Below are 144,179 nucleotides of genomic sequence, written 5' to 3' on the forward strand. Positions count from 1 at the left end.
AATGCACTTTGAAGAGAAGCACCTTTCTTAATTGTAGAAGGATTGGAGCAGTTTTGGGAATTTCTTCCTGATCCAGGGTGTTAAATAAAGACGACTTGTCTTCTTTTTCTTTTTTGCACTTCTTTTTCTCCTGTCAACACCTGCCCTTGCTCCTCTGGGACCGTATTATTCTTAGGGCACACTCTCCATGTTTGCACCGCAACAAACCTTTAACTAAGTGCACCAGGGGCAACAGGGACAGTGCACCCTATTACATATAATGCACAGCCCTAACGCCAGCCACAAACCCACAGAGGCCTTCCACTTTGGGTGAAATCCGGTATATGATCTAAAGGAGTGGTTCAGACACTCCTACAACTTACATTATAGTAACTTATTGCTTACACAATGGTACCTTATGCCTTTACCGTGAATACTCTTAAGTTGATAAAGTAATCAGGGGTTTTCCGTGATACATCTGTATTAACAGAAAGATACCAGAGCACTGCAAAGGGTTAAAGGATAAGGTAGTTTGAAAATAGAGGTCAGTACGCCCTGTGCTTAATTTGAGTCGGTGGTTTCCGGTGCTCTGCACTGGCACTTAATTGTATCACTGGCACATAAGACAGTCAGCCACATGGTGGTGCTGTTTGTCTAATTAGAGATGAGCACAGCAACAGTTGTTTATTATTTCAATATATATTAAAAATGACTAATACCTGCTGCCAAAGCCATTCTTCTAGCTTCGGGGGCCTGGAATCATCTGAATTGTCACACTTGTAGGAGTGTGATGGTTGGAAGTTGTCTTGTTACTATCAGTATAATCAATCAAAATAGGGAGGTATTCCACCTGTTGCAACTAGTGCATAGGATGAAAGGAGAAAAAGAAATGAATATATTGCTTATCCAAGGGGACTGGGAGGAGTTCCATAGTATCCTATCTCTCTTTGTGTTTGATTATATTTATTTGTTACTAACAGTGGCAGCACTGGTAGGGGCAATGGTTGGTGCAAGCTCTGTTATATGGCCGTTAGGGTCATTCTCGACATTATTAAGTTAGCATGAGCTCTGCTGCCATGATGCTGCTTTTGTGCACTTTACTACATGACTTTATTTTGCAAGACTCTGTTTGTGCCTTTCACATGAGAACTGTCTGCTTTCTGCCTTCCTGGAGTTTAGTCTGAACAAGATGTGCAAGGTCGATAAACATGCCCCTTGTTATTCTGTTCTGGTCAGTCCCTCGCACCTAGACAAAACATGCTACACACAGCTGCACTGCTGGAAACTCGTGCTTTGATATTACGGGGATGTATGTTGTTCACACACACTTGGAGAGAGACCTTTCCTTGGAGAAGAGCTATGCTGTTCCTATGATGCAAACCTACCATCTAGGCTCTAAGGTATGGGGTCTGCTGACAAAGCCCAGAGATCCTTCTTTATATAATAAACTACACCTTACCAAGGGGAGGGTGATTATGCCTTATAGTCCTTTTTCCACTGTCTGTATACGATGACATCCCCCTTTATATTCTATGCTATTGTAACAATGCTAACTGTTTTAGGTTTATGCATTTTGCTGCTGGTAGTGGCTCGTATACTGCATTATAGAGCGCGAGTTAAAACAAACATTTTGAACTTTACAGTGACTCTGACAATCCTTATTGCGGAGAAGTATGAGTGCGTGAGCGAAAGGGTATGTCTTGCTACCACGATTCCTGAGAGAGTTGGAGTGTTGTGTTCTGGGTTGTATAATCAATTGTAGCTTCGTGATTATGTAGGAGAACAAATGAGACACTATAGCTAGTCGGTTTGGGGATTTTGGGTACTAAGGTGGTAGGAAGGTACAACCCCTATACACGAGGTCCTGTTTTCCTGTGTATAGTTGTGTATGTGTTTTTTGTAAAGCGCACTGCTGCCGAGGCGTCGTGGCACTGTAGACCGCTGGGGAACCCGTCCTGGCTATCCCTGTGAGATAGTCCCTCATGGGTATCTCCAAGGTGAAACCAGGCATCCCCGGCGAATGTGGGGGGCCGTTGTGGAGATGAGGCAAGCTAATGCCCAGAGTTGCCGAGTGTGATCCCTGGTTAGAGTAGGCACCGAGGCGAGAATTATCGAGTCTGCTGGCCCTGGTCCAAGACCCTGCCGTGTCGGGAATTGAACCCTGGTCCCGGGCCGTCCTCTGCTTCCGGGTCTGCTGCCTCTAACCAGTGAGCCACACTACTCCACTTCTGTGTATGTGCAGAATCCCCACAACAGCTCCAATGGCCTCCTAATGGGAAACGTCCTTTTGGACGAAGCCGGAATCACGCTGTGCTTTCACAGCCCCAGCAACAGAACAACTGCGTCTTTAGCACGCAATCGTTCTGCACGCAAGTCATTACAACGACTTGCTTTAGGGGGGCGTAATGGTGGACTGGTGTCGGAATTAAAGTCCAACACCCTGCCTACTGATGTGCAGACTGGAGTTGGAATAATAAATTAAACTATTCCAATATCCAGCGCCCCCTAAGGCAAGTCGTTAAAAGGACTTGCGTGCAGAACAAATGAGTGCTAAAGACGCATTCATTCAAATGATGGAGTTCCTATGGCATGTGTGAAAAATGCATGCGGAATTCCGTCATACATTCGGCCCTGGCACTTATATGTTTACAAATTAAGCACTGCTTGTGTGAATGGACAAAGACATGCAGTTTAGTGTGAGTTGGATGTAGAAGATAAATGTGCACGTGCAGAAGCCTGTGTGATTCCTAAGAAAATATCAATGTAGTCTGAAACAATGAATGTGGTTAAAGTGCATGCTATTTCAATTAAACATCTGTATGCACAGATTTAGAACTTTCCAAGTGTGTAAGATGATGTGTTATTATTGGTGATGTCAGTCTTAAAGATGAGGTTAGTGGCAGGAGCGTGAATACGCAAGGTTACACAAAGGTCACTGGTAAGGTGACTAGTGAGGAAGAAGTTTTTAGGGATGAGAATGTGGCCACAATGAAGACGGTAATAGGCAGATGGATGGTTCAGCGTTGGATTAAGGAACTTAAGTCAGTCAAGGAGAAGCATATTTTTTCCTTTTAATTTGTGAGTCCTTTATGGTCCACATTTGTACTATATCGTTGTTGAATCTGTTTGGTATATTGTGAAATATATGGTGAGGTATGTAGAGTGTTTGAAATGTTGGGGAGGCGAGATCACTATGGAAGTCTTGAGGCCTTGGAATGTGGGTGGATTTGTATCAGAGAGTTTAGATGGGAGCTGATCTTAAACTTGAATTTGTTGCATGGATGTTTCAATGAACTTTGTTTAAACAACTTTTCATTGCTGAATTTACCATCTTACCATTGTTTTGGAATGATAAAATGATCCTGCCATTATACATTCCTTATTGTATTTTTCTAGGTTTAAGCGGGCTTCATAAACCACCACTTATACTACATTCAACACAGAGGACCACACATGCTGCCACCAATTGTATATCCTGGCTACTGGGGAGCCCTGAAGAAGGACTAGGATGATGCGAAACAAAGTATTTTTAACACTAGGTCCCCTTAAGTCAGGCCTTTAAACTGTTCCTGTGAGTGATCTTTCTCAGTACATCTAGGTGTTATCAGTGGAGTACTTAATTTTGAAATAGTTTGTGAGCATAAGGGTATCTTATCTCTGTGAACTCATAGGACCAATGAGCTTCATTCTGTGGGATGTGGATCACAAAGTAATGTCATATATGTGGCCGGTCATCTTGCCCAGCAGTCGTGTGGCCGATGGGCCTGCCGCATTGCCAGCTGCATCTTGACCTTTAAAGGTTTACCTGGTAGTTTTTCCACCTATAAATAAGGCATTCCCCCATGCCTAAATTAGCCCCAAACTGCCTGGCAAGTGTGGCAAGTAGCTATGCAGTGAAGTTCGGTGTGCAGGTCTTAGATCTTGGGCACACTTCATCCAACACTTCTAAAGTTTAACAAAGCTATTAGTTGATGATCTAATGCTGAAGGAGAACTAGAGATGCAATTCAATGGATTATCTATGGAAAACCCGCTGATGATTGCGCAGGGCAGATTATCTATGGAAAACCCGCTGATGATCGCGCAGGTCAATTCTGAAGAAGTACCATCAACACCAGCATTTGTTTTTAAGCTTAGCTGCAGCAATAAGCATACATTTTTATTAGAGGAAGGTGTGGAATAGATAACACAAGATTGTCCGTGAACATATCACCATTAGATTGCATTCAAACAAGATATCTCACCATATTTATTTCAGCCCAAGCAGCAGAATTCTGATGACTCAAAAATATGTCTGTGCACAAAGCTTCAGTGGCAAAAGCTACTTTTTTGTTGACAAGTGGAAACAATGCCAATGATTCTCATTACCGTCCTTTCATCTTAGATTAGTACCTAAATAGGGGAAGAGCATGTATTGGTCAATCCATTTACGTATGTTTCTTCCGGTAACGATGATGTGGCCCATTTCAAGATTCCGTTGCTCTGAAGAATATTCTTATACTGACCATATTGCTGTTTTATGCATTATCTGCCACTGCATGAAATTACTTTAATTTGCCACGTATCATCCACATGAAATATACCCAGTATAAGTATAACTTGATCCCCCTGGCTAAATGCACAGTCAAAAAAAATGGTCAGACTTGGGTGACCATGAAGAAAACACAGAGAACCATTATTGTTCAAGATAACCACAGGGCTCAGTTTACACATTTAAGCTAAAGGTTACGCTACATCTCACAATGCATACTTTTTCAGTTCTGACAATCAGGATACAGACTGGCATTGAGGCGATACATCACAGTTCACAGTCACTCACAAGACGAAATCACTGGAGTGGAAGAAAAATCAACAACCCCCAAAAACCTGAGAAATCTAGTAAGACACAATTCCCCACCACCGACACTGAAGATCTGCTAACTAACAATTACCAGTGGGAAAATGACTAGCAAAATCACCCCCTTTCAGAGAGACGACCCTCAAAAGAAGGCTCACACTTTGAAAATATTCAGATACAAAAAAAAATTATCATATCTAGAAAACAATACATTGAGGGCCTTCAGGTATATCAGGCCTGGAATGTTCAAATTTTGAAGGCATCCAAAGTTAAAGGCAGTTAAGCTGTATCAGGCAGAATTTTTGCTGTGTTGCGAATGGCTACATTTAAGATCGGCATCTGATTCTCTGGCAAAGCCTCACTCGGGATTGGTCTGTGAGAGAAGGCTTTGGCTAGCCTCCTAGGCTCTGGGAGAAGCAGGATTTTGGGTGGCTCTATTAGGTGCTATTATTTTAAGACTTTTCCAGTTGATCAATTAATGATCTAAATTGATTCAATTTTTGACACAGCCAGTGATTGATTATGCAGACGCCATTTAGTAGCTTTGATCCTGCTAGCGCTGGCTCAAAGCAGTAGGGCTTACCTCTTAATTTTTATCAAACCAAATCATCTTTAATACCACACAGTTATATTTAGCTCTAAAGCAACTTGCTCAGTTCTGTAATAAGACCAGAAATTTGCGGTATAGCCAATTGATCGATATGCATTGCGCCTCTCTCTGACGAGTCACCACCAGTTTGCTTCCAGAGATTCCCACAATGCTTTTTTACATGGTCTTCCATTTGTTGGAAGATACCAATTTACACCAAAGCATAGTCAAACTGCCCTCTATCCAACCCCTCTTTGTGGTCTGTCCATGAGGATGCAGGCATTCTGCTGTACGGATCAAGCAGAATTCGGACACACCGCACCATGAGGATCACCAGAAAGACCATCAGGAGGATCACCAGCGCAAAGACCGTCTTCTGCTCAGCATCCATGCCCATGCCGTTGGTGGGGTCATCCAGCAGGGTTGGGGAGAGCAGTAGTTCATAATCCGTGGTCGATGCATAATTCATTGTAGACGCATGGCAGTCTGCAATCTATGACTGCAAGTATGTTATGAAATCAGTCTCCGGGACAGATATTGACTAGACTGCCGTAAACTCTGAAAGAGAAAACAGGAACCAGAATGAGTAATTATATTTAAAAAATCTTTAGGAGTAATATTATTTGAGCAGCATTTTTTCAATCTAAAATGTGTAAATTGTCTCCATACTAATTCAGGTACTTGAAGCTAAGCATACACAAAAAGAGGCCACAGCCTCAGACATCTTAGATAAGAGGCCACAATAAGACACTGGATAAGCTAGATCAGCCATAGAGACCTATTTGGCAGAGCATTTGAACCTCTCCACAGTGTAATTTTCTATAGTTGGAACTCAGGAAACTTCTTGGACCGCAGAAGGATCTTAGCCCTGAACCCTGAGGGCGTTAGAGACTTTCTCTGTGACAATACCTTTAGGTCTTTTAAAAGCTAAGCAGTTTCAAATTAAAAGCAATCCAGTTTATAACAAATTCAGGATAACCAACTTCCATGTCAAGACATTGTATAGATTAAACATGGAATAAATGATGGGAAAAGTGCTGGAAATGAAGAATCACTGAAGCGTGAGAACACTAATTTCCAGTTCAACAGTCATCTATCTACATCTAAATTTTTCACAGCAGTTCCTTTCAAGTTTAGTATGGTTTTTGATGGTCGTTCCCCAAACTTTTTACATTTTGTATGTTTTTGAGACACAAACTCCCACAGCAGAAGTAAAAACACTGATGACTCCCAAACTCTGGGTGCTTTCTCCCAGGATGTTGAAGGGTCATAGTTTTCTTCCTGTCCATCATCATCTGTGTTTTTTTGTGGTGTTGTTAGACAACTCAAAAAGGCATTATATTGTTCCCCTTAAATAGAGCGGCCACTGTAAAGTCCTTCCTCATCTGCCGTTTCAGGCGGAGGATGTATTGACTCCATTGATAAAACACTTCAGGTCTGCCCTCTCTAAGTGAGATGGGCGGACAAGTTTTGGCAGGCAGGATACTCAGTCAAGTTTTGGGCAGAGTACCCTGAGCACCAAACTCTAAATTGAACCCTAAGTAATGTATGCCAGGGCAGATTCCAGGTTCATAACACAACATAACATGAGTTATTTTCTGCTTCCCTTAGAATCTTTGATGTCATTGATCATGAGAACTCGGAAACTCAATATTCGGAGGCTAATTAGAGCATTGGAATGTCTGGAGGTTTATCGACGACAATGGAGTGACTGAGGGCTTATATTGGCTTATAATGGCTGGTATAAGCCTTCTGCTCCAACACTCCAATGTTTGCCTTTCTGTTTCTCCTTTTTTAAGTGAGAACATTCTACCCTCATTTGGTGACATGTTCTAATATCCATGTAGTCTTTAACAACCAATACTGCCCTCTGCAGTGAGCTTTAAGCCTATAATATGTATCTGCCAGCATCATGGTTGTATCTAGCGGTGCTAATGAGATCTTACTTACTGCAAAGAGTGTCTTGAATTGGTCTACAGGCAAAAGAGTAGTGTTCCTTGTTTTTTCAGTTGTCAAAGCATGGGTACAAGAAATGATTTGCTGTATTACCTGTTGTTCGTATATCATTGTGCCTGCCCAGCCCATGTACTAATTGCTTTACAAATGTAATTTAAAATAATTTTGTTACAGATCCCATCTTTGCCATAACTTTTATATTAACTAATTTTAGTTAATTTTATTCAAATGTATTTAATATATTTAAATAATTATATTTTTCATTAAACGTTTAAAGTATTTAGCTATTTAAAAAAATATGCATTATATATTTTGAAACTTGAGAAAATTTATTTCACTTAACATTATTTTCTATGGAGTGTTAATTTAAAACCCTTCCACCATTATTTTCTTTTGGCGTGTGTTGCAATTCATTTCAATGGCCATGCGCGGTGCTGTCTTACGCCAAGACTGAGATGGAATACATTTATGGCTTTGTTGGTTCCTTTTTTGCTGCAGTAACTTGAGAAGTGCATTTTGTAAAAAAAACTACAGTCTTACTCTTCTGCCTTTGGGCGTTTGTATTTGATGTCCCTGACTATACCTCTCCTTAGCCCTCCATTATCCCTCCCTAATGCCCTTCTATTTAAGCAGAAAGTATCACCCATATTTTAGCTATCCACTATGTTCCTCCAACATTCACTACTAAAATGTATATCTTCATGTGCAGAGACCTTACAACCAGAGTGGAGAATTCCGCGTAGAAATGATTGGAGAGACTGAGGCAGATATCTCTTCAATGAGGTTGGTAAATAGGGTTTTGTAGTATATGAGTAGGTTACTAAACATACTACAAAGTGCAGTTTGTGAGTAGGCTCCACAATGGCATATGCCAATAATGTCATCATTTACCACACACCAATAATTTAGTATTTGTGTAAGCATCGTTCAACCTTGCACCATCGCGTACAGGAAGCAAACGTTTGTACTGTTTGTACCAGGTTTGAATTTGGTGCTCGCGGTACATGCTCCGGGGCAAATATTCACCAAGCAGGTGACTGCCCAAGAGGACATAATGAACTGTGTACATGTCAGGAAAGGTATAGCTATTACACATGGTCATTGTTGGTTTCTATTTTCTTTCAGTTAGTGCTCTACGCGTAGCCAAGTAGCCGGTGCAAAAATCTACTTACGTGCAAAAGTTGATCAGTGCTATAATTTGCATAGCATAGTGTCGCTTTGTGACATGCAAGAGCCCCTGCAAAACTCCTGTAAATCTGGGCCCAGAAACCCTCTTCACGTTTCATATTTTTCTCTACTTACACACCCATAACCCTTTCAGTATTACACAGAAGGCTTCTGAGGGGGTTAGGATTGGACAAGTTCCTTCCATTAGGGTCTCAAGGGGAGGCCACTTCAGATACCCCCCTGTAATTTGTCAAATACACATCCAGGGCCTGTTCTTGAGATGTTGGGAATTTCAAATTCTGAATTTACTTCTTTTTAGTCACAAGAATCTTCATAATTTGTTTTGATCTATTCTAACCAATGGAAACACATGTACAGACATGCACAAAATATGTAGACGCTACTCACCATTCAACGCAAAGTTGATTCCTTCATCCCTTAATGATTTCTTTGCCGGAAAATGAACTTAGCCTGTGAATGAACCAGAAACAAACATGTTCCTCATTTGGTCGCATTGAATGATATCTCAAGATTAATTTATCCAATATTTGCAAACAACTATCCTACAATGCTCTGTCAAAGACTATTCACTTTTACAATCGCTGAATTAAGAAGTTATAGAAGTAAAGGATATATGTATGATCAGCAATGAAGCTTCTAAATGCCTGAGTACAGACAAGCTTCATTTACCTTCTCTGGCTTCCAATAACTTAACTGGTAGCTGGTGAAGAAATACAGGGCCTGTATTTAGAGTTCAGCAGATGGGTTACTCCGTCACAAATGTGAAGGATATTCCGTCCACTGTATTACAAGTACATTTGGATATAATGCACTTGGAAATCGCCAGGTGGGATATCCATCCCGTTTGTGACAGAATAAGCTGCCCGCCAAACTAAATTAGATCCATAGTCTGAATGTACACCTTACAATCTACAGGACAAGTGATGCCCTATACAGCAAGAATACAAAAAATCCTAAGGAAAATTGAGCCTGATTTAATAAGGTTTGTTCTTGCTTAGGAAAGGCTTAAGAATGTTTGCAGATGGCGGAATACATTTGTACATTTATTTAAGAATCAATATTAAAAGGTATCTCTGATGCTGCAAGAGGACTCCCGGGGTTTGGAAAAATTCACTTTTGGGTTGCAGCCTAGGCTGTAGAAAGCCAGAGCTACTCACTGATGGTTATTTGGCTTCTTTACGAAATGTATTTATTTATTGTTTAACATTTTTATGTATCATCATCATCAGGCAAACTTTATTTGATTTAAAAATAAATCATAAAAGAACGTAATACATGATAACATCTTAAAACATAATTAAAATACCTTTAAAAGGAAAGTTACAGAGTTCTTCACGTGAAATATTAAAAGTTTGTTCAATACAATTAAAGCAGTCACTTGTTATGTCGATGTATACAATAAAATGCCGATGGGGTACTACAGTGTATATTATTTTCAGCACTCGCTAGCTCTCAGATATGTTTACAAAGTCCACTCAACTCGCCAGAATTCAACAAATACAATCAATAACATAGAAAAAAAAACGGTGTACTAATATTACGACATAGGTAGGATGTTGTGCATGATATAATAAAATGTATGATAAAGTGCTTGTGCTGTGCAAAATGTGAAGGATTGTAATATGCTTGGAGCTCTCTACCTTGGTCATGAAAAGCCAGAGAACATCTCGATCCCGGGATAAAGTGCAGTCTTAAAGCCTGTGCGTCCAGTGGGTTCCAGTCATAGGGAGGAGAAACTGTTACACAAGTAGGTCCTGGTGGATCAACGTGTAGTGGTAACTGGCGATTATTTTCCCACCAGCTTCCGTACTCTGACGGACGATGAAATATACTTGGAAACAGTAAAGCAGACCATGTCTGTTTGTAATAACTGTAGATATAACAGAGCAGGTCTGCATTGCTTTATATTCAGGGACCTCAGCAAGGGGACACGCAGAGTCTTCCATATTCTTTTGCATAGCCCACAAAAAAAGAGAAAGCGCAGCTGCGATTGCTCGCAGACCGAGTCACAAGGACAGGCTATGAGATCCTGTTCGCATCTAGCTGTAGGTGGATAGGCTACTAATAGATGTGCCAAGCCAAGGCGGAATCTGACCATGTAGTAACAGTGAGAGCTCGGTATGGTAAGCAGATATGGTTCCATAGCTCCGGTTGTTACTAACATGTTTTATGCCCTCACTGACCATTTGCTAATGTCCTCCTCCTCTCTTTTCTTCGTCGTGTGGTCCAACCATTCTCTCTTGCCCAGAGTTTTCATCTGCCTAGAGATACAGGAGGGGCTGTTAAAAAGTTAGTGCCTCCCTATAATACTCAGATGAGTCTTGACATATTCTAGCCGGCCATTGCTGCTTGCCTGATCTAATTTCATGCAATCAACGATTACGTTCTTGGTTAAGACAGCTTCCGGGCGATTCCAAACTGAGATCCACAACATTAATGGAGCTTGCAGACCTAGATCTCTTACATGAACAAGGCCCAGCTCTTCATGGCAGATAGATGTAGGTACAGACCTAGGTAGGCATAAGAGTTTGCGTACAAATTCGCAAACCGCTTGCGGAGCGCTGGGGGGCCATTGTCCAGGCATGGGAGTCTAGGGAGGAGCCTGAGAGGAGTGATACAGCGGAGCTAGGGACACTGGAGGACCGGGAGGGGGTCGGGTGAAGTGGCGGAGGCAGAGGGTTGGTTGGGCGGACCCCGGGCTTGAGTCGGGGTGCGGTGGGGCTTTCCCTGCCTCTCTCTCTCAGGCTGGGTTACTTCCCCCTCCCGCTTTGATTTTGATTTTCTTTTCCTGTCTTTGTTTTGTCTTGTTTTCTGCCCCTCCCTGCCCTACCCCGCCCTTGGTGACGGAGATCCACATTGAGAGTAATGTATGTCTCTAGCGGTCTATAGGATAGGGGTAGGCCCCTGGTGGGATCTAGTTTTAGTTTTTGTTTGACGGTTTTGTTACCCTATACAGGGATTGAGTTACACAAGGAACGATTTGAACATATACGGAGGGTTTGACCTTATTGAACTTGTTGAGTGGAGGCGTGCGTTACGGAAGCACTTGGACCTCGTCGATTCCCCTTGAAAGTATGACTGGGGGGATTTCTGAGACGGTTCCCAACTTACACTATATGAGGCAAAGGAGTACTGGGGTTTTTTCCTGTTTGTTCTTTTTTTCTTTATGAAACTGGACTTCAGGTAATGGAGATTTTCTGTGTTTACTTCTCCTTCCTCACCCCGGGTACGCTGCAGAAACTACTGTATTCTGAAACTCCTCTCGTATTGGTGTTGTTTGATAATATGTGTAAATGCCAATAAAAAGAAGTTTAAAAAAAAAGAGTTTGCGTACACATTTATTTTCAACAACCTGTAATGAGGAGGGCTCGTAAGTTCCCCATATCCCAGCTCAGTAGGTGGCTGCTGAAACGCATCTGGCCTTATATATGTTAAGCAGCACACCCACTGGGGATGATCCCAGTTTCTTGGCAAACGTGTATATAGCACCCACATTCTATTCCATGTGTAGGCATCTGACCTACGCCATGTGTCTCCAATTGCAGCTCTCGTCAAAAGGTACCCCCAAGTATGTGAATGTACTCACCGTCTCCAGCCTAGGGACACGGTTGTGGAATGATCTCGTCTTCCTTTTAGAGCGACTGCAGACCATAGTAAATGACTTCGTTTTGTTGGTTTGCAGCCCTAGAGATCCCCTAAATGCAACAAATCCATCCAACAACCTCTGTAAGCTCATTGCTGTTCTTGACATGAGGACACAGTCGTCTGTATACATTAATACGGGAATGGCTCTCTGCCCTAGGGGGATCAGCCACAGTATCCCCCAGATATTTCTCCAGGTCATTGATGTATACACTAAAGAAAAAGGGGGCAAGGACACATCCATGGTGTACTTACTTGCTGTCTTTAAAATAAGGGGTGCATTCCCCATTAATGCCATACCGAACACAACCTTCAACATCCTCGTGTAATTTACTTAGGATATGCACCAGCCCTTCCTCTGCTCCCAAGTCCAGCAGTTTAGTCCAGAGTTTACCTCTGTCAACATTGTCAAATGCTAAGCTAAGGTCCATGAAGGCGAGGTATACCAATCCTTTCTTGGCCTGAACATACTTGCAATGAATGAGGGTGAGGTTAAAGCATTGATCGATTGTTCCTAGTCCTCTCCTAAACCCAAATTGAGCTTATGTTAAGATCTCATTATCAGTTGCCCAATTCTCCAAACGCTCCAATAATATCCTTCCCAGCACTTTTGCTGTGCTGTTTATGAGAGAAATTGGGTAATAACATTTGGGGTCCCCTCTGTCACTTTTTGTAAAGATTGGCATTATAATGGCACTGGACCATAATTTTGGTGGGCGCCTGTACCGGATGGCGCTGTTTAAGATGTTAACTAGTAAGGGTGCCCATAGCTAAGTATTGCTTTTGAACAAGTCAATAGGCACTCCATCAGGCCCTGGCACTTTGTTACTTGAGACACACAATTGATGGACGGAATGCAGAACTAATCAAAACATTCACCCCCAGTCAAGAGATCTGGGTTAAATCCATCATTCTTTTGCTCACCATGCCACCCCAGTTTAGAACAAAACTGGAATGGTGTGGTGTGCAAAAAAACAATGGATTTAACCCAGATCTGTGACTGGGGGTGAATGTTTGATTGGCTCAGCATTCCGTCCATCATCTGTTGTTTTTGCACTTTGTTACTTGGGCATCTGGTGATGGCTACGGTAACTTAGTCTAATTCAATGAGTGGCTGATAGTTCCCCAGCCTCTTGTCCCTATTGTAGTTGGGCAATGGTTGTCCCTGTTCCGGGCGATGGGAATCATTAAAAACATGGCTAAAATTTAACACGTTGATAAGTTTGAGCTAGTATGGGCATGTCTGCGATGATGTAGTGGTCTTGGGCAAAATACACGGAATAGACAACTTTCCAAAAGGTTGTTGAGTCTTTCTCTACACAGGCCCTCGCCAACTGTTCACAGGCCTCCGTCACAATGCATGCTTTTCTAGCGGCGAGTGTTGCCTTGTATGCGCGTCTACAAGCGCGGATGTTCTCAGTGCCTCTAGGCAGGATTTTCAATGGTTCTTTGAGATGTCGGTATTCACTTGTGCACCATCAAACCCCTTTGTGGTCTTATTTGGGTATTTGGGTGCTTTATATGTTAGCAACTCAGATGTTTGCCCGCAGATTTCTAGGTATGCCTCTACCCCTCTTAATTAGGGGACGTCGCTGCCTAGACAGGTATCCATTTTGCTTGTGCATCTACCCACCAACTGTCTTAGTAGCGCCCCTTAGTCTACTTCCACCCACCTACGCCTAAGACCCTGTTTTTTAGAGTACTCTGCTGCAAATTGTGTAGTTGTGCAGGATGTTAATCCCAATTTTAAATAATGTACTTGGGGATTATGGTCACTCAGCTTGGTGGGTAAAATAACGTAATCAATTATGCTACCACTTGTCTCTATTGAGACCGCAATGAAGTCTATTAGGCTTCCAGAACCTTTCCCCGTGTAGGTGACCTGGCTGTCTCGTGAACTACTTGGTAAGTCAATGGCAAGAGATAAGTTATGTTTTATCATGAGTGTGTTTAAGGCAGTACCACATAGACTTAAGTTAAAATGTGTGAAATCTGGAGAATCGGCCTCCCATAATCCACAAACAAGATTACTAGTGGAATGGCACAATCTCAGATTAAAATGTTCACCCCACAATATGCAAAAATCCCCTGAGGACTTTTCAATGACTTTGTCAAGCGCGGCTCCCAAGGAGTCTATAACTGTACAGTCAGAAGTATCAAAGTTATTATGATAAAAATGTATCAAAACTACCATAGGCAAAGACCCCAGCATAATACAGCTAATTTGAAAAAAGGGTAAATCAAAGACCGTGTCCATTATTTTACAGGGAAGGGTCGTGCTTATCATAGTTAATAAATCTCAGCTATTGTGACCATCTGGGGTTGGAGCAACAAGAGTTGAAATCGCATAAAAACGTGCGTTCGCAGGCCCAAGTTTCTTGCAAACAGATGATCTGGTAATCACTGATCACGTCTAGCCATTCTGAATCTCGAAATGTATGTGCGATCCCAGCTATGTTCCAAAATAGAGCTTTTGAATCCCACCTTTAGCTTGAGTTTTCGAGTTTTGAGTTGGCAATGGGCGCAGGCCCATTGGCAGGGGGGAGTTGCCTGTCAGCTATAGTCAGTAAAGATTCTTGGGTGGTAAAGTTGTAGTTGAGTGAAGCATCATCGGTGGGCAAGGCTATAATATTAGCCCTGCTATCATGGTTTTTAACAGGGACAGCCGCTTCCAGTCAATCGACTCCGTCCAGTGCTGAGAAGCGGTTGTAAATTGAAAACGGGTAATTGGTCAAGTGGTGACTAGAAGACAAAAGGATCTCCAGATCCGGATGTTTCGTTGTGCTGGGTCTATAAAAGTAGCTGAGCGGTACCGCTTTCACACATTGAATGGGAGTACTGCACATAACTCTTTGAAGGATAAAACCAGCTGTCCTACCACTCGTAAAGTTAACTATGATGCAATCGCCCTGTTCTCATTTTGTCCTTGTGCCTATCCATTAGACTCTACGGACGGCGATAATGTTATTTGAAGCAAAGTTACTGCTCATGTCACCCAGGGATGTTCATAGCCAGTGACCTTATTTTTGAGCTGGGCTTCCATCTCCAGCTGACCGTGTGTTAGGATAGGCACGTTTTGTAATACGATGACCAGCGGGGAGTTCTTCTGGTGGTAAATGAATAATAGGGAAGATGGGGCTATAAGTGGTATGAAGAGTAGGCATACTGCTATATGGACGACCTGCGCGTGGTACTGCCCCTGGGTTTGAATCTTGCGGCGAGGGAAGCGTCTGTATAGAGAGTACGTCCGGCGGATAATGCTTTGGAATGGGCTCAATTGTTACCTTCTTGGCGTTGTCTGATTGAAGACTACATTGAGCCCTTTGAGGTCCGCCAGATGTTGCTTGCTCACAGGCAGGACTGTCCATGCTATTAAGAAATATAGCCCCCTCCTTTAGTTTGCCATCGGCTCTAGCATTCAGGTCAGCCAGTTGCGCATTTATCCTTTAGTGTTAGCTCGATCCCCTTTAGGGCAGTGAGTCCTGGGTTTAAACATTTTGCACAGGTGGACTCTAAGAGTCATCAGACCCTCCAGATCAGCAGTCAATGATGGTATATGTGCCTTATTGTTGCCCACCCAAGCACGATTTCCTGCCTGTGTTTTGGCGTCAACTGGGGTGTAGTCTCAGGTTACAGCTGTGTGTATCTTTTTAAAGCCCAATTTTGATTTTTTTTGGTATCCTGTTCCTTTTAACAGTTTGCAGATTATTACATGTTGGGTCCGGGTGAGCCACACTTGTGGCATCCTGCAGGTTGTCCATTGGGCCATTGAATACACATGGGTTGTTTACCACACTACTGCCCCCAAGTACCCCAGGGAGAGTTGCATCCGCTTCTTTACGTGTGGCCAGCCTGCTTGGGGGTGCGAATAGGTCAGTACTACCAGTACTTATGTCTCTAGGGGTGCCTGGAAAGGGAGAGCTACCTATGGCAGCTTTAGAAAGAGTTTTTTTTGTAACCCTCAACCGCTCTTCTACAATCCTGATTTTGTTGTTAATCACCCCCATGGCATCAGTCTAAAAGCATGCAAGAGAATTAGCTGCGAGTCTTTTCTTACTTGCTGTGCCTTTCGTCTTGGCCTTCCACTCAGATACAACAACAAAAAATCAGAGCCAAGGGTGGTGACCCAGCCCAGCCTCTGTCAGATGCTGACAGGCACAGATGGGCCTGCCCTTGGTCCCGCGCTGCGGGAGTGCAGAGGAGCCTTAGAGGCATCGGGGGCTGGCTCCGCCTCCCGCACCTCAGATGAAATGCTGGGGTACCAAGTCCCACCCCAACTGATGCCGCAAAAGTCAGGTAAGCGTGGGGGCCTCCCGCGGCCCTTCAAACTTGTCACACGCTGCGGGAGTGCAGAGGAGCCTTAGAGTTCATGGGAGGGCTAGCTCCACCTCCCACGCCTCTGATGGAATGCTGGGGGACTGAGTCCCACCCCAGCTGATGCCACAAAAGTCTGGTAAGTGTGGGGGCCTCCTGCTGCCCTTCAAAGTAGTCATTTTTAGGTCGAGGACCGTCCGGTCTGCCGAAGGCAGAACCGGAAGTCGAGATTTAATGTTTTGGAGAAGAGGGGCTTGAACCCGCCCCTCTTCTCTCCTCTTCTCCATTGGCTGGCCTCTTGAATGCTGGCCAGCCATTGGAGAAGAGGATCGTCTCTCCGAACAGGCCCCGTCCTTTTCGGATTCGGGGGCGTGTTTTGTCGTTGCTTTTCGCAGGGCGTGTTTTTCTCTCCTCCAGCCAATGGCAAGAGGAGAGAAAAAGAAACACGCCCCCGAATCGGAAAACGCCGCTGCGTTTCTCCGAGGCATTTCTGCTTCGCCTCGGAGAAAGGCGGTGGTGTTTATGGCGACTCCCTTGAATGGATCTGGAATGGAAGCTGCCTTTCCACTGCCTAAACAACGTAAGCAAACAAGCAGGACTCGAGTCCTTCCTCTTGAATACTTGCTGTCTTCTTTCTGATACTTCCCTCTGCCTGTCTTTTCCACTGCTTTCTTCATACATTTCTTTTTACTGTTTTACGTGCCATGTATGACTCTCTTTCTCCTGCTGTTGTAGACTCTTCTCTTCCTTCACATGTGCTCCATATGTTTCCAATGTGAAAAAAAGTTATTGTCGGAATTATTGCAACTGAAGTTTTAACGGGAGGCTGGACGAGGGGATGGTTTTTAAAAAAAATTTTTAAAAGAAAAACATCCTCGAGACTACCATCGCGTTGCCTCATCAATAACACAGATGGGTGAGGAGGGGGGGAGTCAGGGTGACTACTCCGCGCGGCCCAGTTCATTAGCCAACTGGAAACACGACAACTTTATCCCTGAATAGAAGACACGCTTCGTTTAGACGTATTTTGGGTGTTTCGTTTCTGGTTTGTGCTTTGCGGTCAGAGAAGTATAAAATGGATTTTGAGCAGCCCAGCGCTATTTACTGTTCTGCCCAGCCGTTTCCAGACTCAAGTCCTTCCTCTTGAATACTTGCTGTCTTCTTTCTGATACTTCCCTCTGCCTGTCTTTTCCACTGCTTTCTTCGTACATTTCTTTTTACTGTTTTACGTGCCATGTATGACTCTCTTTCTCCTGCTGTTGTAGACTCTTCTCTTCCTTCACATGTGCTCCATATGTTTCCAATGTGTGCTCTGTTAACGGTCTTAAATTCCATTTTTACCATGTTTCTTAGGTATGTCAATAATGTGTTTATTCTTCTTTGTACGTGTTTTCGTCTTATTTCTTCTTCCTTAATTTTTGTCTTTTTTCCCTTCCTTCTCCTTTCCTTCATTTTTCCAAATTCCGCAGGTTATCGTAATAATAGTGAGAAAGTTATTGTCGGAATTATTGCAACTGAAGTTTTAACGGGAGGCTGGATGAGGGGATGGTTTTTGTAATTTATTTTTTAAAGAAAAACGTCCTCGAGACCACCATCGCGTTGCCTCATCAATAACACAGATGGGTGAGGAGGGGTAGTCGGGGGGACTACTCCGCACGGCCCAGTTCATTAGCCAACTGGAAACACCACAACTTTATCCCTGAGTAGAAGACACGCTGCGTTTAGACGTATTTTGGGTGTTTCGTTTCTAGTTTGTGCTCTGCGGTTCTCGGCTCTGGCAGCTCAGCTCCTAGAGTGGCGCGGATGGGGGCGAGGTCTCAAGGCGCCTTTTGGCTTGGAGAAAGAGGCGCACAGAGAAGTATAAACTGGATTTTGACTGTTATTTTCCGAAGCTGATAAGGGAGCAGGTCTCAGGCAGGCTTGCATAAGCGGCACATTATATAGCACCGTGATGTCACTTATTAGCGACTCGCAGCTCTTTATAATAAATAAATACACAGAAATAAAGAACAGGGCTATGCGTGGGTGGCTCTGTGTGTGTGTGGGTAACTCTGTGTGTGTGGGTGGCTCTATTTGTGTGTGGGTTGCTCTGTGTGGGTGGCTCTGTGTGTGTGGGTGGCTCTATTTGTGTGTGTGGCTCTGTGTGTGTGGGTGGCTCTATTTGTGTGTGTGGCTCTGTGTGTGGGTGCAAATGCAATAGGTCTCGCAATTGAGAGTGATTAAGCTATTCACATTCTAAATAACAATGCCGTTTCTTTAAATGTTTTAAAAACAAAAACATAAACAAAAATAATGTCATGAGCAATGCCAATAGCTCTAACTTTAACAATGCCGAGACCGTTGCATTGTAAATGCTTGTTGTATAATGTGGCTCAAATAACTGGGTGATAGTGTGGTTTACATTTAACAAAGAACAAGCACCAGGATCTAAGAAATACATTAACACATAGAAACTGTAAGACAGATAATGACATTCAATATATATAAGATGGTGTTAGATATCATTGGAAGACAGATGGGAGCAGAACGGAAGGATGAGTATCTGAGGTAAAAGTGTCAATAAACAGTACTTCACCTATAGGTGAGATGGTTAAAGGAGAATAAAACAATAAGTTCGGTAGGGAATGGAGTGGTTATATTTTCAGGGTTTACTTTTAAAGAGATGATGTTTCCGTCCATCTCAGCACCTTTGGAATTGAGTTCCACATTGAGGGACCAGCCCCAAAAAATGATTTTGTCGCAGTTGAGGGAGAAATGAATCCCTTTAAATCCAGGTGCAGAAGTACTTTGGTAGGAATGGATTGGTGATGATAGTGCATGCAAGGGTCTGCCACCTACTAGAGGCCTTTGGGGTACTTACCATCTGAGGTGGGCTTCCATCTCCCTACCAGCTCAATCTGCCAGCACGACTCCCTATGCACTTGCGGTTTCCGGTTGAACTCAAGGTTGCCTGCTCAACACTGAACAAATGAAGGATGCCACCCACCTACACCCTGGACCAGAGCAAGAAGGAAGAGGTGCTAGAGTGGATGACCCTGTCAGAGCCCCGCTCGGTGCCGAAGTGAACAAAGGTATGCAGAGCCCATATGCCAGAATACGATTTTGGAAAGGACAGTGTCTGCATCAGTGGAGCTTGGGTTCCATTTAAGGAGGATGAAACACAGTGAGGCACCCGTGAAGCATATCAAATGGACAGGAACCATATTTAAGTTTGTCGTCTAGGATTTGCCCCAGGTCTAAGGCAGACTTCACCATAAGGAAACCATGAAAAAAGTATTGAGACATTGTATCAAGCCCGATGCATCCCTTGTGTCAGATGACCCTATGATATCACAAAATCGTCCAGAACACTCCAACCAGGGAAAGTGAGGTCCCTAAGTGAAGACGGACACCATAAAAGAAGGGCGCCCACCTTCTCAGTGACTGGAATTCAAGGGCAGTAACCGAGAAGGAAGGAAGATACATTAGGCCCTGCAACCGCACCCATGTCCTGTCTGTTACAGTGCCTCGAGGCAGAGTGTGTTGCTATGCCACTTTTCTGTAGTTCTAGAAGTCTACTGTGTGTTTTTCAACAGGGTAGCCTAAACCATCAGATGGGAATACTCTACCTCCCTGAGCCCCTTACTAATCACGTCTCAAGGCCTTCCAACAATTTGTTTCCAACCTACCCGGCCTTCCATCTCTGCTCTAAGAATGACACCTTCGCAGGACTAGGAACCAAGGTACTTCACCATCGACAGCAATGGCTAAAAATCCTTTATCTTTCTATTTATGTTTAAAAACTCTATTAAAACGTTTTTAAATACATAATTCACATTGCCATGCAAGGATACATAAACCTAATTAAATATTATTGCATATGGCCAACATCCCTATATCATCTTCATAACAGTAACATATCTAATGGAATTTCAGTGGATAGATATACTTCTAATATAAACATGATATTGATAATAACCAGGAGACAGACAAGACATTTAGCATTTAAAAGACACGAGTAGAGTTTTTTTGGCAAGAACACCTCATTGAGGGACTCACACTGGTGCCCGTCCGAACTGGGACCCACACCCAGAACCCACTCCCGGAACCTTGGAGTACTGATCAACAGCAAACTCCTCCTCTCTTCTTGAATTCCGCAAGAAGCTGAAGACCTGGATTTTCAATTAACCAACCTACCCTAGGCAGGGCTAGGCACACGCCCCTGCTCAGCGCCAAGGATACCCTCGCAGGTGATAGTGCGCTTCACAAATACACATAATATAACATAACAAAATTCTACATAGTAAGTGAGAAAAGGGCAGGGAGGCCAAGGAAAGGAAACCGAGTCAGCTATTGTGTAAAAGTTAACTGGCATGTCTTTGAAAATGTATACAATTAAAAAGAACCTTATATCATACAGCATGTGTGAAAACTGAGCAAACCCATAACGAACAGCAAGCTAAAAAAACAACTAAAAGAGTCCATAAAAAAGTATATAGACCACACATATTCCAGGTGGTTTGAGAACTTCTTCACTATCCATTGACAACCAAGGATTTTTTTCTTTATTTTTTAGGATCTTAATTGATATCAATCGATCAATTAATCAGGAGATTTGTAGAGCGCTTCTTGTCACCCTCGCGGGTATATAGGCGCTGGCAGAGTCTAGTTGATTAGCTGAATAGCCAGCTCTTAAGGGACTTTCGGGACTCTGAAAGAGATGGAGAGGTCCGTAGATGAAAGTGTAGCTCGTTCTATGTCTTTGCTGCTCGGTAGGATAAGAAGTGAAAGAAGCCCTTGACATGTTTCTTTTAATACACAAACTCATGGTAGGATTGTTAGCAAGATCCAGTGTGTAGTTGTGACAAATGTCCTTCTACCATGCTTTATGTAATACATGTGTAGTATTTTGTAATTAGTTGTGTTCTATTGAAGTGCAATTAGCAATAATTAAGTCACAAATTGATAGAGGGACTTCTGTTGCTGCTGGTGGTCCATCCCAGAGCTATCCCGTTGATGTTCACCTGCGGATGAGGAGCCTGACTCCTGCGCCTTGTCCTTAAAGTGGGCTGAGCATGCAGAGCACTAGGAGAGCTCACTCTGTGGGCTCACTAGGAGATGGCCATCTGTTGCAGGAATACTTAGGCCCACTGGAGGCAGTCATGTTTAGTGATTGGCCTCTTCCAGCAACTAGTATGCTATCATTCCCCACTGGTATCAATGGCCATGATGGAGTTAAAAATGGCCATTGCCCATCTTCTCCACAATGAATGAGTCATGGCTGTGACTTCACTGGTCCCCTGCTCAGACTGCCTTTGGTTGTGACACCAAGGCCAGAAGGTGAGCTTGGACCACTATAGCGATGCCACAATGGCAATGCAAGGTTTTCACCGTTCATAGAGGCATGCTATATACCTTTGTCTGCAGACTACTGTTTTTCACCTCTTCTCGTTGGCCAAGAAATCATTTCATGATTTGCCTCTCATGCCTAATTGCAATTTGCCTTTTGTGACCTATCCTCAGTACCATATGTAACAAACCTTAATTTTTTCTCTATTTAACGTAAAGCGATCTCTCCCCACCTGGGGACCTATTCACTCTGTATAGCACTTGGCACGTTTGCACTAATGGAATGGGGTAGCTAAAAATAATTTTTGCCTACTCATGAGTTTTTAGTTTCACACAAGATAAAGAGTTCACTCCCACAATAAACACAGTACAGAAGGCAATATTACATAGTGTCTCCATCAAATGTCTGGCACTATTTGACAAATGGCTAACATCAATCATGTGAGTTTTCTTTGCACTGCCAAAAGAAGAGCCGTGTGACTCAATATGCCACTTATGTGAATAAGTTCTTAAAGCACTTATGGTTGTATGCCACATGGACTGTACCGTAACTGCTTGTGACTTCTACCCGTTACTACATCTACTAATCAGATCGGTGGTTATTCCTCATGTATGTGTTTGTAAATAAACCATTAATAGGATGAGTAATAACACTAGATGAATCACTGACAAAATATCGAAGGACAGAATATCGACCTACAAAAATATCGCAGTGAGAATGTCGAAGTCAAGAATATCAACATCCTATCTACATTATGGTAACTACAAAAATATCGGAAAAAAAATATCGATGTCAAAAATAACGTTGTTAAAAATATTGTTTTTTATTTAACTTAAAAAATAATGTAAAATAAAGTAAATAATACATATAATTAAAATAAACATAGTTAAAAAAACTTAAATGTTTACAAATTATATATTTAATATATATAAAGTAAAAATAAATGTAATGTGTACATATAATATATAATATATATACTTACTAATAATTTTAAATAATTAATTCAATAACATAGAAAAGAAATTAAATATATAAATTATACGTACATCTACATTAAATATATAAATTATACGTACATCTATACACATAAAACAATAATACAAATAAAAATTAAATATATATATATAACAAATTAAAATAATTAAAAATATTGTTAATCTTTGAAATATGAATTATATACTACATTAACTAAAATAATACAAAAATTATTAGATAGCGGAGGTAATAAAATTACTATTCCAACTCCGAACAGTGCAACATTAGCGAAAATGTTGGATAGCGTAGGGGTAAAAATTACTATTCCCATCCCAGTGAGTGCAACTGTAGGGAAAGGTTTGGATAGCGTAGACGTAAAAATTACTATTCCCACTCCACTGAGTGCAACAGTAGGGAAAGTGTTGGATAGCGTAGGGGTAAAAATTACTATTCCCACTCCAGTGAGTGCAACAGTAGGGAAAGTGTTGGATAGCGTAGGGGTTAAAATGACTATTCCCACTCGAGTGAGTGCAATAGTAGGAAAAGTGTTGGATAGCATAGGGGTAAAAATTACTATTCCCACTCCAGTGAGTGCAACAGTAGGGAAAGTGTTGGATAGCATAGGGGTTAAAATTAGTATTCCCACTCCAGGGAGTGCAACAGTAGGGAAAGTTTTGGATAGCGTAGGGGTAAAAATTACTATTCCCACTCCAGTGAGTACAACAGTAGGAAAAGTGTTGGATAGCGTAGGGGTAAAAATTACTATTTCCACTCCACTGAGTGCAACAGTAGGGAAAGTGTTGGATAGCGTAGGGGAAAAATTACTATTCCCACTCCAGTGAGTGCAACAGTAGGAAAAATGTTGGATAGCGTAGGGATTAAAATTACTATTCCCACTCCAGTGAGTGCAACAGTAGGAATAATGCTGGATAGCGTAGGGGTTAAAATTACTATTCCCACTCCAGGGAGTGCAACAGTAGGGAAAGTGTTGGGTAGCGTAGAGGTTAAAATTATTATTCCAACTCCAGTACATGTAACAGTGTGGAAAATGTAGGATGGCATAAGTTAACATATTTAATAATTAAATAATTTTGGCAAAATAAATAACATATTAAAAATGAATTACCTAAAAAATAATAAAAGATACCAATAAAATTAAATTAATATTTACTTAAATAACATTAAATTACTTTCCACCCTATTCCCCATAAACACACAACCCACTACACATTAAAAAAACACAAATAATTTAATTGTCAATTAATCAATTGATAAAAAATAATTAACAATTAATAATAAAGTAACAATAAATTAATTAACTATAACAATAAATAAAACAATAATAAATTATTTATAATTAATATAATTCTAAATTAATCAATCAATACAAACGAATTACCAATTAATAATTAATAAACAATACATTTATTATCAATAATAAATTTAAAAAAAAACATTGATTAATTAATTATAATTACATTACTTCCCACCCTATTACCCTATAAACTCACAACCCGCTACACATAAAAATTAACAAAAGTCATTAAATTATCAATTAATCGATTAATAAAAATTAATTACCAATTAATAATTCATTAACAATAAATTCATTTACAATAAAAATAAATAAATAAAATGATAAATTAATTATAATTAATATAATGCTGAAGTAATCAATTAATAAAAAACAATTAATAATTAATTATCAATACATTAATAATAAATAATAAATAAAAACATATTAAATAATTAATTATAATTAAATTACTTCCCACCCTATTCCCCTATAAACCCACAACCCGCTCTGATACTAAAACGCAAAATTTACTTTACAAAATTACTCATTTCTAAACATTTAATACATATATTTAAAAATAATAAAAATACATTACAAAAAAACTTTTAAACATACATGTAAAATACATACTAAAATACATAACACTAATATAAGTATCGATATTATTAACAACGACATTTTTGCTAACGATATTACTTACTTCGCTATTACTAACTTCGATATTACTTACTTCGATATAAAAAAAACGATATTACTTGCCTTAAGCTCCATATTCTGGTCAATGCTATTCTTGACATCGATATTCTGTCCCCACAATATTAAAAATTCGATATTAGTGTAGGCAGATATTTAAAAATCGATTTTTTGACTGCTCACCACATTGGCTATGTCTAAGATTCTGAAGAAAGAGGGCCATCTTCAATGTGCTGGGATTCAACCTCAGAAGCTGAGAAGACATCCAGGCCTTGAGCACAGAAAGGGAATCATTAACCAGACTCGCTGGAGGGTTCACCCACTTCACCTAGCAGACCGAGGCGGATCTAGGTGTTGTCGGCATAAATGAAAACTCTTAAACTGAACACATGCCAAAACTGGGTGGTATGAAGTAATATCAAGGGGTGGAAAAAGCGCTTAGGTACTACTCAAGGACTAATCTAGAGGAATAGATTGAGAGAGTGGAAAAGAGATTGTCTACTCCCAGTACGAGACGAAAAAACTAATTCAATGGAGGTAAGAGCGCTGCATACCAGTGGCGTCAACGGGTTTGCCGTGGTAGTGGGTGGTTGATGTCAATGGATGATGTGATCAGCTCTAAGACGACTTGTCCTGTGATAGAGGGACAGCTACATCCAATAGATGGTCATCAGTATCCTGGGGTAGGCCACATTTGGTTCCCACCCAGATGCAAAAACCATCCGCTAAACTAGAATGTTGGTACTTTTGATGACAAATTTCAGTAGAGTGGCCTTAGCACACACCAAAGACAAAATTAACACTTGGAGCAGAGTGATGAGAGGCAATACAATTTTTCTCTTGCCCTGAAGAAGCCCTGTTAGGGATGAAACGCGGGGGCTGTATGCACTTTGTACGAAGAACATAAGGAATAAAAAGATTTGCAATGCACAACCAAGAGAATCTGAATAAGAATTATTTTTGTCTATGTAACTCAACTTTGTGTTTTTTTTATTGCCTCTCATCACTCTGCTCCAACTGTATTGTATTTATGGCCATGTGGCAGCTGGTCATTTGAGGTGGGCATTACACATGTGATTACATATCAGTGACCAGACCAGGTAGTACAGTGGAAATTACCCTTGCAGCTTCTTTCTGTCTGATCAAAATTAACACAGTCTGGCTCCAGAAACCAAGATTTTGGTAGAAGGGAAAAGGTTAAGACAGCGCAAGAGTTTCAAGCCATGATAATGGTACTGGGAGTGACCTAGCTGGGAGCAAGGCGACCTGAAGAAGATATGGAAAATGGGCCATCTTGCGCAATGATTGGGTAGTACTATATAGCCAAAACTGGTGTACTGTGGTGTCTTGCACCAGCACAGCATGCAACCGGCCCTGGTTTGCACTTTGGTAGACGCCAAGCTGGGTTTAGGAAACTCTTCTGGAACTTCCCATTGTACTAGCACAGATTGAGATATATATATATATATATATTTTTTTTTTTTTATATAAATTTATATATATATATTTATTTATATATATAAATATATATGTATATATATGTATATATATATATTCCAAAAGATAGCAGACCCTGACTAAAGGATCAACAATGAGCCCACCAGCCGGTTAGTAACATAAAATCCTTTATTTTGCAGAGAGTTACAGCATAACGCGTTTCAACGCACTCGGCGTTTTAATCATAAGCAACATGTGGTATGGTCAGCCGTTCTCCTTTTAATCCACAAAGTGTAAACACTGAAGATGGACAACGAATGCCTACAGTCATGTAACAAGGTTTTACTGAAGTAGTTCATTATTTCGGGTGCCATGGCCTCCAGTATAGTTGTTCAAAGTCTTCAAAACAAAAACTGATTGCAAAGTTGGCTCCCACTTTAGGTTAATTTCACCTGTATTAATTATCGGACCACAGTACCCATAATACAGTGCGATTGTCAAATGCACTTGTGGAATGTACATCTTCGATTTCGCCACTGGTCTTCTCATTCTTACAGAGTATCCTATTGCACCTTTCACAAATAAAATTTATCTGATTGCCTCGAAGAAATCAATATCATACAGGGCCAGATAATAGTATAACCCATGAAACAGTGTATATATGTGTGTGTGTGTGTATATATATACATAGCGGATTACCTATGGAAAATAGGTCCTAACTATATCTACCTACTGGTGACCGCCAGTAGGTTTTATATATATATATATATATATATATATGATTTATTTCTGCAAGCCTTCATTTTCCATCCGTACTGAACAATGTATAATACAAAAGATAAAACATTTTTAATAAAATCGTAATACTGTTTTATACGACACTAATGGCTAACCTGCTATATTGCATTATATAAATTAAAGAGAGCACAAGAGTGATACAAAGAGGCGGTTTTTGTATGATCTTTAATGCAGCCGTTTCCTGGCGCTGCAAATGCCGTCTTACTTGTGCTGAATGTAATTGTACTCAGTTTTAGAAATTCTCATGAATTTATTGATCTAAATATTGTGAAAACATTATAAAATGGCGTTGCATATAGCATCTGCCAGCTCTCAAATTTGGCAGACGCCCGAACGAAGCTTTAGGGGACTCTAGGTCCATTAAATCCCTGAGTTAAGAGTTTTTGCTCCTACAAAATAGAGAACATGTGAGGCACAAATTAAGGGCGTCACAGGCTGGCGGCCCGGGAGACAACGAAAAATACATAGCTCGCATTCGGCTCGACGTGGAGAACGGTGTAAATTGGAAGTGCCCACCAGTGTCTTTCGTTTCCCCAAATCCAAATTGTAGAGTACTGTATTGTAACTATATAGCGCTTAGTACCCCTGAGCAAGAGTTGGAGCGCTTCTGCTTACAGTTCTAAAGCGCCCACATCATGTCCGTCAAGGCGCTGGCACTTCAGATTTGTCCTGTACGTCAGAGAATGTGGGTTTTCCGTCGGGTGCTGGAAATGAGGGTGGGGACCATCCCACCTCACGAGACTAACTGGTTAAGATGTTGCGCCCCCCACCCGGACATAAACTTGGAAAAAAGAATCGCCACCCCCCGCATGGCAGCGCAGAGGACCCCGCCCAGGTCCGAGCACCCTGCAGCCACCGGTTGCTTTGGACGTCACGCCCATGCATCCAAGAGACGCCACTAGGATCTGGTGGCATGAGACACCCTCGCCCCCCACAAGCACGCGATGCTTCTCTTTACCTGTGGTGTGCCCCTCCGCCCCTGGTGCAGCGGCGCCCGGTGCTTGCCAGCGTCTCCTGCCACAGAAGCAACAGTTGTGTCCCTCCGCCGGGGAGGGCGGGGGAAGCCGCCGCTCCGCCGCTGCGATGTCTCCAGCGGGTTCCTATGGCAATCCCCGCCAAAGGTCAGGCAATGAAAGGCGCGGGGCGGCTTCTCCCCGGCACCGGAGCCGCACGGGAGCCTCTGCCAGGCCACGCTCGGCTCCTCACGATGACAATCGAATCATTGAATTCATAATTAATCACCGTCCGCAGCGAGGCTCCTGTCAGCGCCTTCCTTATACTTTTCTGCCAAACATGGGGATGGGGAGCCTGGGTATGTCCATCCATCATCCTCGGTTTGTCAATGTGTCTGTTTGTCTGGCTCGAAAAATAAGGGATTGTATGTGTGAGGCTGTGTTGCAGCCAAAAATGTTTTTGTTGTTGTTGCAAACCTGGTGTTTGAAGTAAAAGGTTCCAGGGGCCGTATTTAGAGCTTGACAGATGGGATAGGCAGTCAAAATGTGTCAAATATCCCATCTGCCGTATTACAACTACGAAAAGGGTACGATGCACTTGTCATTCGTCAACGGGATGCCTATCACCTTTGTGACAAAGTATCACACTCATCAAACTCTAAATAAAACCCTTTCTGTACATCTCAGGTCTTCAAATGGTTGCCTCGGAACACCAGACGGACCGTTACGCAAGCACTCATCACCAGCAGACTGGACTACGGCAACACGCTCTATGCCGGAACTCCAGACGGATCGTCTCACAGGCACTCAGCACCAGCAGACTGGACTACGGCAACACGCTCTATGCCGGAACTCCAGACGGACCGTCTCGCAGGCACTCATCACCAGCAGGCTGGACTACGGCAACACGCTCTATGCCGGAACACCAGACAGACCATCACGCAGGCACTCATCACCAGCAGACTGGACTACGGCAACACGCTCCATGCCGGAACTCCAGACGGATCGCCTCGCAGGCACTCATCACCAGCAGACTGGACTACGGCTACATGCTCTACGCCGGAACACCAGACAGACCGTCACGCAAGCACTCATCACCAGCAGACTGGACTACGGCAACACGCTCTATGCCGGAACTCCAGACGGATCGTCTCACAGGCACTCAGCACCAGCAGACTGGACTACGGCAACACGCTCTATGCCGGAACTCCAGACGGACCGTCTCGCAGGCACTCATCACCAGCAGACTGGACTACGGCAACATGCTCAATGCTGGAACACCAGACAGACCGTCACGCAAGCACTCATCACCAGCAGACTGGACTACGGCAACACGCTCTATGCCGGAACACCAGACGGACGGTCACGCAAGCACTCATCACCAGCAGGCTGGACTACGGCAACACGCTCTATGCCGGAACACCAGATGGACTGTCACGCAAGCACTCATCACCAGCAGGCTGGACTACGGCAACACGCTCAACGCCGGAACACCAGACAGACCGTCACGCAAGCACTCATCACCAGCAGACTGGACTACGGCAACACGCTCGACGCCGGAACACCAGACGGACCGTCACGCAAGCACTCATCACCAGCAGGCTGGACTACGGCAACACGCTCTATGCCGGAACACCAGATGGACTGTCACGCAAGCACTCATAACCAGCAGGCTGGACTACGGCAACACGCTCTATGCCGGAACACCAGATGGACTGTCACGCAAGCACTCATCACCAGCAGGCTGGACTACGGCAACACGCTCAACGCCGGAACACCAGACAGACCGTCACGCAAGCACTCATCACCAGCAGACTGGACAACGGCAACACGCTCAATGCCGGAACACCAGACGGACCGTCACGCAAGCACTCATCACCAGCAGGCTGGACTACGGCAACACTCTACGCCGGAACACCAGACGGACCGTCACGCAAGCACTCATCACCAGCAGGCTAGACTACGGCTACACTCTCTGCGCCGGAACACCAGACGGACCTTCATGCAAGGACTCATCACCAGCAGGCTGGACTACGGCAAAACTCTCTATGCCGGAACACCAGACGGACTCACGCAAGCACTCATCACCAGCAGGCTGGACTACGGCTACACTCTCTACGCCAGAACACCAGACGGATCGTCATGCAAGCACTCATCACCAGCAGGCTGGACTACGGCTACACTCTCTGCGCCGGAACACCAGACGGATCGTCATGCAAGCACTCATCACCAGCAGGCTGGACTACGGCTACATGCTCTACGCCGGAACACCAGACGGACTGTCACGCAAGCACTCATCACCAGCAGACTGGACTACGGCAACACGCTCTACACTGGATTCTCCACACAACTCCTACACAGACTCCAGACCATCCAGAATGTGGCCGCAAGACTCATACTCGACCTCCCGTGCTGCATCCACATCACTTTACAGCCCAGTAAGCTTCACTGGCCCTCCACTCACAAGCACAACCAATTCAGACTTCTCACGCACACGTACAAAGCCCTGCACAACACAGCACCAGAATACCTGAACAGCCGCATACACTTTCACCAACCCACCAGACATCTACGCTCTGCCTCAATCTCACTCACACACATGCCCCGCATCCACAAAAGTTAAACCGTAGGTTGCTTACTCCTACATCACACCCAAGACATGGAATGACCTCCCCCAACACATCAGAGCCTCCTCTTCACTTATTGAGTTCCGCAAAAAGCTGAAGACCCGGCTCTTAATATAAGCGCCTTCGGGACCTCACACCCACACACCTTGCCCAAGTGCCTGGATACACTTTTGGGTGATTAGTGCGCTATACAAATCAACATAACATTACATAAGATAACTCAACAGCTCGCAGAGAGAAATTCAAAACCCAGCATTATCAACACTCCAATAACCACGTCCAATCAATGGTATGTGCTTTACTCCTTTTAATTACCTCGAGATGCTAAATTATTGATAAATTATTTAAGATTGTTATACATATTAGATCAAAATAATATCCTTTAGGATGCACATGGACAGGGGCTCATTTATAGTTTGTTGGACGGGATACACTGTGAAAACATGGTGGATATCTGTCCACCATATTACAAGTGCTATAGGATAAAATGCACTCGTACTACCAGCCACCGGACATCTGCTATGTTTTGTGACCGAGTATCCCAAATACCAGACTCTAAATAAGCCCTAAGGACTTCATTTCAAGGTCAGACTAATTCCCAATTTGCCCTGTAACCGGACTCATTGAGGGAATCAGGAATTTAAAGGCTTGAAGCAAAACTTTACCCCTCTTCTCCTCCCACAGATACTTCACCTGATACATTCCCAGTTTATTCAAGGAGTAACTCTGGATGGTCCAGAACTTCTCCATTCTAGAAGTTCAGGGACCTGTGGATCGGGTATATCAAGGTGCAGGACCAATGTTCCCTCTAATTGTTTTTCACTGTGTGCGGCAGTGTAGGGTCTCTGTGCGCTGCAGCCATGGCTATGTGCGCCAGGAACCAGACCATGCGTGTGTGCAGCGCCAAATATCACTCCAAACTTTTGCTTAAAAATCTGAGAAGATGGTGCATTTCCACACATACAGTGCCACGTTAAGGGTCTTAAGGCAGGTTTGCAATTTGGATACACCCGCCATGACCTGAATTGGTTACACAGGCAAGTACACTTCTGGTTTACAAAAGCACAAGACTCCAACGGTGGTGCCATCATAAGATTTTACTAAAGATTCTTAACTGGAGCACTGTTCATTGGGTGGGTACATTTTGAGAGCCTACACAAGATTACATATACACAATAAGTTGTGGAATGGAATCTTTGTGATGTAGCCTGCAGCGTTCATCTTCATTTAGCAATTTCAACTATTGCCAAATACTGCGGGATACATTGCTTAATTTGTAAAACAATAAGTGCTGGGGCTCAAAGCTTAGCTCAGAAGATGTGCATTGTTTTCTGTCTGTGGCCCTGGATGAAAGTTTGTCTAGGAAAAATATGTAATGGTCCTCAGGGTGCGGTAATTGTGGAATCTGCAAAAGTTCAGTGGACGCTGGTGCCCCAGAGTTGTCCCTTAGAAGGTCTGGAAGAAGAGCTATCCCACCTGCTTACGTAGGGGAGTATTTAAGATAGATATACTCTTTACATATTAAGAAACATGCAACACAAAACCTTTTTCGCATTTATCTTTTCCCATGTGTATATATATATATTTGTATTATAAGTTGCGGGTCCAAAAACGTATACAGCGCCAGCGGATCTTAGACTGGTGCGGATGAAGGACGCCTTCTTGGGCATTTGCTAAGTTTTTGCGCAGGCACTCCCGTGGCACAAATTTGCGTAAGCGCAAAGGATTGCGTCTGTTTACTTTTCATCACAAAAGCCCTTCATGGCATCGCAAAACCGTCCGGCTCCCCACGAGCGCCAGCACACCCGTTAGTGTATCAAGGGCTTGATGTCTTAGACTATTAGAATTTTGCAAGATTTATTTGGAAGAGTGAAGTTGCAACGATCAAATAATGGTTGGAATAAGCCACCTGCTCCAACATTCTAGCGAGTGTCATTATTGTGGCGTTCCCCTGTTTAATTTAGAGCATTGCTACATCATTGACCGGAACGTTGAGATATCATTATAGCCGTTCTGCCTCGTCTGTCACATTTGTTACATTCTCTGTCCCCTAGCGTCTGTCAATAACCCGACTAGAGATCATTTAATGATAATTGTAGCCTCCTATAGTGTTGTCATATGCAATATTAGAACGCTGGGAACTTGAGAGCTTTATGGAGAAAATGGGAATGTCAGCTAGTGGTAAACTGTTGCTGCTTATTTATCTTATGCAACTAACAACCCTTGTCAAAGCCAATAGTCCAGACTTGCTGTAGGTATGATGTTACTTGCTGTATTATATATCTGGATACAATGACAGAAACAGCAAATTACAAGTCGGACGGCACCCTATGCTAAGCACAGATTTTTAGCTCAGGTGTTTTTAAGCCACACCTTTAATTACATTGGCCACGCCCCTTTGAGAGACCCCTCAGTTTTTTCATCCCACTTAAAGCCCTGATTAAATGGTTTGGGTTTGTTGTTTTTCTGTTGCTGTTCTGAAGCACAAACTTAGTGGTGGCCCAGAGGGAAGCCGTCTTGCATACAAATAAGTCCCTTAGCTCACCAAGGCTCTCGGTCCCCATAGCAAACAGCACCTCTTCTTCCTCTCCAACTAAGTGACATGATTTTTCGGGAATGAATGTCTCTTTGTGCTGAGCAGTGTGGTCTGGCGCTGTTTCCGATTTGCACACAGGCACGAAACGTTCATAAATATTAAAGCCACAGAATATACTATTTTTGAGTGAGATGATTATTTTTTTCCTTTTTATGACTTGATTCCATGGGCTAGCCACTTAAACAGAGTAACTCACTCCCAAGCGCAGTTTAACTCCTTCTTTGCCAGAGTGGCCAGTTTCAGGAAAAACACAAGCAAAGCAGTGAGTGTTTTTACTTTTTCAGACAACCAGCTGTTTTGGGGAGACCATTCCACGTGTGTCATTTTTCCAATTTTCAGAGTGAAAGCCAAGGTTTACAAGTTTGGGAAGCCTCAGGGACACCACAGTGTATTCCAATAGAAGAAACAAACCTCTATGTTTGAGATGATGAGGTGATTCTGGCCAAACAGCAATCTTTAGAACTCCAGCCCTTCAGATATTTTGAGTGAATAGGACATATTTAAGATATAAGCACAGTTATCTGGAGCCACGCAAAGGCAGATGTCCACTAAATACAATTGCTCTAAATTAGGACGGACAGCACCTGTCTTAATCCCTTCAGTGCCACGCCCTTTCCCCCTCCTGTGCCGGGCGTTACATTAGGGGGCGGGGTTCATGACGAGATAGTCTCGTCATGGGCACAGCGCAACCGTGCTCCATGACGAGACTATCTCGTCATGGGCACAGAAGAGGTTAAAAACGAAAAGACCTATGAGGTCTTATTTTTCTTCAACATTTGATTGTATTGTGTTTGATATCCGTTCTTATGCACTTCTCTGAGATCGTATTTAGTAGTTCTCTACAGAATCTACATAAATAAGCAGAGACCACAATGAGATCAAAGGGCTGTGACAAACTACAGCCTGAGCCTTCGTAAACAAAATTGGCGTTTCCAGTAAGACTTCTTTCCGCAATGCTTAGATATTGTCCACTGATGTTCTTCTTGGATATTCACATTGGATAGTGTGGAACGGAGGATTGGTAATCTTAAGGCACCTAAGTGGTGTTTTGATGTCTTTGAGGACCTAATGGATGCTGGATTGAGAGCATCTGTGATGAATGTCAATTTAAGGGGTTTCTGGTGTTGCCTGTCAGCAGCTTTAGAACCTCAGAATTATTAAGTAATGTTGATTCCAGTCTGAGAAGAACTTTTTATCCTAAATTTGTCTCTGTATTCTGAAACCTGCCATTTCACTACTCCCAATGTAAAAGCCTATATGTAAATATGTAAAAAAAAAAACAACGAAAAAAAACTGACTGGATGAGGTACTTGCACCTGCCACGCGATACCTTGAGATCTATGTACCTTGTTTAAGGTGTAGAATTGATTTCAGTCTACATCTTAAAAATTCACAGATCCACACATTCTTGATTCAGCTGCTAGTGTGCACTGGGCGATAAGGAATTCACCCTCTCGCAGCTATTTCTAACATTCCAGACACTGGACAAAAGCCTGACGCATCTCCAGTGCTATGAACTGATAAGGAGGCAATATTTTTGCGCTGGACAAGAAAAAATAGGGGCATATTATCAGGCCAGGCGATAAAATTATCGCCGGTTTAGCGGCAGAAAAGTGCCGCTAAAACGGCGATAATGGGCTTGATAATATGTTCTATGGAATTCCAATTGAGGCCCATGTTAGATGTCCTTCACATTTAACATGGGGGCATATTAACAAGCCAGGCAATAAAATTATCGCCGCTTTAGCGGCAGAAAATTGCCGCTAAAACGGCGATAATGGGCTTGATAATATGCTCTATGGAATTTTAATTGAAGCCCATGTTAGACGTCCTTCACATTTAACATGGGTTTCAATTGGAATTCCATAGAGCATATTATCAAGCCCATTATCGCCATTTTAGCGGCAGTTTTCTGCCGCTAAAGCAGCGATAATTTTATCGCCTGGCTTGTTAATATGCCCCATGGGCTTCAATTGGAATTCCATAGCGCATATTATCAAGCCCGTTATCGCCGTTTTAGCGGCAGTTTTCTGCCGCTAAAGCGGCGATAATTTTATCACCTGGCTTGATAATATGCCCCAAATTTGTTAAGACTCAACGGGGAACAATAACTTGGTCTACTTAGGAATTAATTGGACAAAGAATGCTGCACAGTTTTAAAGCCCAGGTTAGCGCAAAAGCTGCGTCAAAGAGTTTTTGTTTGAAGTTGGTCAATGAGCCTGAGCACATTCTTGCGGAAGAGCCTTTGTGTTAGTAGGGTTTTGTTTCTTTATTTTTGCCTTTATTTTATTTTTATCAGAGCACTGAACATAGATAGGCGACTCCTATGGAATACAAAACAAAGATCATAAATTACAATAAAAGACAAAAACCATTGTTAGAGATTTTAATGGAGACCCTCTAGGTTACCTTTGATCCGGATTAAGAATAACAATAGTTCTTGAAATAGTCAGTGGGTGAGGCAGATAAAGGGAAAGAGTAATGGAGGCAGAGACTCTTGTATAAATAACTAAAGTTCGATAAAATGTAAAATGGCAACGAGAGAAAGTATCCCTTTCAGACTTGGGTGATGGAGTCACATGGTCACTAACACGTCAGTGGACAAATGGAGGCAGAGTCTAGACCAGAGGGCAGCAAAAGGTTCTGAGAGATGACTGCGAGGCCTACAGGTGTTAATGTGCAGCTGCACGAGTCTCGTGAACACCCCAATAGGAAAAGCTTGTCTGCCTCACACCTGGCGCTGTTTGGTGAACTGCTTTGTAATTTGGGGAAAACATTTTGAAAGGCTGCTCAGGAGTCTGTTCAGAGCAACCAGTCAGAATCGAGGAGGCACGTTTGAAAACTCGCCTGCTGTTGAGGTTTGTACTTTTTCTGTCCGTGTGAGCTGCAGTCGTCTGTAACAAGACTATACGGATAGTGTTGCGCTTATGCAGGCGCTGTTTGCTATGGATGGCCGTTCGTCTTACCTGTAAACCTCCGTAATCCATAGTTTACTACCCCCCACCCTGCCCCTCCCCCTCCCCCTCCCCACATCACCGCCCTGCAGGAACTCCTACTACCGACCGCGGCTGCTTACAGGAGAGCTGGGGAAGGCAACACAAAGGGTCTCAAGCAGCTCCGCAGTTGTGCACAGTTAAAAAAAGAAAAGCAAAGTCTCAAACACGACGTGTGCTTAAGCACACGCAGTGTTTGACACTCTGCATTCCTTTTCTTACAGTGCACAGCTGCGGGGCTGATTGTGACCCTTTGAGTTAGTATTCATGTTAATCGCAGCGCCCGTGTGTGCTGCAATTAACACGAATACTAATTCAAAGGACCACAATCAGCCCCCCAGCTGTGCACTGTAAAAATCGTCTTCTCCCGCACTGAGGAAATGGCAGTTTTTCGTGCCGCTCGCATTTTAAAAGCGGCGGTGCGAACGATGTTGCGGGAGTGCGCGCTAAATACAGCACACTGCGCGCTTAGGGTGGCTTCAGTGCGCGCGCGCTCAGGCGCGCAGGTTATTGGGAACAGTGTGCAGGACTATCGATGCTGGACTCCCTAATATCATTGGCCTTAACAGTTAAGGAAAATGGAAGCAGAAGGAGTAATAGTTTCAGTAAAAAGGGGTAGAATCAAAAACGTACAGTGGGTCCATAATTTAAAAATAAGAAAGGCAACTATAAGATTTACCTTAGAATTCTCAATTTTAAAACCCTGAGTTTCTGAAAAATCGAAACAAAAACATATAGAATCCCGTGAACTGATTACTGAGCATAAAATAAACACTTGGAACTATTTCACGACAATCCAGGGCTTTTTATCTAGGGGCACTTTGTACTCTAGGTTTTGTAGTGTGGTTTTAACATCAACAATCAGGCCCAAATACCTCAACAGGAGACTATCCTTCCACGTACCGAAGAGAAACCTCTGCTCCACCGACCTCGCCCTGGCAGCGTTCCCCCGGATCCGCAAGAACAGAACAGGCGGGAGAGCTTTCTCCCACATCGCAGCCAAGACCTGGAACGAGCTCCCCGTGAATATCAGACGCTCCTCAACCCTGTACACTTTCAGGAAGGACCTCAAGCCCTGACTCTTCGACTGATCCGGAGCTCCCCCACCCAGCGCCTTGAGACCCTCACGGGTGAGTAGTGCGCTATATAAACCCCTGATTGATTGATTGATTGAACAATGTAGATGGACTGTGCTAATCTCAGCAGACAAAGCACTGTTGTCTAAAAGCTCAGGGCAGACCATGGCTCACAGCTCGTTTACCTTCACAGCGTTTAACATTCACACAGAAATGATATTTCACATCGCTGCTGCAGGGTTCAGTACAACAGGGTGAGTGATGTGGCGAATGTAGTGACTGGGTTGCATTCTGAATGCTATCATCAAAGGGGTTTATGCTTTGCATGACACAGCTATTGGCTCCAACGTTCAAGTCAAGAGATCTAATGGGGGTGGGGTAACAGCAGGTTTCTCCTAGAAGCTGCACAACAAGGGATGGACAGCCTTGGCGGGGCCTAACTACCAGGATGTGTAGTGAGTGTGACTGGAGGATAAGTGGGCGTGCCTGCGATGTGTCAGAATATTCTATGAGAATGAAGCAGCGGCGTGCACAGATGTCTGGTATGTTTCTGCTGTTCTGTGCATGGAAGGGTTAGCCTGGGATGGTCCTCCTTAGATAGCCCAGGGGATACCCAGGAGCTTGATGCGTGAGCAGGAACAAAGAAAGACCCAACCACTGCTGTGTGTGCCCATAAAGAGTCTTGTGTCTCAGCTGCTGCAAAGGATGGACTGGTCTTGGTTTCCTTAGCAACACAGTTGATCTGGATCCAGGAGATGCCTACGTGGTGATAATGTTGGCTAGTCGTACAGGACCAACAGTCCAGTTGAAGTGTACCGACTTTGGGTAGTTCCTTGCCAAGTCCAATTGGCTGCTGCACTATAATGATAGATGGAGTCACCTGCAACGAGTCTCGTTTACGAATACTGGGCAGCACAATAACGTCTCTCAAGGGAACGGAAAGAATACTGCAGTTCCATATAATTTGAAACATAGACTTAGCAATGCATCTTTCAATGCTAATGGTGTTAATTTCAGTAAACAAGGGGTGTGATCCATTCTGATCAAGATGCATGTCCATGAATAGGAAATCCTGTGGGAGCCCCAGGGTCCCAGGTACTGTGCGGATCGCACAACTATATCCCCGGAGTATGTGCTGAAGCTGTAAGGATTAAGAAGGATATGTTAGACTGTGTTTGTATATGCGGTGTGGCCCGAGTCAGGCTCAGGGGGTCTTTTACAACAAAGACGGATTCTTCCGTACTTCTCATGAAGGAGTTTGGCCCATATCATGTGTCTATTCGTTTACGAGGGAGATGGGAAATGCGACTGATAAAACAGCAGGATAGAACACTTTAGTTAGATACTGATGGATAACACAACACGCAGTTTAACTTGCATGTGTAAAGCTCACACGTACTGTAGACATGTTGTTGCTGAATAATCGATGTTGATGGTTACCCAACTCGATAATGCCTATTCATCAACCGTGGAAATACTTAGTGGACGTACCAGGATTCCAACTTAAGATCATGGAGTTAGCACAGATTCCTTTCCTCAGTGCCTCAGAACTAGCTTAGATACCCCACACATGGGGCTAACTGCATCACACACCCACATGTATATTCAGCCTGCATCACAGAATGTGTCACTCTCAGCCTATCTTCAAGGGCGTGAACTTTGCGACGGACGTTGACCCTTACTTTTCACAGGAGGACCAATGGATAATAAGGTTCTCCACCAAGAGCATTAATTTCATGGAAGATTTGTTTTTTTAAACTTTTTGATTAATTAAAATGATTTTAATATTTTAAACACCATATATTATTATTATTGTTATCACTCATTTCATCTGGACCTTCCCATTTATGGTACGGCTACAGATGTTTTTTAAGTTTTGATACCTTTACATTTTTTTACTATACTAAATAATAATTACCTGTTATCAACACCAAGGTAGTTATATCTTCTCACTCATTTATTTCCACCTTCTTATTCATGCAGTAGTTAAGTACAATGTCATCAGTAAGTAATGATCATCAGCTGATAGGCAGTGGGGACTCTCCGCGGCCCCGTAACATTAGTGAGCATCAGCGATGAAAGGATATGGGGCCTGGAGGCTAAACTACTTTCATAAAATTAGCACAGTTTAAAATAAATTAGAAATAAGTATAATAGTCTTACTGTCAATCTCAACTTCATAATTTATTAACCTTTTTTACACAATATTCTTTGTAAATAGTGATATATGTTCCATTTTTGTATGATTGTTTTTACGCCCATTTTGCTTACAAAGAGAAATGTAAAGGATAAAAGAATACATTTAAAACTGTCACCCAGGACACTAGGACCTTAAGAATTTTTGGGATGTTACAGCTTTTTAACATGTCTCTTTTAGACTTTGTTTAAGTTAGAGAGTGGTGTCATTGCTACCATTGAAAAATATAGAAAGTAGGATTTTGACAGTAAAAGTGTGGTGTTCAAGGCATTTTTTCTTCTGGGCTGCAGCCCACAACCTTCAATATCTAACAATAATGTAAAGGTCCAAACACATTTATATAAATTCAAAATCAGTAAGAGGATTAGGTTGAATCAACACATGTAATATTTGGTACAAAGGATAAATCTATATCTGAATTACTCGTGGGGCTCCAGCTTTTGTGGTATTTATTTTTTTAACATTTTTGTCTGTATTTATCCATATTTATTTGTTGGCCATTTTATCTGTATTTATCCATATTTACTTTGTATTTTGCGTTTAAATAAAGTTAAAAAACTATACATTTCCATATTTATTTAACTGATAGACGCGCGCTCATACTTTGATGACTCTTGTGTTTTAACTATTTAAGCTGTCAAATTTTATATAACAATACATCCACTGGTAAATACTAGCATTATACCATAAATGTGTGTTGACATATGCCCTTATTTAAAGAAATCTCATCCTGTTTTTTAAATTCCCATGCTGTTCATCTGCTCCGCTGCTGGTCTATAATTCATGAAAGACGGCACAGAGAGTCACTTAAAAGAAGCACAATTTTCTGTATTTATCCACTTTTAAAAATAAATGCAGACAGAAAACACATCGTTTTCTGTCTGTATGTATCTGTAAAAATCTGTAAAAGCGGAAAACAGGGAGCCTTAATTACTCGGTACCGAAGACTTAATATAATATAAGCAAATTACAGTTTTGCAGTGATATATTAATCAAAAAGTCCTCGGCCAAAGTGCACTTCCTTGTACGTTCTACATTAGAAAATGTTTCATGATCATTTATTTTAGGGAGAGGATGAAATTGTCGCAAATTTGCCAGACCAATGGAAAGAGCTGTAATAAATATTTGCTCTTCCTCCATGCTATTTTAAGAGCGTTGACAAGTGGATACCGTCCACATAAATCTGTTACTTTAAAAAGAAAATGGTCCGTATCCTGATCACAACATCTTGTGCAATCTATCATACCTAAAAAGAAGTATTAGAACATTGCAACAGTCACCAGGGCCCTTATGCATCAAAGCATTTCCTACATAAGGGCATCACGCATAGGGATTATCTGAACAGCACTGCTCCTCACATATCGCTCATTGCATGACATAACTGTATACCAGGCTCACTGCCTCAGGCAGACACTATGAGCCTAGATAAGTGAAACTTAAAAGCATCTGCACGTCATCGTGCCCACCGTACGTGTTGTAATTACTGCTGATGAAATGCTGTAACAAGGCTGATGCTACTGTATGCTACAATACAAGGTGCTACTAGTTGATGTTACAAATGGAAAAACCAACAAAAACATTTAAATAAAATCAATGCATTTCCTACATCTACAGAATTGACCAAATGCTTTGATACACTAGACCATTAATCTTTAGGGTTGAAATACCCTTATACACAGAAGTACGTTTGCATAAAACTAAATCTATGTCTCTTCAAATTAATGCTGTTGATTTGTCAAGAAAACCAATACAACCCCATATCACACACAAGGCAAAGCTCAACCCGGAACATTTAACCACCTGTGGTGGGGCATGCTGTGGACCCACCAACCATCAAAGATCCATCCGTCAAGTCAGGTTTTCATGGTGGAACCATTATTTCACAGAAATGATGAACATATATTCCGGATATTCATTGCTTCTTCATGTTTGACAAGCACATGGCTTCCTGTGGATTTGTATATTTGTAGGATAAATGCCTTCCAACCAAACTCTATCCGAAGTCAGAGATCTAGACGCAACCTTGAATCAAAAAAGAAGTCTATGGTAAACTGGAGCAATTCATTGCAGGCTACACACTCCCTGACGTCACAGTCTACATTGTAAGACACAAACCAGCTCTATAGAAAAGCTGAGTATTCGACCACAACCATCAACGCCCAGTGGGGCAACTCATTCAGTTTCTGTCTGACAGGTCATATATAATTCACACAAGGGGGAGGCAGAGGTTGAGTTAAGTATCAAGGTACATCCTCCCTGTTGTACAGTATAACACAAAAGTACCAGACACTCAAAAGAAGGCAGTGCTAAGATCCTCCAGCTCTGAGAGTCGGCGAAGTGGCATGTTTCATCATCAGGCCCCCTCCTAATGTGGACCTTGTTACAAAAGGTCCATACAGTGGGTTCTACCTGTAGCTCTATACAAAAATAATTATATACATCCCTATAGGTGGGGTTAGCCGTAAACATGGTTAGTTCAATTTAGCGACATTAATATATGGGATAAAGTACCCCATGCTACACATTATGAGGATATTGCATGTCACTGAGGGCTTCCTTTATAAGACCATGTATCTCCAAAATGACTTGCAATATCCTGATAATGTACCTTAGGGGATACTTTATTTCTTATAATACATGATCACACCATCACCATTTCCACAAACTACCTACATTCTTAGCATGTTGCTCTTTCATGTGCAAGAGATAGCACGTTTGCAAACACAAAGAACAAAAGTTAAACCTCTATTACAAAATTAAACACATGAAAAAGAACTTCTATATTAGTTTAAAAAATATATTTGAATATGTTTAAGTCAGATTTTGTTTTTAAAGTGCTGGTGCTCGGAATGTGTAGAAACGTGCAGAGAGATGTTATCTTTTCTACAAGTATCTAAGGCTTACAAAAAATAAACATGCTACTATAACTATCTCCTTTCTGCTTATCACTGTTCATCTAGACAAACAGAGCACAAGAATGAAAAGCTACATTTAAACCAGGCTTTAACTATGCTCCCTGTCCTGCCGTTGGCCTAGACTGCTGGCTCTGGTAGCAGACATTATGATGTCAGAACTGAACTATAACCAGTTATTACAGCTGGGCAGCTACAACATTTCTTTATTAGGGGCTAATAGGTGCACCACTAGTCGCCTGTCATAAGGAAATTGAAGATTTTTTCTATAGAGGGCTGGCAGGATCCCCTTAATTATACTTCCCTATAACATGATTAACAAGCATTGGCATAGCCAATAGGTCTCGCCTTTGGGACCTTATAAGTGTTTAGCCATGCAACAGTTGCATAACTAAACACTTATAAGGTCCCAAAAGCGAGACCTATTGGCTATGCCAATGCTTGTTTTAACTGCTGCAATCTATTGAAGCCTCACGGAGAACATCAAAGCGGTCGTGCGGCCGCGAAAGTAATCGCAACCGCGATCAAACATCAAAAGTGAAAGTAATCGCGGTAAAGCGCGACGCGCGCGCCCGCGCACATGCACTGTGGCTCTAGGCTGGCCTGGTAGCACTTTTTGGAGCCCTCACAAAAATGTCTCGCCAGACCAGCGCATGCGCTGGGTCAAGGGAGACCTAAAAACAGTGTACTGGAGAAACTGTAATGCAGAACTCCAATTTAGTGTTGACATGTTTCTGCCCCTAACTGTCGTGACCCATACCAGTCCCGAGCATTCGTCAGGACTAGCCCCCGCTACCTCTCTCTGTCATGGGATGTGTATGTCCTTTGATGTATGACTGGCTCTCATCATTTTAGTGCGCAAGTGGCTGATGGTGGTTTGTTATCACTGCAATATTATACGGGCATATAGTTGTGTAATGGCCTAACTTATTAATTCTACTTTTTATCGTTAATTTAGCATGGTTCATTCTACTCATAATATGTGGGATTGGGCCATCGCTTGAATGTCCTACCATGGCAAATAAGTTGAGAGAAATATTTAGACTGTGGTTTCTGGCTTATGGATGTCTTTACATATATGAGGGTGCAAATGGTGAGTGGCATCAAAGTACGAATTTAAAAACAGCGGGACATATTTACAAACCCTCACCACCACTGGAGTGTCACTTTTTTTTACACTCCGGTGGCGCAGGGCCATTTTCTATATTGACAAGGTGGCACTAAGCCACTTTGCGTGGCTTAACACCAACATGTAAATATGCCACTTTCCGCCGCAGTGCTCTGCGGCACAGGGGCGTGGAGGGGGTGTTGCTGTGGGCGTTCCACCATCACACCCATTGCTTTTTGACGCAGCCCCAGATTTACAAGGCAGGAGCAGCGCTAAAAACTAACGCCATGGAATACCAGGCGTTAGAATGGTGATACGAGGAGAAATTATACATTTCTCCTCATTTTTTGCTCTTTCAATGTGTGGTGCATTCTGCAGTACACATAGAAGGTGCAAATCACCATTATTGATTGTTGATGTGCAGGAAGGTGTACCTTCCTGCACATAAACAATTGGCCCTGCAGCGCAGACACCCTTGCAACATAGCGGCAGGGTGCCTGCCCTGGCACTAGGCCGCATTTTTTGCACCAGCGCTAGGGGAAATATAGGGGAACGCCGTATTCCTGTGAAAATGGCGCATCCCTGCATTTTATAAAAATCTAAGAGCATGGCACTGCCAAATTTGACCCAGCTTCGCGCTACTACATATGATTGTAAATATTCCCCAGTATGTAATTGGAGCTGGTGGTCACATGGGGGTCCCATGGGTACTCATTTTTGGGGACCAACAGTTGTTTTTCCTCATAATACTTTGGCCCAGAGAAAGAGAGAAAAACACACAAGGGGGAAGGATAAGGTAAGAGAAAGACAGAAAACCCATGAAAATGGAGAAATCAAGGACATGCACTGGTGAGAAGAAGTGAAAAAGAGCATCTGGTAGTGGGTTAAAGAGGCATGAGGAGAAAAAATACTATGCAGCCTTGACATTTGGCACCTGACATTCAATTGCGCTGACTTCTGAGGAAAACATAGGGCTACATGCTAATTCTTTTACAAATTAAGCACTGTTAAAAACACATTACTATTTTTGGACAAATTGTAAATTTGCAATTGGTGGCCACCAGGTGGCAGCAGGGGCTGGAATCAGAAGCAAGTGAAATGTAAAACAGAACCACTCTTCAGTATTCTGCTCAGTCATGCCAGAAATGCACATGGGTGCAGTTTAACACTTGATAAATCACCCAAGCGTTCTTAGGCCTACATGGAAGCTGCCCGTGTTTTTTCATTCTCTTCCATTTCCTTGATTTCCGTGTAAATACATATATGCTTGTGAAACAAAGTTCATTGGGCGCCTGGGGCACTACTAGTCCAGAGCAACAAATGTGCGCCTGGCTTGACAGTGCATCTGTGTATCCCTGACATACTGTTACCAATCCTTTCAAGTGCGTACAGTGGGCTTTGCGTCTTCCCAGAGGAATATGTTTTTGGCGATGTCTGGTTTGCTTACGACTTCTTGTGGGCGTCCTGAAAGCTCCCCTGGAAATGCATTCCACCCACTTCTGACTATTGGCTTTGTTGTTTGTAACTCAAATTTTCTCGCTTTCTATTTACGGGCTTTATTTGCTTAGGCTGCCCAGCTTGAGCTCCTCCCTCTGGTGAGCACATCTTCTTTACTGTATCCTTCTGAGTGCTCGCTTTCTGTAAACATACCTTTAAATCTTGTTCTTATCTTGTCCAGTGGCGGCTCCTCCGCTAAGGCATAGGAGCGTCTCCCCACTGAACAAAAGGAAAAATAACATAATAGGAACTTTTGTTATTATCATGTTATTTTTCCTACAGATGTCAGTGGCTCTCGGGTGGGACGGGGCAGGGTGGGGCTGGCCAGAGCAGGGGAGGAGTGGTGTATACTCCCTAAGTGCGCATGAACTGTTTAACCGGCCCTCTTGGGCCAAACAGTTCATGCACACTTTGCATGTTCCTACCAGGCTGCAGACCAATCACAACGTGCATTGCCGCGTTGTGATTGGCTCAGGGGAGCCTGTGTGCCGGGTGCTTCCTGCTTCTGGCTAGGAGTCTGCAAGAAGATGACAGAGGACGCAGGAGAGGTGGCAGCCGGAAAGCCATTCCAGGTAAGTGGGTTTTTTATTTTTTATTTTTCGTTCCGTCCTTCGATCTAGCGCACAACAAAAATGAATTGTGCTCCTGTTTCAGAATATATTAGAATTATGAAAGTACAAACGAAGCACATTTTCTTTTGTAATTCTAAAGTGTGGAAGAAACAAGTATTTGAATATGATCAAAACACATCAATACACTAGGTGATGGCATTTCCATACATCATTTGTACACAGTAAAACTGTATGTATGTGCAAATGTAATAGTCCTTTTAATTGAAAATGTGTTGTCTGTAATGGCAGAGCGCTACCACACCATGCGTACTCCATGCTATGCCACGCCACTGCACTTTACACCACTCCCCTCTACAACACTCAACTCCACTCTATGCCCTTACACTCTACAAAACACCACTCCATTCTACGACACTCCACTCCACTCAATGACATGCCACTCCACTCCACTCTATGCCTCCCTACTCTAAGGCATGACACTCGACTCCACACCACTCCACTCCACACCATTCATTCCACGACACAACACAACACAACACACCACTCTACTCTATGCCCCTCCACTGTACGCCCGCCACTCCACACCACTTACCCCATCCACTCCAATCTATCTCAATCTATTCCACTCCAGTCTACTCCAATACACTCCAATTTACCCCAATCTACCCCACTCCCCATGACTACAATCTACCCTATCCTACTCCACTCCAATCTACCCCACTCCACTCCAATTTACCCCACTGCACTCCAACCAATTGTCATGTTTTCTATACAGGGCCCATTGTCGTTTTCCCTTTGTTAGCCTAACTGTGTTCCACACAGGCCGCATTAGCTTTGCACGCGCTGCTATGTAAACACATTTGCCTCTGTGCCACATTATATTTCCATACAGAACCTGCAGTTATTTTCTCATTCTGTTTTTTCCTGGGATTTAGTATGAACAGCAGACTAGGTCAAGCAACAATGTTCCTTGTTATTCGAATGTTCAGGAAGGTGCACCAGAAGAAAGTCAAGTTCCGAAATGTATTCTCAATATATTCTTTATTGTATTTCTTCAATGCAAAAAGGTTCAAATCCAGCCAACACGTTTCATTCCAATTGCTCCTGGAACTTCATCAGTGCTCAGAATAATGGCTGGTGAATATTTTCTTAAATAATATCACATGACTGTCCAACCACACAATATAGAATGAAAGATCTCCACATTAAGTCATCAATTGATTTGGTGACCTTTGGTTAGTACTGAGGAAGTTCATAGAACACCATGCTCGATACCATGATACGCATCCCATGTGCCCATAAGTTTTGCAAAGTCCTTGTTACTTTGTTCTGGTAAGGCACTCGCACCTAGACACAACACAGAGGTGCAGCTGTTGTTTATGAACATGGGAACCTTGTCATATAGGTATACACACAGGGGCGGCTACTTCACTATGGCAGAGGAGCGTCGCACCCTCCTGCTAAAAAACAGCAGAAGTAAAGGAGTCGGGACAAAAATAAAATGATAATAAAACATATTTATTATAATTTTATTTTAAGCCCTGCAGGTTGTGAGGGAGGGGTATTGGCCTCCCATCCTGATACTACAGCTGCAGCACCAGGGAGGAGGGCGGGCACTGCCAAGTGCTCATGGTGGTTTGGCCCGCCATTAGGGGCCGACGAAACCGTCATGCGCACTTTGCCTTTCTCCAACTAGCTGCGCTGTACCGCTGGGTGGAGAAACCAGCACAGGCTCCCATTCTGTGTCTGAGCACCGAACCGAGGAACCTCAGACCAATCCTAGCCCTGCTCACATGCTGGGAATAGCATTCCCAGCAGGTGAGCAGCGCTGGGTTTGGGAGCTGGGAGCCTGCGCAGTGTGCAGCAGGCTCCCGGCAAGGACGTGAGGATCAGGAGCAAGGTGGCGGCCGTCGGAGCAGGTAAGTTTTATTTTTTTTATTTTTATTTATGCTCCTTTGCTTTTTGTGTTTACCCCCCCCCCCCCTCACCACTTCATACTAAGAGTGGCCGCTACTATATGTCCAGCAATGCAACATACAGAGAGAGACAGATATTTTCAGAGTGAAGGTCACAGCTGTAGCTGAGATGTAGAACTTCCTCTATGTATGCTAAGTTACGGGGTCCGCTGCTATACCCAGAGATCTTTGCTGTCTAATCAGTTTGCTTCTATAGAAGGGGGGAGGGAGGGTAGGCTATTCTGCCATATAATATGACAGGGCTTTTCATAATATACGGTTTATTGACAATACTGATGGTATTATTGCTAGGCAGTTGTTTTCTGATTGTGGCACGTATACAGCATTAAACTACCCCAATCCAACCCACTCCAATCTACCTCACTCCACCATACACCAATCCAATCTTCCCCACTCCACCCAGTCTAGCCCAGTCCAATCTACCCCACTTCATTCCAATGTGCCGCACTACAATCTACCTAGGTCCAATATACCCCACTCCATTCCAATTTACCACACTCCACTCCAGTTGTACTCCACTGCAATCTATCCAACTTCACTCCACTACAATCTTCTCCACTCTACCCCACTACAATCTACCTCAGTCTACCCCACTACAATCTACTACAATCTACCCCAACTCACTCCAATCTAACCCGCTCTACTCCCCACTCCGCTCCAGTCTACTCCACTCCAATCTACCCCGCTCCAATCCACCCAACTCTACTCCAATCTACCACACTGCACTCCACTCTCCTCCGTCTAACCCACTCCACTTAAATCTACCACACTCCACTCAAATCTACCCACTCCACTCCAATCTAACCCACTCCACCTGATCCACCCCTGCAATCCATCCCACCCCAATCTACGCAATCCCAATCTACCATACCCCAATCTACCCAACTCCAATCTTCCCCAAACTACCCCACTCCAGTCTACTCCACTCCACTCTACCCTAATCTACTCCAATCCACCCCACTCCAATCTACCCCACTCCAATCTACTCCATGCCAATCTGCCCCGTGCAACCCCAGTTCAATATACCACATCCCAATCTACCCTACACCTATAGCACTCCACTCTACCCCACTACACTCCAATCTACCCCACTCCAAACTACCCCATTCCAATCTACCACACTCCACTAAAGTCTACCCCACTTCACTCCAATCTACCCCACTCCCTTCTAATCTACTCTACTCTAATCCACCTAAACTACTCCAATCCAATCTACCTCCCTCCAGCCTTATTTACTCCACTCCACTCCTATCTGCCCCAATCCACTCCACCCCACTCGTCCCCAATCTACCCCACTTCACTCTATCCCAATCTACCAACACCACTTCACTCCAATCTACCCCAGTCCAATCTACCACAGTCCACCCTATTCTACCCCACTTCAGGCTAATCTACCCCACTTCACTCCAATCTACCCCACTCCACTCTAAACTACCCCAATCCACTCCACTCCAATTTACCCACTCCAATCTTCCCCATTCCACTCCAATATACCCCAATATACCCCAGAGCATTCTAACCCAATTCACCCCAATCCACTCTAATGTACCCCACTCCACGTCAGTCTATCCCACTCACCCACTCCACCCCACACTGCTCCACTTCAATCTAGCCCACTCAGCTCCAATGAATCTACCCCACTCTACACCATTCCAATCGCACTTTACTCAACTACAATTTATCATAATCTACCCCACTCCAGTCTATCTCACTCTGCTCCAAGCTACCGCACCACAATCTACCCCACCCTACCCCACTCCACTCTACTCCAATCTATCCCATTCCACTATGCCCCACTTTACCTCACTCAAATCTACCCCACTCTAATCTACTCCTATCTACCCCACCCCACCCCACTCCAGGCTCCTAACGTTTAGTCATGCAGAACAGCAGCCACACTGGTGTACATGATGGCTAAAAAACACACTGCCAAAGCCAGTAGCGCTATCTATAGGTGAGACCTATTGACTTTGCCAATGCTTGTTCTTTCAGTTCATGCTACTGTAAGCTTGCTGTCTCATTGCATCTCGTATGACGTCTCTGCCTCACAATGCATGAGGGACCACTCTTCACGTATTGCAGTTGTGTATTACATGTATGTATTGTTTACGATCCTTTTAATTTTAGTACAAAGGGTCCTAATGTTTTAGCTCTGATAAAATATGCAAGCCAGGCCTACTGGTTTTGCCAGTGTTTGCTCTCCCTGCACCTAACAAAATGTCTTTATTTTGATGGGGAAAGTGTTCCCGTCCCATGATAACATTGTGTGATGGTCGGTTCATTAGGTTGATCCCAGACATGGCTAACGCAGCCTTTCATCCTTCTGTGGTCAATACATTGAGCAGCAATGAATTCGGTAGGAATAACACTTGTTATTTCCAAACCTTAGAAACAGAAAAATGTGGCATTGACCACTACTTACAAAATAATTAATATGAATCATAAATATTATAGAAGTACAAACATAAATGGTTAGAGGTAATTCTGCCTTCAAAGGTGTGACCTCTCCACTATAGGGAAAAAGGGACCGAATAGCTAGCCTGTTTTATGTTCTGCAGGCCACAGATGTGCATATAAAACCAATCACATGCCCATATTATGAATATTCATAAGGCCCATGTGTTGACTGTGTGTATGCACTTAGGTGGTATCTCTATGGCGTGAACCTAGCCAAACGGCAGCGGAGCGCTGTACATGGTCAAAGGCAGACATGAGCATCCCCAGATGATGACGATGATGAGCGCTCACCTACCCAGTATGGCAAGCTTCATCAGTGGGTTCCATGTCTCTCATTGGAAAGCCTTCATTCCTACTGCTGTTCACATTGTGAAGTCGCCTAGCTTTGGGTTGTCGGTGGAATAACAACCTTTATAAATGTCTACATTTATGGTTTCCCTTTGTTAAACTAACAGACTTATATTAAAATTGTGCATGGGTGAGTTGAAAATGTCTACCCTGTACCTCTTTACCTCCAGGATTTCAAACAGACAGTTTCGGCAACTGGCCCTGCTTCTGTTTTCGGTTGACATGTTTCGGTTCTTGAATATTGTCCCTACAGGATGAGGAATCTTCTTCAGGAGTATACGTCTAAGCATCTCACACCCAATATTGTGACTCTGCCCCTTATTCAAGCAGCATATTATGCAAGTTCATTCAATACATCCTGTGGGGTTTGTTTTCAGAAGAAGTTACAACAGCAGTGGAAACACTCCTTATTCGTAGAACAGGGTGACCGTGGGCAGAAACAGTGCAAGCTTCCCTCATTCAGAGGCCAGGTTCAGCTAGGACAGCAGCGATGCAATCTTTCCCTATCACAGGTCAAATAAACTCTGGCACCAGCAGTGCAACTTTTGCTTTCTCACAGAATACATATATCTTGGGAGAAGCAAAATAAGCTTCCTTATCTCACAGAAGGCAGTTAGTGCAATCTTCCATTGCCTACAGAGCAGATTCAGCAGGACAGACGAGCACAAGCTTCCATTGGTCACAGAAGATTCAAAGTTAAGATATGAGTGAAATACTGTTTACACTACAGACTGATCTCTAAAGCAGGTGCTTAGTTCACTATGCGGAATGTATTAGTCGCCAAGTGAGTGAATATGCAAGTTCTGACAGCATGACAGCATCTTGGAAGTCCTACCGCTGTCACTCAGAGACCTGCTGTTACTGTTGCTACGTCTGTTATTATATCTTTCAGTCTTGCTTGTCACTTCTTATTGATCTAACTGCTACCCTTGCCGTGCACGTTCTTATTAAATCTTAGAACTTAAATGCTGAGCCTTCTCTTTAACAGTGCAAAGACCTTCCCTCCTCATGATGTGAAAGGGGATGGAGATAGTGTCATTAACCAAGTGTGGCTATTTGAAAGCAAAATGGCAAACACAAAAAGAATGACTTTATGTCCCACTATTGTTCTTCCTTTCCATTGCTTCGTCTGTCTATATATCCACTCTCTCTATAGCATACTAACCTTCTCTATTTCTCTCTCTCTCTCTCCACGTCTTTTTCTTCCTCTCATTTCTCACTTTATTGCCCTCCCTCTCTTATGGTCACCTCATCAACTTACATTTCTTTCTCCTCAGACTCTTGTCATTCTCTACCTTTATCTTTTCAGTCTTTTCTCTTGCCCTTATCGCTCTCATACTCTTCTTTCACACTTGCCTCTGTCTCTCACTCTCTTCTATCTCAACTTGAGCTATTGTACATCATTTCTTTCACTCTTCTCATTTTCCCACTCCCCCACCATCTCTGTCTCCCACCTACACCTTCCATTTCTCCCTCCTCTCCACTGCTTCTTTTTCCCTCTGTACCACCTACAGCCAGCACAGTGATTTTCCTATCCTAGTTCAAGATACTTTTTCTGTACTACCTACCTCTAGCAATGATGCCAATTCTGCTGCTTATACTAGTAATATGCAGGGGTGGCTCCTACGCTAAGGTGGCGGAGCGTCGCCCCACTGCTCTCTGAGCAGTGCAAAATCGAAAAATAAAATGATAACACGATGTTATTATCATTTTTAATTTTTCTGCACTGGCTCAGTTTGGTTGAATTTTAGGGACGGGGCTGGGCTGTCGTCACAGCCAGCAGGGAGAGGAGTGCTGGGCATTTTCTAAGTGTACATGAAGGTCCGGCCGGCCATCTTCTCACGGCTACGCTCTTGAACCGATTTTATACTATTCATTCGCCTTTCTCTTCCTAAAAGCATGACCCTCACCCTTTTTCTTACCACCTCCCATTCTCTATTTCCCAATCTACTGCTCACACCTCTCATATGCTTCATTCACACACCCATTTCTGCCTTACTACACACCCTCACTACTCTTACTGGCAATCAACTCGTTGTTGTAAATCATGAATTCCTTTGTCACATCTTTTTGCATATGTTCTAGTCTCACATTCTTCTCACACCCTCCTCTCAAAGATCCACAAATATCCTCTTTTCTGACCTGCACACTCCTCCAACATCCCACTCTGGCTCACATTCACTCTCACACCATCCTCTCCGAGTTAAACCTCCCCTCACAAGCACACATGCACACATGACCTTCCCTCTTTCAAATCCTCCTCGCACATGCAAACCCCACTTACTTGCCTTTGTCACACACTTACCCTCCCTCACACCGCCTCCTCGTGTTCGTATCCGGCTCTCTCACACTTCCTGGTTCTCACAAGCACTCTTTCACTCTCCCCCTTATATACACACACTCAGTGATAGATGTTCTTTTGTGCTCCCTATCACCGGTGCAAATGTCGAATGATCATTTTTTGAAAATGACCCCAGTGAAAACAGAGCTGTGTTCCACAATTAGGCAATATTGGCTTACAGACCCTGCTGAGAAGAGAAAATACAATGCAGGATTGTAGACTTAAATCAATGAAGTGGCAATCTCAAAGGGAAACGTGGATTTTTAGCTGTGCAATTGGATCAGAAGGCTTGGGGTAATCTATAAATTGCTGGAGTTTGTGTTGATTCTTTAGTTTTCCACATATTGAGAAGTAGCCATTACCATGTAGGTCACTGATACTTGGAGCAGCAAAGCCACAGTCCAAACCCGATCTTGAGATGCACTCAGAGGCCAACCTCTTTGGAAATATTTTAAGTGTGTTTGTACTACGCGCTGTAGAGTCTCAGCCTCAGTGTTGTACCTGTTGAACTAGATGAGAGCCGCTGGAGTGGCCAGCTATTACATACCCACTCCTGATTTAATTGGGGTCAGTCAAAACTCACCGGTGCCAATCAAGGATGCGGTGATGACATCACCGATACTTTTTACTTTGAACTTCTTCCCTGCACTCAGACTCTTGCACTCAGCATAACAAAAATTGTCGTGTCTGCATTTTTGAAGAACTAGCAAATTAAGCATTTCTTCTACTGTCCAGAATCCTGTGCCTTTTTTATTTCATTATCATTACTAAATTGCACCCTTTCTGTGTCAAACTCAATAAATCTGTAGATGAGATTTAAGCACCTTTTGCATTGCTGACAAAGTAATATTTATTCTGCAGTGATTGCACTGGATGGAGTCCCCTGGCAAGGAGCAGTACATTTATCCTCAGTCTGCTAACTCAAGACATTTCCCCTGGAAAGGTACCTCTGTTCTTTGGCTTGGTTAAGTCTCAGTGGACGGGACGGGTAAGGCGATGAGTGCGCGTACATTTTTGGGCGCCAAGAGCATTTCCTCAGGTGTCTGAGGCTGTTTTGATGGAAAGGAACAGTGTGAGAGAAGGGTGTTGTGGGAGATTTCTTGGTTGGATGGGAATTGATGGAGATTCTTTAGCGTTAGACTCTTAAATAGAAACCTCTCTGGTTTCTCTCTGGGGTTCCTCAATTTATTTATGTGTTTTTATATAGGCGAACTTTACCCGAAGGTGTCAGAAGGCTTTACAATAGAACCAGTTACATTACACCAGGACTTTAGAGTACATGAATTACATGAAAGATACAAATATATAAACTGTAAACTTTCATAAAAATGGTAGTAAGTCCATATGTCTACTACAGATACTAGTGGTTAGAGTTACATATATACAAGTTGTAAATTCACTCAAGGTTACATTTTAAGAAAGTTTGAAGCAATTAGGGTTCGACAATTGTATATTACATATTTACACGGCATGATCTTCTCACCATTGCGGGGGTTCTTGCTTTCAGCCCGAACTTCAGGGTGGTGTTGCACTCATGGACGGTGATCTTGGGCCTGGTGGAATCCCCGAACTGGTGATGGCTAGATGTCCTCCAGGCCTGTTGTCCCGGTTGCCACAACGCTCCGGGTTACTCGACAATGGTTTACAGCGACGGGGCTAGTTCAGGCCCGTGGGAGGATGGTGGATATGGAGAGCAGGGGTAGGAACATCATGGCCACATCATTCTCTTTAACATGGCTGCTCTCGACCATCCCCTGCCTTGGGATCACCGACGTGCAGGCGAGCAAAGAGGCAGCGTCGGACCGCCCCCACAGCTTGGTCCCAGCTTGGAATCCCATGCTACTGAGCGAAAAAACCGCAGGGGCATCACCTTGAACCTAGGTTTGGTGCCAACCCTCATACTTCATGAAGTGAAAGTGAAACTGAAGCCATGGTGTATACAGGCACACGATTGAACCATCCTGCAGGTGAAGGTGGTTCAACTACGAGAAGGAAGCGAACGAAGATTTTAGCCCTTCCCCACACCTCCCAACTCACACAATGCCACCATGTGTCACATGATTTTGACTCCCTTCGCAAGGTCATCCAGTGAGGAGTGGAATCACATGGTGGCAGGAAAGACAAGCTGGATACCACCGCACAAAGTGGCTTTTCAGCTCGTCTTTGGAGGAAGTAAGCATCCATTGTCCATTAAGGGGCATGAGAACTCCACAGCACATCAGTGACAGACTCAGTGGCCCTTTGTTACTTTTAGTGGGGGGGGGGGCTTGGTTGAGGGCAGAGTGCCACTTAGGTAGATATCAGCACAAGACCCCACTTCCTTCAACACCCCACTTCCCCCTCACATGGTGAAATGTATTTATACGTTGGCAGGTCTGCTCACCCTTAAAACGATGCAAGACATAATTTCTTTGAAACCCGATGAGGAACACCCTGCAGACAATATTGCAGTATTTTTCAATGTAAAGGTTAGAATTGTTCTACAAATATGCCATCAGAAAATCCATTCATACAACTATCAGGATTTACAGTAGATTATGAGTCCCAAATACTTGATGTTGTGTTAAAGCGCTTTGTATGGAGTGCTAATCCCCAGGAGGATATTGAGGGGTCCTGGGAGGTATGAACTGAGCTGCCTGAGAGTAGCCTAGGTTTTCAGTTTTCTTCTGAATTCAAGGAGGGAGTTGGCTACCCGGATGATGCGGAAGGAGAGCTCATTCCAGGTCTTGGAGGAAGTGCTTAATTTTAGCCAGCAGTTTCTAGGCCCAGCACCAGCACATTATTGTCAACACCAGCACTTATGACAGTCTGCCACATGGTGGTGCTGTTTGTCTAATTTAGAGATGAGCACAATACCAGCTGTCTATTAATTCAATATACATTAAAAAATGACTAATGTCTGCCACCCGTGCTATTGTTATGGCATTGGGTGGCCTGAAAGAGTCTGAATTGTCACACTTGTAGGGGAGTGATGGTTATTAGTTGAGTTTGAACTGTCCTTGGCAGCGCCGGCAGGGGCAATATGTGGTGCAAGCTGTAGTGGAATTACAACATTAATAATCATAGCATTTTCCAATCCCTTTCCGTAATTATATCCAGACCCAAGTTTAAAAGTAAAAAAAAAAATTCAAACTCAGGATTCTATCTCTCCAATTTAGGTAAGAGTCAGTTATAATCAGGGCCACTGCAATTATACGGCAGGGGAGCGCCAAATTATGCAGCAAGGTTGAGTAAATTATACAGCAAGAAGAAGCAAATTATGCAGCATAATGTGGTACATTTGGTGATATTATTACTTAATTATGTTGCCATTTTTACACTTGTTAACACTGTCTTGGCATTGGTTGCACCTCATTAGTACCAGTTTAACACCAAAATATAGAAATAAACAACAGAAAGATAAGCAGTCAACCTTTGCAAAGGGTTTTCCACTGAGCAGCAGCTTACGTTGCTACATTTTTTGTAACTTTTGAACCGTTTGAGCAAGAAACATTTTTTTGATAAAATCTGCAATTATGCAGCAGATCATGGATTGTGTGGCAAATGCGGCAAATCTACAATTATGTGAAAAATATCACGGGACACAATCGCACAATTCCAGAGGCCCTGACTATAATCTAATGGATTAAATTCTGTACATTACTTCATAAAGGAGCAAAAGAACTGCAGATACTTCCACCATCCCACACCTTAAGAAAATTGTCAAGAGTTGGAAATTCACAAAGGTATTTAGTGTTAAACATTTTATCAGTAGCCTAATCCTCTAATTAAACCTGCACAACTGGGGTAGACCATTTAAGATTAATATGTATAATGAAATTTAGTTATTATATTTACAGTGATTATTGCAACTCCTTTTTAGTTCTCGCTTGACCCAGCGCATGCGCTGGTCTGGCGAGACTTATTGAGAGGGCTCCAAAATGTGCTACCAGGCCAGCCTAGAGCTACAGTGCATGTGCGCGGGCGCGCGGCCGCCCTTTACCGCACTAACTTTCACTTTCGCGGCCGCACGGCCGCTTTGATGTTTGATCGCGATCACCTTCACTTTCGCGGCCACATAGCCAATAGGTCTCGCTTTTGGGACCTTATAAGTATTTAGTTATGCAACTGTTGCATGGCTAAACACTAATAAGGTCCCAAAGGCGAGACCTATTGGCTATGCCAATGCTTGTTTAAATGTGGGCCACAAACGACTGCCTTTCAAAAATGGCAATCACACTCTAATTGCAAATGTCAGTAGAATTGGGCTCCAAAATCAGTAACAGTCCTCATGCCTGGTGCCATTTTCGGAAAACATTCGGAACTACGTGGCCAGAGTCACGCATTCCTGAAGCCATCAAGCGTAACCATGCGTGTCCGAAAAACGCATTTGCCTAAACCATACATATGCCTAGTTAAGGCAAGTGTGCTCTAGTGTTCGAGATGGGCGGGGACTCGAAACAGGAACAGGAGCGTCAGAACGGGAAGCGGACAGAGACAGCTAAGTGGGGCTGGGCCCGGATCTGAGGGTTGCTTTCGAGGACGGGGGGGGGAGTGACAAGTTTTTAGGGCTCGGGTCTGGGGGTCGCTTTCGGGGGTGGGTCACTGGCAAGTTTTTAGGGCTCAGAGATGGGGGGAGAGGGGCTCAGGGTATTTTTAAGGAGGGGCACGTTTTAAGGGCTCAGGGCAGGAGGAGGGGTTTCGGGTAGCTTTAAGGGCTGGGTTTGGGGGAGTATCAAAGAATGGAGCGTTTTTAGGGCTCAGGTCAGCGGTGGGCAGGTAGCGGGATTGTGATTTAGGGCTTAGGGCGGGGTGTGCAGGTAGGGGGTTTGTAATTTAGGGCTTAGGGCAGGGAGGGCAGGTACGGGGTATGTAATTTAGGGCTTTGGGTGGAGGCAGGTAGGGGGTATGTAATTTAAGGCATAGGGTGGGGTAGCAGGTAAGGGAGTTTGTAATGTAGGACATAGGGCGGGGGTCAGGGGGGTCAGAGTTGTGGCGAACTTAGCCATGGACACACCCTTACCATTCATGTCTTTACCATGACATTGCGTGGTAAAGGAATGCATAGTTAAGTCGCATTCGTGGTTCGGGCTGTGTTGTAGAGGCAGGACTGGTTGAGCCATGCGGGCCTCTATCATACAGCTGCCTTTTTCTCACCAACCACACAAAAGATGATGGGAGGAATGCCTGCAAATAGTCCAGCTACTCACAATCACTCTGGGTAGCTTTCCAACCCATCTTTTCCACCCACTCTGCCACCCCATACAAAGGAATGGTTTATGCAAATCAGTACTGACTCATCTCCTTGTGGGAACATCCATTCCAAACTGCCGGGCAAAAATTCCTGATCTATTAGTCTGACCGTGTTCTTATGTTCACAAGACTGATATATTTGGCCCAAATATGACTTGCCTGTTAATGCAGCTGGTAATCAACCCCTCCTCCAAAATTAGTAATATGGGGTTAGTAGTTACATCAGGAGGAGGAATTGCCAGGTGATTACACCTGGGGACCCCTTAAAATGTGCATGTAATTTAAAGAATCTTTATGAAATTTATAAATCTGCATTTTCTGCAGGAAAATCAGTGTTGCAGATTGGGCTTGTTCTGGCTAATGACTCCAGGTCCCATACAGAGGAACAGAAAGGCCAAACGTTGTACCGGACAGATCAGTAACAGTATATGTATGTTTCTCAAGATTTCTAGGGCACAAACATTTGCTGTGAGTAGGTCTGACTTACTCTTGCGGTAGTCCTGGCTTATTCCTGTATGTCAGGACAGATTTAGAGTTTGGCAAATGGATCACTCCATAACAACATAACAGATATCCAGTCCACCTTATTAAATGTGTGATATACAGTGGTGTAACAAAAGATACAATTAATCCATGCCACTCTGGATCTAAAATAGCCAGGCAAGACCCCTGCTACACTGAAAACATTCCTGTATGTCATGGTTAGGCTTAAAGGGCAAAGGTCCAGGAGATTGTTGGTCGCCAACTGTTGTGACCAAGGAAATCAAGAAAAGATCCTACGACTACCAGGAGCTGTTGAGGAAACTTAACTCTTTGTAGAAGAAGACATTTGGACATCAGAAGAAAAAAGATTTTTAAAAGACACAATGTATGGGGAATGTGCCCCTTCCTGCATAAAAATAATGACTGCAACGCTGGCTCCCTTGACCCATAGTGCAAGGATGCCTGCTTTGGCTCTAGGCAGCACATAGTGCGCCAGCACAACGAAAGGACACGAATACACCATATAATGTTAAATATGGAGCATTCCTGACCTCTCCCTCTCATGCAACGCAGCAAAGTGTCTTGCTGCGCTGAACTGCGTAACATTTTGATAAATCTGCCCCTAAATGCATACTTCTTTTTAAATTAGAAGTGATCAGATTGGTTATATCACAAAGGATTGTAGGCCTGCCCTCAGTGGTAACACAGCAGCAATGTAGGGGTAGACTACGTTGTTGCAAATTAAGCTGGTGGTCGCACATCAACCCTAAGCGCTGACTGAGAAACTAGGCCCCATCTCCTATCGCAAGTATTAGGGGCACTGTTGGACCTGGCCTCGTGGCGTGGTCCTTAACCCCCCTGGACTGTGGCCGTTCCCCGCCCCGGCCTTCACGGGCCACCCGTCTGAACTGCTCCAAGGCCCTTCACCTGGAACTGCACGTGGTCGCATGCTCCTCATGGCTCCGCCATCTTGTTGGCATCTACGTCACCCCGTACACCAGCCGGCGCGACCCCGCTCAACCCGGCCTCGACCCCAGCGAAGCCCCGACCTCGAGGCACCACGGACTGGCCAGGGGGTGCCGCAGGAACCATTCATCGCCCCCGGCGGAGGACGGTATCGTTGGGACCCCCAACTGTCCTCCCCTCTCGAGGTGTGATCGCCCTGCAACCTCCCATGGGCCTGGCGCCTCTCCTGCTGGGCGTCTGGCCACCTCCACCCGGCCACTCCGCCCCCTTGGGCGCAAGGGTCCGGACATCAAAGGGCTCCAGACCTATATCTGGGGCGACCCCACCACAGCTCGGCAGTTGTATCCCGGAGTCGAGAGCCCTGCTGATCGAATCGCGGCTGACCCTACGGAGAAGAACTCTTGTCGGAACCATCACGAGCCCTGCTGACTGCGTCGCGGCTCCCTCTTGTGAACCTTCCCTGAACCACCTGGAACATCGGAGCCCTGCAGACGCCGTCGCGGCCCCACCTCGCTGAGACCTTCCTCGGAGCCCTGCTGACGACGTCGCGGCTCGAGCTGAGCAGAAACCATCTTGAGAGCCCTGCTGATTGAATCGCGGCTCTCCACGAACTGTACGCCAGAGCCCTGCTGACGCCGTCGCGGCTCGACCCCTCCGAGATCGGAGGTCCTCCAGCTTGAGGATAAGAACTGGGCCCCAGGTACCCTCGTACCACATTCCTGCCAAAGACTGTCCCGCTACCCCTACCCTTCCAAAGAGACATTGAGACTTTTGGTGGATCCCTCGATCCCTTCGTGTAAATATTGAACTCGTAACCTTTTATTGATGATAAAGAATTGCTTGTCTTGAGACAACCTCCTTGAGTCCGGTGTGGTGGTGTTACTGTGCTAGTACGTGATAGGAGAAGGATCTCTCAGGAGACTTCTCGGCAGCGCTCGGCTACTTCGTGCAGTGCGAGGGCCCCCCTTGGTGGTCTCACCGACTCCTCGGGGTCCGCCTTCCAACATTTGGTGGCAGCGGCGGGATCCGAGCCGAACGCAGTACGTACCAGCCAGTACCCACTAGCTACCCATCCAAACGAATAGCATCATGAGCAGCCAGGAAAACAACGCGACAATGGAGTTCCAGCCCGAACGGCTGGAAGAATATACGCACAAAGAATTAAAACAGTTCTGCAGAGACAAAGGCATTGCAACCACCAGCCTCGGTACCAAGGAAGAGATGCAGAAAGCTCTGAGGACATGGCTGGAGGCCGGGGCAGGCCCCTCCCAGGAAGAAGGGCCCTTGCCCCTGACGGAGACCACAGCAACCGCACTAACCCCGGCAACCGGAGGACGAAAGAGCCTAGAAACCGGCCTCTCCGAAGAAGAAATACGAGAGCGGGAAAAGGTCCGGAGCCACGAGCTAGAGCTCGCCCGACTGCGACTGGACGGCGAACTCCAGCTGGCAGAAAAGAAACTGGCCCTCGAGCAGCTACGCCTTCAAGAAGAGATAGAAGAGAAGAGACGACACCGGGAGTTGGAGGAAAAGAAGCTCACCCTTGAGCACGAGCGCAGCCTCAAGGAGCTCGAGATCAAGGCCAAGAACGGAGGGACCAACACCCCCAGTACGAGAGACAATCTACCGCCTGCCGAGGCCAAAGTACATATCCCGAAGGAGGTCGTCAAGGAGTATTACAAGAATGACGATATCCAACAGTGGTTCAAGGCCTATGAGGTGGCCATGACCTCCCATCGAGTGCCCCGAAAAGACTGGGGCGCAGGCCTGTGGGGGCGATTCCTGAGTGAAGGGCGGGACACGCTGCTCCAGCTACCGGAGGAAGTGATGACCTCCTACGATCACATGAAGGAGGCCCTGCTCACCCGCTACGGGCTAACAGCGGAAATGTACCGCCAGCGGTTCCGAGACTGCAAGAAAATCCCGGGTACCACATGGGTGGAATATGTGGACTTTTTTAGTCGGGCCCTAGAAGGGTGGATCAAAGGCAGCAAAGTAACCACCTACGGGCAACTGGTCGACCTCATCGTGTGGGAACATCTTTCCAACAATTGCTTCGTGGAGCTGAGACAGCACCTCCTCGACAGCAAAATGACCGACCCGCGGAAACTGGCCGTCGAGGCCGATCGATGGGTCAACTCCCGGGTCCCCCGGAGCTCAATGGGGGAGTACCAGAGGAACCCCAACGGACCCCCACGCCAGCGCGGTGGGGGGGGAGGGCCGAACAGGAACCGAGACCCTCCCGCTGGGGCCCCCAGGAGCCCCCCTCGAGGGCCACCGCAGCCACATCTCTCCCCGAGCCTAGCACGAAGGGTGGGCCCGGCCCGACCCGGACCACGGCCACCAGTGACCTGCTATGGCTGCCAACAAACCGGACACTTTGCCAGCGACCCGGCCTGCCCTCTGAACCGAAGAAACGGGGCCGGCGGGCCCCCGCCCCGGCAGCTGACAGCCGCCGCCTTGGGGGGAGGAGAAGAGGAAGAAGAGGCCCTCGACCGAGAAAACACTGAGTGGGAGCCGGCAGCCATGTCCCTGGTCTGCCTGGGTAGCCGGGAGATGGTACCCTGCACCCCCATCCCAACCAACACCCAGAAGTACCGGCAGCAGGTCACGGTCAACGGACAACGGGCCGAAGCCCTTCGCGACACCGGCGCCAGTATCACCGCTGTCTGCTGCCACCTGGTGACCCCTGAACAGATTCTACCGAATGTGCTGTGCCCTGTCCGGACGGCCGACAACAGTGAAAGCCTATGCCAGATGGCCCTGGTCCCCTTCGAGTGGGGAGGGGTGACGGGCCTGCTGAAGGTGACAGTGCGCGACGACGCCCCGGTCGACTGCCTCCTGGGGAACGACTTGGAGAGTTCCCCCTGGGCTCAAGTAGAACGACGAGAGCACCTCCGAATGTTGGGACTGGCTGATTGGGCCTGCGCCATCACCCGGTCCATGACCGCCCAGGCCCCCCGCTCATCCTCGACCTCCGGGACCGCCCGACCCGAGGGGCTCACACCCCCTCCCGCCAGCAGCGAGGAGGAGGCGGACACCGACCCTGGGTCCAGCGAATCCTCCCCCGAAGAGATGACTTCTCCGAGCGCCCTACCAGAGCTGACGCAATGGCAACACGAAGGGGGCCCCACCCAAGAGCAGTTCCAGCAAGAGCAACAGTCCTGTCCCTCTCTCGAAGGGGTCCGGCAGCAGGCGACCGCGCAAGCCAACGGTGACCAGACCGGCACCCACTGGATCTACTGGGCCGAGGGCCTGTTGTACAGTGAACAGAAAGTAGCAGAACTCGGGGCCAGCCGCGTGTTGGTGGTCCCCCTCCGCTTCCGGGAGTTTCTTCTCAACCTGGCCCATGATGTGCCCCTCGCCAGACACTTGGGGCAAGACAAAACGTACAGTCGTCTGGTGACCCACTTCTACTGGCCCCGGATGCGGAGAGATGTGGACAACCACTGCCGGTCCTGCCAGACCTGCCAAGCCAGCGGAAAGACGGGGGGTCGGGTCAAGGCCCCCCTCCAGCCCTTTCCCGCCGTCAGCACCCCGGTTGAACGGGTCGGAATCGACATTGTGGGACCCCTGGACCCCCAAACCGCCCTGGGCCACCGCTTCATCCTGGTCCTCGTGGACCACGCCACCAGGTACCCGGAGGCGGTCCCGCTCAGAACCATAACGGCCCCTGTGGTAGGCCGGGCCTTGATGGGGATCTTCTCCCGAGTGGGATTCCCCAGCGAAGTGGTGAGCGACCGCGGCACGAACTTTATCTCCAGGTACATGCGGTCCCTGTGGCAACAGTGCGGGGTCACATACAAGTTCACGACCCCATATCACCCTCAGGGGAACGGACTGGTTGAGCGATTCAACCGAACATTGAAAGGGATGATCCAGGGCCTGGAAGAACCACTCAGGCGGAAATGGGATGTCCTGCTGCCCTGCCTCCTGTTCGCCTATCGGGAGGTCCCGCAGAAGTCCCTGGGGTTCAGCCCGTTTGAACTATTGTATGGACACCCGGTCCGCGGACCGCTCAGTCTGGTCAAGGAGGGCTGGGAGATGAAGCCCGAGGCGCCCCTCCTGACGTCTACCGATACCTCCTGACCCTCCGAAACCAGACCCGCAAGTTCCGAGCCCTCGCCGAAGCCAACCTCGAGGCCAGCCAGGAGGACATGAAGCGGTGGTACGATCGCCACACTTCTACTGTAGAATTCGAGCCAGGTCAGAAAGTATGGGTCATGGCCCCGGTCGAACCCGGCGCCCTCCAGGACAAGTGGACCGGGCCCTTCAAGGTGGTGGAGAAGAAAAGTCCCGTCACCTACTTGGTCGATCTGGAGTCCCCCCGGAACCCCCTCCGGGTCCTACATGCTAACAGGCTAAAACCCCACTTCGCCCGGACCGAACTGAGCCTGCTGCTGGCGACCGACGGGGGGGGCGAGGACGACTCCGAGCCCCTGCCCGACCTCTTGCAATCCGACATTCACGATGGATCGATCGAAGGGGTCCAACTCGCCTCGTCCCTGACCCCGGAACAGCGCAACGACTGCCAGCGATTACTGCGGGACTACGCAGCCCTCTTCTCTCTCACCCCGGGGGTGACCCACTGGTGCGTCCACGACGTCGACACCGGGGAGAACCCCCCCATACGACACAGAGCCTACCGGGTGCCTGACCGAGTGCGGGCCTGCATCCAGGCCGAAGTAGCGAAGATGCTGGCCCTGGGGGTCATCGAGCCTTCCGACAGCCCGTGGGCCAGCCCTGTCGTCCTGGTGCCCAAGGCCGCAGCTCCCGGCCACCCCCCGGAGTTGCGATTCTGCGTGGACTACCGAGCCCTGAATGTAGTAACCAAGACGGACGCACACCCGATACCCCGGGCCGACGAACTCATCGACCGCCTAGGGGCCGCTCGCTACCTGAGCACGCTGGACCTCACCGCCGGGTACTGGCAAATCCAGCTCACCCCCGGCGCCCAAGAAAGATCCGCCTTTTCGACTCCGGATGGGCATTACCACTTTCGGGTGATGCCCTTCGGAATGAAGAACGCCCCGGCCACCTTCCAGCGACTGGTGAACAAAGTTTTGGCCGGGCTTGAGGCCTTCAGCGCGGCCTACTTAGATGACATTGCCGTGTACAGCAACCACTGGGCCGAGCACCTCCTCCACCTAAAGGCCGTCCTGGCCGCCCTCCAGCGGGCCGGGCTCACAATCAAGGCCAGCAAATGCCAAATCGGCCACGGATCCGTGACCTACCTGGGCCATCAAGTGGGGAGCGGGCAGGTGGCCCCCCTCCAAGCAAAGATAGATGCCATCCAGACCTGGGAACCCCCCACTACCCAGACCGCTGTCCGGGCCTTCCTGGGCCTCACCGGATACTACCGACGGTTTATCCGGGACTATGGGAGCATTGTCGGCCCCCTCACAGAGTTAACGTCCAAAAAGCAGCCCAAGAAGGTACACTGGACACCCCGCTGCCAAACAGCCTTCGACACCCTCAAAACGGCCATGTGTACTGCTCCGGTGCTGCAGGCCCCGGACTACCAGAAGGAGTTCGTGGTACAGACGGACGCCTCCGAGTATGGGATCGGGGCCGTTCTCTCCCAAACTGACGAAAAGGGGCTCGACCGACCAGTGGCCTTCATCAGCCGGCGACTACTGCCCCGGGAGCAACGCTGGAGCACTATTGAGCGCGAGGCCTTCGCTGTGGTGTGGGCCCTCAAGAAGCTCCGGCCCTACCTCTTTGGCGCCCACTTCCGGGTCCAGACCGACCACCGGCCCTTGCAATGGTTAATGCGAATGCGGGGCGAGAACCCCAAACTGCTGCGATGGTCCATCTCGCTACAAGGGATGGACTTTGACGTCGAACACCGGCCCGGCAATGACCACGCCAACGCCGACGGCCTGTCCCGCTTCTTCCGCCTTGACGAGGAGAATCCCCAAGGAGATGGGTGACTCTCCATGCCTTCGGCTGGGGGGGACGCCTGTTGGACCCGGCCTCGTGGCGTGGTCCTTAACCCCCCTGGACTGTGGCCGTTCCCCGCCCCGGCCTTCACGGGCCACCCGTCTGAACTGCTCCAAGGCCCTTCACCTGGAACTGCACGTGGTCGCATGCTCCTCATGGCTCCGCCATCTTGTTGGCATCTACGTCACCCCGTACACCAGCCGGCGCGCCCCCGCTCAACCCGGCCTCGACCCCAGCGAAGCCCCGACCTCGAGGCACCACGGACTGGCCAGGGGGTGCCGCAGGAACCATTCATCGCCCCCGGCGGAGGACGGTATCGTTGGGACCCCCAACTGTCCTCCCCTCTCGAGGTGTGATCGCCCTGCAACCTCCCATGGGCCTGGCGCCTCTCCTGCTGGGCGTCTGGCCACCTCCACCCGGCCACTCCGCCCCCTTGGGCGCAAGGGTCCGGACATCAAAGGGCTCCAGACCTATATCTGGGGCGACCCCACCACAGCTCGGCAGTTGTATCCCGGAGTCGAGAGCCCTGCTGATCGAATCGCGGCTGACCCTACGGAGAAGAACTCTTGACGGAACCATCACGAGCCCTGCTGACTGCGTCGCGGCTCCCTCTTGTGAACCTTCCCTGAACCACCTGGAACATCGGAGCCCTGCAGACGCCGTCGCGGCCCCACCTCGCTGAGACCTTCCTCGGAGCCCTGCTGACGACGTCGCGGCTCGAGCTGAGCAGAAACCATCTTGAGAGCCCTGCTGATTGAATCGCGGCTCTCCACGAACTGTACGCCAGAGCCCTGCTGACGCCGTCGCGGCTCGACCCCTCCGAGATCGGAGGTCCTCCAGCTTGAGGATAAGAACTGGGCCCCAGGTACCCTCGTACCACATTCCTGCCAAAGACTGTCCCGCTACCCCTACCCTTCCAAAGAGACATTGAGACTTTTGGTGGATCCCTCGATCCCTTCGTGTAAATATTGAACTCGTAACCTTTTATTGATGATAAAGAATTGCTTGTCTTGAGACAACCTCCTTGAGTCCGGTGTGGTGGTGTTACTGTGCTAGTACGTGATAGGAGAAGGATCTCTCAGGAGACTTCTCGGCAGCGCTCGGCTACTTCGTGCAGTGCGAGGGCCCCCCTTGGTGGTCTCACCGACTCCTCGGGGTCCGCCTTCCAACAGGCACCAATCAGATTTGCCTCTTGTATGCTTCTGTAGCACTACGGCAAGGGCGTCGGGCAAAAAAACTGGTCTTCCATGGATCAAGATTACGCAGTTTGTGAGTGTAAGCCAAATCTCCTTTTTTGCTTGCGAGCTGAAACATGTCATTCCCCATGTCAGAGGAAGACACCAATCACATGGTTGTCTGACATGTTTCAAAATGTCTGCCTTGCACAAAATAAGCATTGAGGGGCAGATTTACAAGCCCCTTCCGCCACTTTTGCGTCACTTTTCCCATGCTAAAAGTGACGCAAAAGTGGCGCAAGGGGCTTGTAAATAAGCCCCTGAGTATGGTGAGGTTGCTGAGTCCAAACACCGCAAATTCAGTGTTTGGCTGATCATTCACTTTGTGGAATAAACTTGGCAGAAGAGTCTGCATTCTGTCCAGGGTGTTTTTTAACTCAACTCCTTTCTTTCCTTCACAACATAGTGCTTCACCATTTGTTACATAGCGCAAACAAGTTCTAGTATGTCTGGACTGGTTTAATTCTATTCATTTATTATTTTAATAATAACCTTTTATTTTGCAATTCTAATAAAAGGGTAGATGGGGCAGTGAGCAATATGATTCAGGAATAGTTCCTTCCACCCTCAATGGTTCATAGTTTCTCCTCTTTAAAATCACCTGCAGCCAATAAAATACAGAGTCAGCAGATCTTGTTCCCTAATTCACTCCCCGTCAAAATACCTACTTCACTTCATAGTCATCATATTCGCTAACCTTTAGGAAAATCAACATTTGCGAAGGTTTAATTTACCACCGAATAAGGAATGTTGTAATTAAAGTACACTGGCATTTAGGAAATAAAACAGATATAGGAAATGTTGTGGTAATCCCAAGCAAGGCTCGTAGGCGCCAGTTTGCAAAGAAAATTAAAACCACGATGAAGGGTCTTATTAGAAAACACATCAGGTAAATGAAGGCAGCTCAAAACTGTAATTGGATTTTAAAAGATAGGAACGTGTTTGCAGGAAAAAAGCACAAATGATACAGCTTGAGAAAGCCAATTAGAGGCGATCAAGGTTTTTTCATCACTTAGGAAATAAAATGTGATTTTTCAAAGATAGAAAAGGGATTTACAGTAATGTCACCTCATTCTAGCGGGCGTGAGTGCTTATTTGAATTGGGCCAATCTATCTAAAAATGAAGAAGTCTACGAGGAACACCATTACATGTCTTATATCTATGACCTATAGATGTCCACTCCGCCTGCTGGACTGATGATGCGTACTTGGAATATTGTGAGTGATGAATGCGGAATGTTGGCTCTTAGTGTCACTTGGGCCTGGAGGGTGAACAGATTAGCTCTTTCTCCTGTTGGGGTGTCCTAGATGCAGCTCAAATACATCTTTTCCCTGGAGCCTAGTCATAAGCATATTTTTTAGGTCTCGCCTGACCCAGCGCATGCGCTGGTCTGGCGAGACTTTTTGAGAGGGCTCCAAAAAGTGCTACCAGGCCAGCCTAGACCTACAGTGCATGTGCGCGGCCTCGCGCACCACGCTCGACGCGAGTACTTTCACTTTCGCGGCCGTTTTGATGTTTGATCGCGATCACTTTCGCGGCCGCACGGCCGCTTGGCATAGCCAATAGGTCTCGCTTTTGGGACCTTATAAGTATTTAGTTATGCAACTGTTGCATGGCTAAACACATAAGGTCCCAAAGGCGAGACCTATTGGCTATGCCAGTGCTTGTTTTGTTTTGCATTTGGCTAATCAGAATGAAGAACCCGGCTCAAGAAGGCTATGATGCTGAAATGATTAAATTAACCCTATCTCATCCCTTACAATTCCCTTTCACCTCTCTGAAATTAACCCTTATTCTAACCTGTTATATCCTTATATGAAAGATATCTGGTCTTGATTCCACCTTATGCCTCTTTCTTTCACCACCTTACTCTTCCTGTCTCTTTATTTCATTCGTGCAGGTTCTTTTTCATTGCCACTTCCTTCCTAGGGCTCTGTTTTTTAACCTATCTCTTCCTCCTTCTTTTACCGTCTTTTTTTCTATTTCTCTGGATCAACTTTAAAAATGAGAAATAAGTCCCAGTCCTCTGAAAGTGAGTGTCAGAGCCCACCACCTTCAACCACTGCTGCAAACTAAGCACTACTTACCCTCAGAGTAAGGATACGTTAAGATCTTATGGGGACAATTCACTCAGACTGCACCAATCAAGATTCACATTCAAGGTCTTCCGCCTCAACAGCGCCACCTGGAGTACACACTTGTGCCCTTCATTCTCTAAAGACACCTTGGATCCACTAAGGGCCTTATTACAAGGTGGTTGGTGTATCCCGACTCTTGCATAAACCCCTGTTTTCCCACAGGTCAGAATTCCAAGTTGGTAGGTATTTAACGCAACCAATAATTATTGGATGTATTAAATACCTCAACTGTCTGTAAATTTCATCAGGTCACATCTGCTGAAATTTAACGGGGGAAAATCATATTGTATTTACCATACCAGGAGGATTTTGGTGCGCGAAACTCCAAAATGTGCTTGTTGCGCCCCACCAACTCATAATAGATGTCATTTATCGCACTCAATAAATAACGTACCCCGAGGAAATCGTTATTTATCAGGTGCAATAAATAACACCTAAACTTGTAATCTGGGCCTTACTTTCTTCGTCTTATCATTCCCGTTTCCATGTTTTCAGTATGACATCTGTGCGAGTTCCGGGAGCGAGCCAAGAGGGCATCAGCCTCGATTGGATACGGCTGTTGTCCACTTTCGAATTCCAATTGTTGATAAACTTCCCTACAAGTTCACAGTGACAAGAATCAAACAACCTCTTAAGCTTTCACACTTAACACAACAACTCTTCCAACACAGGCCACATTAAAAACCCACACTCTACCAACTGTGCACAAGGAGCGCAGTAGCATAAGTTCGTCCACCAGGAACAGCTTCAGCTCCTCATTTGGGACATGGATCAATATGCAAATTTTACAGACTAGTGCAATACTGCTAACAATGTACCTAGAGAGGGATTTGATTCCATCCCTTTCAATGACTGTCTTCTTTCACTTTCAGCCATTGGTGTGAGACTTTGTCCATCACATGTTGGCTCAGGCCAGTGGAGTATTCATCTCTCACCAAATTCTACTGGCTGTTTGGTTGCATCTATCCACCTCCACTTGAGTGCTTGCACTGAACTGCATAAGGGACTACTGTGCAACAATACCCCTCTCCTGTTGACTCCCTTCTGTGTGTCTCGCTCTGATGTAATAAGCCTGCATGAGTTAACGCACCAAACCCAGACCTATTGGCATTTCCAATGCTTGTTTACTTTGACCAGTGTGGCGGAGAGGTGCTAAATTATAGTCAGATTTATAGATTACAGCCAGGGCCACTCGAATTTTGCATTAGTGGGGGGCCATTTTAATGCAGTTGGATTGTTACATTTTGGAGCAAGAAATGGCAAATGATGCAGCATAATGCAGTACAATCTTCCACAGTATTATTTACAGTGGCGGTTGCTTTGGAAATGTAGTGGTAGGGTGGGCTCAATGTAAAAAAAAAAAAAATGGATAATAATATTTCAATACCTGAAGGGGCGCCGCCTCTCCTCCATCCTCTTCTCTCAGCAACCCGGAAGAACACAGGCTTCCAGAATCCTCTAGCCAATCACGACGCTGCTATCACCAGCATGACAGCAGCGTGCTGATTGGTTTGAGCGCCGTGATTTGGCACTCAGACAGGGACTGGGAGCCTGTGCATGTACTCCACTCCAATACAGCTGGTGGAGAACATGCTTTGTGTGCATGACAGTTTGGCCGGCCCAAGACGGCCGGCCAACCCGCCATGTGCACTTAAATACCCATCATACCACTCATCCCCCTCTCTCTGTGACACAGCCAAGCCACACCCTGCCCTAACCTGGCTCGGGCTGCTTACAGAAAAATAAAATTATAATAACGTAACGTTCTTATTGTTGCGTTATTATCATTTTATTTTTCCTTTTACATTCAGTGGAGCGACACTCCTCCGCCTTAGCGGAGGAGCTGCCGCTGAATATTTAGCAATTTTGACAGTTTAATTCTTATTAATAGCTTATGGCAAACATTTCAGATCATTTGTACCATTATAACACACAAACACAGCAATCAACAACTGAAAGGTGACCATTTAACTGTTGCCGATGGTTTGCTGCTATGCAGTACGACATGGTGTGCCTTTTTATACCGTTTAATCTATTGGAGCAAAAAAAAAATTGTGGCACGTGCAGTAAAATTCTGAATTACGCGTAAAAAGCTATGGCTAAAGTATTATATAATTACGGTGGCTCCAGGCCAGGTGTTGCAGCACCGGGCTGATGAAGAATTCACTTCTGCATATATTTTGCCCTTGTAATTTGTAAACTCAATTGCACTTTGGAGGTTTCCTAACAGCGCGTCAGAGGAGTGGCCAGGGAAATTTCATGCATGGATGATGAACGCGCAGTTGGTTGAGCTGTCACAAACATTTGCAAATGCGTTTCCAAGTCGTATTTTCGCATGTATGAGAAGCATGCGCATGTGCAGCACAGTGTGGAAAAGTGCAACACCGCTTTTTTTCACTAGGGGTGCTAAAGGAAAGGAAGACAGGTCAAGAACAGATATTTTAATTTTGAAAAAAGAGATTTCAAATTTTAAATTAGTCTAATTTTATAACCCTAAATGTGCATTATATGCAAAGTTTTAAATCAGCATACGCAGGTTAGGGAAATAGTGTGTTTTATTAATGACTACCACCATGAGTGCTTCTTTCAACATGCCAATGTTGAGTGGGGGCACGAGTTCTGGGGGCGGCGGGCCCCCACTCTTTCTTACCTGCGGCCGTCACGGGGCGGCAAATGCATCCCCCGGCTCTTACCTGCACCCGTAGCGGGGTGGCAAACGCAAGGACCACCACGGGCGGCCAAAGGTCTAGATACGCCACTGTGCATGTTATCCCTGTTTTGGCGAGGGACGTTTTGTGACTAACCTTAGCAGGTGCTATTTATGTGGAACAGCCGTCATAACTTACAAAGGGGGTATTTTACACTTGGCCCAGGTGGCTTTCCCAGCCATGGCCACTGGAGGTGTAGTGCGCTGAGGGAGTCAGGGGCATGGCTACCAGTGGTACAGCAGGTACAGTGGCACTGGGGCCCAGAGCTCAGAGGATCCCTTGGAACTCTGACTGTTCTATATTTTGCTAGCCCAACAACAGTCTAAGATGCAGGGGTGTAACACAGGCCCCCGCAGCCCCCGCGGTGCGGGGGGGCCCCAAGCTCCAAGGGGCCCCCTTATCATTGCACTCTGGCCAGAGAGCTCTTGATTGAGCCCGGAGGGGGCCCCCTCCACGTACCTTGCAGGAAGGCCTCCTCACTTTTCATTACGCCAGTGCTAAGATGCCATTTCCTTGCTTGCACAAGGGCCCATAGCATCCTTGCTACGCTACTGTGGGAGTGCAAAGACCTTTCCTTGAAATTTGGAGATATATAGCAATGCTCCATGCTTCAGAAATCCACTTTTGTCACCAATAAAAATGTTTAACAGTCCCTGTCTGTTCATTTTCCTGAGCTGCCCACTCTGCAGTCATCTCCTCATTAGCTCAGAGTTCACCGGGCAACCTGACAGCTCACACAATTTACAAATCGACGTGCTGGGCTTATCCCCGGGCTTCCGTGTGCATATCAATGCCAAGAATTTACACAAATCAAGGGCTGAACAAGTCAGCCGTTTGATAGCAACCACGCCAGAACAACGGGTGCCCACCAAAGTTGGCAGAGGTGTGGTCCAACGGCCAAGAACATCCTGTGAGTAACAACTCTTCCTTAAAGCTGAATAGCTCTCTCAAGATATTTCCATGTTATGCTAGGCTGTGTACGTCATATCCGGTCTGGCGTCTCTTGCATCTCCAACTTCACCTACAGAGGAGGGACGGCTGTTTTTCTGGGCAGGTTTTCAGCCAGGATTTTCCTGACTGCAGTCCCAGTCTTTCATGTATTACTATTATTGAACTATAGACACCAGCACTCACTTCAAACCTATGGCTTCTGACTTCAGTGCCTACTTTTCTTTTATGCGGCGGCAACAAATGATGGATGGGGTGGCAGGGTGGCAAAAAACGATGGATTTAACCTAGTTCTCTTGACTGGGGTTGAATGTTTGATTTGTTCCACATTCCGTCCATCATTTGTGTGTCTTTTGCATTCTGGTCCTAAGTGTGCCGGGTTTGCCTAAACATAAGTCCCTTGCTCGCTGTGCCACTGGTTTCAGGCCAGCTTGGCTGATGAGGGGTGATACCCCGAAACTGGTCCCAGGATGCTTGTTTTCTGTACAGGGAGGATCTGGCTTGGCAGTTTGAGATGGGCTGTTCCCATGAGAAGCTGGGTCAAGACTAATTTGCATATGGCTGGATCCAAACTGGGGTGGCGTAGTGAGAAAAAGAACAATGGTTTTAACCAAGATCTGTGACTGGGGTTGAATGTTTGATTTATTCAGCATTCCATCCACCATTTATTGTGCAGCATTTTTCGTCCTAAGCGGGATGGGTATTCCCAGACGTGGGTCCCATGCTCACTTTGACACTGGATTCACCTTAGCCTGGCTGATAAGGGGTGATGGACCGAAACCGGTCCCGGGGTGCTTGTTTCCGGTAAAGGGAGGACCTGGCTTGGCAGTTTGGGCTGGACTGTTTGCATAAGGAGCAGGGTCAAGACTGATTTGCATATGGCTGGGTCCAAAATAGGGTGGCAAGGTGAGCAAAAAAACTATGGATTTAACCCAGATCTGTGACTGAGTGTGAATATTTGATTTGTTCAGCATTACGTCTATCATTTGTTTGTGCAGCACTTTTCTTTTAAGGCACAAGGACCAATGTCACCTTTCAATATGTGCTAGATCGCCTCACAGATAATCAAAACAAGCATTGTCAAAACCAATAGGTTTGGCTTTTAAGTTAGAAGTGGTGTTTGGTAATAGTTGGGGACCCTGTGTGTGTGTTGCCCCAGCTGAATTAGAAAGAAAATTCCATAATGAAGTAATATTTTGGGCTACAGCAATATGAAAGTCTAAAGCTGAGCCTCTACTGAACGGATTGAAATAGAGTAGTTAGACTGCACCGTCAAAGAAGATTGTTATGAAAAGGAGTTAGAAGATGAAGTTTGTAATTATTGAATTTAAAATGCACACACAGCAACATGTTATCTACTGGACACTTTCAACAAAGGGCCCTTATTTTTGTTCCGTCTTTAACCCCTTGTGTGCCACGCCCTTTCCCCGCCCTGTGCCGGCCGTTGCATTAGTGGGCGGGGTTTATGACGAGCTGGACTCGTCATGGGCACAGCGCAACCGCGGCCCATGACGAGTCCAGCTCGTCATGGGCACAGAAGGGGTTAAGACCCTCTATGCCCATGCACATCGTTACTTTGTGAACAAAACAAACTGTGACACCAACGACATGCTATCATGACAGCAAAGTGAAACAAAGGAATGTACAAGGACAATTAGTGAATGACACTGTTTCTTTATGAGAGGCTAAGGAATACAAATAGCACACACTTACTAAAGAAACAGAACAGAAACCATCAATTACAATGTCTTTGTGTGAGGAAAGTAAAGAGAACAAACTGCCTCTAGTCTAACAAAAGGTTTTACTTGATGCCTCATCGCCAAAACCTAAAGGAAACTCACTTAGAACAATTTAACCATCCACAAAATATCACGACCTTGGAGGACAGCCCATCCAAGCAATGGCAATCCATGAAAAGCACATAAAAACAAAAGGCTAATGGCGGTACCATAAAGCACACTCTCCCTGTGTATCTAAATGTAGTTTTATGAATAATTGATGACATAAGGTATTCCTGAAATCAACAGACCTAAAGAAGCTCCTGAAATTACTTAATAATGCAGTTTTGTTTTATACTCAGCTCTGTTAGGGTTGTCCTGTCTTGGTACTTACTATTGTCTTATTTTATTAGCACTGATGAAAAAAGATAGAAACTTTTTTTAAAGAGGCAATATTGTGGTATTAGCAATTATTTCACTTATCCTCATCTTTCTGGAGTGTGAACTCCATCAGTCTGTATCTGATTATGTGCCTGTATAAATAAATACCAGAAACTGATTGAAGCGACAAGAATCTCTTATCTTTATTTCAAAATGATTGACCACCATTTGACGACAATCCAATAATTGTCTTTCACCCTGGGGTACCTGACAACTTCAGCTCAACAGTCAACGTGGCAGAAAAGTTTACACGAAAAAGCGCTAATAGAGCTATAAGCGGCCAAGTGCAAAATTCTGTATAATCTTCGTACAAAACCAGTCTTAGAACAAAAGTCATCCTCAGCTCTGACTAAAAATGTAAATGAGATATGGAATTCTGGCAAATGCCAAATCCCAATTGGTGGATAATTATGAGAAGCACATGACTTAGTTGAGCTACATCATACACTTGAGAAAGTACTGAAAACAAACTTTGTTTCATAAATGAATTTTTTGGCATGCATTGGATTTGATGAGAGCGGTAAATAATGCAGGAGAAAGGCTCCAGCAGTAAATGAAATACAGGACTGACCTTAAAATGCGCAAGGAGCATCAAAGATCTCATTACTATGATATCTTCATAACGCTGGGGCTGCCAGCATATCAATCTTTAATAGCTGGATGCACATTTTGCTCTGATTTCCATGCAAAATAGGACTGGGTATTTAAAATACGTACTGCGTTGATTCGGCAAAGGTTAATATGACTTTCTAGTGCCTTTAAAAAGTTTCCATCCCCTGGGAAAACAAGCCGCTTGATGATTACTTAGTTCAATTCAATTCAATATTTATTCGATTTCATGTATTGAAACCATAAAAGCTCAAGTTAAAATATATAAAATATAATACATATGATCCACACTGGATCTTACCAGATTTAACAATACTATATACAAGTAAAGATTACAGAGTTACCAAGGCTCCAATAATACACTGATGATGCCGGATAAACAAATCACTCTAGGTAATACAATAAGTTCTAGCAGATGATCACGTTGATGGATGAACAAGCAAGATGAACAGGCAAGGTGCGTGGAGCCAGGAAAGGAGTCGGGATGATTAGTCCCTATTAAATTTTCTACATTGACTCCCAGCAAAAACAACCGAGCCCATGGTTCTGGTGTCGTCAGTACAGTTATAAGCAACGTCAGCCGGCGTGAGCGATGTAAACAATTTGAAAACTGTGCTCCTCTGTCTCTGTGATTGGTCATCGTGAGTAATAGATGTCCTCTCCCTCTGTAAACCGGCCACCGGGGTATCATACCAGATTATCATAACCAAAATATTGTCTGACAGAAATATCATGTGTGTGTCACCAGTAACATATCAGGATGATTCAATGGCAGCCTGCCAGCATTCCCAACACTCAAGCCCTGTGACGCAATGTGTGACAGCCGTCAGTCACTAGTAGGATTTCAGTCTTTGAGTCACATACCTGTCCATTTTAAACCCAATAACCCCCCATACCTACATTTCCAACCCTGGACCCCGCCTTTCCTCTAAATATCACATCAACGTGTGAACGTCTTCGCCTATGTACAATATCAGTGAACTCTGACCTTCTAGAGTCCTCTCCTGAAGCGCCAGAAAAGTCCATGGCCCTGATCAGCAAGTACCACTCAGCAACACCAGCCTCCATGTGACCTGGTGAAGGACAGGTTCTCTCTCCCAAAGGTCCTGGGGGCTAAAAATGCCTGGGTGTCCTGGGAAGAACATGAACTCTTTAGTACTGACAAGATCCTGTTCTGTCTGAAGGTGCTTCCTTCCATCTCTCCTGTAGAGTCCCCCTTCTATGATGATCAGAGCCAGCTGCATGGTTGCCATGACAGTGATGAGACAATCTTCCCGCTACTTCAGGAAAAACGGTGTCTCTTCCATTGCAATCTGTGTGTGTCTACTTCTCCGATGACATAATACAATGCCAATTTTTGGGAAAACTCAACAAATATTGGTCCAGGAAGTAGACACACTTGCAGACTTCTGTTCTAGTAAGAGGGTGTGCATGTAACGCTGAACTGTACTACCTCAGGGATGTCAATAAGCCCAGTTGAAGTGACACTGGTTAGGTTCCTACAACCCTGGACACAGTTCAAGAGGCCTGGTTCCCACTCAATCTCACATTAATTCCTCATTTTACCCCGTACTTTCACCCACAGATTTCGACTGTTTTCAGCAGCCGAAATCTCTGTGTGAAAGAAAAGAGATATGTGGTGTTCCCGTGGATCTCATAATTCTCACACGCCGGTTACCGGTCATATCGAAGTCAACAGGACTTTTGTAATGATAGTCTTGGTATTTTGTAGTTACCAACTACAAATAAAATGTCTCGGAGGATATTTTAAAGGACCAGTTCATGTCACCTCAAGTAAACAAGAAAGACCCAGGGTCTCAGGGAGCTACAAGTATTGGTCTAGGAAAGATGGGTGACATCAGGTGAGCAACAATGGGGCTGGTTCGGTGATTCGTATTCTGTCGGCAAGCAACCGGGTGCTTTGTACTCATCCTTGCATGGGCTGGAAACCAGTCCAGCCACTACCAGACGATGGGCCCCGTGAATATCGAAGAGAGAATATCGAAACTGAAATGTCGAATGGTAAGAAATGATAGATTTCCTGCGCCTGACTCCACATATATGTACCATGAATATATGTGTATCTTCAAGGTACATATATATGGAGTTAAGAATAGAGAGGTGCCGATCACGATCCGGTAAAAAATATCCCCGTGCGACTCGTATCCGGTCTTTTTACCGTACGAATCGTACAAGTGCCGTACGAACTGGCAATCACGATTCGCATGGTAAAAAGTCCATACGAACCGCATTGGGAATCATTCCCCACACGTCCTCGGGTCGGAAAATGTGTCCGACACGTCCTCGGACGATTTACCGTACAAACGTGAAAGGTGAAGTCCAACCGAGGAATCACGATCCATCCCGTGCGTCCGAGGTTACAACCGGATGGAAAAAAGCACCGTCCGCACCGAACTCCCATAGCAACCATGGAGACGTGCCCGCATACGCGCCCCCAGCCCCCGTAGGTACGCGCCGACCCCCCCCCAGCCCCCGTAGGTACGCGCCGAACCCCCCCCAGCCCCCGTAGGTACGCGCCACCCCCCCCAGCCCCCGTAGGTACGCGCCGAACCCCCCCCAGCCCCCGTAGGTACGCGCCGACCCCCCCCAGCCCCCGTAGGTACGCGCCGAACCCCCCTGTATGTACACCCGTGTACGTGTCGAACCCCCCCGTGTACGTTCGAGTCGAACCCCCCCGTGTACGTTCGAGTCGAACCCCCCCGTGTACGTTCGAGTCGAACCCCCCCGTGTACGTTCGAGTCGTACCCCCACCCGTGTATGTACGGTGCGTACCCCCAGCGCGTAGCGCTGGGGGTACGCACCGTACATACACGGGTGGGGGTACGACTCGAACGTACACGGGGGGGTTCGACTCGAACGTACGCGGGGGGGTACGCACCGTACATACACGGGGGGGTACGCACCGTACATACACGGGTGGGGGTACGACTCGAACGTACACGGGGGGTTCGACTCGAATGTACACGGGGGGTACGCACCGTACATACACGGGGGTACGCACCGTACATACACGGGTGGGGGTACGACTCGAACGTACACGGGGGGTTCGACTCGAACGTACACGGGGGGGTATGCACCGTACATACACGGGGGGGTACGCACCGCACATACACGGGTGGGGGTACGACTCGAACGTACACGGGGGGGTTCGACTCGAACGTACACGGGGGGTTCGACTCGAACGTACACGGGGGGGTTCGACACGTACACGGGTGTACATACAGGGGGGTTCGGCGCGTACCTACGGGGGCTGGGGGGGGGTCGGCGCCTACCTACGGGGGCTGGGGGGGGGTTCGGCGCGTACCTACGGGGGCTGGGGGGGGTCGGCGCCTACCTACGGGGGCTGGGGGGGGGGTCGGCGCATACCTACGGGGGCGGGGGGGGGGTACGGTGCGTACCGGGCCACCTACTCTGGTCGATTCGCGCCGTACTTTGCTTTTGCGGCACTTTTTGGGTGCCGTGAAAATATTGCCGTCCGGACTGCTGTCGGTTCGAATCGTAATTCCTGGGTCGTGAAACGCTGCCTGAAAGCGTCCCGACGTCACGTCGCAGCATTCCCGGATCACATTCGTATGTATATTTTCGTCGGTCGGTGTTTTTTACGATTCGTACGGAAATGGTGTTTCCGTGCGAATCGTAATTCCATGTTTGTAAAGTTTTACGACCGGGTACGAGTCGGACGGGGAAAACGCTCCGACCGACGGTTCGTACCCGGTTTTTACCGGATCGTAATCGGCACCTAAATCTTTACCCCCTCTACATGCACATACCTTTCGATATGTTGGTCTTTGATATTTTGTCCATGATATTCTTATATGATGATATTTCTCGCTTCGATATTCAGCAGCATAATCGGACCAGACTAGGGCCCGCCCAAGTTTAGGTCCCATCGCCTTTGGGAGCCCGAGAACACTGAGGATGAATGGGTGAAATGTTGGATTTCAAAAGGTTGATTGGTTTTTGCTCAAGTTTTCCACATAATTGCTCTCCCAATACTTCTCTTGCTTACTGAGTGTAAATGATCAGTAGGGGAGATATTCGTTACATCGCGGTCTTCACACCGCGATACGTTTACAATGCAGGCATTACAACGCAAGTCGTTACAACGACTTGCGCTGGATGGCGCTATACACTAAGGAATAGTATGATTTACTATTCCAAAACCTTCCCTACTGTTACGTAGGCTGGAGCTGGAATAGTAAATCATACAATTCCTAAGTCCAGCGCCCTCCGTTGTAATGCCTGCGTTGTGAAAGTATCACGGTGTGAAGACTACGATGTAACGTCACATATTCGATCAGTAGTAGCCCCTAGCTATGCCTTCAAAAAGACGCATCGCTCATGTTCTAGGCACTATATTGGCTGCGCCAAATGCTATTTCACATTTTTAGCATCTTTTAAGTCATGTGACAGCATCTCCCCCTGAACATGTTCACCATGTTCATTTTGGGCCAATCCTGATTGCTCACGTTGGGGCAAGCACACACAGCGCTCTGCTGCCACTCTGCCTAGGTTAGTGCTTTGTAGATGTCGACATGTTTCAGTTCCCCTGTGCATCACAAGGGACCACTCTGTACCAAAGCAGATCTTGGTGTGCAGAAGATCTCGATATCTTGAACATGCGTCAAAGAGAAATCATTAGCGATAACACCTTCCATGAAGCATCATAGCACAGATACACCATATTGGTGAGTATCACTGTTTTCACAACAGCGCCTCCCTAGTTACAATATGGCAAGAATTTTCAACACTGCACATTAGACAGTACTTTGCAAACCCATCCAACACAGGTCATATATTCTGTAAAGTTGGGCTCAAAACTGCACACATGATAATAAATCACACCGACAACAGTTCACACTGGACGTGGCTGCACGGTAAACAGACATCATATCGAATTCAAAATATCGACAGGACAAAATATCGAGTTTTTAATATAGAATGGACAGAATATCGAATTGCCAAAATATAGTGGTGAAGAATATCGAAAATCAGGTAAGAAATAAAATATCGATTTAAATAATATAGAAGTAAGTAATATCGACAGTCATAATATAGTTGTTAAAAATATCGAATTTTTTTATAGTGTTTTAAGCGTTAGTATATGTGTTAAAAGTATGTATAAATTTTGGAATGTATGTTTGAATATTTTTAGGAATTATTAATTATTTTTAATTTAATTTTGCGTTTTACTTCTGTAGCGGGTTGTGGGTTTATAGGGGAATAGGGTGGGAAGTAATTTAATTGTTATTAGGTAATTATTAATTGGTATTGAAAATTAATTGGTTGTTGATTAATTATTAATTGGTAAATAATTTGTATTAATTGGTAATTAATTAGTATTAATTGTTTAATTGATAATTATGTTAATTGTATTAATTTATTATTTGTAGCGGGTTGTGGGTTTATAGGGGAATATGGTGGGAATTAATTTAATTGTAAATAATTAATTATTGAAATAATTTTTGTATATTGCTAATTAATTTATTCTTAATTCATTATTAATTGGTATTAATTTTATTTATTAATTTTTGGTATTGAAAATTAATTGGTTGTTAACTAATTAATAGGTTATTAATACAAAAAACATTGGCATTTATAATAAAGTAATTATTAAATATTGTTTGATTGGTAATTAATTTTAATATTTTTTATTTGGTATTAATAATTTATTTATTTTTAATAAAATATTAACTTATTATTTTCTCTACTATTGCACTCACTGGAGTAGGAATAGTAATTTTTACCCCTACGCTATCCAACGCTTTTCCCTACTATTGCACTCACTGGAATGGGAATAATAATTTTTACCCCTACGGTATCCAACGCTCACCCTAGAGTTGCACTCACTGGAGTGGGAATAGTACATTTTACCCTCCCGCTATCCAACGCTTTCCCTACTGTTGCACTCTCTGGAGTGGGAATAGTAATTTTTACCCCTACGCTATCCAACGCTTTCCCTACTGTTGCACTCTTTGGAGTGGGAATAGTAATTTTTACCCCTACGCTATCCAACGCTTTCCCTACTGTTGCACTCTTTGGAGTGGGAATAGTAATTATTACCCTCCCGCTATCCAACGCTTTCCCTACTGTTGAACTCTCTGGAGTGGGAATAGTAATTTTTACCCCTACGCTATCCAACGCTTACCCTACAGTTGCACTCACTGGAGTGGGAATAGTCATTTTTACCCCTACGCTACCCAACGCTTTCCCTACTGTTGCACTCTTTGGAGTGGGAATAGTAATTTTTACCCCTACGCTATCCAACGCTTTCCCTACTGTTGCACTCTCTGGAGTGGGAATAGTAGTTTTTACCCCTACGCTATCCAACGCTTTCCCTACTGTTGCACTATTTGGAGTGGGAATTGTAATTTTTACCCCTACGCCATCTGACGTTTTCCCTACTGTTGCACTCACTGGAGTGGGAATAGTAAATTTTGCCCTCCCGCTATCCAACGCTTTCCCTACTGTTGCACTCTCTGAAGTGGGAATAGTAATTTTTACCCCTACGCTATCCAACGCTTTCCCTACTGTTGCTCTCTCTGGAGTGGGAATAGTAATTTTTAGCCCTACTATATCCAACACTTTCCCTACTGTTGCACTCTTTGGAGTGGGAATAGTAATTTTTACCCCTACGCTATCCAATGCTTTCTCTACTGTTGAACTCACTGGAGTGGGAATAGTAAATTTTACCCTCCCGCTATTCAACGCTTTCCCTACTGTTGCACTCTCTGGAGTGTGAATATTAATTTTTACCCCTACGCTATCCAATGCTTTCCCTATTATTGTACTGTCTGGAGTGGGAATACTAATTTTTACCCTCACGCTATCCAACCATTTCCCTACTGTTGCACTATCTGGAGTGGGAATAGTAATTTTTACCCTCCTGCTATCCAACGTTTTCCCTACTATTGCACTTACTGGAGTGGTAATAGTAAATTTTACCCGTCCGCTATCCTACGCAAAAAATATTGCATTTTTTAAATTAATATTAGGTTAATATATATGTATTATTTCTTTTTATTACTTACATTAATTATTTATTAATTTTAAAGTAATTTAAGTATTTTTAAGTATGTTTCAGTTAATTACATGTTTTATTTCATTAATTTTACATTAATTTTAAGACATTTACAATAATTCGATATTGTGACTAACTATATTTTTCACAACAATATTTTGGATTCTATATTTTTGTACTTACCTGTTTGGAGATAGAGCTTCGATATTTTGGCATTCTATATTTTTCCTTCGATATTTTGGCAATTCGATATTCTTCTTCTCGATATTTCGTCAGTGATCCGGCTGCACATGTGAGTATGGTGCAAGCCAGATGGTACCAGTATTTGGATGCCGTGCACACACACTTCCATTAGGCAACAACACACAACATTAAACAGAGCATACTACACACAACAATGCATACTACACACAAGACTGGCCGCAAACCCTAGACAACTCAGATAGTTCATGTAGTTGGGTATCAGTGACCCACAACCGTGCTAACCAAAAATAACAGTCACAACCTCCAACACAACACAATAGACAGAACACTGCACATACAATCAAAAGAGGTCGGAGTCATTAAATAGGAGGACTTCATTAAGCCGACAACAGCATCCAACTCTTCATAAACAATTCACCACTCCAGAGAAACACATAGCAAGCTACTCTAAAAGTCTGCTAACACCCCACAATAAGTCTGTTTAAAGGGATGCAAAGGACCACAAAAAGACATAATGCTCTCATTTACCTAAGACACGTACTTTATGCTGAGCAGTGCATGTACGAGGAATATTTACCAGTAAATAATCTACAGTTTCAAGATTTAAAACAATCTGACTGACATTAAAATATGAGCTGTAGTAGTAAAGCAAAAAAAATGTTTTCCTCTGCTTCCAGTAGACATGTAAATACAAGGAATTGAACTACCTTATTTGTGCTGGTGTTTCCCCCTGCTCAGCACTGCCACTTACTTCTAAACACCGACATGTAGATATGAGAGTCCACCACATGGTGGCACTATGTGTCTACATTTTAGCAGAGTTCATCAGGTGAACGTTCTCCTATTTAATTTACTTTTTTTAAATGATGAAACTATCAATTCCAGTCCTTCCCTACCATTCGAGGTGACTTGGAAGAGTTCAAAATGTCACAGTTGTTTGAGTTGTATCATTAGTAGGTCATGCTAGACCTCAGGTGCAGTTCCATGCACTGTAATGTTGTGTTATGTTATACTAAATTATAACATGCACAAATCACCCCAGGAGAGGTATCTCGGCGTGAACACCAGGATAACAGGCAACAAATAACACAGTTAGCAATTTCCTGAATTGGAAATGATCCATGCATTGCCATCTGAGGTAGACTACTGTGAAATGCCTTGGGCCCGCACACAAATTACTTAGGCACTGGAATTAAATTACTGGGGCACCAAAAAAGTCGTGTGTCAGACGTACACCACTTAGAGGGCTCTAAGGCCGGGCGGAGTCAGCAGCGCATGTCAGACGATTCGGCTCACTCTCCACAGCGCTACTATAAGGATGAGTGTCACGAGACCTGAACATTTCTCCAAAGTCCGCAATGCCTCTGACGCAAAATAAAAAGCACGCGTTTGTCATCGGCCTCGGGGAAAAAACAGAGCTTGCGGGGAAGCAGGGTTTGGTGTAATCTAGGCTTCATTTAAGGAGGTCTGGAAAAAAGAAGCGGTGAATAAAAGGATGCTCCCATTTTTATGAAAGGCGATGAAGAAATGTTTATAATAAACGGACACCTGCCATCATTTTATTAATCCTGGGGCATATTTACAAGCCCCTTGCGCCACTTTTGCGTCACTTTTCCCATGTTAAAAGTGAACTTGTAAATCTACCCCGTCTCTAATTTCCTTATTACATGTAACTTGTAAGGTCTCTGGATGCCTGTAATAAAGAAATGATGTAGCTGCTCAACTGTAATAAGTTATTACAGTTGACTTCTGATGTCGCTATGGTTGCTACCAGAGCCAGCAGTCCGGGTGAAAGGCAGCTCATGGAGTATAATTACAGCAACAGTTTAAACAAGGAAAACAGGAGCAGGCGTTTTCCTTTTTCTAATCATTTTCTAATAAGGAAAAGTGATCAGCAGAAAAGATATTGTTATGCCAGTGTGTTTATTTTTCCATGCTATAGGTCATTGCAGGAAAGACAATCTAAATGTGTCTACACAATCTGAGTCACGTCTTTTTTTACCGTGATTAACATTAAACTGATGCTATTATTATTTTTGCAAAAATACTATCTGCTTTTGGTGTGTTTAATTCCTTTTTCAGGTTATGCTTTTATGTGTCTTGCCTGCAGTGAACATGATAACGCAACACACAAAGCATGTAAGCTGTTCGTGACCATGTATTATAAGGAATAAAGTACCACTGCCATAATTATAAGGTAATGGCAAGTAACCTTGGGGTTCCAGGAACTTATAAAGGATCTTATCCTTCAACCTTGTTCCTTTATATGGTCATGCAACTCTGTGGTGACTTAAAACATCATTTTAATGTACTGCAGAGTGTACTTTATCCCATAAATAGTTCAGTTATTTAAACCTACAAACTTACCAAGCATAGAGGTAAATCTGAGGACATATATTATGTGGAAGGATTGCTGGAAGATCACCCCCTCTTCTCAAATTGATATTAATAGTTCTTCTCTCCGGCTACAATTCTTTTTAGATAGGTATTTGCATGAAAATACATGGGTGGTTGCATGGGAACGCCTATGGATCCCTTGACGCTCCCTTGATGCAAAGGATGCTTCTCAAACCCTATCCCTGACTCTGAGCTGACTTTGACAGAAACGCCCTTCTTGGGAACTCCGGCTGTCCCTTAACCTGTTGCTCTGACCGCCTCCAAGGATACCTCTGCATCGCCCTTCTGTGACGGAAGGCACCAACATTATCACTAACCATCCTCCCCCTTTTATTTGAAGAGGAATAGCTTGGCCCGTTTGCCTGCTATTAAAACGATTCTGTCTTTCTACCAGTAAGACCATCTCTGGACCTCTTTCCCTCCAGTTCCCTGACAAAATAGCTACAGAAATTGAGGACCCCTGAAGACACATATCAAATGTAAACTATAAGTCAAAATGGATTTCTCAGCCATTGTGCAAAAACTCATCTTCCTGACTTCCACTCTTAACAGTGCCTGCAGCATGACATTTCTGAGTGTAAAGGGATGGAATACATATTTACAGGAACTTGTGGAAGGGAACTCAATGCTGGGTGCATCAACTTTGGAAGGGCAGAGCAATTTATGAGCCATCATGATCTGAGAAGTAAAGTGATCGGAATACGGTGCAATGAATGAATCGGGATCAGCGATATCCGGGTACCATAAAATGGGATTCAGCGACATTCTAGTACCATTGAACAGGGTTCAGCGATCTCCACATATGATGGAAAGGGGTTCAGAGGTGCTCTAGAACCAAAGAACGTGGTTGAGAGATTCCCATATTGCCAAGAGTTTGTGGGTCAAAGATTTCCTTAGTACCCGGGAATGGGTTCAGAGGTGTCCTAATGTCAAGGAATAGATTACAGAGATTACCCTACTGCTAAAGAATGGTGTTCAAATGTATTCTCAGTACCAGGAAATGGTTGGCAGGTATCCTAGTACCATGGATTGAGGTTCAGAGGATATCGCAGTCCCATAGAACCGCGTTCAGAGATATTTATCTGCAAGGTAATTGCATTCAGAGGTATCCATAGTACCTATAGGGAATAGGGTACAAAGATATACTAGTACCATGGAATGAGGTTAAGAAGTAACTTTGCATTAGGGAAGAGGTTCCTAGTACCCAGCAATGAAGCTCAGGGATTTAGAGCAGGTAATGGCTTCAGAGGTCTCCTAGTATGCTGGAATGTGGTCAGGGGATTTAGACTGGCTAATGGGGTTCAGGCGTATCTAAACTTTGGAATGGGGTTCAGATGATATCATACTACTATTGAGCAGGGTTAAAAGGTATCCTAGTTCCATGGATTGAGGTTCACAAGTTTCTTGGTACCAGGGATTGGTCGTCCAAGGTCTCCTAGTATGCAGGAATGGAATTCAGGGATTTGGCCAAGTAAATAGGGTTCAGTTGTGTCCATAATGTCGATGAGTGGTCTTCAGAGGTCTCCTAATATGCTTCAATGAGGTTCAAGGATGTAGACCGGGTAATGGTGTTCAGTGTTATTCTTAGTGCTAGGAAATGGGTTCAGATGTATCCTAGTACCACAGAACGTGTTCAGATGTATGCTAGTACCATGGAATGAGTTCAGAGGTATCCTAGTGCCATGTAATGAGCTCAGGGGTATCCTAGTACCACAGAATGAGTTCAGATATATACTAGTACCATGGAATGAATTCAGAGGTATCCTAGTACTAAGGTATGAGTTCAGAGGGATCCTAGTACAATAGAATGAGTTCAGATGTATCGTAGTACCAAGGAATGAGTTCAAATGTATCCTAGTGCCATGTAACGAGCTCAGGGGTATCCTAGTACCACAGAATGATTTCAGATATATACTAGTACCATGGAATGAGTTCAGAGGTATCCTAGTATCATGGAATGAGTTCAGAAGTATCATAGTACCAAGGTATGAGTTCAGAGGTATCCTAGTACCAAGGTATGAGTTCAGAGGTATCCTAGTACCATGGAATGAGTTCAGAGGTATCCAGGTACCAAGGTATGAGTTCAGATGTATGCTAGTACAATGGAATGAGTTCAGAGGTATCCTAGTACCACAGAACGAGTTCCGATGTATGCTTGTACCATGGAATGAGTTCAGAGGTATCCTAGTACCAAGGTATGAGTTCAAATGTATGCTAGTACCCTGTAATGAGTTCAGAGGTATCCTAGTGCCATGTAATGAGCTCAGGGGTATCCTAGTACCACAGAATGAGTTTAGATATATACTAGTACCAATGTATGAGTTCAGAGGTATCCTAGTACCAAGGTATGAGTTCAGAGGTATCCTAGTACCCTGGAATGAGTACAGAGGTATCCTAGTACCAAGGTATGAGTTCAGAGGTATCCTAATACCATGGAATGAGTTCAGAGGTATCCTAGTACCAAGGTACGAGTTCAGATGTATGCTAGTACCATGGAATGAGTTCAGAGGTATCCTAATACCATAGAATGAGTTCAGATGTATCGTAGTACTGTGGAATGAGTTCAAAGGTATTCTAGTACCAAGGAATGAGTTCAAATGTATCCTAGTGCCATGTAATGAGCTCAGGGGTATCCTAGTACCACAGAATGAGTTCAGATATATACTAGTACCAATGTATGAGTTCAGAGGTATCCTAGTACCAAGGTATGAGTTCAGAGGTATCCTAGTACCATGGAATGAGTTCAGAGGTATCCTAGTACCAAGGTATGAGCTCAGAGGTATCCTAGTACCATTTAATGAGCTCAGAGTTATCCTAGTACCATGGAATGAGTTCAGAGGTATCCTAGTATCATGGAATGAGTTCAGAGGTATCCTAGTACCAAGGTATGAGTTCAGAGGTATCCTAGTACCATGGAATGAGTTCAGAGGTACCCTAGTACCAAGGTATGTGTTCAGAGGTATCCTAATAGCAGGGAATGAGTTCAGATGTATCGTAGTACTATGGAATGAATTCAGATGATATCATAGTACCCTGGAATGAGGTCCAAATGTATTAATACTCCAGTGAATGAGTTCAAAGATATCCTAGTACCATATATTAAGGTTCAGAAGCATCTCAGTATCGGGACTGTGGTTCCAAGGTATCCAAGTACCATGGAATGGAGTTTGAGGGTTTAGAACGGGAAATGGGGTTCAGTAGTGTCCTTAATGTCAGGGACACGTGTTCAGGGGTCTCCCAGTTTACTAGAATGGGGTTCAGGGATTTAGAACGGGTTATGGGGCTCAGAGGTGTCCTCGGTGCCAGCGACTGGGGTCCAGAGAGTACTTATTGGTAGAGAGATGGGATAGTTGCCAATACCAGGTGATAGGGCCTGGTGGGGTTTGTAGATATTCTTCTTTCAATTAAAGGGGTGAGGGTGATATACACAATTCAGAAAAGGGGAATAGTTGTAGAGTCGGTGCCTCCTGCCATAGAAAGGTGATTCAGAGGTACCTCATGACCCAGTCAGAGCAACGGGTTCAATGACAGCCTAAGTACCAGACAAGACGGTGGCTGTCAGGGTCAGCTCAGAGTCAGGGAAAGTGTTTCAGAGCAGCCTTCGTGCCAGGGAGATGGTACAAGAACAGTGTGTGAAGAAATAGCCCACATATTCCTCTAGTCGCGCATAAAGAATGCGAGCATCAAAACAACAGCAATGCGTTTGTTCAAAACTGCTGAAGGTTTAACCATGAACTCGGCTCAGACCCCTTGTCGGCCTCCGTCAGGGACCTCTCTGCCTGACACTGTCTACAGACACGTGAGAGGCGTGCCTGACCCTGGCTGAGCCCTAGGAATCAGGCTCCCTTATTCCAGCTTAAAAGGTGTTGCTGTCTGCTGTCAATAAAGCATAGTGCTTTTACCTGCACAGTGCTTAACACTGGGTCCTGAACGCCGGGCTCTGTTCCGGTTTGTGGCGACTCATCCGCTAAGGCAGAGGAGCGTTGCCCCATTGCTTTTCAGCAGTGTAAGGAAAAATAAAATGATAATAACTAAATGTTATTATCATTTTATTTTTAGGTCGAGCCTAGGGGCAGCGCGCATGTGCTGCTCGCTCTACGAGGCATGGTGTATTGGAGTATGCTCTTGAAGCCCCACCCACTCTCCGCCAATATTTGTCATTGGCTTATGTCATTGCCCTTCGTAAATGCTGGCTTCTGATTCGTACATAGGCTTGTTAGTCCCTCCTTAGTTCCGCCTTGTCTTCATCTGTAACCTTCCACAAGGACTGGACCTATTACTTCGGTTGTTACACGGTCTGCTTTATAGGTTTGTGAGCAATATTTTCTTTCATGCTCTTCCCCTATTCCACCCACGACATCACAACACCCGCCTGCTTTTTCTTTAATAGTAATATATTTTTATTCAAATCACAGCACGGTCTGCTTTATAGCGGCCGCACTTATTCAATTCTTTAATATACGGCATGGTCCACATTCACTTTAGCGGTTGCGCCTATTTAATAATTTAATTACCAGCGCGGGCCGCTTTCACTTTAGCAGCCGCACTAATTTAATTATTTAATTACCAGCATGGGCCGCTTTCACTTTAGCAGCCGCGCTACAGAGCTTTTGAAATTACTTTTTTTTTAAAAGTTTGTGGGAAAGCGCCATGCGCGCTTTCACTTTAATGTTGGTCGCGCCTCTTTTTTTAGACGCTGCTCACAGTAACCAGAACATGCAAGCAGCCTCTAAAAAAAGGGGCGTGGCCACCATTATAGTGGTCTCACATTTGCAAGAGTTTGAGCTCTTACCATTAAAAACACAATGCCTTTTATATATGTGTTCCTTTTAAAAACACCTAAATAAAGGCATTGTCATTTTCAATGCCAATATCTTAAAAGCTTGCAAAAGCTAGACCTATTGCAATGAAAATGCTTTTTTCCTGTTGCAGTCGCTGCTGCTTTGCGAGCCATGGCGGGGAGGGGCTGCTCTGCTGACAAAGCAGGGGAGGGTGAGGAGTGGTTTCACTCCCTAAGTGCGCATGAATGTTTGGCCAGCCATCTTGGACTGGCCAAACTTTCATGTGCACTGAGCATGTCCTCTACCAAGGATGCATTACAGCCAGGGTGGAGCTAATGCCCACGCTCCCAGTCCCTGTATGAGTGCCAAACTACGGATCTCAGGGGAGTCTGGGTGCTTCCTATTCCATGCTTCTGGTCAAGGCGGAGAGACGCCAGGAGGAGGACGCGGCCAGGAGGTAAGTTTCATTTAATTTTGTATTTACCCTCTCCCCGCCACCCCGATCCGTGCCAGCTACCACTGGTTCCGGTACCCTCGTACCTCTCCGAGAAACTGAAAATTTCAGGTGCCGACTGAGATTCAAGAAACAATTGCTCCTCCTCGAACCCTTTATGAATCATTCTTTCTCCGGAAGCACCACAAGAATCTGGAACTAACTCCCGCCGAGGCCCTGCCTGACCACATTATTTCACCTTCAAAATAGAACCTCAAGGCACTCATCTTTGAAAGACACCTGGCCTAAACCACTCCGACCTCCTCGCGGTCCAAACTATTGATGAGTGTCACGGGGTACTGTACCACCCGCTTTTCGTTTCTATGTTTTGTCTTTGAATATTTGTGAAGCGCTCCACCTCCTGGGAGAGGCTCTCCCGGCGATCTCTCCACCATTAATGTACATGTATATTTTCTACTTGTTATTGACTGCTTTTGTTTCGTAGTGAAAAGCTCTGATGCCTTCAGCATGTCCGCACTATAGAAAACCAAAAAAATAAATACCTCAATCTGCATGAGGCTTTGGAGTGTCACTGACACGGCCCTCGGCGCCTTGCTCCTTCTGACTTAATATTGAGTGCACCTTCTAAACCATCTTGCCGCTGTCTTTCTGAGCTCCCAGCGCTCCACTCGACCTGACCACTCACTTTCTGGCTCTGCTTGACTACGTTAATATACCTCACTCCGCCTCACTAACGTCCCTGACTGCTCAGTCCCCGCTCTGCAGAGCTCTCAGTATCTGGCTCTACCTGAGCCCTCAGTGCCTGATTCGAACACGGCTCTCAATATCTTCCTTTACTGGAGCTCTCAGCGCCTGACTCTACCAGAGTGCTCAGTGCTTGGCTCTAACAGGGCTCTCGATATTTGCCCTCACCTAAGCTCTCAGTGCCTGGCTCTACCTGAGCCCTCGGTGTCTGACTCTAATAGGACTCTCGATAAGAGAGATCATCAACTTCCAACTAACAAAATTCATCGAAGAGAACTCCATATTCGACCCCTCCCAATCCAGATTCCGCAGCAACCACAACACTGAGATCGCCCTGCTCGACCTCTCTGCAGCCTTCGACACCGTCTCCCACCACACCCTCACCACCAGACTCCACAACGCCGGCATACAGGGAACCCCCCTCGAATGGCTCCGCTCCTTCCTCACCGGCAGAACCCAAAGAATCAGACTTCCTCCCTTTCTCTCTGAACTCACAGAGATCAGCTGCGAAGTACCCCAAGGATCGTCGCTCAGCCCCATGCTCTTCAACATCTACATGGCCCCCCTCGCCGCCATCACCAGACAGCATGGCTCAGCACAGTATCCTACACCGCCGACACCCAGCTCATCCTCTCCCTCACCAAGGACCCAATCACCACCAGACTCCGCTTCCAGGAAAGAATGAAGGACGTTGCATCCTGGATGAGCAGCAGCTGCCTGAAGCTTTACTCGGAGAAGACAGAAGTCCTCGTCCTTAGACCCTTCCCCTCTGCATGGGACAACACCTGGTGGCCCACTGCCCTAGGGTATCAAGGCTCACCTGAAGTTTCCACGGGAACGAGAGACAGGAGAGTGAAGAATAGGTCCCAACTTCCCACTACCACCAGTCCTCCCAACGAAGTCAAAGTAGAACTAGTGTATAGGGGGAAGAGGGGAAACAAGGGGATGAGAAAGCTGAAGGAGGTCCCTCGGCACGGCCTGGAATCAAGGTTACGTCACTGGAGACTTCTGTGATCCTGTAAACAAAGTATTGTCAATAGACTACTCTAATGAATAATGTAAAGCATAAAAATAAATAATCACTAATAACATGTCAAGGTATCTACCTGATTTGTTCCCCTCTTCCACTTGTGTCCAAAATAAATTGTATTACAGGAATCAACAAACAATTCTGCAGAGACAAAATAAAAAACAGAGAGAAAGAATCACTGGGGGGCACACTATTCTATTATGTAATGGTCTTTATGTATTGGTGCTTACCAGTGTAGGCATCCTAGTAAAAAATAGAATTTAGCCCAAAAAATAACCAAGGCTGACTCTCTGTACAGCCAGGGATAAAGAATAAAATATGCAAAAAGGTGCAGACTAAACCAACCGTGTCCCCTTAATCTCAGGTGTGCGTAATACTGACTGCTGAGGATTCATGCAGCCAAGAAGTACTAAATGTAAGGTAACTGCTTTACTTCAGGAGCTTATAATGCAGATTACCATATTTTATACAGCCAGGAATTATTGCATATAATGTATCTCCTTAACTTCAGGAGTTCGTAGGGCACAATGCAAGGATTTCATATAAACAAGAAATATGCCAACAAAGAAAATGCAGATGTTCATGTATGCCACAAGGATCCCTTCAGATAAGTATGCTTGTAACATTCGCAAACGTCTTTCATTCATACAAGCGCAAGCGCGTTACCGCCATAGAAATGATTCTTTGGTTTTTCTTTTGTTTTTATACAGGAGAGACCACTGGGAAATGCTGTGCCAAAGCGTCGGGGCAGAGGAGAGGGCCCACCAAGACATGCTGGGCCGAAGCGTCTGGGCGATTAGGAGTGCCAGACGCGAGGAGCCAGGTGCCGGGGAGAAGGATGCGAGGAGCCGTGACCCGGAAGTGCTGTTGAGTACCCCGGACGGGGTACTCAACATCAGACGCGCCCCCACTCTGCACATCTTCAGGAGGACCCTCAAGACCTGGCTCTTCGACTGACCGGAGATGCTCCCCCCCCCCCCAGCGCCTTGAGACCCTTACAGGGGAGTAGCGTGCTTCACAATGCCCAGATTGATTTGTTGATTGATATCTGCATTCACCTGAGCTCTCGGTGCCTGAGTCCTCTGTGCCTGACTCTAACAGAGCTCTCGATATCTGCCCTTAACTGAGCTCTCAGTGCCTGACTCAACCTAAGCCCTCGGTGCCTGACTCTAACAGGGCTCTCAATATCTGCCCTCATCTGACCTCTCAGTGCCTGACTCTACCTGAGTCCTCGGTGCCTGACTCTAACAGGGCTCTCGACATTTGCCTTTACCTGAGCCCTCAGTGCCTGACTCTACCTGAATCTCGGTATCGGACTTTTATCTGTACTAACGGACTTTATCTGTACTCCTGACCTGTGCCCACTTTGCCTGATCTCTCAGTCCTCGAGCTGTGACTTTCGACTCTGTCCCGTTACCGTTACTAGACACAGATGTAAACATCTCGGTTGCCTGACACTAACTGACTGTGTCTGCCGGATGGTTGGCCCGAAGGCTCAAGACCTTGGTGCCGATCACGATCCGGTAAAAAATGTCCCCGTACGACTCGTATCGGGTCTTTTTACCGTACGAATCGTACAAGTGCCGTACGAACTGGCAATCACGATTCGCATGGTAAAAAGTCCATACGAACCGCACTGGGAATATTTCCCCACACGTCCTCGGGTCGGAAAATGTGTCCGACACGTCCTCGTACGATTCACCGTACAAACGTGAAAGGTGAACTCCGACCGGGGAATCACGATCCATCCCGGGCGTCCGAATGTACAACCGTATGGTGAAAAGACCGTCCGCACCGAACTCCCATAACAACCATGGAGACGTCCAAACAGGTGCCCGGTACGTGCCGTACCCCCCCCAGCCCCCGTAGGTACGCGCCGACCCCCCCCCCAGCCCCCGTAGGTACGCGCCGACCCCCCCCAGCCCCCGTAGGTACGCGCCGACCCCCCCCCAGCCCCCGTAGGTACGCGCCGACCCCCCCCAGCCCCCGTAGGTACGCGCCGACCCCCCCTGTGTGTACACCCGTGTACGGTGCGTACCCACCCGTGTATGTACGGTGCGTACCCCCCGTGTACGCTCGAGTCGAACCCCCCCCGTGTACGCTCGAGTCGTACCCCCACCCGTGTATGTACGGTGCGTACCCCCCGTGTACGCTCGAGTCGAACCCCCCGTGTACGCTCGAGTCGAACCCCCCCGTGTACGCTCGAGTCGTACCCCCACCCGTGTATGTACGGTGCGTACCCCCAGCGCTACGCTCGAGTCGAACCCCCACCCGTGTATGTACGGTGCGTACCCCCCGTGTACGCTCGAGTCGAACCCCCCCGTGTACGCTCGAGTCGTACCCCCACCCGTGTATGTACGGTGCGTACCCCCCGTGTACGCTCGAGTCGAACCCCCCCGTGTACGCTCGAGTCGTACCCCCACCCGTGTATGTACGGTGCGTACCCCCCGTGTACGCTCGAGTCGAACCCCCCCGTGTACGCTCGAGTCGTACCCCCACCCGTGTATGTGCGGTGCGTACCCCCAGCGCTACGCGCTGGGGGTACGCACCGTACATACACGGGTGGGGGTACGACTCGAGCGTACACGGGGGGGTTCGACTCGAGCGTACACGGGGGGTACGCACCGTACATACACGGGTGGGGGTTCGACTCGAGCGTAGCGCTGGGGGTACGCACCGTACATACACGGGTGGGGGTACGACTCGAGCGTACACGGGGGGGTTCGACTCGAGCGTACACGGGGGGTACGCACCGTACATACACGGGTGGGGGTACGACTCGAGCGTACACGGGGGGGTTCGACTCGAGCGTACACGGGGGGTACGCACCGTACATACACGGGTGGGGGTACGACTCGAGCGTACACGGGGGGGTTCGACTCGAGCGTACACGGGGGGTACGCACCGTACATACACGGGTGGGGGTACGACTCGAGCGTACACGGGGGGGTTCGACTCGAGCGTACACGGGGGGTACGCACCGTACATACACGGGTGGGGGTACGACTCGAGCGTACACGGGGGGGTTCGACTCGAGCGTACACGGGGGGTACGCACCGTACATACACGGGTGGGTACGCACCGTACACGGGTGTACACACAGGGGGGGTCGGCGCGTACCTACGGGGGCTGGGGGGGGTCGGCGCGTACCTACGGGGGCTGGGGGGGGGGTCGGCGCGTCCCTACGGGGGCTGGGGGGGGGTCGGCGCGTCCCTACGGGGGCTGGGGGGGGGTCGGCGCGTACCTACGGGGGCTGGGGGGGGGTCGGCGCGTACCGGGCCACCTACTCTGGTCGATTCGCGCCGTACTTCGCTTTTGCGGCACTTTTTGGGTGCCGTGAAAATATTGCCGTCCGGACTGCTGTCGGTTCGAATCGTAATTCCTGGTTCGTGAAACGCTGCCTGAAAGCGTCCCGACGTCACGTCGCAGCATTCCCGGATCACATTCGTATGTATATTTTCGTCGGTCGGTGTTTTTCACGATTCGTACGGAAATGGTGTTTCCGTGCCAATCGTAATTCCATGTTTGTAAAGTTTTACAAACGGGTACGAGTCGGACGGGGAATTCGCTCCGACCGACGGTTCGTACGCGGTTTTTAACGGATCGTAATCGGCACCCTTATATTTAAAGTGTTCACAGCTACACCTCCGCCCACCACTTACTTATAAACAAGTTCCGCTCAATACAAGGTTGTGATTTTTGTGTGTTTTTATTTTTAAAAAAAACATTGATTTGTCCAGCTTCCTGCATGGGTTCCTTTTATCACCCGACATATTTCTTTAATAATATCAACAGTGAAGTTTGTTCAATGTAATCAAATATTGTAAAAATGCCTCTATTCCCGAGGCTCCGTGCTCCTTGAAATCCTTTCACCGAAGACTAAACGATTTTTGGCGTTCACAAAAGGACAACGATTGTTTATGATAACACGGATATGGCCTAACGGCTAGAACTGCTGACTTTGGAAATGGGGAACCAGGTTGGAGTCCCAGCGTCGGCTCAACATCCTGTGATTCACTTAAACTCCCCGTGCCTACTGTGGTAAATATTTCGTTACCGGTACTATTTTTTATGCGGTAAAGTCTGTCTAAGAATAACTCAGTAAAATGAGAGGCAGAATCCGTGGTATTAGAGGGTTTAAAAAGGCTTTATTCCTATATAAAGGAACACAATTCGAATTGTGGGCCTTCTATTCCATCACCACGAAAGTTCAGGAAGGAAGGAACATATATTATTTACAGGTAATCATTTTTATAGAAAAGGCATTACAGTGAAAACAGATGCAAGAGGCGTAACAGCTGATAAAAGGTGCATACGTAGCTAATAGAGGGCGTAATTTAATATACGTCATCATACATGATGTAATATGTGGGTGGATCCATAAGAGAATCCTGCAATGTCAGCAGAAATATGTGGCAGAGATGCGCGCGCAGCTGCATGACGTGTGATTGACGTGCAACTAGAGGGTGAAGGAGACTTGACATTTAGCTCTACATGTGGAGACAGAAGTCTGGGGTTATGTCAACCTAATTCCAAATCATATCTAATATCCTATGTTTAAAGAACTGTGTTATCCAAAAAGAGAGGTCTCTTAGGATAGAATCTTATTCTATACTGACTATACTGACTGTTAGTGCGTGTACAAGCGTCTAAGTGTCTACACTAGATGCGAGGGGGTAGGAATATTCCATGGTAACGGGGCTATGAATTACTTGCATGAGGACAGCGAGGCCTGGCCCTTTGCACGGGAGCTGGAAGAATGTTTACCTAAACTACTAGACAGGAATGCATCGGATGAGGAAAGCGAAGGAGATAATCTCGAAGGTGAAATACAGTTTTTGGCAGGCAACAGGCTGGATCAGGCTCCGTTAGCCGCGCAAGGAGTAAGACAAAGTTCATGGTCACAGATGCGGGCTCAGACTGGAGCTTTCAGAGGCAGAAGGCAGGAAAAAAGGCTTGATGACAGAATTCGGGCCTACTCGCCTGAATCTGTGAAATGTGGAAAGTGAACCACATAAAGTCGGTGGCCTTTCATACTTAGGAATGGAATATCTGACCCATTCATGGCGGATCTGAAAGAGGACATGTTGACGATGGACGCACATATATTTGCGTCTTCAGAACTGGAGCAGGAGGGAACATACATGTACTTATAGCATGCACATGGAGCCGTTGGGGTCTACGATAGGGGACATAACTGATCACAAAATTCATATTTCCTCATTCCCTCCTTGTCCCCTTCGGACCCTTAGGAGATATCGATCTTCATCAATCCATCGATCTGTTCATATAGCATCATTTGTTCTTCTTTCTTCTTCCGGGATCTCGAACGAAAACTTGGATGTGGGATACACGAGGTGGCACACAGACCACAAATCGCTGGCCCACATTGTAGACATAAGCAGCAACTGAATAGTATGAGAAAGCCAATACCTAGGAAGGATAGGATTCTCCATCCCCAGGCTGACAACACGCCCCAGAACCAACCGGACCAAGTCCAGGTGCCTGGACTCTGGTGTATCTGGCTTACAATCTTATGAAGGCGGGTTATGGCTTTATATACTGACGGTGAATTTTCTGGTATGAAAATGCAACAACTTGATCCGATGACCCTACAAGCTCCGCCCCTATCAGCCAGGATGACGTCAAGGACAAGACGATTTTGAAGCACAACAATCCGCATAGCAGACTGCTCTTCTGTTAAATTGCCTAAGGCGGAAATAGTTTCGTTCACTACTGCTTCAAGGGTTCTGGTTAATCTACGTATCAGCTTACTATTAGTGACTGTACCTATATAGGGAAAGAAACCTTTATTGAAATCTGTGTATTTCTCCCATGCTGTTTCAGTGTAATCGACAATTGGGAGATCTCTCTGCTGTCTATTGTGTACTAAATGGATATTTCTATGATAATCAGGAGGAGCTAGGAAAACAGGTGGCAGAAGGAATGCTATGTAACAGGTACCATCCCAATCTAAAGGTAGACATATATATGCGGTCTGGCCACATATGAAGTAGGAATGATGGGAAGCTCTAAATGTAGACTTGCCTTGATCACTGAATTTTATTACAGTGGTGCATTTACTATGGCCCATATGTATGGAACCATTCTTTCTTATACATAATTCCCCTTTTACTGGGAATACTGACATGGCGGGCAAGATTGGTGTAGCTTCAGATTCAACGTTCAGGATCATGAGGTTAAGTGTAAAATTACCTAATCCATATACTTCATTTTCTAGATCAGTTCCTGTTCTTTTGGGAAGTCCCTCCTTGTTAGGGTAGCAGACTTTAAGTAAAGCTAGGTTCAGGTTTCCCCATACCCAGTTGTCTTGATAAACTGCGGAATTTGAATCTAGGGTATTAATCAAACTAAACCATGCTCCACAGGAGCCATTGTGTGTGAACGGATAGGGAAAGAGGGGCAAGACTCCCTTATAGTTCTGATAGGGAGGGAGTCGGCCACATATCCAACAATTTGTGGCATTGCTGGTTTGATGGGAATGATGTAACATACTAATAAAAGTGTTGTTGCGCAGCGCAAATCTATATGACAACTCATGCGGAGGAAATTCGCTAAAAGAATGTTCTGCAGTTATATTATAAGCATGCTTAGGAATAGGGTAATACATGTGCAATAGGATGCTGACAATGATGATCAAAAGACTTAGAAAAAACAAAATTAATAATGTTACTGTACAATGACTACGAAATGATTTACAATACGCTTGCTTCTTGAGCAGCATTTGATTGTTTCTTTCTCTATTCCGGTCCAGAGGATACATGTCAGAGACAAATTCAACCGATTCACCTTGGAGAGGACTTAAACAATCAAATTGTCTGACTTATTGGACCTCAATTTTAGTTTATAGATTTCTGAGTTCGATTGCTCAACCAAGGGGAGCTTTGAGTCTGTCTTTGAGGAAATACAGGGTTTAGTCTCTATATTGGATGGTAGTCCATAAAATTTCTTGATATGACTCGAGTGCAACCATCCTTTTCTTCCCTCGATTTTCACGGCTGTCCTGGTGGTAAGTAAAACTAACTTCGGTGACTTCCACCTAGGATCCAGTTGGGTCTTCCGGTCAAAGTTCCTGACCAGCACCAGATCCCCAGGAACCACGTCATGGGGCTTCACCTCAGTATTATCGGGAAAAGCTGCGGATACCTGTGAACGACAAGATTGTAGTGCAGACATCAAGGAAGCCAGGTAATCTGTCAGCATATTACAGTCAACGTCAGTGATTTTACGAGGTATAGGCGTCCCCCACATATTTGGTGGTCTACCGAAGATCACCTCATACGGGGATAGCCCTGTTCGAGAATGTGCTACCATTCTCATGTAAAAGAGCGCAACTGGTAAGGCTACTATCCAGTCGACTCCTTTTTCTCTACATATTTTGGACAATCTAATTTTCAAAGTTTGATTATGGCGTTCTACGAGACCTGCTGCCTCGGGATGTCGGACACAGTGAAATTTCCATTGGTATCCTAATAGAAGGGAAACGTGTTTCATTAGTTCGGATGAGAACGGCTGGCCGTTATCTGAGTAGACAACACGTGGTAAACCGTACCGTGGGAAGAATTCTCGAACTAACTGTTTGGCAGTAGTCGGGGCAGTGTAATCTGAAACCGGGTATGCTTCTGTCCAACGGGAAAGAGCACAGACAACTACGAGAACATATTTGAATCCTCGACATCGTTCCATCTGGATATAATCCATCTGGAGGACTTCAAAAGCATGATTAGGAGGTTGAAATCCACCCTGTTCTACGGGGATGCTTTTACCTGGATTAAACTGACAACATATCATACAGGTACGAACTTTTTGTTTAGCTGCGGCTCGTAAATGTTTGTTGAACCAAATGTGTTGAATGCTGTCTAGCATAGCTTTTTCTCCTAGGTGCGCTGGACTATGTATAGTGTTAATGATGACTTGGACCATTGAGTCGGGAAGAAACCATATAGATTTTTCCTTCGTCATCCATCCTTGATCTGTTTGGATCCCTCCTAATTCAGTCCATTTCTTTATTTCTTCTGGTGTAGCGTGTGTCTGTATGTCAATTACATCAAGGGCGGGATCCTTAACTGTCATGCAATGTGTTGGTGTCGGTACTATTGTCTTTGTCATGTCAGTTGTGTGAGTCTGATTCTGAGCAGTCTGTTTAGCTGTTCTGTCAGCTAGGTCATTACCCTGAGAAATGATATCGGTAACTTTTGTATGGGCTTTGCATTTCATAATCGATATTGCAGTAGGTAGATGAATCGCGTCTAATAGAGCTTGAATGAGGGGTCCGTGTTGAATGTGGGCACCGTGAGAAGTTAAATAACCTCTCTCTCGCCACAGTACGCCGAAGTCATGGACGACTCCGAATGCATAACGTGAATCTGTGTATATGTTGACTTTTTTATTTGTGGCTTGAATACAGGCTTGTGTCAGAGCGGTGAGCTCTGCTGCTTGAGCTGACAAAGTGTTAATACAATTTGTTTCAATGACTTCAGTGTCTGTTGTGACTGCGTAAGCGGCCACTAGCTCTCCTGTACTTGCTCTCATACATGACCCATCTACATACAATGTCAAGTCTGGATCTGACAAAGGGATATCTGTCAAGTCTTGTCTGGGTTTCGTCGTGATAGTAATAACTTCGACACAATCATGTGCCAATGGATCTGTTCCGCCCACTGGTAACAGTGTGGCAGGATTTAACGTATTACAACGTCTGATTTCTATATGTGGCTGAAACAGTGTTAATTCGTAACCAGTGAGTCTTGCTATCGTCAAGTGTTGTGTTTGTGTGTGGTTCAAGAGAACCTCTACTGCGTGTGGTACTTGTACTGTCAGTTGGTGTCCTAACACTATGGCATCGCTTTGTCTGATTGCTAAAGCTGTTGCTGCCACCGATTTCAGGCACGCAGGAAGAGCCTGAGCTACTGGATCTAATGTACTAGAGAAATAAGCACATGGTTTGTGTGATCCTGCTTGTTCCTGAGTGAGTACTGACAAAGCAGTACCTTCGCGTTCTGTCACAAAGAGTGTAAACTGTTTACTGTAACATGGTGTTGCTAGGACAGGTGCTTGGCATAAAGCTTTCTTTAAGCTTTCAAAGGCGTGTGTATGTTCTTGAGTCCAAGGGAGGACAGTCGATGTGGCTGCCTCCTGTGTTGTCAACTGGATGAGCGGTTTTGCTAGAAATGCATATTGAGGGATCCACTGCCTACAGTATGAAGTGAGGCCTATAAAAGCCCGTACCTCCTTTTGTGTCTTGGGTGGTGGCATGTTAGCGATTAACTGGATGCGGTCGGGTGTAAGCTGCCTTCCCTCCTTGGACAGCGAGTGCCCAAGGTAAACAACTCGCTGGACACAGAATTGCAGCTTAGAAGGGGACACCTTGTGCCCCTTGTCGGCCAGAAATTTTAAAACCGTCAGTGACGCTTTTTCACATTCGAGTTCGCTTCGGGCGGTGATCAGCAGATCATCGACATATTGAAGCAAGGCAGTGTTAACTGGCATATGGATACTGTCAAGTTCTCGTTTCAGTGCTTGGCTATAGATGCTGGGGCTTTCTGTAAATCCTTGAGGTGCGCGTGTGAATTTAAAACTTCGTCCATTTAAACTAAAACCGAACAAATATTGACTTTCCGGATCGATTGGGACACTAAAGAAAGCATTCTTGAGATCAATTACAGTGAAAAACGTTGCTTCTGAGTCAATAGCTGTGAGTAATGAAGAGATATCTGGAACCACAGGGTATTGTGGTACAATGCATTTATTTAAATCGCGCAGATCAATAACTAATCGATATACTGGTGGAGCTTTTGGATCCGTTCTTTTAAGAATCGGAATTATCGGGGAATTACATACATTGGAGTCTGTTTCGACAACCACTCCTTGTGCAATGAGTTCGTCAATGATTTGCAGCAAAGCCACAACAGCATCGGGGGGTAACTTGTATTGTCGTATTCGTGGTAGTACTATTCCTGATTTCAGTGTAACTCGATATGGTGTAATGTTCATGCAACCAACATCAGTGGGGCCTTGTGCCCATAAGTGTGTAGGTAAATTCTGCAGTCGGTGATCCATGTCTCTTGATACGTAGTGACCTTTAAAGTCACGTAAAAATAGTCGTACTCCTTCCGGAGAACAACATTTTATGGCTCCTAGAGCTTTCAATGTTTTTATACCTAACAAGTTTTCTGGACATGATTTAGTAAGCAATAGATCTGTAGTACGTGTCAATGGACCAATCGTAAGTGGAAGAGGTTGTGTTACATCATTAATTATAGGTTTTCCTGAGAATCCAAGGGAAATATTCTGTGAGCCTGAGAGGGGTGCCCCTGGAACTTCACTGTGTCTTATAGTTGTTCTGCTTGCCCCTGTATCAAGTAAAAACTTTCTGTCTTCCCCTAATAGTTCACTATGTACATAAGGTCCCTCTTGGTCTACAGGAACCTCAATAAGGGGTAAGCCAACTTCCCTCTCTAGGCTATCTCATGAGTATCGCTGATAATCGGGATAGTCTGTTTGTGCATACTGATACATTTGTTGTGTTGTTGCTTGAGTTGCAGCAATAGGCTGCGCTTGTGGTGGTGCTACAATTTGTTGTGGAGCTGCCTGTTGCGGAGCTAATTGTTGCGGAGCTAACCTATGTTGTGCCTGCTGAGGCGTCTGTTGTTGATTCTGATCCTGTCTAGGTGGACGTGGTCTCTCATGTGTTCTACCTGTAGCAATATTATGTTTCAGGACTGGACAATCGTGTATATAATGACCTGGTTGTTTACAATAGTTGCATGTCCCTTTCGCAGGGCCTGCGGAATCACCCTTTTGATGACTATCGGCTGGAACTGACTGTGCAACAAGCATTTTCATTTTCGTATCTTTCATACGTCTTTGTTCGTGTTCTTGTTCTTCTCTAATTCTATTGTGATGATATTGTAACATCTGTAGCATCTGTGATGGGGTATTACCTTGCCAGGTACTTTCGAATTTCAATACTCTATTCTTGACTTGTAGCAGAGAATTTTCAACTAATTTTGTCACAAACAGATGTGGATATGACTCACTACTAGCTTTTATACCACTATTTATACTAAAACATTTTTCAAATCGGGAATAGAAATCACTAGTGTCTTCATCTGGTTTTTGTTTACAGGCTGAGATTGCACCCCAGTCTTCCTTTTTCGTAGTTAATAAACGTGGCAATACCTGTATTAGTAATCCTGCTAGTGCTGTAGTCTTATCCCCAAGCCCTGCTCCTGCAGCTCGGGCCTTTTCTTCGTTTTCTAATGCTGTCCAATCTATCTTTTGGTCTCCTACCTCCCATTCTTTTTCTTTGAGTTTTTCATAAACACCTGCGGGTAATAGGACTTTTAATATTTTCATAATGTCGGGGTAGGTATACTCTCCCATGAGTAACATGTCTTTTATCTCACGGTGGAAACCTGCTGGATCTTTGTCATGACTGGGTACTACTTTCTTCATTTCTAATAATTCCAGTTTAGTTATAGGCGTGTATACAAACACACGTGTGAAATTATCGTCGGCACCTCTGATCGGGTGCACTTCGCGTAACGGGTTCTGTCTATCTATGTGATACATTTTTCTTCCCATTATGGGAACTGAGACGTGTTCTGGGCATACGAAATTTAAATATTGGTTTCGGGATTCTAGTATTTCCTTAATCAAATCAGTACCTGACCCTCTCCATATGTTCGTGAGTAGTTCTGTCAATATGTCAGGTAAGGGTCCTGGATCGGAGTGTTGGCCTTTATATAATATAAGGAGGTGTTGAATCATGTATATACTAGCTAAACGCTGTTCATATGGGTCTAGATTCAGAAACGTGTGTGCAAGTACATCATCATTGTATTCGCCGGGACTGTCAGCCCATTGTACTGCTGACCTGGCTAATTCTTGTTCGTCCATGGAATCGAGCACGTAATACCCCCTTCGATCTCGGAGTAATTTATCAGCGGCTTGGAATAAGTGTTCAGGGGATTTTGTATTTAGCATAGGGTTTGGAAGATGTCTATTATATTCTGGACGTATTGGACGTATTGGGTCGTTAAAACCTCTGATATTATTATGGGGTCTTCCTTTACTTACATAAGCTATCGTGTCTACTTGCTCTGATTCTTGCTCCTCCTCCTCTCTGTTTAGATCAGCGGCGTCTACCTCTAATCTTTCTTCGTGTATTCGTTCTACCTCTTTGCGGATCTTTCGGTACATAGCTACTATACATAACTGTTTATCATGTCTTCCTTCTGATATATTTCGACCCCAAGTGACAAGTGTTTGCATTTCTTCCGGATTTACCCCAGGCCGGTCTTGATTTCTAATTACACAGTTTATGAGGAAACGTAACAGTTGTCCCTGTACCTCCGCTTTCTGGTACTCCATGGCTCTGCTAATACTTTCAGGACCTCGCCCTGACTGGACAAAGTGATATATATTTTCTAAATGTGTATTCATTCCTGGTAACTTCGTTAAATATATGGCAGCTCGTCGGATACGTAATGATGACAGCAGCATTTCGTCCCGTTTACCGGGCACAGGATCATATCTACAATCTACTAGAAGTTCCTTAAGCATGTCAGGAGTGGCTAGTTTGGGCGTACGTTGGAGGGCTAAATCTCTAAGGGAAAATTTATTTCCTCTGGGTGGTGTAGAAAAAATGTCTGTCGTACCTCCTGTAGCACCGTCTGGGGTGCCGGACGTGAAAGGATTTGTTGAGGGTGAGACAGCAACCGTCGTTGTGGGAAAAGCTGTAGAAACAGATGTGCTTGTCGGAATGTGTGTCGAAGCGTGTTGTTGCGGAGGTACAGACGAATGTTCTTGGCGATGAGCGTCATCGGCAAGCGGTCTATGTGGTGCGGTATTAGCATACTCGGGAGCTGCGTCATCTAAATAGCGGGAGAGGAAAACATCTTCTGCGGTTCTGGGATGCCCCTTGGGGTGCGCTTTTATCGGAAACAATGGGGGTGGCAAGTCTTTTGGTATTTCCGGAGTAGCCTTAGGTAACCCTTCGGCCAGAAGTGGATACATACCATTCATAAGGGCGTTTCTTTGTCTATCTACTTGTTCTGATTTTACTCGGGTACCTTCCTCAAGTAATAGATTTTCTCGGACTTTATTTGAATTCTCCTTGCCTTTCTCTTCCTGTCGGTGTGCTTTTTCTGTACGTCTATATGATTCTTTACGCCATAATTCAATGGCATCTTTCTGTGACTGTCTGGCTTTCTTTTTCCATAATTCTTCTTCTACTCTCATGATGCAATCTGCATCCCAGGTCCCCGCTGCGGGCCATCTCTGACTCTCTGGTAATTCTTTGGTGTAATCTACCCCTAAATCAAGAAATAATACGGCATCTAAGCCATGCTTATGATACATAAAGTATCCTGGAGTATCCCTAGGTGGAATGGGAACAGCTTCTTCGAGTACACCTTTTCTAGTTTTGATCTGTCTTAGTTTCGAAAAGAGCGGCATTTTTAGATCTTGTTTCTAGAAACACACTTTATACGTGAACACACAATAATGAACAGTCATTCATACCACAATATATAGAACGTATTTAAAACATTTAACGCTTAACAGTTTTACGAACAATGATAACTAATAAGAAACTAGTTACTGACATTATACTGACACTGGATAATATTTATTTATATGCATTACATACTATATATACTGCTAAACAGTACAGATACACTGCTAAAACAGTGCAGACCGGATTTGTGTACCCAAACCCGTCTTGACCGGCACAGCCTATGTGCACGTTAAATGCCTCCCCGGTAATGGTACTCACCGGGTAGCTCGGAACGGAAGGCCTCGGAACGGAACTTGAAACTGGACCGGACTGGATTCGACTCGACTGGACTCGGAACTTCGGAACCTGGCGGGTCTCTGTATACCTCGGATCTTGCTCTCTCAGCTAGGCTCTGGTCGGGATACTTCGCACTTCTCACCGCCTCGTCTGGGTGTTGATCGCAGCCTCAGTCGTCCCCGCTTGGCCGGAAGGAGACACAGGAAATCCTGCAGATACGCGTTTTTGTTGTCCGTTCAGCTGTGGCAGGAGACCGGGCCTGCAACGCACCGCCGGCGCGTGAGATAAGAAAGTGTCCCTATTCGGGCGCCAATTTATGTGGTAAATATTTCGTTACCGGTACTATTTTTTATGCGGTAAAGTCTGTCTAAGAATAACTCAGTAAAATGAGAGGCAGAATCCGTGGTATTAGAGGGTTTAAAAAGGCTTTATTCCTATATAAAGGAACACAATTCGAATTGTGGGCCTTCTATTCCATCACCACGAAAGTTCAGGAAGGAAGGAACATATATTATTGACAGGTAATCATTTTTATAGAAAAGGCATTACAGTGAAAACAGATGCAAGAGGCGTAACAGCTGATAAAAGGTGCATACGTAGCTAATAGAGGGCGTAATTTAATAAACGTCATCATACATGATGTAATATGTGGGTGGATCCATAAGAGAATCCTGCAATGTCAGCAGAAATATGTGGCAGAGATGCGCGCGCAGCTGCATGACGTGTGATTGACGTGCAACTAGAGGGTGAAGGAGACTTGACATTTAGCTCTACATGTGGAGACAGAAGTCTGGGGTTATGTCAACCTAATTCCAAATCATATCTAATATCCTATGTTTAAAGAACTGTGTTATCCAAAAAGAGAGGTCTCTTAGGATAGAATCTTATTCTATACTGACTATACTGACTGTTAGTGCGTGTACAAGCGTCTAAGTGTCTACACTAGATGCGAGGGGGTAGGAATATTCCATGGTAACGGGGCTATGAATTACTTGCATGAGGACAGCGAGGCCTGGCCCTTTGCACGGGAGCTGGAAGAATGTTTACCTAAACTACTAGACAGGAATGCATCGGATGAGGAAAGCGAAGGAGATAATCTCGAAGGTGAAATACAGTTTTTGGCAGGCAACAGGCTGGATCAGGCTCCGTTAGCCGCGCAAGGAGTAAGACAAAGTTCATGGTCACAGATGCGGGCTCAGACTGGAGCTTTCAGAGGCAGAAGGCAGGAAAAAAGGCTTGATGACAGAATTCGGGCCTACTCGCCTGAATCTGTGAAATGTGGAAAGTGAACCACATAAAGTCGGTGGCCTTTCATACTTAGGAATGGAATATCTGACCCATTCATGGCGGATCTGAAAGAGGACATGTTGACGATGGACGCACATATATTTGCGTCTTCAGAACTGGAGCAGGAGGGAACATACATGTACTTATAGCATGCACATGGAGCCGTTGGGGTCTACGATAGGGGACATAACTGATCACAAAATTCATATTTCCTCACTACCACAAAATGAATATGTCATTGTGTAACGTAACTGGTGCTCATGTGAAGCGCTCCGATACCTTCGGGTCGAGTTCGCGCTATGTAACACTGGAAACAAAAAATATGGTACCCTTCAGTCCAGCAGAGGGAGATGTGAGAGCTTCCAGTTTTTAGGTCGAGGACTACCGGTCTGCCGAAAGGCAGAACCGGAAGTCGGAGATTTAATGACTTGGAGAAGAGGGGCTTGAACCAGCCCCTCTTCTCCCCTGTTCTCCATTGGCTGGCCTCGTAAATGCTGGCCAGTCACTGGAGAAGAGGTCAGTCACTCTGATTAGGCCCCGTCCTTTTCGGATCGGGGGGCGTGTTTTTTGCGAGAAGTCTCAAGGAGGAGACAACAGCAAAACACGCCCCGAATCCGAAAAGGACGCTGCCTTTCTCCGAGGCATTTCTGCTCTGCCTCGGAGAAAGGCGGTGGTGTCCAGCATCAGGTTCGTGCAGCTCGCAGCTTCCTCCTTGTTTACTGTGCAAGGACATCCGACTCGGAAACTCCAGTTTCACTTTAGACACGCCAGCCGACCTCCGTGGTTACCAGGGGACAGCATTAATTCTTGGTCATCAAAACGCAAAGTAAAACAAGCTTTGGGAAAGACATCACGCAATTGGTCAAAGGCGTGTGCATGTATCCGCCCCTGGCCTAACGCTTGCGGTTATGTGCAGGGGCCATCTGTTCCGACATCTGTTTTTAATTATCGCGGCGTGCACCACGCGCGTGTTTGATATTATTACTTAACTGAGGCACTTTATTTATTTATTTTTTAAAGTTGGCAAGCCTGTGTGTGAGTGAACTTCTATGATGGTCCGTGCATGGGTCCCTCTTTGTTCGGGTGCCTCCGAGGTGTCATGTCTGGTATCTGTGGGTCTAATGGAGGCTGTGTGTTTGTGTCTTTGTGCTGGTCTGTGCCTGCACGTGCATGTTTTTTTTTGCAGATTAATATAGCGCGAACTCGACCCGTAGGCATCGGAGCGCTTTACATGGGCACCAGTCACATTGACACACTGATGTCTCTATTTTCCAGCTGCCATCCGGACTCTTCAGTCGATGATTTCCTTTGCGACCAAAATAAAGTCACGCAATGTTTTGTTTCCCCTGGTGTTGTGCAGGCACCACGAGAAGGCAAACTAACACGTTTGTTGATGGTTGTTAAACGTCTGACGCAAGTTAGTTGCTGGAGCCACAGTGATTGATTACTTTGTAGGTCCCCACAAAACACCGAACACTTTACCTACCCCTCGAGCCGCAGATTTGTTCTTGCTCTGCCTTTTTGCCTCTCCGCCTTTCATCCCGGATGTTTTAGTTTTCATAAGGACGCAGTTATGTGCAGGAAACCCTCGGGCGGCATTAATTGAAGGAAAGGTGCATATTACGACCCTTTCATGCACCTGCTTTCATTGAACACATTAGTATTTGTGTTGTCTGGTGTTGTTTTATGCGCAGGTTGAGCAGGAGATCTCATGGCGATGCGCTGCTTGCGTTTCTGTCTCTTCTGTTTGATTTATGTCGGAAGTTGTCCCGAAAATGGTTCAGGTGGCTTCTTGTTTCATGTCCTTTCGACGGATGCCTCGCGCAGGACCCTTTCATGTGTGAACATTAGACCGGGGCAGCCTCGACAGCCGGTTGGGATGCTTTTTATGCCGGAGGTGAGGCGAGTTTTGTGCCCTGGAACTTTGGAGAATGGACAGAAGGTGAGAATGTAAAGACATTACTGAACCGGCGAGAGACGATGTGTGAGGAATGCGGATAGACGTCATTGTTGGAATGTTGGGAGGAAAAGGTTGTGTGGAGACCAAGTCGAGGGGAAGAAACAACAAGCATTTACAATGCAATGGTCTCGGCATTGGTAAAGTTAGAGCTATTGGCATTGCTCATGACATTATTTTTGTTTATGTTTTTGTTTTTAAAACATTTAAAGAAACGGCATTGTCATGAGCACTGCCAATAGCTCTAACTTTAACAATGCCGAGACCGTTGCATTGTAAATGCTTGTTGAACTAGGTTTGAGTCCCAGCGTCGGCTCAACATCTTGTGATTCTGTGCAAATCACTTAAACTCGCCTTAACAAGCAAACACGAATCTGACTTTGTTTAATGTAATCTAGTGCCCGTGTAAAACATTCCAAATAATTAGGGCCGATTTTGCGCTCACAAAACTACGCATTTGCCTGCACGCATCTCCCACCTGTATGTTTTTATGTCCCTCTATTTTTTGTACATTCCTGGGCAGAATGTACACTTGTCTCAAAAAGCACATTATCTGGTGGTACCCAAGCTTGTACTTGTATTACCTTCTCGCTGCTTGGAATGAGTTATTCTTTCGTACACCGCTGCAGGTGGCCGAGAGATCTGAGGAGGCGAGCATCGCTTCCAGAATAGTGTGCGCCTATCTCTCACACTTCATCTATCGTGCTTCTAAGCGCTGCATCCCAGCACACGACAATCGCACGTGAGTAGTCCTCAAGCAAGATCCGGAAACACTTCTCACACAGGGGCAAAATAAAGACAACATACTTCCAAGCACACGCCCCACACAATGTAGCATGCAAGCCAGGTAGGCATGCGCTTCGTATGTGTAGTAGGCGCTATATTAATTCTACAATACAGAGTACTTCATTTACCAGTTCATTTCCATGGGTGTGTTATCAGAACCGACTTCTCTAACAACAAAGTGTGCAACTCACCTACTCGTGGGCAGTGGTGAAGCCTCCCGGGCAGGAGCTGTTACGCAGCACTAGTGTGCACAGTGAGCAGAGAAAGTGAGCAATCATTATGTACGCCACTGCGCATCACCATTGTGACCTGTGAGTACACACTCTAAGCCCAAGAGACAGTGGCAGCACCAGTGAGTAGTTACCCGCCATTGCTGTGAGAAGAGAGCAAAAACTAAACGTAACACAGCGGCAATCTCGCGAGAAGCCTGGCACAGAGTGACACGTCGCAGTGTGAACAGTGAGCACGAGGTAAGCCTGACACATAGTGAGACAGTAAGTGAGCGGTTTCACATCGCGAGTGTGAACATTGAGCACACGATGAGCCTGACACGTACTGACAGAGTAAGTAATCCATTACACATCGCGAGTGTGAACAGTGAGCATACGATGAGCCTGACACATGGTGAGTGAGTAAGTGATCCGTTACACATCACTAGTGTGAACAGTGAACACGTGATAAGATTGACACACAGTGACAGAGCAAGTAATCTGTTACACATTACGAGTGTGAACAGTGAGCATATGGTGAATCTAACACATAGTGACAGAGCCAGTGAGCTATAACGCATCAATAGTGTGAACAGCGCGCGCATGATAAGTTTACCACATAGCGATAGTCAGTGAGCCGTTACACATCGCTAGTGTGAAAAGTGAGCACATGATGCGCCTAACACATAGTAAGTGAGCTATAACACATTGCGAGTGTGAACAGTGAGCACGTGATGCGCCTAACACAAAGTGAGAGAGTCATGGAGCTGTTACACAATCACTAGTGTCAGCAGTGAGGATGCTTAAATCTAACACACAGTGAGAGTCAGTGAGAAGATTAGCATGACTGGATTGAACACACTCAGGCCCAACAGCACACTGTGGGAGTCAGTGAGCAGTTAGTGTCCCTCCAGTGAGTAGCAGTGAGCGCGTAGTAAGCCCTGGGCAGAAGTGACGCAGCGCTCTGCGCGGTAGTGGCGCATCGGGTGTGCCTAAGGCCCCGCCCCAGTGAAAGCAAGAAAATAAGCCCCTCTCACTACTAGTTGTGTACCAAAAATATCGTCATAATCAGGGTTCAGTGACCACTGCACTTGCTGCACAATGATGGCTGCACAACCTGAAAGCCTCACGGGGGCGTAACGCTGAATGTTGTTACTCCCACTGCCGCGCAGACTGTGGCATGATGGCCCCCTTCATTTTCCAATATAGCACTGATTACAAGTGTCGGGGCGCCTTGAAGAATGCCCCCCTCCCAAGCGCCGCAGGGGGGTGAGCTACGCCCCTGATGGCCTGGATTCCCCCTTCCTCCTTGCCGGGTCCGTGGCACCACGGTCAGCCCCCCAGCCCCTCTGGACGCTCCCTGCGCGGCAGCGTCTACAGGTGTTGTTCACACAAGTTTTCTGTCTAACGAGGTTTCCATCGAAGGACAGGGCCCCCGGCCTCCATGCACCGCACCCTTCCCAGACGCACTCTTCAAAGTTTTCTACCAGACCCTGCAGTTCCCGGAGCTCTTAGCCGGTCCCCTCGGGTATGTGCGACACTACTTACTGCGGTGCTGCCGGAACGCTTTCCCGGTGAAGGGGTCAAGGGGGGCGAACGCACCATTTATAACTTCAAATTTAAGCCAACGATCTCGGCTCTGCACTCAGATGGCGCGGGTTCTGTGTCAGGCGGGGATGCTTTAACCCGACAACCTACCGCCCCTAAACCGCGCCCCTCCACCACGAGACAACTTGCACCTTTATTCACATTTCTTTTCTCCATATAGCGCGAACGTGATGCGAAAGCATTTGAGCCCTTTATATGTGCACCAGTTACATTACACAAGAACACATACCTTTTTTCACTCATTCACTGTACCTCACTTGAAGACGGAATGAAACACAATCTCCGCCACGAGCCCCCGCGCAGCGTGGATGTACCGGGCAGTGCCCCGGCTGCTGGAGCTGTCTGCTTTCAGGGTCCGGCAGGGTCCTCAGAGGGGTCTCGCAGTCACCCCAGGAATACTCATCTGGCAGCATTACTAATCCATTATGGGTTCCGGAGTAGCGCGCTACTCGCCAAAAAAGCGCTTCCACGCCTTATCAGGGGTAGTAAGCGCTATATAAATGCAATTGCAATGCAATACAATTACCAGTTTCTCCTGGAAAGTACCCCCAGGCGCTCTCTCAGCAGCTCCCCAGGCTGTAATCTCCGGACCCCCCCCCCCCCCCCCCCTTCAGCAGCTGTCTCAGGTAGTATTCAGGAAGCTCAGTCACTCAGCAGCATTCTCGGGCAGTGGTCACTAAAGATAGCCTCTAAGCAGCTCCCCCGGCATTAACCGCTAAGCCTCATTGCAGTACTGGTTAGTAAACATCACCAGAGTTATTTACCCAGCAGCCATCATAAATGGAATTCTTAGCTATCCTGTCTCAGCAGCACTCCCAGGCAGTCTCCTATGATGATCCTGCCTCAGCAGCTCCCTCAGGCAGTCTCCTATGAAGATCCTGTTTTAGCAGCCCCCTCAGGCAGTCTCCTATTAAGATCCTCTCTCAGCAACACTCTCAGGCAGTTTCCATGGAGAGCCTCTTTCAGCAGCTCGTCCACCCAGTACCTTTAGACTTCGTCACTCACTCAATATCTCCCTCAGACAGTATCATTAGAGATCCCTACCCAGCAGCTCTCTCAGGCAGTTTACGATGGCGATCGTCTCCCAGCAGCTCTCCCAGGCAGTCTCCTATGAAGATCCTGTTTCAGCAGCCCCCTTAGGCAGTCTCCTCTGAAGATCCTGTCTCAGCAGCCCCCTCAGGCAGTCTCCTCTGAAGATCCTGTCTCAGAAGCTCCCACAGGTAGTCTCCTATGAAGATCCTGTCTCAGCTGCACTCCCAAGCAGTCTCCTATGAAGATCACATCTCAGCAGCACTCACAGGTAGTCTCCTATGAAGATCCTCTCTCAGCAACACCACCGCCCCCCAGGCCGTCTCCTAAGAAGATCCTGTCTCAGCAGCCCCCAAAGGCAGTCTCTTTTGAAGATCCTGTCTCAGCAGCCCTCTCTGGCAGTTTCCATGGAGAGCTTCTTTCAGCAGCTCGTCCACCCAGTACCTTTAGACTTCGTCATTCACTCAATATCTCCCTCAGACAGTATCATTAGCGATCCCTACTCAGCAGCTCTCTCAGGCAGTATACGATGGAGATCCTCTCTCAGTAGCTCTCCCAGGCAGTGTCCACGGCGATCTCTCTCGGTCGCGCTTCCAGGCAGACCCCTTAGACGGTGTCACTCAATATCCCCCTCAGACAGTATCACTAGAGATCCCTTGTCAGCAGCTCCCTCAAGCAATACCCTAAAAATATCCTCTCTCAGCAGCCCTCACAGACAGTATCCCATGGAGATCCACTCTCAGCAGCTCGTCCAAGCAGTATCTTTAGACTTCTTCACTCATTATCCCCCTCAAGCAGAATCCTAAAGAGATCCTGTCTCAGCAGCCCTCTCAGGCAGGTTCCCATAGGGATCCTCTCTCAGCAGCCCTCCCTGGCAGTATCCCATAGGGATCCTCTCTCAGCAGCCCTACCAGGAAGTATCCCAAGGAGATCCTCTCTCAGCAACCCTACCAGGAGGTGTCCAGGGAGATCCTCTCTCAGCAGCTCTCCCAGACAGTGTGCTTAGACTTTGTCACTCAATATCTCCCTTAAACAATATCATTAGTGATCGTTCTCAGCAGTGCTCTCAAGCAGTATCCAAAAGAGATCCCCCTTCAGCAGCCCTCTCGGGCATCATCCCATGGAGACCCCTCTCAGCAGCTCACACTGGTAGTACCCTTAGACTTCATCACTCATCTCCCTCAGACAGTATCATTAGAGATCCCTCATCAGCAGCGCTTTCAAGCAATCGCCTAAAGGCATCCTGTCTCAGCAGCCCTCCCAGGCAGTATCCCAAGGAGATCCTCTCTCAGCAACCCTACCAGGAGGTATCCAGGGAGATCCTTTCTCAGCAGCTCACCAGCCAGTGCGCTTAGACTTTGTCACTCAAGATCGCCCTTAGACAACATCATTAGCGATCTCCTCAGCAGTGCTCTCAAGCAGCCTCCTAAAGGGATCCTCTCTCAGCAGCCCTCTCGGGCAGTATCCCATGGCGAGCCCATCTCGGCAGCCTCACCCAGGATCTTTCTCAGAGAGTATCATTAAATAACTTCCCTCCGCAGCACCATCGGGCAGTATCCTACGATGCTCTACCCCACCTTAGACTGTATTTTCACATACCTTCTCTCGGGCAGTATCTCTTGAGACCCTCTCTCAGCAGATCTTCCAGGCAGTAGCCACAGAGTTGGTCACACAGCAGCTTTCTCCGGCACTTCTTAGAGATTCTCCCTCCGCATGTCGCCCAGGTGTTACCCAATGGTGATCCTCTCTCAGCAGCTCTCCCAGGATCTTTACAAAGAGTTTCTCAGGCAGCACCTGTCTTAGGGAGAGATCACCAGCTTTCTCAGGGAGTACCTTCTGAGGTGTTCTCCAAGCAGCTCTCGCAGGCAGCATCAACAGCGCTACTCTCCTCGTAACCATACACACGCGGTGCCCTACAGACCCTGTCGCAGCGGCTCTCCACAAACGCTACCTTTAGAGCCCTTGCCTAGCATCTCTCTGCGGGTATTATCAGCAGAAATCCTCTCCAGGGTGATATCTTCAGAGCTCTTATGGGGTTCACGCTCCCTAGGCGGTGTCTTCACAGACCCTCCGAGTGGCCCCTAGGGCAGGATTGTCAATGGCTCTCTCCAAGCTGCTCCACAGCTGGTTTGATCTGTGCTCCATTAACATCTGCTTTCCCATGCAGTGCCCTGACCGACCATTCCCCGTTTATGAAGCCCGGGCAGTATTCTAAGAGATTCTGGTCAAGGCACTCTCCATAGAGACACCCACTTTTCGCCCCCAGCAGTGAGATTCCCTTGAAGCTGTTCCACCCACGCACAGTGCCCACGCTCTCTTCTTGGCTGTATCTACAGAGACCCTCTTCCAGCTGCGCTCCGCAAGCCCTACCCTCAGGGACCCTCTTACAGCTGCTCCCTCAGGCAGTATCTACAGAGACCCCCTTCCAGATGCACTAACGTAGACAGTATCCAATGAGTCCCTCTTCTGGCTTCTCTCCCCAGGCAGTGTCTTTAGAGTCCCTCTCCCAGCTGCTCTCCCCAGGCAGTATCTTCAGTGTCCCTCTTGCAGCTGCTCTCTCAGACACTATCCTCTGAGTTCCTCTTCCAGCTGTTCTCCCCAGCCAGTATCTTCAGAGTGCCTCTCCCAGCTGCTCTCCCCAGGCAGTATCTTCAGTGTCCCTCTTGCAGCTGCTCTCTCAGACACTGTCCTCTGAGTTCCTCTTCCAGCTGTTCTCCCCAGCCAGTATCTTCAGAGTCCCTCTTGCAGCTGCTCTCTCAGCCAGTATCTTCAGAGGTTCTCCCACAGCTGTTCTCCCCAGGCAGTGTCTTCAGAGGTTCTCCCACAGCTGTTCTCCCCAGGCAGTATCTTCTGAGTCCCTCTTCCAGCTGCTCTCCCCAGGCAGTGTCTTCGGAGTCCCTCTTCCAGCTGTTCTCCCCAGGCAGTATCTTCTGAGTCCCTCTTCCAGCTGCTCTCCCCAGGCAGTGTCTTCGGAGTCCCTCTTCCAGCTGTTCTCTCAGGCAGTATCTTCGGAGTACTTCTTCCAGCTGCTCTCCCCAGGCAGTGTCTTCAGAGGTTCTCCTACAGCTGTTCCTGCCAGGATCTACCCTCATACCCTGTTCCAGCGCGCCCCCCTCTCCAGCCATCTGTTGCACCGCGATGGGCGCCCTCCGTCGGCATCTTTAGATGTTATCGCATTCCCCCCTCGCCCCTTCCCGCCTCTCTCCCCGCAGGACGCACGGAATTCAAAGCTTCTGTTTAAAAAGCCGAACAAATATTGCAGGTGAGTCAGCGCACGGGGGCCGCAGCCCTATTAATTACAGCGGAGAGGAGCGCCCGTGGAGGGGGGAGCGGGGACTGACAGCGCCGGGGAGCTCCCCACCTTCTCAGAAACACGAGGAAAAATAGCGAAGCTTTTCAGAATAAAAAATACCGTTTATTTTTATCCTATCTGTCGAAGCGTAGAAAACCTTACAATGATAGGCCACGCCCCTGCTTCATAGTGGGGGGAATTGGGGGAGGGAGGGGTAGAGAACTATGCTCTGCTTCAAAGTTTTGTGGGCGGTAACCATGCTTCTCAGTCCTGGGAAAGACATCCCAACTTTTCAGTGAGTGTGCGTGTTTTTCAGTGTGCGTGTGTATGTACTTTTCAGTGTGTGTGTATGCGTGTGTACTTTTCAGTGTGTATTGGTGTGTGTGTGTGTGTGTGTGTGTGGTGTGTGTACTTTTCAGTGTGTGTGTACTTTTCAGTGTGTGTGTGCGTGTGTACTTTTCAGTGTGTATTGGTGTGCATGTCAGTGTGTGTGTGTGGGTGGTGTGTGTAATTTTCATTGTGTGTCTGTATACTTTTCAGTGTATGTGTGTGTTTACATTTTAGTGTGTATTGGTGTGTGTATGTGTACTTTTCAGTGTGTGCCTGTATACCTTTCAGTGTATGTGTACGTTTCAGTGTGTATTGGTGTGTGTACTTTTCAGTGTGTGTCTGGGTACCTTTCAGTGTGTGTTTGTGTGTACTCTGCTTCCCTATGCTGGAAATAACATCATGTTTTTAGTTCCCGTCTTTGGAGGGCACGCCCTGCCACTCAGTCATGGAAGAGAGGCCACGTATCTCATTTCCAGCACGACTTCCGCCCCTGCTTCTCATGCCGGGAGGGTAGTATTATTTCCCAGTAAAGGTGGGAGATCACTTCGATTCACAGTCTCGGGATGAACCCTTGCTTCTCGATACTGGAGTGTCCACCCTGCTTCCCTAGAATTCACAAATGCGCTTCCCTCTGGGCCAAGTTCCTGACGCCCCCTGGCCCCTCGCATCTCATTCCAGCCCTCGTTCTCCATCATGGAGGTGCACGGGCGTCCGCAGACATTTTTCCGGGGGGGGGGGGGGGGGGCTAACCTGCTGGCTCTGCGACTAGTGCCATCCAGCCTGTAGTTCTACAGTGGACTTTGTGGCACATGGCCCAAGTGACTGTCAACTTACCATAACTGCAGGACTGGAATCATCTGTAGTAACAGAGAACAGATCTAATTTTTCAACTGACAAGGGAGAGACAAAACCCAAAACTTATTGGAGGTTTAAGAGTTGAGGGGAGATCCCTCTCTGAGTTCTAAGGAGGGAGAGAAGTGTAGGGAGACTCAGTCAGTGTCAGACTGGAGTAGAAAAGGCCCGGATACCAAAATAAGAGGCAACACTTATGAACTGGGTTCATGAAGCAGAGATGAAAAAGAATGGGCAAGACTCGGAGAAAGAGAGAGAAGTGTGAGGTGGTGAAAGGAAGAGGCGTGAGCTGGAATCAAGAGTAAGCAGCCTTGGTATGTGGCCACCCTGGTGTTCAGCAGTGTGGATGGCAGCTTCTAAGAAAAAAACATTGGGTCCCTAAACCTATTTATTTACTATTTTACAAATTAAGTACTGGAAATAGCACTGGAAACGGTACTAAGACCAAAAGAGAAATGAAGAGTGGGAGGATCGAATAGAAATATATTCTTCCTGGTTTTATGTAGTTTGTGCAGATTGTACAGTAATTAAGCCCGAGCCAGTGCAAGGACTGAGAAAAGTACCCCCGAATGATCTGGAAAGGAGACACCCCTTCCTCACAATCAGACAGCAGCTGTAGTTTTTTGGCCCTTATGTCAGCACTCAGAGCAGTGGATTCAACAAAAAGAGAACACCCACTCCATCAGAAAGCTTCGGTACGAAATCATTGGCAATAGTAAGCAGTACACAAGATAGTTAGTTAGTCTCGGATCATCGTGAAATGTCTGAGTACACCCACTCGGCCTCTCAAGTAATTTTACTTGCACTTGTAATCACAGTCATACTCATAGCCGGTTAGCCTCACATAAAAATTCCAGTGATCCATGGTGTACAACGCACGCCACTCTCTGGCCTGGTAGAAGCATCGGAATTAGCTTCAGTTTCGGAGCGGATTCGGAGCACAGCAGAAGGGGTGGTGAAAATATATTTAGTCCCAGACCAGAGGCGCAACTAGAGCCCAAATTTTGGGGTGGGGGGGGGGGGGGGGGGCGGTGGTGGAATTCTTCCAGCAATAGGCAGAGTGGAGATGAAGGGGTGAAAAAACAACAAAGCTTCACAAAAAGCCTCATTAACACGTAAATAGTCCTTTAAAGACCTACTTGGGTGCGGCTGCAAACAAGACGGTCCACAGCCCGGGAAGCTGTTTCAGCCCGGGCTGACACACACAAGGGGGGGGGCAAGGAGGGGCGCTCCAGGGGGGTGCAAGCGCCCCTCCTTGCCCCTCCCTGCTGACGCCCATGTGGAGGTGGCTCCTGTGCCTCTCTATACCGGGAGGACCACCATGCTTTTCAGTACTCTGTGGTCCCTTGCTTCTCCTTAAAGGGTACAGCTTGTGTCTACATTCTATGAGGGTTCCTGCTTCTCAATCCTGGGGCATGTTCTCTGCAGCTCAGTCTTGAAATAGGAGCCTAATCAATAAGCCCTGAAGAAGTCTCATGTAGGAGACGAAACGCGTTGGCTATTTTTGGCTACTTCTGAAGAAATACTTTATTAAAAGAAGAAAGAGAAGATTTGAATAACAAGAACATTTTAAAGAAAAATAAAATGCAGTCTGTGCATTACGTTTGAATGAAGATTTAATGTGAAACCTGGCAACACAGCTGAGGATATTATTTGTACATATAAGTTGGGGCGTGCTGATCTTTTTTGACATCATGCAAGACCACCTTGCTTCTCAGCAATGAGAGGACCGCCATACTTCTCATTGCTAGAGGATACACCTTGTCTCGCCATCGTGGGAGGGTTCCATATTCACATTCTTTGAGCATTTACTCTGCTTCTCAATCATGAAGTAAGACCACCTTGCTTCTCAGCCCTGAAAGGACCACCATGCTTCTCATTGCCAGAGGGTACATCTTGCTGCTCCATCATGGGAGGGTCCCTGCTTCTCATTCTTAGGGCATATACTCTTTTTCTTAGTGACGAAGAAAGATCGCTCACCTTGCTTCTAAGTCATCGATGTTAAGCATCCCGAGTCTCAGTTTCGAGAGGCCCTCTCACTTCTCAGTCCTAATAGGATCCCATTCCGTTGCTTCTCATTACTGGAGTGTCCACCCTTCTTCTCAGCCACTATTGAAGAAACACCCTCTTTAGTCTCAGCCCCAGAAAGATCACCTTTCTTCTCAGTCATGGAGGTGAAGCATGACTCTAGGGAGGCCCCCCCGCTTCTCAGTCTTGGTATAAACGCCAACCCTTGTTTCTCATTCCTGGATTGTCCTACCTGCTTCTCAATCACAATGAAGAAGATCTCCTTCACTCTCAGACCTGGGAAGGCCCCTTTGTTTCTCCTTCAAGGAAGGGGATACCGTGCTTCTCTGTCTTGAGAGGTCTACCCTGCTTCTCAGTCCAGGGCGAATCACCATCGCCAGATTCACTCTGAACAAAAACACAATGCTTCTCAGTTATGGAGAAAGACTACTTTGTTTCTCGCTCTTGGAGGACCCCCTCCCTACTCAGTCATGGAGAAGAACCCTCTTGCCTTTCCTCTTGGTCCTGGTAGTATCTCACCCCTTGCGTCACATTCCTGGAGCATACACCCCACTTCTCTGTCATAGAAGCATCTCCCATGCTTCCCCATCTTGGAAGGATCCCCCCGCTTCTCACTATCACTTGCTTTATTCCTCCAGAATACGCAAGGCTTCTCGTCATGGACGAAGACCACTGTACTTCTCCTTCTTGGGAGCAGCCCCTTCCATCTTAGCTCTTGGAGGTCCTCTTCTTATTCCTGTAGTGCTAACGATGCTTCTCATCCTGAGGGAGGATCGCTCTATTTCTTGGAGATGTTCCCCATTATTCACCCTGGGACAGATCTCTTGGCTTTTCTTAAAGGAAGCAAACACAAGGAGATGATGGCCGGAGCGCTGCACGTTTACAGACACTCACCCCGAGTCACAGATCTGGGTGAATCCATCATCGTTCTTTGGCTCACTTCGCCACCCCAGTTCAGACCCAGCCATATGCAAATCAGTCTTGACCCTGTGCCTCATGAGAGCAGTCCAGCCCGAACTGCCAAGCCAGGTCTTCCCTGGACCGTAAACAACCATCCTGGGACCGGTTTCTGGCATTTCAGCCGTCTTCAGCCAGGCTAGCTTGAATCCAGTGGACTTTTGTTGGGAAGAAGGAAGCCAAGTTGGTCCTTCCTGATGTGACTCTAATGAGGTCCAGGATCTGAGCCCACCGTTTTCCTTTGGTTCAGTGGGATGTTGACAGTTTGCTTTTTTCCATATCTTGTAGACCAGAAACTGCAGAGGACTTTTCAAGTCAACTCTTTTGCATAACACTTGACATACGGATAAGGATTTCAAATTTGTTCTGCCACATCCCGTAACTGCTCGGTCCAGCTGTTGCACACCGGCTCCACCTTCAGCTAGCCTCGTAATTTAGAAGTGGGCGACGGAGGCTAGCCAGTGTTTTTTGGCAAGCTACCCCCTCTGATAAACCATGACTATGAGGACTCATATATCATGATTGCTTGAGTTGTAAAAACAACAGTGCAGGAGTCCAAAGTTAATCTTCGGAGAACACCGACGTTTCTGCTAAATGCTGAAGTTGTCGAATACCAAGGCTGCCTTGTCTTGATTCCACCTCATACCTCAATCGTCAGCTGCCCTACACTTCATATCTCTTTTATCTCACTCTTGCAGGTTCTTACTCATCTTTGCTTCCTCCAATTGTCACTGTTATCCCACCCTCCTCTTACTCCTGTTCGAGCTTCTCTCTCCGGCTATGAGTCACAATGAGAGCCAGGGTCACCACCAGCACCCACACAGAGTAAGCACAGCCACCCTGAGCTGGTTGGAACCTAAGAGAGGTGGGCATGAGGGCAGCCCCTGCCTCCAGCTCCCAGGTGGTGGTTTGCCTGTGTCTGTACTGCCAGGAGGTCCACGTAAGCTGCCCCGGCACTTTAAATCAAGGCTATAAACGCTATGAGATATGATGCTGTCTGCTCACATTAAACTCTCTGCTCTTGTAAATCAGGAAAATCAGGTTTGCAAGCTTTAAAAAACAATGCACAAATGAACGGTGAAGGCAGCCTGTGCAAGTACTACATCACTGCCCTCATTCTGAGGCCGGTTAAAAAGAGGTGGGGCTAAAAGAGCCGATATTGCCAATATAACAGGCGATATTGCCCCATTACTAAGTGATTTTTAATTTTATGTCCAGAATGGGGGGATTCAGCATCTGAAATGACTGGTCTGTTTTATGCATGTTTTTCCTGATTTTCTGGTTATTGATTTCACCTGAATTTCACACATGTGGAATCTGTGACCAAAAAAGTAGAATATAAAACCGGATGTGACATAAATGGGTTTGGAATCCCACTCAGTAATATTGAGTGGAATCCAGCATTCAGTACTAGTTGTGGTATTAGGTTAGTAGATATTGCTCTATTTTTTACTTTCTCTTTGACGCAACGCAGCGCAGCAACTTTGGCTTAGTAAATTTCAACCCCAAAATCTCTAGCAACTTACGCTTCAAAAAGCGGTTTGATATTTGCCTGTCCAGATGTAGGCGCTATCGCCTCTCTTTCTCCTGCCTGGCGCCCCTTTCACATGTTCTCAGTGCTCTGTCTGCAGTGGGGGCAGCTGTGTGTTTTCACCAGGATTCTGATATATTGTGATTAATTGGCCCATGGCATGACTCAATTTACATACAAGATTGAATTTTCCGCTGAGAAGTCCTTCTGTGTGTTGAAAAATGTAGACAATTTGCAGGCCTGCTGAATGGGCTCTTTCCAGATTCCTTACAAGCAGTAAAGGGGATTATAATGTCGAAGCATCAGCTCTTGTGCATAAGCGTGCAAAGATGGATAACTCGTCCATATTGGATCAGGGACGTGAGGGTACAGGTAGAACATAATACGGTCACCCGGAGCGGGATGACCTGCAGTGCTTAATTTGTAAAATAATAAGTGTCAGGGCCCTGACCAGAAGACGACTGCAGCTGGCACCACCCATCGCCCCATCATCGCTGCCAATGAAGGTACCAAAACAATTACTAACCATCTCTCTCACCTGCAAGTGCGACAGTTCAGATACTTCCAGGTCCCCAAAGCTAAAGGCTGGGGAGGCAGTAATTAGTATTTGTTGATGTATATTGTATTCATAATGAACTGTTGTTCTGCTGAACTCTAAATTAGATGAGCAGCGCCTCCATGTGTCATAAGTGTGGTGATGACAATTAGGAGCCGGTGCTGAGCACAGTAAACCACCGGCTCAGATTAAGCACTTATAACCTGCCTGATCAGTCTTATTCAACTTCTCGCCAACTGCTCCATACACACACGAAAGCAGCACACATGGACAGACAGACTCCTCAATGCCACACACCACACTCCTAACACACACAACAGAAGCTCAAATTAGGAAATAATACAATACCATGCACACCTTTGTACCCCCACCTCCAAACAATAGGAAAGGGCAAAGGGAGACATAGGCATATCTATGACATCATGTTCTACTTAAGTCCAACCACAAATTGCTATAATGTACACTCAAAGGCACTCATACCGTTGGTCTGAAATATGCTTCTGCCACAGGTCCGCGACATTGCCCCTCTAACAAAATGTGGCACTCGTCCTTATCCTGCTCATATGCACATTGAAAATGATGCCCACTCGTGGCAAACAAAGGTCTCCCACGCAATCCAGTGGAAGGTATCCTACTAGTCTACACCGTACCCACATACATGCAAGAGCACACTTGTCATTGGTCACCAGCATCCTCAAAGAACAGCAATGTACCATTGGCCTATATCGAGCTGCATATGCACACCAAATTATACCATTTCCAATTGTAAAAAAGTGAAATATTTTTGGGGGTGAGGCGCCCACCATAACAAATATTATCACTTGTCAGGGTGAACCCCAAGGTCACTAAATTAACCCGAACTTAACCCCCTGATAGCTTTGGCACAGAGCAGACAGAATCAACTGAGGGCTATGTGTATTTATAATAAAGTATTTATGCAGCACCAAAACAGTATTAAAGTCAAAACACCGAGCAATAAAAATCCTAAACCAAATTAGGGAAGAGAGTACAATTTAACACACAAAATGACAATAAAACAACCAAAATTCAATAGGGGGAGCCAGAGATATGAATGTTTTAATTTATAGGTAAAAATAGCTCCAAAAAGCACTAAGCGCCAATGATAGTCTACGGAAGCAATAGACCAGGCCCTAGGCACAAATTCAGGCCAACTACAATGGTGCACGGGTCAGATACACCAAGGGGGTTTCCCCCCCCTGGTCAACCATCTGTCTTAGTCTTCTTTATGGAACTCAAAATCCTCCAGCAGGGCAAGCCTGAAGTTGTGTCTGGGGAAAGAGAATCGAAATCGGATACTCATCCTGCGAAAGTCCACCGAAAGTTCTGGTGGTTTTGGAAGGCCAAACAATTTCCAAAGTCCCAACTTCTCAGGGTTTCTGAAGCCGCTCCTTTCAGTCACGTCTAAGCCCAGAACCTCAGGGACAACACTTAGGGGCCAGAGCTCACTCTAAAAGAGGCGACCATCAAAATCCAGTTGGTACTGATCAACTAGTCGCTTCAGGTCTCTTGCAGCTTGCTGTGTCCCGGTAACCACACAGGTGGTCAGCCAACTGCCCCTTGGAGTCGATTCCTTTGTCCAACGTACAGTATTAGAAGGGCCAACTCTATGGCCCAAAGAAGTACAAAGGTTCATTGGCTATCAAGCGTTTATCTGCAGTTCATACAAGACATTTCTTCTCTAACTCAACCCATCCAGTTGACAAATTAACTTATTTTTGCTGCGGAGAAGAACAAGCACAAGCCATTCACCAAGGCCGTACTGGCCGTACCGGGCATCTGGCATTTCCCCAGGATGCTGGAAGGGTGGGGGGGCGGTTTTGTTAGTAGAGGCCGGTTTTGTAGCAATGCAGCAGTTTCTGCAAAGTTCCTTGTATATCCAGCAGTTTTCGGGCAACAATAAACGTGTCAAGATAACTCTGGTAATGAGGTACCTGCTGGAGAGAGATGGGAGCTTTGCCTAGTGGCAGTTTTGACTTATCTCAGGTATCATAGATGGTTAATATGGATGCTGCAAAGAACGTGTACCATGCATATCGAAGAACAGTATTTTATGTGCATTGCTCAGTGAGTTACTGCTTTTGTCACAGAGGTTCTTATGTTAATGTGCTGTTCATAAGTTACTATCTAATCTAGCTCAGTGAGCAATGAACTGCCATCAAAGAGCTGCATGCAAACCGCATGGTAGAGGTTAGAAAGTTATCTTTTTTTTCTCCAGTCTTTCAGTATTCTGATGTTGCTAAAAAAAGGGTTGTTTGGCATAGAAATAAATTCTTATTAAAGTCAACCCTCACCACTGTGTTATGTTCTGAATCCTGAGTTTTTGCTCCTCCAGACTAAGCACTCTTAAAAAATGCCGACCAGTATGGATGACATGTGAATCATACACCTTGTAAAATTTTCTATACACTGGTTTCAAACACATATGATTCATTTTTTTTTCTTTGCAGAGTTTCATATAGCGCGAACTTGACCCGAATCCAATCAGGTATCAGAGCGCTTTACATAGCACCAGTTACGTTACATGAGGACACACATTCATTCTTTGTTAGGCACGGGGAGATTAAGTGATTTGCCCAGATTCACAGGATGTTCAGCGTCAATTGTCTCTGTGTGTGATGTAAAGTGCTCCGACGCCCTATACTGTTAGGAAAGGTGCCGCAAAACAGATGAAATCCATGTGAGAGAGGCGCTAAGGAGAGATGAGAGGCACTGTTGGGGGGGTGATATTGAGAGCGCCAACAAAGATTGTCGTATAATAGTGCACAGTAAGGTCGTCATTTACTATGTTTTAAAAGTAATACAATTGAATAGATAATGACAAATGTGTTGTAGAATGCACTATTCCCCCCAAATGTTCTTGGGGGAGAACCTCCCAACCACCCCCCCCCCATTTGTAGTGGTCACGCTCCCCCCTGCACTCACTATGCACGGTACTGGAACTGGTCTGACAACATTCCCTGGGCTGCTTTGGGTTCCCAGTCCAGTTCTGCCTTTCACAGACTAAAGACCACATTTACAACTGCCCCAGTTGACACATTGCTAAGCCCAGTTTGGGGGCCACAGGGCAGATATCGGTAATTGGGTAATTAAGGGGGGAAAGGTCGTTTACCATTGTGCCCTTCAACATGTCTAATTACATCTCTGCAAACTGGGCTAAGATCACCCCTTTCCACGCTTAAGTCTCAGGTTAGCGAGGCCGGGGTGAGCATACCCAGACTTCTCCTGGAGGTAGAGGGGGTAGAAAAAACTCAAAACTCAACAGTCAATCAACAGACACAGTATTACACTGTCCAGGCCTTATGGTTTTCAGGAAAGAAAGTACTTCTTCTCACAAAGCAAAACTGAATACTGCACTAGTCAATCCTTCCACTATTCAGGGTTGTCTTAAGTTGCACTAATGATGAGGTACTAAACCCCCTCTCCCCGCCCTGGTAATCACCTTCCCTCCTTCTGAGTACAGGTTCCCACTCTTACCTCCCAGGTGGTAAATCATAAACAGGGACCAGAAAAATAAATAAATAAACAGGGACCAGGCCCAGGTACAGATTGGCCAAAGATCTTATGACTTTCAGTAGGCAATTCAGTTCAAAGTCTTAGGAAGGCTTTTTGTACCACCCAGTCTCTGTGTGGACGGCAGCTGCACCGATAGGCGTCTCAGTCTCTCTCCTGAGACAGGCACGGCTCGGCCTGTGGTTACCTGACTTTGCTCAGGAGCCATCTAGGTTGTGCAGTGGGAGCAGGGGTGTTTCTGTCCATAAGAAGTGTACTTCCCGGGCCTTGAGTACTGCATTGGTGGCTGTGCCTAGAACTATTTGCAACAGACTTGGCTTAGGCAAGCTCCTGTGGTGACACCAGTTTTTCGGCAGTGGCGACCCTCCGAGTTCAGCTATGAACCAATACTTTAGCTGTCAATGGTTACGACTATAAATGCCAACATATCAGAACAGGAAAGTGGGAGATTTTGAATAAAAAATGGGGGAATTAATTTTCCCCATTAACTTCTGTTGAAGTTAAGGCCATTTCAAGTGGGAAACAGCTAAAAGAAAACAATTTTTGGCTTCTAAAATCAGGAGTGTCCTGTCTGAATCGGGTCTGTTGGCATGCATGGTTATGGCATCTAGTCCAAAGCCTTCTTGGTAATTAGGGTAGTTGAGGCCATCAGGTTAGTTTGGGGGCTTTCCTATTCAGAAACGCTGGGACTTTCCTGTTTGTGGTGGCGACGCCTGCACCAGTCATTCCAGCCGGCGACAGACTGGCGTGTCAACCAATGGCTACCTTATGTATTTATTTATTTTTTAGTTTTCTCTAGCACTGGCTAGACCCGAAAGTATCAGAACGCTTTACATATTATGAGAGGACGTTTACATGAGTTATATGTGAGGATTCTTGTGGGTCAAGGAAACTCAACAACAAAGGAGTATAAAATACTACAGTATTAGGGTAGTCAAAGACAGTCGTAAATGTCTATAATATAACAGCATTAGGGCAACAGTGTCACAGACAGATTAAAGACTGAGTGAGTCTGGCAACCACATTAAGGGATATTCGGACAATATAGATAAGTTTAAGAGACTGTCGAAGTAGTTGTTAAGCAGTAAAGATTTGAGGTCCAGTTTGAAGCAATAGAAGAAGGGGTTGCAGCGTAGATCCTTGGGTACTGAGTTCAAATCCTAGGAGCATTTCCGTGGAAAGAGTGCACCTGCGTTGAATTCTTTTTCATCTTTGGAGGTATGAGAAGAAGTGAGACGGAGCTTCTCAGTGCCCGGCCTCTTCCTGCTTTTGACAGTTTGGCTTCTAGGTATTTGGGGTTCTGTGTATGCCGGGCTTTGTGAGTGCTACAAGCTGTCTTGAAGGTGCATCTTCCTTCGATGAGAAGCCAATTGAGACTCTTGAGGGTGGGTGAGATGTGATCAAACCATTTGATTACTGAGAGGAGTCTGGCGGCCGCATTGAGAATTGCTCTTAGGGGAGTAGGATGGCTTTTTAGGGTTCCAGTGATGATGGCGGTGGCATAATCAAGTTTAGAGAGGACTAGTGATTGTATTACCATCTTAAGATCATCAGGGGGAACGAACAGATTGATTTTCTTGAGATGTTTCAGTGCATAAAGCACTCCTTTGGCTGAGTTGTTGATGTGTTCCTTCATTGGCATGTTTTTGTCCAGGGTGATACCCAAGAACTTAACAGAGTTAGATAGTATGAGAGAACAGTTAAGTGTGCCCAGATTCTTGAGCCATTCTTGGATTGGTAAGGGATTATTTTGTGGGGAGAGGTGTAGAAGTTCAGTCTTGTCGGGGTTCAGCTTTAGGTGATTGGTGTTTAACTGTGTTTGTATTTTCTTTAATGTGTCATTTAGACGACAGATGTCTCTGTGTGATGTTATTTTGCAGTAGAGTTGTGTGTCGTCCACATATAGGTGATATTTGATCCCTGCTTGGTTCAGTATCACTGTGAGGGGTTCCATGAAGTGATTAAATAGGGCTGAAGAGAGGATTGAGCCTTGAGGTACCCTTGTGGAACTGGGGCAGGCTTCAAGAGACCGGTGTTGATTTATATTTGTTTAGACCGATGTTGTAGATAGGACGTGAACCATTTCAGGACTGTGCCATTGATACCAGTGCGGTTCTTGAGTGTCTGAAGTAAAGCTTGATGATTTACTGTATCAAATGCCGCCGATACATCGAGTAGGATTAGGAGACCGGACTCACCTTCATCTAATGATCTGTGAATGTCATCTGCAATATTGAGCGTAGCAGTTTCTGTGCTACAGCCTTTCTTAAATCCTGATTGGAATGTGTCATGGAAGTTGAATTCTTGTGTTGGGTACATTGGAGTAGGACACACTTCTCAATAGTTTTAGCTAGGAAAGGAAGGTTGGTGATAGGTCTGAGGTTATTGAAGTCATTAGGGTCCGCTCCTGGTTTTCTTAGCATGGGTGTCACGTTCTAGTTGAAGGGAGTCTGGTACGCGTCCTGACGATAAGAGAGGAGTTCATGATTTTGGTCCAGAATAGAGAGAGGATGTGGTTGAGGTTCTGTAGTAGGGTGGAAGGGAGGGGATCAGTGGCGTGGGATGTGGGCTTCAAGTTCACAATTATTTTGATGACTTCTCCTTTTGTCTTAGGCTTAAAATATGTCCAATTTGCATTGTTTTTCAGTTGTCGGAGATCGTTGTTGCCTTTGATGTTTTTGAGGGAACTCCGATTATTCATTGAATCTTGTGATGGAGTTTTCATATTGGTATGTGTGTCAATGGGGCAGGCGGACTGGGAAGGTGGACTTGTGTGAAGGATGATAGGTCGTTTAATTTTTGCAACTTTGTCAGTAAAAAAGTTGACAATTTCTTGGCAGCGTTCTTTGGTAGCTATTGTTTCGTGTTGGCGGGAGAGCGTAGTATGTTGTTATTAATGTTGAAGAGCTCCCTCGGTCTCTTCTTCGCACAGTCAGGCTGGTTGCGTAGGAAAGTGGCTTTTTCCCTGAAGATGTGTCTTTTGTAGGAGAGCCATTCCGATCTGAGGAGTGTAAGGTATGCTGGTGAGGGATTATGTCTCCATAACCTTGCAGTCAGTCTTAGATGTCTCCTCACTTTGGTAAGGTCTGCATTGAACCATGATCTAGATTGTGTTATTCTAGATCTCTTTAGTTTGAGCGGGGCCACTTTGTCGAGGACCTCTGTCATCGCTGAGTTATAGTGGGTGGTGAAGTCATCTTCAGTGTGGGGGATAGGTTGGGAAAGTAGTTGGAGCAGATCCTGGACTCCAGCTTCGTTTGAGGGGTTTGTTGTATGTTCTTTGCCCAATGCATGGGTTTGTTGGATGGAGCTGGGTCGGGTTTGTGATAAGCCTTGAGATTGAACAGTATTAGGTGGTGATCCAACCAGTCGAGTGGCATGATGGTTTCGGAGGGAAACAAGTTTCTTTCTAGTCATTATCGCATCAGGAATAGAACCGTTGATGTGGGTTTGTTCGTTACAGAGTTGCTTGAGGTCGTTGTTTCAAGAAGGTTTGTTAGGTTACGGACTGAGGCATCTTCGGTGTCATTCCAGGGCAGGTTGAAGTCGCCTAAAAACACTTCATTAGAGTCAGTTAGAGTAAACCGTGTTATTAGGTCGGTGAGTTCTTCGGTGAAGAGAAAGCGATCTTAAGGTTGGTGGTTGATGGTGTGGAATTTGATACGAGTGCTGCCTTTAGTCACAAGTTTGATGCCAAGGTATTCTAAGGCCCAGTAGTTTGTGGACTCTTATGTGTAAAGCAGAGTTTCTTTTTTGTGTATGATTGCCAGCCCACCCCGTATTCGTCCAGGTCCGTCCCGTCTAATGAGGGAATAGCCAGGTGGTGTGAGCAGGTCTATAATAGGGTTTGAGTGATCGTTAAGCCAGGTTTCCGTTAGGAATGCAATGTCAATTCCATCAGCTATTATAGTTTTAGGTATTTCTGTGGTGTGTTTAACTGCTGCTCTGCAGTTAAGAAGCATGCAGGTTAGGGAGCTAGGCTTATTATTTGTAGGGTGTAGTGTCTGGATAGGGGTATATTGAGCCGGAGGGTTGGGAGATATATTAGCTCGAGGGATTCTGTTTGTGCCCATGATTACTAGGATTCTGGAGGGAGGCTTGGGGAGCACTTAAGGAGTATTTCTGCAGTATGATTCATTAAGTGTTTCTGCTTCAGTTGCGGATAGTGGGTTTAGGGCTCGGTAGGGCCTGTGGGATAAGCGGCGCATAGGAATGGATGTCTGGCCAGTGCTGGCTGTTGATTGTGGATCCTTTATGGGGAGCCCATTTCTCCATTCTCAGAGAGGAGTTGTGCGTTAAATTGGCCTGGATTGATAGGTTATTTTTTTCCGTGAGAAATGTCTTTGGCTACAGAATCAAGTTTTTGTTCAATTCTACTAAGAAACAGGATAAGTATGTCAGTGACGATTCCTGATCTGTGTGTGAGTGAACATGCAGTGGGTTCCTTGTCAATGGAAGGCATGCGATCTCAAATAGAGTGGTGGGTTGTGTCCTTGAGGTTGTAGGTGGAGAGGGTTTGTTTGGGCTGGGTGTGTTCCACATTGGGAGTCAGGGATGTGTTTGAAGAGGGCTCAGGGGTGGGCAAACTTGGGTTAGGACTGTCATTATGGTTAGAGTGGAGAGGGTTTATTAGGGCTGGGTGTGTTCCACATTGGGAGTCAGGGATGAGTTCCAGGGGGGTTTGGTGGTGGATGTACTTGGGTTAGGACTGGCAAAGTTGTAAACGATGTGTACTTCAAGGGGTTTGTTTCAGTGTGGCTGTTTTCTAGGGTGGTTGGATTGGCGCTTTCTTTACTAAGGCGTGTGTTCGAAGGGAGGCTTAAGTGCATCATGCCGTAGAGGTGTTCAAGGGATGGATAGGTTCTAAGTTCACGGTCTAGGGTAGAAGGGAGTAGGGGGATGAGGAACAGGATCATCATTTGACAAAATCCTTAGGCGAAAAGTGATGACAAGTGTCTGTCAAAGAGGGTGAGGTGATGGCCTGTCGCTTGAATTAGTATGTTCCCCGTTCAGGCGATAGATATGTTGATCTTCCCTCTAAAGCTTTGGGAGGGGTTGGTAGTAAGTTTAGTACTATAAGGAATTTTGTAACATGTAGATGGAGAAGAAGATGTTTCTCAATTTTACAGGGCGTTTTGAATAGAAAATTAAGTCAGTTTTGGTGTTGCCTTTGCTCGCATTGTAGTAGGTATCAGATATTAGCTTCTCTGGAAGATTTTTGAGAAGTGTTAGAAATTGGTTTTGTGGTTGGCTAGGGCATGTGCCAAAGTCGGGCAGAAACCACCGCTCTAGTCAGGATAAGGGAATTACACTCCTAAAATAACCCCTGCTCACCCCCTTGGTAGCTTGGCACGAGCAGTCAGGCTTATCTTAGAGGCAGTGTGTAAAGCATTTGCACATAACCAACTGTAATACAGTTTAAGCACTACCAAAGGACACCTCACCAGTTTAGATAAATATCCAATATTTTTATATACTTAAGACAAGACCAAATACGATAAAAATCCACAATACAATACTTTAAAACATTTGGTTATCAAAATATGCTTGAAAAACAGTTCCTTGATGTCGATAGCTCCATCCGGGGCTATCACGGCGTTGTGAGCAAACAAATCCAAACTGTTCTGGCTGACCGGGGTGTCGCGGGCCAGCTATGGTGTTGGAAGGACCCGCAAACAGTACCTTTTAGAAATGCAGGGCATCAGCGACTTCTCGTTGAGCTTCCGAAGGCACGGCGTCGGTTCCGGAGGTCAGTGCAGGAGTCATCAGGGCCCTCGAGGTCACACGCGTTGCAGATCGATCTCCTCTCTGTTGGAGTCAGGAGCGCTGGCGTCGGCAGGCGCCGGATGCTGTGGTGCGAAGTTCAGCGCTGCGGCATGCGGTGCCCTCAGGTTACGGTGCAAGCAGCGGCTCTGTGGCAGCGTCAGGTGGCATCGTCAGTGAGACCAGGGTAGCCGTGCAAGGTGAAGGCGGTGCTTGTCGCGGTGTTGGCAGGTCATGGTGCAAGCAGCGGCGGCGTCGTGGCTGAAGCGCTGTACTCGGTTGATGATTTGGAGTCGATGGCGCCGGCATCGGTAGGCCAAGGCTGTGGTGCGGGATGAGGACGGTGCGTCGTGTAACTTTACGAGCGGTGCCCTCGAACTACGGTGCAAGCAGCGGCACAGATTTCGGCATGTAGCGTCGGGGATACTAAGGCGTCATCGTGAAGCGAGGCGGTGCAGAGTGCGGTGCCCACAGGTCGCGGTGCGAGCAGCTGCTCGGTGGCGGCATCAGCAGGCATCATCGGTGAGACCAGGGTCACGTTGCGGTGCCCTCTGCAGTGCCTTCAGGACACAAAGTTGGCAGCGACATCATAGATGTTGTTGGTTTGCTTTTCTTTTGTTGCAGCACAAAACACACAGTTCCCAGTGCTGAGGGCAGAAGCGCTCGAAGTCTTTCTGTTCCTGAGACTTCTTGAACAGGGGGCAAGCTCTACCTCAAGCCCTTGGAGAAACTCACAAAATTAGATTGCAGAAAGTTCAGTCCTGTCCTTTCACTGCTCAAGACACAAGCAGCCACTGCAGGCCAACACAGCAAAGCACACAGCAATGTGGTAGTTCCTCCTCACAGCTTCTCCAGCTCTTATTCTTGGCAGTCTTCTTGCTCCAAAAGAGTTCTAATTCCCAAAATCCTTTGATCTCTTAGGCAGAGAGTGTCTGTGCCCAGCCAGGACCAGTTCTGCCTTCTTTGGTGTGACTTCCTGGCAGGAGGTGGCGATGGAATGGTCAGAAGCAGACCAGGCCCTTTGAGGTGCAAGGAAATCTCCCTGTTCCCCAATTGCAGCCCAGGTCTATTCAGCCCTTTCCTGACCCACCTAGACTATCTGGAACCACTCCTGCTCCCCAGCCTTCTGTCATCCAAAACCCAGGCAGACAATCCACATTCCAGCAGAGGCACACGGGATGACTGAGTAAGAAAATACCCACTTTCTAAAAGTGGTATTTTCAAACACAGAATGTAAAAATCACCTTCACTAAAAGATGCATCTTTAGATTCTTAGTTCAGGCATACTAAACTTTCTTTTCTTACCTAATTCCCCGGGTCAGTTATGTTTATAAGAGGTTATAAACAAACTCCCCATTCTGTGCCATGGGGACCAGGTAGCCTTGCAATAGCGAAAACGAAATTGACCGTAATTCGCTACCAGGACATGCCACACGCACCAGGGCATGTCCTACCTTTCACATGCACTGCACCCGGCCCACAAGGGTACCTTGGGCCTATCTTAGGGGTGGCTGACATGTAAGAAAAGGGAAGGTGAGGGACTGGCAAGTGTGTGCACTGGCCAAGTCGACATGGTAGTTACAAACCGCGTGCAGACTCCACAATAGCAGGTCTGAGTTACCTTTTCAGGGCTTTTCACGTGGGTGGCACAAGCAGTGCTGCAGGCCCACTAGTAGCATTTGATTCACAGGCCCTGGCACATTCAGTGCACTTTACTTGGGACTAACTAGTAAATCAAATATCCGATCATGGAAACACCAATCCATAACACAATTTACCACAGGAGCACTTGCACTTTACCACTGATCAGCAGTAAGAAAAGTGCGCACAAACACTACGCCAGCAAAAACAGAGTCAAAACCGGGAGGTCAGAAAGCAAAAACTCAGGGGAAACATGCCAAAAGATGCCAAGTCGAACAGGAAGGTTGTGTTTGAACTTTTTCATTGCATTTTTTGAGAGGTTTTTGGGATATTTTATGATCCAGGAGTATTGGGCCATATCTTTCAAGTGCGGTTTCATGGGGTTTAGGGTAGGCAAATGTCATTGTGACTGATCTATTGTGGTCGAACCATCGCAGGAATGGGGATGGGGGGCAAATCTTTTGTTCTATATCAATGTTGGTATTTAATGAGATAGAGAACATCATCACAACAGAACAGCACTGCAATAAAAATAATTTTCTGTATGTACACACTGGATATGGGCTGCAGACTGCAAAGCATCATGTATTTGGTAGGTGCACTCCCTAAAATGTATGTGTTCAGTGTAGCCACAGCTAATCATGCATAAAGCACAGATAACCAAGATTTCATAATAAAGATAAAGAATGTTACACTACCTAATCAGGCAACTGGAATTGTGCAATTCTGTGGCGTTCTCCCTCATAATTATGGTATAGTCACATTTGCCACATAATCTTTCTTCTGTTGCATAATATGCTGATTTTAACAGAAGAATATTGTTTCTAGCTGAATTTTTCAGAGGTTACTATAGGTTACAGAAGGTTACTGAAAGCATAGTAATATGTGTTGCCACACAGTAGAAGGCCCTTCGCAAAGGTTGACTAGTCACCATTCAATTGTTTATTGTTGTATTTGGATGTTAGGCTGGTACTAATGAGGTGAAAACTATTCCCTGCTGATGTTAAGATTTATAATTATGGCAAAGTAATGAAGTAATACTATCACAAAGTGTGCCGCATTAAGCTGCATAGTTTGCTATCTCCTGCTGCATTTTTGAGTCAAGCCTGCCACATAATTTGGTCCTCCACTTTCCCATAATTCCAGTGGCTCTGTCCTTTCCTGCTACTACAAATATGTTCTAGCTATTAACATTGAGGCAGGATGTTACAAGAAAGGTCCATCATCCAGAGAAATATTGTTTTAACCACGTGGAAAATAGTTAAAAGTAACAAAGAGCAGATTTCTGTCCACGGGAAATGCTGTCAATCACAAAGAAGGTCGTGGTGCAAATTAAATCCATGACATCCTTTCTAGCCAATCAGCGATTTAGGGCTTGATTACGATCTTGGCGGACAGGGTTACGCCATCACAAACATGACGGATATCCCACCCACCAAATTACAATTCCATTATATCCTACGTAACTTGTAATACGTTATCCATCACGTTTGTGACTGAGTATCCCATCGAACAAGATTGTAACAGACCCTTAATCTCAATGCCTTTCCTGGAGATTCAGCGTCCCCACTGCTGTTGTAATCATTTTACATTTGCGTGCAAGTAATGCTGATAAATGACCGGCCTGAATCATCAATTACAGCCAAGTGAATTATTCCCTGAAAATCGAAACCATATGCTAAACTGCGTCAACTACCAGCTAGAAAATACAGAATAGCGATTCACTTTGAGCCTGTGTGTAGTTGAAGCAGAAACTGGGTGATCAGTGTGACAAAGAAGTCCTCAGCTGCTGGTAGTTTCAGTGCTTACATGTTATTATTTTTACATAAAAAAAAATAAAAACATTTGAGTATTCCAATCCAATAATTAGCCCTTAGCAAGAATCCAGGGAAATGGGCAGGTATTTTCCCACCCTCGGAATTGCTGGTCCTGGGGCAGCAGAACTCTGGAAATGGGGGTAATCTCACATATTATGAGTTAGACCTTTAGGGTCCACTAAGAAAAGAGAAATTAATGGGTTCTTTAAGCAGGCTGCATTTTCTGGTTTTACGCAGATCTCATAATTCCAGTGTGGGTAGTAAGGGTTAAGGTCCCTTCCACGGTAACAATCAAGAAGGGACAACAGATTAGGGAAGAGGATGTGGCTTAACGGCTAGAGCGGCCAACCTCGAAGCTAGGGAACGGGTTCGAGTCTCGGCAGGGACTATCAACATCCTGTGATTGTGGGCAAATCACTTAATCAACCCGTGCCTAGCCCAAAAAAAAATAATGATTTATCTGGCCGTCTGTAATGCAACTGGTGCTAATGTAAACCACTCTAATACCTTTGGTTCTAGTTTGCGCTATATAAAACTCCCCCCCCCCCAAAAAAAAATGTGTGCTTAGGACGCATACTCCTATCTGCGCCCAAAACAGATTTATAATATAATATCATAACTTGCTCATACTAAGGGGCAGATTTACAAGCCCCTTGCGCCACTTTTGCGTCACTTTTAACATGGGAAAAGTGACGTAAAAGTGGTGCAGGGGGCCTGTAAATCTGCCTATAAGTCTCTCCGCTCTCCCTGCTGACATTGTGCGTCTCCTCTCAAGTCTCTCCCTTCCCATGTTGTGCTGGCTGACTTTCTGTTTTTCTTTATCCTCATTTTCTTTCCCTGATTCTCCTCTTTCATTTCCTCCTTTGTTTGTCCTTCTTGCTGTCTGAGTGCCACTTCTCTCTCCTCCTTATTCTCTCTGCTCTTCATTATGACATTTTACTTATCTTCTCGAGTCGCTCCATTCGTTCCCTGCCTATGTTTTCATTTTTCTATAGTCTCTTTTCTTTCCCGTATTCTACCCTTTTCTTCCTCTAGTTGTCCTTTTAACTCTCTGGCTCCATCTTCTCTCTTCTGGTTTGTCTCTCCTGCTCTGCCTGATGATATTTTACTTCGCTTCCCGTGCTTCTCCTTTCTTCTCCTGCTTGTCCTTGTAGTATTCTTTAGTCTCTTGTTCCCCCTTTCCACTATTCTTCTGTTTGTCCTTCTCTCTCTCCGCCTCCTGCTTCTCTCACTTCTAAAGTCTCTCCTTTTCACCCTGGCTCCCACTTCTAGCTCCTCGTTAACCTGTCCCTTCACTTTGGGCTCTACTTTCCATAGCTGCCTCTCCTGTTTTTTGTCCCCATTCTCTACTTGCATTTCCTGTAGAGTTTAATTGATTCCACCTCAATCTCTTCCTGGCTATCTCTTCTTCTCATTCTTCCACTCTTCTTCCTCTTAATTTCCCCAGCACTTCTTATTTCCTTCTCCTTAGCCTGTCATTTCCCCAAAGGCTCTCCGTTTTGTTTTTCTTGCACTTTTGTAACTTATTGTTTTCCATGGCACTTTATCCTTTATCTCTTTATTTGTGTTTCTCCTCTCCTTGATTCTCCCTTCCTCTTCTCTCTCGTTCTCTGCTTACATCTCTGTTCTTCCTCTTCTTGGATTTGCCCTTATTCATCTTAAAGTTTCGTTTCTTTGTCTTCCTTTGTCTCTCACAATTTATCTCATATTTCTTCACTTTTGTATTCCCTTCAGTCTCTTTTCTTTTTCCTTATTAATCTCTCCCTGGCACTATATTCTTCCTCCTTCGTAAACCCTTCTTCTCTCTCTGGGCATGTTTTCCTCCTATTAGTCTCCCTTTGCTGCCTTGTTTCCTTCTCTTTTGTCTCACGTTGCTCAAGGGCTCTACCTTCTTCGTGTTCCTCTGTCTTCCATTTTCTCCATGCCTCTCCCTGGTCCGTCCATCCACTTCAGTTTCACCTCTCCGCAGTTCTCTCTTCTTCCCACTCTTCTACCATTCCGTCTTCCCTTTATTCTCTCTACTTCTTCGCCCTGTTTTGCAATTGTTTCTTTGACCTGTCTTGCAATTGTTAAAGAGTTTCTTTTCTTCATCCTCTTTTGTCTCTCACAGGTTATTTCTTATTTTTCCCTACTTTGTATCTCCTTGGTTCTCTTTTCTTCTTCCCCTTTAGGCTGTCATCAGCTATCCCTTCTTCCTCCTGTGCAACTCTCACTTCTCTCCCTGGCCCTCTCTTCTATTTAGGCTCCCCTTGCCTTTCTCGGTTCTTCTTTCGCTCCCGGGTTCTCTGTTCCCAATCATCTTTTCTCTCTCTTCCTTTCTTTTCAACCCCTTTATATGTCATAATTTTACTATGTTTTCCACATCTGATGTAATCTCCTAATATTCTCTTTTTTCTACTTCTCTACTTGGTTCTCTCATCTTGTTCCACTTAAGCCTCACCCCTGATAGTTTTCTCGCCACTCATTGCTTCGTCATTCCCTATTTTTATCTTTTGCAGATTCATTTTTGTGTTCTCTCTTATCCATCCTCTTCTGTATCCATTGATCCCATGTCTTTTTTCATTCTCGTTTTTGTACAGCTAGTTCTGTCTTCAGCATCCTATATAATCCCTTTCCTCCTCTCATTGTCTCCTTCGCTTTAGCCCTAGAGTGTCCCTGCTTCTATTCTCCTCCTTTTCCTTTCATTTTCTTTCACATCTTCATTCCCTTTAATCTCTTCCTGGTACCCTATTCCTTCTCCTGCTGCTCTTAACTCTTTTCGTGCTTCATTCTCTGCTACATAGTATTTGGTCTTTCCCTGGTTCTCTCGTCTTCGTCTTCTTCGGTGGTCTTTTCTTCCCCTGTGGTCTTTCTCTGCCTCCCTTTTGCTCATTTTCTTTAGTCTATCCAAGCCTCCCCACCCCCTCTTTTGACTCTCCCTCCCTTTTGTTTACTCATGAGACCATCTCTGCTTCTTTATATTTGCTCTTCCTCTGTTAATCCCATCTTCTTCCCTTGCGGTACGTCCCTGCCCTCCCTTTTCCTCCTCTGTCATCTCTTTCTTTCTCTCGTATCTCCCTCTTTAAAAACACCCTCGTTCAATACGCTTTCGTGTTTTTTGTCTCTCCCATCCTATCATTTCCCATTCTCTTTAATCTCTCCGTGACCCTCTTTTCTTCCTCTTCTGCATCTTTCTTGCTATCGCTTCTTCGTTCCCTTTAGTCTTTCCCTGATTTTCTGTTCATCCGCTTTCTTTTCATTTCTTCATGTCTCCATCTTTATCTTTGGTCTCTCCGTGTTTCTCTCTTCTTCTTCAGCGATCTCTTCCTGTCCTCTCTTTTTCTCATTCTCTTTATTCGATCCCTGCCTCTCTTCCCTCCTCCTTTCTTGTCTCTCCTTGCTGTCTCTTTCTTCTCTTCTGTTATGTCCCACCGGTTCTCTCGTCTGTCTCGCCTCTCTCATCCTCTCCTTCCCTCGTTCTCTTTAATCTCTCCCAGGCCCATTTTTCTTCCTCTTCCACCTCTCCCTTTCTAGCTCCTCGTCGTCCTCTGCAGTCTTTCCCTAGTTTTCCTTTTGTCCCTCTTCCTTCAGTTTCTTCACGTCTCCATCTCTGCTTCTTTACTACTTGTCTCTCCCTGTATCTCTCGTCTTCTACCTTAGAGGTCTCTCTCTACCCTCTCTTTTGCTCAATGTCTTTGAACTATCCCTGCCTCTCTTTCCTCCACATCTGTCACTTCTGCTGTCTCTTCTTTGTCTTTCGTCACTCCCTTTTCTTCTCTTCCCTCTAGCCTCTTTTCTTCACTCCCCCCACTCCCTCTTTCCTTTCCTCCCTCGGTTCATTGTTTTATTCCACACAGCAGACAAGAGTAAAGATTGTTTTTATCGCATCATGTTGCTTCTGAATGCTCTGCATGTCATGATCTGATTCCACCGTGACCTTTCAGACCCGGCGAGACACTCCCGGGCCAGGTCTGAGCTGCTCGGGGAGCTGGGATGCAGGATGCGGCCGCTCGGGAATAGCGATGAGCTTGTTAGCATTGCCATGGCAACGAGCATCCTTCATCCACACAATCAGAGAAAACAAGATAAAGTCCAAAGATCAAAAGCTGTCCTTTTCTGCAGCCCCTGGTCACTGCGTTCATATTTGGGCGTTTATGATCATGGACTGGAATCTGGTGTCAGTCACCTTTAAAAGATAAGTTTGGCCTCATTGGCTGATTAAACTGCTCACTTATTTTACCTTACATTTCTCTGTCCTGTGGCTTTGTTCACTGTATACTTTGATTCCATTGCTGCAAATATTTAGCTCAATTTTCAAAGTATTTGCCTATGAAGACCCTGGTCACAAGGGTGGGGGAGGGGCATGAGGTATTTATGGGACCGGAAGGGTGTGGGGTGAAGGGTGAGGCATTAACCGGAAGTGCTAAATACATTCTATTTCGAGTTCAAACTCGCAAATTGCCATTTTATTGGGAAGTTGGTGCCTAAAATCTGCAAGTTTGTTAGTTGCTGGGCACTGTGGTAGAGTTTGACAAGTGTACCTGCCATAATAGACCGACTGAAAATTGCAATTGTGAGGAAGGAGTTTATTGTACCCTGTGTTTACCCGCGTGGTAAAGTCCTCTTTACTTGGAATTACAATCCACGTGCAAAGAGTGGTATGCAGAGGGATCAACATTTTATGTCCCCATTGTGATAGGGGAAAAATTCAGATTAGCCCACGCAAACTGACTCGTTTGCTTCGCCAAACCCAATTCACTAGCTCAGAAAAGCTGGTTTTACACTTGTAAAAAGATTTACTCGTGTGAAGATTATCGCATTCGGGGTGGGAGTGTTACACAGCGGGAAGATCCTGCGGAAAAAATTGTGGTTTTCACCACCCCCCTCTCATGCCCGTTGAAGATTGGCACTGGTCAATGACAGAAGTAAATCCATTCCCTGAAGGAGTGGAATAAACACCCAAAGAGTTTTCACCAAAGGTTGAAATACCTCCAACCCCTTAAAGAATACACAGTTGAAACTATACGTAATTGCAACTTTGCATTGTCACAAGTGGTAACTGACAAAAGTTTTCAGGAGTGTGCTGAGCACCGGCAGTTTTTTAAAGGGGGTCTCGAAACGGGTTTCTATCGGGCTCTGTTTTGTGCCAAGATCTCTGTACTGGAGTGAATGTATGACATTGTTCTGCATTCTGTCCATCAACTTTTGTTTTTGCATTTGTCACCCGAGTGGGACGGGTATGCTCAGACGTGAGTCCCGTGCTCTCCATGCCACTGGAATCAAGCTATCCTGGCTGAAGAGGGTGGGAGGACCTGGCTTGGCAGTTAGGGCTGGACTGTTCCCATGAGGCACAGGGTCAAGACTGATTTGCATATGGCTGGGTTCAATCTGGAATGGCATGGTGAGCAAAAAAACGATGGATTTAGGCCCAGATCTCTGTACTGGGGTGAAGGTATGACATTGTTCTGCATTCTGTCCATCAACTTTTGTTTTTGCATCTGTTTTGTGCCCTGGCACAGGCAGTCCGAGCGTTGTAGGGTAAGGGGAATCCTTTAAAGAGAGTCATTTTCTCTCTGGATTTCCCTTCTCTTTTTGAAACTCAGGAGCAGCAACATTGTGGTGGTGTCACCAGGCCTTTAAGTGGAAGCTTTTTCAATATTATATACAAGCCATAGTTGCTGCTTATTTATCTTATGCAAATAACAACCATTGACAAATCCAATAGTCCTGACTTGTTGTAGGTTTGATGTTACTTGTTGTATCAAATATCTGGATGCAATGACAGAAACAGCAAAATACAAGTCGGGCGGCACACTACGCTAAGCACAGATTTTTAGCTCATGTGTTTTAAAGCCACGCCCTTATTACATTGGCAACGCCCCTTTGAGAGTCCCCCCCCCCAGTTTTTTCATCCCACTTAAAGCCCTGGGAGTATGTCTTGAAAACTGACAGTCAGAGATTTCATGACGATCGTAAAGCTTTTGTGAATATCAGAAACGAGCCATTCTACATTAATGCAACTCACAAGCCTAAACTTACTCATTTACTAATTTCTGTGTGAACTGGGCCCACTACGTTTTTTTCCCTCTTTAAATATTCTCTTTCCAAAAAGGAGAGTCTCCTCTGAAGGCTTCAATTACTCACCATGCTGCATAGCAGACATGAAAGAAGATCTCACTAGTACATTGTGCAGATTGCGAAATACCTTGCGGAAGGGTAGGTTGGTATCCAGAATCTGTGTCAAATGTTTCGGTACGTCTGTCAGAGATGATGTATCTTTTTTTCCAAGTTTTATTTCTGATTTTACAACTGCATGAAAGTATAACAAATATATTTGTTAACATTACAATTCTAATAATTCTGGGTTCAATGTGAATTGCATATCTTAAAAAAAAATTGTATTGAAGAGCGATTTCGACAATCTTTTTTAGACATTCAGAAGAGGTTTTGGCCCCAATGTCAGCTTCTGAGTTTCTGGATCATTTTTGTGGCGGGATGGCACCCTCTTTGACGTCAGCAATCGGATCCATATTTACCTCTAGGCTCTGTGGTTTGCTTCGACTCTGACGCCGCCATTTTAAAATGAAAGTACTCTCTTCATCTGCAAACAATGAATCCTCCTTCTCGCACAATAGCATGGATTAGAAAGCTCTTCGACAAGAATTGGTTCGCTGGCTTGCGGTTTCATAAGAACCAAAAATCCTCAAAAGGGTTCCATTCTGTGGGTGAGAGCTGCAACCTCAATGGATAACAAAACACAGGATCCTTAGGAGGTGGATTGACCGACGCCTGCGTTCCCAGACAGCGGTGTCGGGTCGCCCCAGTGAGCCCCTTTGGAGTCACATGCTCTCTCGCGAAGCCTTAGTCGGCTACTAGAGATGCGAGGCAGTTGGAACAAGGCATCACTTGATCACTTGGGTTTTTCTCACTGGACTTTGTTGGCTTGCCTCATCCTAGCATGTCAATACAGGCCACTGCATCCTCTGGTATGGTTTGGGCATATAATTCATATAACCCGGTGGTGAATCAGACAAGGGCCAGCGCCCACTTACCCTACCCTTGGAATTCTCCGCTGATCCAGGTCCATCCTGGGTGGGATCTTCACAGGAGCACCAAACACTGTCCAGGAAACAACTCTCTGGCGATGTCGATCCGCTCACAGCCCTCACTCTGAACATTCGGGCTTGGGCTGGAGTCAAGTATAAAAATATATGTGCCTATTGGCTATTGGTCAACAATCACTATCCTCTCAATCTTCAAACACACTCACATTTACACTTTACTGTCCCCCTCAATACTGGGTCTGTAAGAAGCACTTGTCGTGAAACGAAACAGGTAAAATAAATCTGTATTTTAATAATCAATGTAAATTCATCCCTAGTATTTTTTATGTGACACAATAAATCATACACATAAAAATCCTATACAATTTAAAATGATAAAATCACCACACACGTTGTCACAATTGTTTCAAAAAACACTTTTCATGCCATAAAAAGGAGAACGGTAATCGACAAGCAATGTGTCATACATCTGTCAATTTGGATTTGTCAAAGGCAGTGTCAGACATAAGTTACTGATCCCTGTCTTTCCCTAACTGCACCAAATTTAACACTTTGAAAACAACAGGCGTCGACGCGTTTCGGTGGTGAAAACTTCACATAGAACCACCTTCCTCAGGACTCAAGCTATTTTCTCCTTGTGTGTATAAGTGTTCAACTACGATGTCGAATTCACCTATTAGAAAAACATATTTATACACTGTAAAATCCAAACTGGTAATTTAAAAATGTTTTTACAATGGTTCATTTACACAGGTTACCCATACAGATGTATAATGCCCTACAGGTGTTCAATTTTATAATATATCTTTAAATAGACTTTTTTCGAAATGTGTAAACTTGTTCAAAACAAAAGTGCTTCATACAGGTCACCAAAACCCTTCTATTCGATATACAAATATATATTTATCGTTGCACGCACCTTTCAGTTATCATTCAACCATTACGCTTTCACTCAACTCTTATCAACCAATTAATCATAAAACTCACCGGTACAACCGTACTGCGGCAAGAATATCTCCTACATCGGAGTACTTCTAGATATCTTGGCGGATCGTTGGAGGCTTGCAAAAATTGCTAGAATGATAAAAAACCCCCATGTAAATCTCTTTTTTCGAAAAAATGAGACTTAAAAAGCCCTCATTACTTCCACCTTTTTAATATTACTGGTTTCACTCTCATGTCTCCTATAAAGGAGTACTTCTAGAATTCTTAGCGGGTGGCTGAGAGCTTACAGAGATTGCTAGAATGAAAGGATACCTAAGATCAATTCTTTTAGGTATTGGGCGACTGTGAGAACCCTCATCAATTTACCTCTTTAGGAGAAAAGTTCCCAAGATAAAAATATAATGCCTAGACTATATCTAATCCCATAAAGTCTCTATATTAGTATGATGGAGTTATTTTCCCATCTAGGTCCAAAAACCCACCTTAATGTTTATCATAGGACGCAAAGACGGGGTAGACTTCAGTTCAAGTTCATTTTATTGGCCGGAAACAATCTCGGTCGCTGTAAAAGATACATGTTTGGTATAATATGGTCCAATTTAAAATGGAGCAGTGGTTGTTAATTAATCTCCCTTTCTTTCTTAACCTCTTGTTGATGAATGATTTACTCACTTCGCGCTCACCTTTCTTGTCTGGAACTGCATTCATTCCATGTGGGTGTCAATCCCTCTATTGCGTTTTCTTATGATTCAAAAGGGGCGAGCATATCATTTGTCATCTCCCTTGGTTGTCTGTGAAACGGGTGAAAATAGCTATATAAATCGTAATGTATCACCACCAATCAGTTTTTGTCTATTTATGTTCTTAAGTAAGTTATCTACCAATCCTATTGCTGTTTATTAAACTGGTCTTTAATGCTTTCCTTCAAACCTGCTACCTTTCTGCTGTTAGATTACTTCTATGGAGGTAGGGGTGTTCGTTAGACCTTATTGGTTACATTTCCTAAAAGGATCAGCCTGTACATCCACCTTCCTAAATGAGCGTCATACTGTTAGCCACTATTTTATTAGTTCCCCACGGACCCTCAATTGCTAGATCTATGTCCACCTAGCTTGCTACGGTTCGCTACATAGCGGCGCATGTGGGAACTCGATTATTAACCAAATGGTTCCGACATTGTTCTGGAACTACTTTTACCCCCGCCCCGTAACTAACGGACTAAACGAGCTCATTTTAACTTATATAGGGTTGCAGAGTCAACTACCCCACCTATTGCTCACCGTATGTCAGGGTCGCGTGTTTGTTCCTCCGTCATTCGTCTTTTCTCCCACTTTGTGTCAACGCCGTCTGAGACTGTTTGTTTTATCGGTTGGCAAGCGTATGACGTCTCACTCTACGTACGTCACTAGAAACAGGCGTTTTTTACGTTTATTCCGTCGTC

At 45.5% G+C, this 144,179-nt stretch overlaps 1 protein-coding gene across 7 annotated transcripts; it reads right to left on the reverse strand.

The window, feature by feature from the left end:
- Positions 1-4,107: 4,107 nt before the first annotated feature.
- On the reverse strand, positions 4,108-115,619 carry CTXN1 (cortexin 1). 7 transcript variants are annotated; one of them, XM_085637872.1, is made up of 3 exons: positions 114,052-115,619; positions 8,936-8,998; positions 4,108-5,962 (listed from the first exon to the last, which is right to left on the reverse strand). In XM_085637872.1, exon 3 carries the CDS (start codon positions 5,871-5,873, stop codon positions 5,616-5,618), a length of 258 nt encoding a protein of 85 aa, XP_085493998.1. In that variant the 5' UTR covers positions 5,874-5,962; positions 8,936-8,998; positions 114,052-115,619; the 3' UTR covers positions 4,108-5,615. The 7 variants fall into 7 exon arrangements, with proteins under 7 accessions (XP_085493998.1, XP_085494003.1, XP_085494002.1 ...); XM_085637877.1 differs by lacking the exon at positions 114,052-115,619 and adding an exon at positions 112,468-112,751; XM_085637876.1 differs by lacking the exon at positions 114,052-115,619 and adding an exon at positions 111,676-111,985.
- Between the last annotated feature and the right edge of the window lie 28,560 nt (positions 115,620-144,179).

Source organism: Triturus cristatus, chromosome 12 (assembly GCF_964204655.1).
Source record: "Triturus cristatus chromosome 12, aTriCri1.1, whole genome shotgun sequence".
Taxonomy (NCBI): domain Eukaryota; kingdom Metazoa; phylum Chordata; class Amphibia; order Caudata; family Salamandridae; genus Triturus; species Triturus cristatus.

Bases quoted from the DNA above. Each gene is read 5' to 3' on its own strand.
- CTXN1 (XM_085637872.1), bottom strand. From the start codon at position 5,873: ATGAATTATGCATCGACCACGGATTATGAACTACTGCTCTCCCCAACC.